A 101,870-nucleotide genomic window follows, 5' to 3' on the forward strand; every position below is an offset into this window, starting at 1 on the left:
ATCAGAAAACAAAATTGGCCTAACATGTTAAAAAATTTGATTTTAAAATTTTTTTTTTGGGAATGTCCTATATCAGAATGTAAAAAATATTGTTTTTTTTTTCAAAATTGTTGCTTTTTTTTCGTTTATAGCGCAAAAAAAAAAAAAAAAATCGCAGAGGTGATCAAATACCACCAAAAGAAAACTCTATTTAGACAACGACCGCGCAATTGTCCGTTAAAATAATGCAGTGCCGAATCGCAAAATATGGCCTGGTCATTAAGGGGGCGAATCCTTCCGGTCCAGAAGTGGTTAAGGGGAAGCCCCCCATGCCAAAAAAAAAAAAGTTGTGGGGTTCCCCCTAAATCCATACTAGACCCAATTTTAGGGGGAACCTCCATGCCAGAATTAGCGAGCACCTCCCCCCCCCCCTCCTCCTTCCTGAACCATACCAGGCCACATGCCCTCAACATTGGCCCTATGTTGGTGGAGGGGGGATTATGGTGTGGGGGTTGTTTCTCAGGGGTTGGGCTTGGCCCCTTAGTTCCAGTGAAGGGAACTCTTAAGATGTCAGCATACCAAGACATTTTGAACAATTTCATGCTCCCAGCTCTGTGGGAGGAGTTTGGGGATGGCCCCTTCCTTTTCCAACATGACTGCGCATCAGTGCACAAAGCAAGGTCCATAAAGACATGGATGAGCGAGTTTGGGGTGGAGGAACATGACTGTCCTGCACAGAGTCCTGACCTCAACCCGATAGAACACCTTTGGGATGAATTAGAGCGGAGACTGCAAGCAAGGCCTTCTCGTCCAATTTCAGTGCCTGACCTCACAAATGCACTTCTGGAAGAATGGTGAAACATTCCCATAGGCACACTCCTAAACCTTGTGGACGGCCTTCCCAGAAGAGTTGAAGCTGTTATAGCTGCAAAGGGTGGGCCAACTCAATATTTAACCCTACAGACTAAGACTGGGGTGGCATTAAAGTTCATGAGAGTGTAAAGGCAGGCGTCCCAATACTTTTGATAATATAGTGTGTGTGTGTGTGTATGTGTATATATGTATATATATATATATATATATATATATATATATAAAGACATGCTGGTAGGTTAATTGGCTCCTGTATAAAAAAAAAAAAAAAAAATTGGCCCTACTGTGTATGTATGTGAGTTAGGAACCTTAGATTGTAAGCTCCTTGAGGGCAGGGACTGATGTGAATGTACAATGTGTATGTAAAGCACTGCATAAATTGACAGCGCTATACAAGTACCTGAAATAAATAAAATAAATAAATAAATATAGAAAAAAAAAAAAATTATATATATATATATATATATATATATATATATATGGTGTTACATTAGGGTGTGCATCCCAAAGCTCAAAAACACGTGTGTGAATATGTAAAATATATATATATATATATATATTATATATATATATTATTTTTTTTTAATATACATTTTTTATATATATATATATATATATATATATATATATATATATATATAAAAAAAAAACCATATATATATATTAAAAAAATAATAATAATATATATATATATATATATAAATATATATACATATATTTTACATATTCACACATGCGTTTTTGAGCTTTGGGGTGCCCCCTACTGTAATAATCTGGGTACACTTACCCTTCTGCGGTCCATAAAGTGATCTCAGTCGCACATCACACAATACTTACAAAAGTAAATGAACATTTTATTGAATTTCAGCATTTTCATTTCCTGATAGTTTGTTGAGATCTCAGTGAATTGTGTTCATAACCGGCAACAAAACAAATTCAAGCAATTCAATTCATCACAGCTGAAAAAATGGTCACAGCAAAAAAAACTGCAAAACTATAGTCCATTGTGTGAAAAAATGTTTATAAATGAACCAATAATGGGAAAATAAAAATAAATGTGCATTTATTAAGTTTTTGTATTCAGGCTTATAGAACATCGCAACTGTAATGGTTGTATCACGGCTACAGTGCACAGGCTACTGCACTATTACCCCCCAATCCCCAGGTCAGTAGGGGGCTACAAGGCCTTCTGTTATGGGGGTGGAGGAGGGGATGAATGTAGTGAATGTGAATGGACCTCTCCACCGTCCTGCCAGTAAGCTCTGCTAAATCCCTCTGCCGCAGGGACAGACGGAACTTTCTAGTACTTTTAGTCACAGATCCGTGTGAATGGAACCGCGCTACATTCCAAAAACAACCCACGGCAAGGTTCAGGTAAAGGGGGGCGGTTTGGGTTTAGGGGGATGGTGTATGCAACCAGGTTTCATGTTACACCCTGAAAATGAGTGGAATATTACCTACCAGATAAGGGGGGGGGGGGGCATACTTCCCACCAATGTAAGGGGTCATTCTTCCCAATAATCACCAATGTAAGGGTGGAAAGGGTGGCATACATCCTACCGACTACCAATGTAAGGGGGGAATACTTCCCACCAACTACCAATGTAAGCGGGGAAAGGGGGAATACTTCCCACCGACTACCAATGTAAGGGTGGAAAGGGTGGCATACATCCTACCGACTACCAATGTAAGGGGGAAGGGGGGAATACTTCCCAACAACTACCAATGTAAGGGGGAAGGGGTGAATACTTCCCACCGACTACCAATGTAAGGGGGAAGGGGGGAATACGCCCCACCAACTACCAATGTAAGGGGGGAAGGGGGAAATACGCCCCACCAACTACCAATGTAAGGGGGAAGGGGGGAATACGCCCCACCAACTACCAATGTAAGGGGGAAGGGGGGAATACGCCCCACCAACTACCAATGTAAGGGGGAAGGGGGGAATACGCCCCACCGACTACCAATGTAAGGGGGAAGGGGGGAATACGCCCCACCAACTACCAATGTAAGGGGGAAGGGGGGAATACGCCCCACCAACTACCAATGTAAGGGGGAAGGGGGGAATACGCCCCACCAACTACCAATGGAAGGGGGGAATACGCCCCACCAACTACCAATGTATGGGGGAAGGGGGGAATACTTCCTACCGAATACCAATGTAAGGGGGGAAAGGGGGGAATACTTCCCACTGACTACCAATGTAAGGGGGGGCATACTTCCCACCAACGGAAGGGGTCATTCTTCCCAATGATCACCAATGTAAAGCGGTCATTCTTCCCACTGACTACCAATATATGGGCGGTAAGGGGGGCATACCTCCCACCAATGTAAGGGGGGCATTCTTCCCACTGATCACTAATGTAAGGGAGGGGGGTGTATTGCCCACTATCCACCAAATTTAAGGGGGGGCATACTTCCCACAGACCACCAATGTAAGGGGGGGGCATACTTCCCAATGCCAAACAATGTAAGGGAGGGGAATACTTCCCACAGACCACCAATGTAAGGGGGGGGGGGCATACTTCCCAATGACAACCAATGTAAGGGAGGGGCATACTTCCCACTGATCACCAATGCAAGGGGGAGGGGCATTCTTCCCACTGATCACCAATGTAAGGGATTCGTTTTGGCAGGAGCTCCCCAAGACTCGGTTGTTTTTCTGGGGTAAAAAGGTTGAGAAAGGCAGACCTAGTGAGTTACCAACCTGGAATAAGTAAGAAGGAAGGGAGTCTATTTTTCTTTTTGGACTTTGCTGATCTCATGCCTGTTCCTGGTCAGTACCTTACTAGGTAGAGAAGTCAGGATGAAGATGACAGCCTGGGGTCTGCGCCTTTAGAAGCAAGTCAGCATTTTTAGGCATCATTCAGTCCTCCCAGGTTCACTTTGATACCTCTCTGACGTGCCAGTAATCTAGATTTGGACATTCTGCATATAGAAGAAAGGAGTGAATACATAAGCGGCTGGGGTGCAGAAAGAAGTCCGGAATTCACAGACTGGAAAATGCCGATGAAGGAAATCTGCTCTTTGGGTTTTATATTGAAGTTCCAGGAAAGGTAAGTCTGTACATCGCAGGCTCTTCCATCACACTTGTCCATCAATGTGTCCTTTGGTTGTGTTCTATCAGGAGTCCGGTTCCATCGAGTGTTCCTACAGAGGGTGTCGGTCACAAGTCTGTCAGCTGGTATTTGCGGACAATTCCGTCTCTGCAGCAAGTGTAAACCAACTTCTCAGAGACCGCCACCTGGGAGGGAAGATGGGGACATTTATCAATGGTGTCACAGAGTAAGGCAATGCTGAATAGGAGAAGGGAGACATATTATACACAGATTTAAAGATGAACTCTGGTCGGAATTATTTATTTTCTATCAGTATTGTAAAAGTCCTTTTCTACCTGATGCTGCTGAGGACGTCTATGACGAAACGCGTACAGCGCCGTATCATCAGTTCCGTTTCCGGCTCCAGGAGGAACGCATTGTGTTCCAGCTGCTTATCCATTGCACTTTTAAACCTATGATACTGTGAGTACCTGCCTTATATTTTTCAATAAAATCTTATCCAACGGTATAACACGATTTCTGCCCTTTTCTCATCTCCCACGAATGTACCCCTTACCCCAACGCTCTGAGGAACTTAAGGAGGACTTGGAGTAGGATCTCTAGGAGGACCCAGGTACCTGGGATTAGGAGACCCCAGGGGACATCCCCATCCATTTCCCTAGGAACCTTAGAGAGGCCCCCCAGGATACCCACTCAAGAGTGTCAGGTCCATACATCAAGACCCCCAGAGGAATCCACATATATATATATATATATATACTGTATATATATACACACCCGCTCTATACCCCTGTGTGGGGTGGGTATTTACGGTGAGTGTGCTACTTACTCCAGGGATGAGCACCCCACCACTATACCAACCACAGGGTTACCACTGCCATCACTACCTGAGGATCCATGGTCTGTGTTGCATGCTATATATGGACTGTTGCTGATATCTAGTCACCATATATTTGTTGCACACTGTCATTTATCATAGTTATGCACACTGCCACTTTATTTATTTATTCATATATTTATTAATATTTTGAATAGAGTATTGGGGTCACCATATATTTATTCACCCTTTTGTATATATACGTTTATGGTCACATTATTTATCGTTTTTTAACATATTTTTAAGGATTCACCACTATTGATTATCGTTTAGTGTTTCTAACACTCCACAGCACCAGTCACTTTTCTTTCAGTCTACTTGAATGTGTTACTGATTTGCATTGGATTTGTATTATTATCAGTGTTTGACCTTGGATTATTCATGTACCCTTGTTATTCTTTATAGAACACTGATTTACTGGTCACCTAGGCAGCGCCATACCCCTTCTCTTTAGCACCATTTCTACCTTTACCAGATATTATATTCTCTTTGCAGGCAAAGCATCAGATGCTGCTCAATCTTTGGAGAAATGCAACATTTACAGCACTTTACGTGTAATCAACATCCTATATACAAGACTGGTGGCTGCTGTACCCAATCCTGCCTCTGAAACCTCCCCAAAGTAGTTGGAGGACTGGTGAATCTCAGACTGCTGAGCTGTGTCACCTATTCTCCCCACCCAACTAGGCTGAGCCCAATTCACACTAATGTGATGCAGGAAACGCACAAGATTCGCTGCGTTTTCCCGGATTTCACCCATCGCTTGGCAATCGCACGCCGTCCATGCGATCTGCTGCAGGTGTCAATGATAGATTGTTCGATTAACGACACCCCGAAGCAGATTGCAAAACACAGTGCAAATGTCAAAATCTCATCGCATGGGTGTGAAAGATGGGATTCAGGGGCAAGAAAAAAAAAAAAAGGGTCCTGCACCATCTTGGTGCAGATGGGATGCGATTTGAGCCATACAAGATGTATGGCTCAAATTGCACCGTACAGACATTGCATGTGATGTGCACAAGAATGCGGTGTGATGGGACAAGCATGGGAGCGGCACATTACCACACATGTGAAAGTGATAAACGGGGAACATGTGAACCCCTGAAATGCATATTAGTCATGAGGGTGGTTACCGCACATGTGAAAGTGATAAACGGGGAACATGTGAATCCCTAACATGCATATTAGTCATGAGGGTGGTTACCGCACATGTGAAAGTGATAAACGGGGAACATGTGAATCCCTAACATGCATATTAGTCATGAGGGTGGTTACCGCACATGTGAAAGTGATAAACGGGGAACATGTGAACCCCTGAAATGCATATTAGTCATGAGGGTGGTTACCGCACATGTGAAAGTGATAAACGGGGAACATGTGAACCCCTGAAATGCATATTAGTCATGAGGGTGGTTACCGCACATGTGAAAGTGATAAACGGGGAACATGTGAATCCCTGAAATGCATATTAGTCATGAGAGTGGTTACCGCACATGTGAAAGTGATAAACGGGGAACATGTGAACCCCTGAAATAGATAGGACCACCCATCCTAATAATTATCTAATAAAAGTCCACTTTGAACTCTAACAGCATTGGTATGGTGCCTTTTACTGCTTTCAACATACCTGAATTTCTCTATCGTTCATTGACGGACGCAGTCCTCTGATGCATATCAGTAGGGTAATACCGCCCCCTACATGAGTAGGACACTAGGCAGAAAGAATTTCTGGCTACGCCTATGGGCAGTCCCGGAGGGTACACCCTCTCTCTTCCTGCATAGGATGTCAGTTTTAATCTGCCTAGTCAGGAGTAAGGACCTAAGTTTCTTGCTGGGATCTTTGGTCCTGGCATAGAAGTCATTTTTTAGTAGTAAGGGCGATCAGGGTGTATTTGGCGTCTACCGAGTCTTTTCGCAAGTCTGACTCTCTCTTTGTGCTCAGGGATGGCCCAACGAAAGGGCTGCCTGCGTCTGCTGCGACTGTTTCCAGATGGATCAGACAGACGGTGGTGCAGGGTTATTCCATTAAGGGTCAGGTTCCACCTTTCCCTGTCAAGGCGCACTCTACTCGGGGGCGCTGAGTGCTTCCTGGGCTTTTCACCATCAGGCATCTGTGCTTCAGGTGTGCAAGGCGGTGACCTGGTTGTCTGTTCACACCTTTACCAAATTTAATAAGGTGGAAGTGATGGCATCTGCGAATGCCTTCTTTGGCCACAAGGTTTTGCATGCCGCGGTTTAGGGGGTCCCTTGGCCTTCCTTTAGGGTGTTTTTCTGTTTGTTTTCAGGTGGACCTCATCTGGTTGTTCTGATGATTTCAGTGTTGCCTGGTTGGCCATGGGGACTGTTTTTTCTTTGTTCTGCTGTTCCCACCCCTCATTTGGGTACTGCTTTGGGACGTCCCTACTGATATGTACAGGCTGGTGAGACAGGGGAATCTCTATTAACAATATGATTACTCCTACTCCTGTAACAACAATATGTATGGACCCCAGTGTTTATGCAGACTATTGCTCTTCCCTGCAGACTATTGCTGTGGTGATGTACAGGCTAATGAGACAGGGGTCTCTACTAATAATATGATTACTCCTACTCCTGTTGGTACTGCTTGGCAGTAGTATATGCACTGTGCTGATCTGGACCTAAGTGTTTTCTGATTTGGCTTGTCACATCTTGCGGTGTGGTGCCTCCATCTCGGATTTTGTTTCTGCTGCCTTTGGCTAATTTATGTTCTGACAGTAATACTACCACTACTTCATGTTTATATCATCTTATTGAGTAACATATCATCACTTCCTTCTTGGGGGTGATATTCCATCACAATGGATGTATATTTTGTGGGCGGGAACCTCATGCACACGCCCTGGAGAGGGAGGGTCCCTATCCAATTGTATCTGGTTCTTGGAGTCATTGTCTAGTATATAAAAGCATAGGCTTAGACATGCTTTCCAGGCTCTGAAGAAGAGGCGATACCTCGAAACACGTAAGCCTATACAGCTTCGGGGGACAATCCAATCTTGATCTCGAACCTGATGACTCTATATTTTGTCTGATATGCCTTTATCAAGAACTCGTTTGTGAGTATTTTTTATTCCATTATTTTGATAAACTTTTTAAGGATAATGCACTAGGCTGGTGCACCCTTGTGTTTGTCATTTTTGGTGGTCCCTACTGATATGCATAAAACGACTGCGTCCGTCGACGAACGATAGAGAAAACTGGATTTTTGACTTACCGTAAAATCCTTTTTTCTTAGGTTCATTGACGGACGCAGCACCCGCCCCTCTAATTCTTGAGTGGGTTAGTGTACTTTTCTCTGACACTGCTTTGATACAAAACGGACATCCTATGCAGGAAGTGAGAGAGTATACCCCCTGGGACTGCCCATATAGGCGTAGCCAGAAATTCTTTCTGCCTAGTGTCCTACTCCTATAGAGGGCGGTATTACCCTACTGATATGCATACGAGGACTGCGTCTGTCAATGAACCTAAGAGAAAAGGATTTTACGGTAAGTCAAAAATCCATTTTTTTCTGGAGAACCCCCCCCCCCCCCACACACACACATTTCTTGGGGTCACTTTGATATATGGGGGCAGCCTCGCTGAAGGATTCAGCCTAATTAAGCACTTCAGCTCTGAAAGGTTTTACCCCCTTAATGACCAGGCCATTTTTTGCGATTCGGCACTGCGTTACTTTGACTAAATATTGCGCAGTCTTGCGACGCTGTACCCAAATACAATTGATGTCCTTTTCCCCCCACAAACAGAGCTTTCTTTTGGTGGTATTTGATCACCTGTGCAGTTTTTAGATTTTGCGCTATAAACAAATAAAAGAGCGACCGTTTTGAAAAAAATATATATATTATTTTATTACTTTCTGCTATAAAATATTCCCAATAAAAAAATGTAAAAAATCTAATTTGTTTTATCAGTTTTGGCCAATTTGTATTCTGCTACATATTTTTGGTAAAAAAAAAAATCCCAAAAAGCGTATTTTAATTGGTTTGCGCAAAAGTTATCGCGTTTACAAACTATAGGATAGATTTTTTAAATTATTTATTTATTTTTTAGTTTTTATTAGTAATGGTGGCGATCAGCGAATTTTAGCAGGACTGCAACATTGAGGCGGACAGATCGGACCCCTAACTGACATTCTTGACACTTTTGGGGGGCCCAGTGACATTACTACAGTAATCAGTGCTAAAAATATGCACTGTTACTGTATAAATGAAACTGGCAGGGAAGGGGTTAATACTGGGGGTGATCAAAGGGGTTAATGTATGCCTATATGTGCTTACTAACTGTGGGTGGGGGGCTCTGTGACAGGCAAACAGAGATCGGTGTTTCAGCTTAGCTGAAACTCATTATCTCTCTGTGCTTGGCTGACAGTAGACTCGCCTGCTTTGTTTACATAGGCAGGCGGCTCTCCTGTCAGTTTCTCTGAAGATCACTGGAGTCTGGCGGCATTCGAGCCCGCTCCTTCCGCAGTCTGGCTCCTACTGTGTCTAATCACAGCAGGAGCGCGGCTCCGGTGGCACGCGTGCGCCTCCGATACCGCGTGCACATAATGACATGTAGCATTGCCCCCTAGAGGACTACTGATAAATGAGACCTTTGGATTCCCCTGGGTTACCCGTAGCAACACTTAACACTTTATGTTCTTGGCTCAGGCAATGATCAGTCTAGGAGTTGTTGTTTTTGTGGTTTTATTGTATATTGGGATGGGAGAAGGGATGAGTGGAATACTCCAACTGTTGAACTATTCACAATTCAGAGGACTTCTAGCTTAAGAATGCGGCAAGGCTGCTATTTCATCCTGCCACTTGAATGAAGCTGAGGTAAATGTTCCTATTTGTATTTCTTTTCAGGGTACTCCCCCAGTACCCCCTTTCTATGTACTTGCTGACACCCATCCACTGACTATACTCCCGGAGTGGTCCCCTTCCTGGGCAGACCCCTGGGCAAGATCCTCTGTACTCACGATACTGTTTTTCCAGATTCTCGCAGTGCCCCCAACTCCTCCAGTCAGCTCTCCTGGACCTCTGGGTTCAGTCTCACTCCACTGGCTCACCAGGCCGACCGCCTGTGACCATCACCAACTGCAGCAGAAGAGCAGGCAGCCGCCACCCTCCTTCTGGGACTTTGCTTCCCGCCAAAAGACCCCCTGCCTCATGTGCCTGTGGCTTTTTATACCCTGCCCCATAATGCACCGAGACCCCTGTCTGTGCCAATCCCTGGGACAGTACCAAAAGCCTGTGTGTCATTGGCCAGGTTTCCTCCAGCATCCTATGTGCCTCCCCATTGGATCAGCCGGGGACACTCCCTTAGACCAGATGAATCACACACTGTGCACACTGAGCAGACCTAACTACAGATCCTGCTCCCTGATAAGCAGACAGCAATATAGATTTTACCTGCTGCTCCTCTGATAGGCAGACAGAGCCAAAACTATACTCACTACCTAGCACCTACCTAGGAGGGTGCTACACACGTATTTGTACGTGATTATGCGCAGCCGAGCCGTCCTGCCACAGTAAATCTGTGTGGGGCGGTTAGCAAGTGGTTAATAAGACAGTCGGTGACGTTTAATTACTTGCCGCCTGCCCTATAGCAGATTGATGGTGGCAAAGTGTTTGCATTATCCTGACTGGCTGTCATATGATGTCCAGCAGGATAGATCTCTCGGCGCGCAGAGCGGCGATCGGTGCTGCGGTGTGTCACTGACTCACCGCATCTCCGATCCCGGTAAAGAGCCTACTGACGTAGGCTCCTTACCATGTGACCAGCTGTGTCCAATCACAGCTGGTCACATAGTAAATAGGAAGTGCCGTTGATTGGCTTTCCTCAGTTTGTGCCCGATAGCCACGAGTACAGGAGGGCCGATCTGTGGCTCTCCTGACGGGGGGGGGGTCGGTCTGTGCTGGTAATCAGAGCCAGGGCCTGGTCGCAAGTGTCACCTTTTCGATCCTGGAAGTTCACCCACTGGTGTCAGTAGTTTTTTTTTTTTTTTTTGATATTTTAATTGTATTATTTTTTATCATTTTATTTTATTTTTTTACAATGTCACTGACTAGGACTCTGTCCATTCAGAAAAGGAAGGAGCTGGTAAATAACACATCTATCAACCCCTTCCTGGTTCTCTATTGTGACACATCCCCTGCAGCAGCCGACAGGAGAGGGAAGGGAGAAAAGTGTGGGGGGACCAAGGGGGCACACAGGGGCCCAGAGACAGCAGAACACAAGTGAAGTGGATAGGAGGAGTGGCGGGGGCAGCATACAGAGGAACCAATCTTCTCCATTTTCCTCCTGCAGCTACAGGAGGAAAAAGGAGGACAGTGATTTCTCTACATGCTGCCCCCACCGTCCCTCCTATCCAGGTGTACAGGGGAGCCGCACAGGCCCCCTGGAGCATGGGGCCCGGTTGCAATTGCAACCCCTGTAGTAACGCCCCTGGTACCAGCATATACCCGTGTACAACCATTGCTCTCTATAGGCGGTTGCATGAAGTAACTGTGGCTCCCGGGCAAATGTGACATCATATGGCCCAAGGCTCTCGTGCATAAGGTCTAATATATCAGCTATATAAAACCAGTATAGTAATAAAAATAATAATAATCAGTATAAATATTTGGAAACTGCACAATCGGTGTTGAATAAAGTGCTTACCTTGTACACAGGTTCACAGTCTGGTTCTGTGAGCTCTAAAAGATGGTCAGAATCCTGCTGGAGGATGAAGCAGGTCCCATCACCTGCCAATAAGAGAACACCAAACACAAGGAGTAAAATCAGGAGAAAGTCTATTATCTGCATGTAAATAAGATTTGTAGGCCATTGCGGTTATGCTGTCTAACTTTCCCTTCCTCTCTGGAAGGGTCTTACTGCAGAACTGAAGAACAAATATGTCTTGTAATACAGCAGGGGTCTCCAAACTTTCTAAACAAAGGGCCGGTTTACTGTCCTTCAGGGTTTAGGGGGGCCGGACTGTGGCCATGGGGAGTAGAAAATGTACCAGCATCAGCTGGAGTAAACAATGCCCCATTATTGGTGTCATTGGTAGGAATTGTGCTCTATCATTGGTGTCATTGGGAGGAATTGTGCCCCATCATTGGTGTCATTGGGAGGAATTGTGCCCCATCATTGCTGTCATTGTGCCCCATCATTGGTGTCATTGGGAGGAATTGTGCCTCATCATTGGTGTCATTGGGAGGAATTGTGCCTCATCATTGGTGTCAGTGGGAGGAATAGTGCCCCATCATTGGTGTCAATGGGAGGAATTGTGCCCTATCTTTGGTGTCATTGGGAGGAATTGTGCCTCATCATTGGTATCATTGGGAGGAATAGTGCCCCATCATTGGTGTCAGTGGGAGGAATAGTGCCCCATCACTGGTGTCAGTGGAAGGAATAGTGTTCTATCATTGGTGTCATTGGGAGGAATTGTGCCCCATCATTGGTATCAGTGGGAGGAATAGTGTCCCATCATTGGCGTCAGTGGAAGGAATAGTGCCCCATCATTGGTGTCATTGGGAGGAATAGTGCCCCATCATTGGTGTCAGTGGGAGGAATAGTGTCCCATCATTGGCGTCAGTGGAAGGAATAGTGCCCCATCACTGGTGTCAGTGGGAGGAATAGTGCCCCATCATTGGTGTCATTGGGAGGAATTGTGCCCCATCATTGGTGTCATTGGGAGGAATTGTGCCCCATTGTTGGTGTCAGTGGGAGGAATAGTGTCCCATCATTGGTGTCATTGGGAGGAATGGTGTGTGTGAATTGATATAAATCTGTAACCAGAGCTCATATCTTACGCTTTTGTACTTAAGATTTTTTATCACAAAAATGGTCTTCAATAAAGAATAATATTTTTATACATCTATAGTCACGTTGATATTTGCTGCTAAAAAACCCCAGGGGGCTCCTTCCTTTTCTCTTGTGCCCCATCACTGATGTCATTGGGAGGAATAATGCCCCATCATTGGTATCAGTGGGAGGAATAGTGCCCCATCACTGATGTCATTGGGAGGAATTGTGCCCCATTGTTGGTGTCAGTGGAAGAATAGTGCCCCATCATTGGTGTCAGTGGGAGGAATAGTGCCCCATTGTTGGTGTCAGTGGGAGGAATAGTGCCCCATCATTGGTGTCAGTGGGAGGAATAGTGCCCCATCATTGGTGTCAGTGGGAGGAATAGTGCCCTATTGTTAGTGTCAGTGGGAGGAATTGTGCCCCAACATTTGCTTAACCGCTTGCCGACTGCTCACAGTATATTTACTGCGGCAGTCGGCCCCTCACAGGCAGAGTGACGTAGGTCTACGTCGCTCGCCTGTGAGGCTCTGGGGAGCGAGCGCGCGCCGCGGAGGCGCGCTCCCGCGCGGTCACGGACCCCCCCCGCGCGTGTGACCAGCGGACCCGATGTCCGCCGGTCACTCGGCGATCGGCGGGGGAGAGGGAGAATGTCAGGCAGCTTGTGTAAACAAGCCACCTGTCATTCTCCTCGCTGTAAAGACACTGATCTCTCGGATCTAGTATGTAGATCCGTTGATCAGTGTCCTTACAGCTCAAGCCACAGCCAATCACAGTAGAAAGCACGCCCCTAGGGACACACACAGCCCCTCCCTCCCAAATAAAGTTAACCCCTTCACTACCAGTGTATTTTTACAGTAACAGTGCATATATATAGCACTGATTACTGTAGAAATGTCACTGGTAACCCCAAAAGTGTCACAAATGTCAGTCAAGGGTCCGATCTGTCCGCCCCAATGTCGCAGTACCGCAAAAAAAATCGCAGATCGCCGCCATTACACGTTAAAAAAAAAAAAACACCAAAAATGACAGAAATCTTTCCCTTTGTTAGTAAACGCGATAACTTTTGCGCAAACCAATCAAAATACGCTTTTTGCGATTTTTTTTACCAAACATAGGTAGCATAAAACAAATTGGCTGAAAATTTTAAAAAATTTTGATTTTTACATTTTTTTTTTTTTGGGGAATTTCATATAAAAAAAAGGGAAAAATATTGTTATTTTTGCAAAATGTACGCTCTTTTTTTGTTTATAGCGCAAAAAGTAAAAATCGCACGGGTGATCAAATACCACCAAAAGAAAGCTCTGTTTGTGGGAAAAAAAGGACGCCAAATTTGTTTAGATACCGCGTCGCACGACCGCGCAATTGTCTGTTAAAGTCACGCAGTGCCGAATCGCAAAATACCCCCTGGTCGTTTAGCAGGAAAATCCTCCGGGGCTTAAGTGGTTAATTGGGAGGAATAACATCCAATCGTTTGTGTCATTGGGGGGAACCGTGTCCCATTGTTGGTGTCAATGAATGAAATAGTGCCCCAAGGGCCAGGTAAAAGCAGGCAAAGGGCCACATCCGGCCCCTAGGCCTCAGTTTGAAGATCACTATAATACAGCTTAGCAGTCCTTAGATGGGGGTGACTTCATTTGTTTTCTTTTTTTACATCAAAAATGTCTTTATTTTCAAAAGAAAGACAATTACAGAAGTCAGAGAATACAGAAAAAACATAAAGACGTGTATAACTCAATACATACATGTAGACTTATGAGGAATTGTTCTAACAAAGGGTTTCCTACATACTGCACATCTGTAAAGTAACTTGTTTTATAGTAATTAAGAAATCTAAATTTAGTGTGACAAATCCTGAGATCCAGGTTTAATCTCTTACAACTTCTCGTTAGCATACACGTTGAGCTAAATCAAATGTTTATTTGAATTGTTAGCTATCCTCCCCCTTTTTGCCCCCTCCCCACCCCCCCTGCATTGTGTATGGTAGCCTAAATGGTTTAGATCAGGGGTGTCAAAATCAATTTCATCGCGGGCCGCATCAGCATTATGGTTGCCCTCAAAGGGCCGGTTGTATCTGTAAGATTAGATCTCCAGAGCACCCCACACCCCCTTACACCTTTATTTGGGATGTCAAGAACCCCCCCCACCAGAAGTCAAGAGTCACCCACCCTTCCTTAAATCACACTGCACCCCCTTACCTTGTGCTGCTGCCAGGAAGTAGATGCGGGTGGATCTGGGAGAAAGTGCAGGGTCTGGACAAGAACCAGAGTAGGGCTGAAGTCTGCTGAATGCTGAGACCAGGGGAGGCAGAGGCAAGGTGGTGTTTCGGCTGCACAGAGAGGTGCAGGATCTGCAGAAGGAGTTCTGCTCTCCTCTCTGCACTGGACTGCTCAGAAGGGGGGGGGGGGGGTGTGGACAAAGATGAGCCTTACTGCAGCTACACAGAGGAGGGCAGAATCTGGCAAAGGAGTTCTGTCCTCTCTGCTGCCGACTACAGAGACAAAGTGGGGGCAAAGACAAGGGGGGATGCTGCAGCTGCAAGAGAGGTGCGGGGGCCACATGAAATGGCCTGGGGGGCCGCATTCAGCCCACGGGCCTTGTGTTTGACACCTGTGGTTTAGAGCGTAGACCAGTATCTTATTGGACTGTTTCTGGAAGATGACTTTTCCTGCTGGTTGAGTTACACAGCCTATTAGCAACCTTGTGACTGTTCTTTTTAGGCTTTTATGTCCTTTATTATCATCTGATAATCCTGCCAGTAACACACTTCCTGTCCTAGGGTGACAACGTTCACTCGCAGGAACATCTAGTCAATCGTTTTCAGATAGCTCAGCAACCATAGTGACAACAAGCAGATTTAACACTTTTGCTGCTGTAGAAATGAAGAGATGCTCCAGATGGCTGCACACCTTGTGGACTTTATCGATCAAATTCAGCTACAAAAAAATATAAAAAACACAGTGGGGGGATGAGAAGATTTGACGCATTTCATGCTATACTAGCACTTAAAGAGAAGTATGGGATTCTCTTTTTTTTTCCGGTGATGTTGGATCACTCGGTTCTGACAGCTCCCTGAGCTCTGCCCCCTCCTCGCTCATTGGAGCGCTGGGGTGGGGAGCGGCCGGCTCTCAGCGTCTTGTTGAGTGGCTGAGCCGGGTGTCGGCCCAGTTACTTGGCGGATCCTGACTCCATGGTAGTGATGACGCGGTGCCTGGACCGGCATCTGTGATGTTAGCAGAGAGTGGACCTCAGACTGCTCTCTGCTGAAAACGGGTCACAAGAGTGCAGAACGAACTGCACTCATGTGATCCATAGGAGAAGTACAGCTAAACCAGCTTTGGCTGTACATCTCCTTTAACCACTTGCCGACTAGTCACATTGACTGGATGGAATCGAACCACTTTGCCGCAGTACAGTGACGTAGACCTACGTCGCTGGACTCCTCCCCTTGTGGGCGGCGCGCGCACCGCCGGAGGCTCGCTCCCGCTGTATTCAGTCACAGCAGGAGTCGGCCCAGGGGAGGAGCGGCGGTGATGACCGCCGCTCTTCCCTGATCGTTGGGGAATCGAGTGTGGAGATCCGCCCGCTTGTGTAAACAGTGACAGGCAGGGTCAGTTTGCAGGGTTCAGCATAGCTGAACATCCAATCTGTCCTTGTGTCACTCAGTCACCTCCCCCCACACACGTTCGTAAGCACCAGGCATACATTAACCCCTCCCTCTACAATAAAAGTTAACCCCTTCCCTGCCAGTGTCATTTTTACAGCAACAGTGCATATAAATAGCAATGATTACTGCAGTAATGTCACTGGTAACCCCAAAAGTGTCAAAAATGTCAGTCAAGGGTCCGATCTGTCCGCCACAATGTCGCAGTCCCGCAAAAAAAAAAAAAAAAAACGCAGATCGCCGCCATTACTCGTTAAAAAAAAAAAAACACCAAAAATGACAGAAATCTTTCCCTTAGTTAGTAAACGCAATAACTTTTGCGCAAACCAATCAAAATAAGCTTATTGCGATTTTTTTTACCAAAAATATGTAGCAGAAAACAAATTGGCCTAAAATGTTAAAAAATTTTGATTTTTACATTTTTTGGGGGGAATTTCATATAAAAAAAAAATGTGAAAAATATTGTTATTTTTTCAAAATTGTCGCTCTTTTTTTGTTTATAGCGCAAAAAGTAAAAATCGCACAGGTGATCAAATACCACCAAAAGAAAGCTCTGTTTGTGGGGAAAAAAACACGTCAATTTCGTTTGGGTACGGCGTTGCACGACCGCGCAATTGTCAGTTAAAGTTGCACAGTGCCGAATCGCAAAAAGTGGTTAACCACTTGCCAACCGCCCGCCGAAGTTTTACTGCAGCAGGCTGGCTGGGCTGTGCGAAACGACATAGGGGTACGTTGGTTCGTGGGAGTGGAGCTTGGTGACGAGCGCCCGCCGGCGGCGGCACACTCCTGCTCCCACTAGGCAGCAGGGATGCCGATCCACGGGACCGGCGGCCACGATTGCCGCTGAGCAAACGCTCCCTGCTGAGAGAGAAGGACGGTTAAGGGCCATACACACTATAGGATTTTCTGAAGACTTTTTCCTTCAGATTTACCTTTTCTATGTAGTGCAAGGGCCTGCCGGATTGCATACAAATTGAAAGTGTTTGGGCTTGACCTCATATTATATGGTTTTGGTAAATCTAAAAGGTAAAAGTCTTCAGAAAATCTTATAGTGTGTATGGCCCATTAGCTGTTGTAAACACAGCTGACCATTGTTCTCTCTGAAATGATCACAGAGCGCCTGTGATCCTTCTATATAGGAACGCAGGTCTCCATGATCATTTCAAAAGTTCCTCCCCCATACAGTTAGAAAACACTCCCCTAGGCTCACACTTAACCCTTTGATCACCCCTAAGTTAACCCCTTCCCTGCCAGTGTCATTATTACAGTAACAGTACATATGTATAGCACTGATTATGTAGTAATGTCACTGGTCCCCCAAAAAGTGTCAAAAATGTCAGTTAGGGGTCCAATCTGTCCACCGCAATGTCGCAGTCCCGACATTGGGAAAAAAAAAAAAAAAAAGGCTGATCGCCGCCATTACTAGTAGAAAAAAAAATGTAAAAAATAAAAAATTACATAAATCTTTCCCGTAGTTTGTAGATGCGATAACTTTTGCTCAAACCAATATTGCTAATTTTTCTTTACCAAAAATATGTAGCAGAAAACAAATTAGCCTAAAATTATGAAAAAAAAAAAAATGTATTATTTTTTTGGAAATGTTATACAGCAGAATGTAAAAAAATATTGTTTTTTTTTTTTTCCAGAATTATTGCTATTTTATTGTTTATAGCGCAAAAAATAAAAAATCGCAGAGGTGATCAAATACCACCAAAAAAAGGCTCTATTTGTGGGGAAAAAAGGACATCAATTTTATTTTACTACAGCGTCGCACGACCGTGCAATTTTCAGTGCCGAAGTGCAAAAAAATGGCCTGGTCATTAAGGGGGCAAATCCTTCCGGTCCAGAACTGGTTAATCATAACACTTATTATAATTAAACATAGCATGAAACGCGTCGGTACACTCCCCCCCCCCCCCAATGTGATTTTATATTTTTGTAGCCGAATTTGATGAATGAAGTCCACAAGGTGTGCAGCCATCCACAGCATCTCTTCACTTCTATAGTTTGGCCGGTGATCCAGGCTAGCACCCTTACGGAGTGGCAGAGCAGTGAATGAAAACGGAGAAGCGGTGTAAATCTTCTTCTCTCCAAGTCTCTTTTGCTGCTGCTTTAATTCTGCTTTAGAGTGGAGGATAGTTTATAGTTTGTCCCAGATTTCACATGGAAGTGATTACCAGCCACCCCAGTCACTGCTACTGTATGATGAGATAAGACAATAAATGACATTCATACCTTGGCTGGCAATGAAGCCCTCTCTGAATGGCACCAGGCATAATACTGGGGCTCCTGACTTGCAGATGGTCTGTACGGGAACTCTGAAACAAGAAATGTTATGATAAATAGAAAAGCTCTCGCGCTAAAAAATCCTTCAGGCCCCGTTCACACTGGGGCAACGCTACTTTGCCGGGCAACCTCATAGGTTGCGGCGCGCTGCTCGCCCCGCGACCTCGGAGCGGCCGGCACGGACTTCATAACATTGAAGTCTATGCAGGTCGCTCCGGGTCGCCCCAAAGAATCTCCGGACCCTTTTTTTAAGTCGGAGTGACTTGTGTCGCTCCTATTAGAACGGGTCCGCAGCTTCTCTATGGAAGACGACCTGTCAGGCGACCAGGTCGCCTGACAGGTCGCTCCAGTGTGAACGGGGGCTCACACAATGGTGTAAATGTGACAATCAAAACAACAAATCTGTGTGCAGCAGCTTCAAAATAGAAATAAATGTCCAAAAGTGAAAAGGCATACTCCCACAAGCTGCGCAAAAATACCCTTAAACAGAGTAAGTGCTCAAATATGTGCATAAGTTGATCACTGTGTAAAATATCAGAAAATCAATGAAGATACCAAAAAATGCATATTAACCACTTTACCAACGGAGGATTTTGCTGTCTTAAGTCTGGGCCACTTTTTGCGATTTGGCACTGTGCGACTTTAACTGACAATTGCGCGGTCGTGCGACGCCGTACCCAAACAAAATTTACGTCCTTTTTTTTCCCCACAAACAGAGCTTTCTTTTGGTGGTATTTGATCACCTGTGCGATTTTTACTTTTTGCGCTATAAAAAAAAAAAAAAAGCGTAAATTTTGAAAAAATAACAATATTTTTCACATTTTTTTATATGAAATTCCCCCGAAAAAATGTAAAAATCTAATTTTTTTTTAAATTTTTGGCCAATTTGTTTTCTGCTACCTATGTTTGGTAAAAAAAAATTCAAGTTAGACTTACCGGTAACTTGTTTTCCAATAGTCTTTCAGGACAGCACCTTAGAGAGATGGCTCCTCCCTCTCCTCATCAGGAAACACCCCATCCACCAGATTTTAAAAGGAGGCTTCTCCCACCATTCATCAGTTTGTAGAAGAGTACCTCCGGCCCATGCTGGAACACATAAACAGATATGGTTAATCACAGCAATACATTTTATACAATAGGGCGGGATCCTCCTGCTGTCCTGAAAGACTATTGGAAAACAAGTTACCGGTAAGTCTAACTTGAATTTTCCCTAAAACGTCTTTCAGGACAGCACCTTAGAGAGGATTATCGAGACTTACTCAATTTAGGGAGGGACCACAGCTTGCAGGACCTTTCTGCCAAAAGCCTGATCTTCAGCTGCCAAAAGGTCCAACCTATAGTGTCTTGCAAATGTAAAGTAGCTTGACCACGTAGCCGCTTTGCAGATCTGATCTGGAGTGGCACCAGCTTTCTCTGCCCATGTAGTGGCTAACGCTCTAGTAGAGTGAGCTCTGATCCCCTGTGGGGGAGACAATTTCATTTGGGAGTAAGCCTCTGAAATAGCGGATCTGAGCCATCTGGCTATTGATCCTTTTGATGCCTGGCGACCTTTTTTGTTGCCAGAGAAAAGAACAAAAAGAGAGTTTGATGATCTAAACTCTTTAGTAACCTCCAAGTAGTGTATAAGAACCCTTCTTACATCTAGGTAGTGAAAGCTTTCTTCCTTATCTCCTGATGGATTAGGGCAGAAGGTAGGTAACACAATTTCTTGTGAGCGGTTTCTCGTTGAAGCTACTTTTGGGAGAAACCCTGGATCCGTCTTGAGAATTATCCTGTCTGGATATATGGACAAGAAAGGTTCGATAGCTGATAAAGCATGTAATTCACTGATTCTTCTTGCTGATGTTATTGCCACCAAGAAGACCGTCTTGAGGGTAAGGTTTTTTAGTGTAACCGTTTCTAGTGGTTCAAAAGGTTCCTTTGTGAGGGCCTGAAGAACCACCGACAAGTCCCATTTGGGGAAGCTTCTGACAGGCACTGGTCTGGAGCGGGTAAGGGCCCTGAAGAATCTGATGATTAAAGATTCTGAAGAAATGGGCCTTTCCAAGAATACCCCCAGGGCTGTAACTTGTACCTTGAGGGTACTTACTGCCAAACCTTTTCCTGCGCCCTCCTGTAGGAACTCCAAAATTGAAGTAATACTGTTCAATTTTTGATCTTTCGATTCACACCAGGTATTATATGTCTTCCAAACTTTTGCATATATATTCCTTGTGACTTTTTTCCTACTGGAAAGTAGAGTAGCAATTAATGCGTCTGAAAATCCTTTCCTTTTCAGCAGTTGCTCCTCAGATACCAGGCGGTGAGCTTTAGCTTTTCCACTTCTGGATGATAGACTGGACCTTGAAGCAGTAGGTCTTGACGAAGAGGGAGCTGAAAAGCAGGTTTGACTGATAGTTGAAGGACAGTCGAAAACCAAACCCTTTTGGGCCAATAAGGTGTGATCAGGATCACTGAGGCTCTTTCCATTTGGATTTTTCTCAATACCAACGGAATGAGCTGGAAGGGGGGGAAGGCATACCCCAACCTGAACCTCCAGGGATGTGCCAGGGAATCTACTCCCAGAGAGTTGTCGTTTCTGTGGAGTGAGAAGTAAAGTGGAAGTTTTGCGTTTTCTTTCGTTGCAAACAGATCCACCTCTGGCTTTCCCCAAGTCTTGGTTATCAACATGAAGACTTCTGGGTTCAAGCTCCATTCTGCTTCTCGGATCTTCTGCCTGCTTAAATAATCCGCCACACTGTTTAGTGTACCTTTTAGGTGGATTGCTGACAAGGAAAGTAACTGCCTTTCCGCCCATTGCAGAATTTCCGTTGCCAAAAGCTGTAGGGTTTTGCTTCTTGTGCCCCCTTGCTTGTTTAGATATGCCACTGTAGTGGCGTTGTCTGAAAGGACTTGAACATGAGTCCCCTGAAGATTTTGAGAGAAGGCAGTTAGGGCTAGGCCGACTGCCTTTAATTCCTTCCAATTTGAGGATTTTCTTGTCTCGGTCTGAGACCAAACCCCCTGTGCCAGGTTTTGGTTCCAGTGGGCTCCCCACCCCCACCTGCTGGCATCCGTTGTTAACCTCTGGTCTGCCGGGAAGGACCAGGCCAAACCCTGAGACAAGGTTATCCGATTTCTCCACCACCAAAGGGACCTCTTGACCTTGGTGGGGATTTTTACCTTTAAGTCCAAAGTCTCTGGATTGTGATCCCAGATTCTGAGGAGGAAATATTGGAGTGGTCGAAAATGCAGCCTTGCCCATTGGACAGCTGGAATTGATGCAGTCAGGTTTCCAAGGACTGACATGATCTCTCTGATCGACCACCACTGATTTGTTTGTAGCCTTGCTACCAAATTCTGTATTTTGACCTGTTTGTCTTCTGGTAGGAAGATTCTTTGTTCCACAGAGCATAACTGAAACCCTAGGAACTGAACCCGCTGAGCCGGTGTGAGATTAGATTTCTTGATGTTCACTATCCATCCCAGAGCTTCTAGATGACCTCTTGCCTTGTGCAGGTCCTCTTGAAGTTTTTCCTTTGACGGGGCAAAGAAAAGCAGGTCGTCCAGGTAAGGCACCACAGAGATTCCCTGAAGGCGGAGGGGAGCTAGACACTCTGCCATTACCTTCGTAAAAATACGAGGGGAGGATGATAGCCCGAAAGGGAGTGCTTTGAATTCATTGTGTTTTGTTGGTTGACACAGGAGGATGGAAGAGAACACCTCCTTTCCCTTTGGGTTTTTGTGTCGACCAGTTTCTTCTCTTCTCCTGGGGTCTGCTATTTTGCTGAGCTTTTTGAGGTCGAAAAAGCTTCTTTGCTGCCTGTTTCTTCTTCACAGGAAAAGACTTCTTTTTGTCTGCTGTTCTATCTAGAACAGAGTCTAGCCCAGGCCCGAATAGTAGATCCCCTTGAAAAGGAAGTCCACACAGCTTATGTTTAGAAGCTGTATCTCCAGGCCATGTCTTTAACCAAAGAGCCCTTCTGGCTGAGTTGGATAAAGCTGCAGATCTTGCTGTCATCTTCACTGACTCTGCTGAAGCGTCAGCAATGAAGGCTATGGCCGTGGAGAGCGTGGAAAAGGAATCCAAAATTTCCTGTTTAGGTGAGTCTGCTGTGATGTGTGCTTTTAGCTGGCTAAGCCAGTATTCCAAATTCCTGGACACACAGGTTACTGCCATGGCAGGTTTCAGACTCCCCATGATGGATTACCAGGATCTCTTAAGTTGCTGGTCCATCTTCTTATCCATGGGATCCCTCAGTATTCCCATGTCTTCAAATGCTAAGTCTGTTGACCTAGAAACCTGGGAGAAGGCTGCATCAATCTTTGGCATCTTATTCCAGGGAGCTCCTGGGTCCTCATCAAAAGGAAATCGCCTTTTAAAGGCTTTAGGGAAGAAGGTTTTCTTTTCCGGATCAGCCCACTCATGTTTTATTGCATCTGAGATGGTCTGATGCACTGGGAAGATATGGCCCTTAGGCTCTTCCAAGCCTGCATACATTTTGTCATGTAGGGACAGTTCCTTCTTTTCCTCCTCTAGACCCAGGGTGATGTAAACTGCCCTCAGGAGACCATCCACTTGCTCTAAGGATAGTTTGTATTTAGTGGGCCTGCTTTGTGCCCCTCCCTCCTCTTCTTCCTCTGAATCCTCCTTGGAATGTGAGGGGGAATTATCTCCTTGGGTGGAAGGAACCCCTTCTGTCCCCACCGAAGGAAGCAATTGTGAACCCTGAGAGGACAGTGAGGCTGATGGCTGACTCAGGGCAGGGTCCTGTAGGGATGACCGAAAAGATTGGATGGTAGCATCCAATTCCTTCCTTACAGATGCGACTAAATCGCCACAAACTGTAGATGCTTCTTCCTTTACTAGTGCATCAATACATCCCTGGCAAAGTGTCTTTTTCCAACTTTCCGACAACTTTGCTTTGCATGAAGGACACTTTCTCTTGAAAACAGTTTCAGAGCTTTTAGCCTGGAAGACATGAATGGGAAAACATACACATGCTTCTTAAAAGTCAGCCTGATTCTCAGGGCCACCAAAGGTGCACAGAAAGACATTTAAAGGGAAGTCCCATGTGCCCTGACAGGCCCCCAGCCACCGGGGGGAAAGATAAAAGGGATGGAGAGAGACCCCACAGTAAGATAGGCCATATAAAGATACCCCTTACCTGGGCCTTACTGGTGCCTGTGCCTGTCCCACTCGCTGAAGAAGCTTCCATCGCTTGGCAGCGGTATCACCCGTGGCTTCGGTACCGGTTCCGGAGACCAAAGCGCACCTGCACTGGACCGGATCCGGAATAAGGCACCAGCTTGCTCCTCCCTTCTTCCTCTGCGTCCGGCGGAAATGACGCCATACGCCCCCTGCAGAATGCTGCCCTTTCCGGAACCTCACTTCCGGTCCGGACGAGCGTCACTCGATCCGGAGAAATGGCGGCAAATTTGAAAAAAAGGCGGCGGACCTAAGAAAAATCGCTCCGCTCCTCCAAGATGCCTTCCCAGGGCTGTGCTCTGCGGGGTCTTGACTCAGCCTAGAGCACTGAAGAGGAAGAAGGAGCCCATGCACTGCAGTCGGTCGCGTGAATGGGAGAAGCAATCGTCTCCAAAAAAGGGTAGGTGGACGTAGGAAGCCCGGTCTCTCAGGATAGCACCTTAAGAGCCCAGCTCCCCACAGAGGTGTTCCTCGGCCGGAGGAAACACAAAAACTGATGAATGGTGGGAGAAGCCTCCTTTTAAAATCTGGTGGATGGGGTGTTTCCTGATGAGGAGAGGGAGGAGCCATCTCTCTAAGGTGCTGTCCTGAAAGACGTTTTAGGGAAAATCACAATAAGCGTATTTTGATTGGTTTGAGCAAAAGTTATTGCGTTTACTAAGGGAAAGATTTCTGTCATTTTTGGTGTTTTTTTTAACGAGTAATGGCGGCGATCTGCGTTTTTTTTTTGCGGGACTGTGACATTGCGGCGGACAGATCGGACCCTTGACTGACATTTTTGACACTTTTGGGGGTACCAGTGACATTACTGCAGTAATCAGTGCTATAAATATGCACTGTTACTGTAAAAATGACACTGGCAGGGAAGGGGTTAATTTTATTGGAGAGGGAGGGGTTAATGTATGCCTGGTGCTTACTGACGTGTGTGGGGGGGAGGGGACTATGTGACACAGGGACAGATCGGATGTTCAGCTATGCTGAACCCTGCAATCTGACCCTGTCTGTCACTTAGGAGATCCGCCCGCTTTGTTTACACAAGCGGGCGGATCTCCACACTCGATTCCCCGACAATCGGGGAAGAGCAGCGGCAATCGCTGCTGCTCCTCCCCTGGCCCGACTCCCGCTGTGACTGAATACAGCGGGAGCGAGCCTCCGGCGCCGGGGAATGTCTGCCGACGTAGTACTACGTCGTCAGACGTTATCGAGCCACTTTGCCGCAGTAGTGCTCTAGTGAGCAGACGGCAAGTGGTTAAAGCGGAGTTCCGGCCACAAAATCTATTTTGGGCCATCCGCTTGCTAAGGGGAACCTAAAAGAGAAATGGATAGTGCCGATTTTTTTTTTTGATCACTTACCTTATTATAGAAGAAAATATACTCACCTTCCTTCCACTTCCTCCCTCTGCGGCCGCCGCGCCGTCACTTCCTCTTTGCATTGATTCCTGGGAGCTGAACGTCATCGCTCCCAGGAATCAATGCACCTGCACCGGCCCTGCTTGTCACTGCCGGTGCAGGCGCGGCATTCACTGCTAAACAGCTTCTAGGCATGCCCAGAAGCTGTGCAGGGATGCCGCGCCTGCACCAGAAGTGGCGATCGGGCCGGTGCAGTGCATTGTGGGACTCCGACGTCACAGAAGAGGACACAAAGAGGGACGCTGTGGCTTCAGCTGCCCACACCTGAGATGGCAGCGCTGGAGAAGAACTTTTCAAGGTAAGTATTTCTTCTTACAGGTAAGTGCGACCCGGGACAGTTCAGAGGCTATCCATTGTGGAATGTACTAGCCCTGACTGTCCCGGGGGTATTTTTAGCTCATATTGACCCCCCCAAGGCCGGAACTCCGCTTTAATGGTATAATAATAAAAATGTGCATAAAAAAAAAACAAAAAAAAACATGTCCACGTTAATTCAACGTGCTCAATTAGTGATTGGTAAAATGAAAGTTCCGGGCTGAATAGTGGGCCACCACTTAAGTCCACCGTCTCCGTGATTTCACTCCCATCAGCAGGCAACTCACCCCAACTAGTTGCCCCCGATTTTCATGGTCAGGGCTACAAGCGCAGTGTAAAACACAGTTATATCCAGAGATCCTCCTTAGATTGCCAACTCAGACCGAGCTTCTCCTCTCCCATGTAATACAAGAGGAAATAAAGGGAAACCCACTAGTGCAATACAGTTTTAGTGCCGGTTCACACTGGGGCGACCTGTGAGGCGACCTGGTCGCCTCACAGGTCGCCGCAGGTCGCCTCCCATAGGGAAGCTGCGGACCCGTTCTAATAGGAGCGACACAAGTCGCTCTGACCTAGAAAAAGGGTCCGGAGCTTCTTTGGGGCGACCAGGAGGCGACCGCCATAGACTTCAATGTTATGAAGTCCGTGGCGGCCGCTCCGAGGTCGCGGCGCGCGATCTCGGAGGTCGCCCCTGCAAGTAGCGTCGCGGTAATGTGAACCGGCGCTTAAACTCAAATGTTTATTGATATTAAATCCAACATAATTGCACTCACATAACATAAAACATTTAGCGCATGTAAAATAGGGGTCTGGGGTGTTCTCCACGTCCTCACCACCTCCATGCTTGACAATGTCGGATATGATGAAACACGTCGGTCGTGGCTACACGGCAGATCAGGGAGGTGATCGGGTGATCGGCGGCGGTTCCTCTATGTCTGGTGAACCAGCATGGAGGTGGTGAGGACGTGGGAAACACCCCAGACTCCTATTTTACATGCGCTGACTGCCGGTTCACAGTGATCCGACTTGTCAGGCGACTTGGACAAGTAGCTTCCAATGCTGTGCAATGGAACCGTTCTAATCAGAGCGACTCAAGTCGCTCCGACTTAGAAAAAGGTTCCTGCACTATTTTTTGGCAAAGCCGGAGCAACTTGCATTGACTTCCATTATGGGAAGTCGTTGCAAGCTGCGCCGAAGTCGCGCTGCACGGGCGACTTCATTAGTCGCCCGAACTCGGGATGACTTTGAGTCGGATCAGTGTGAACCGACTCTAAGTGTTTTATGTTATGTGAGTGAAATTATGTTAGCTTTAATATCAATAAACGTTTGAGTTTAAAACTGTATTGCACTAGTGGGTTTCCCTTTGTTTCCTCTTGTATTACATGGGGGAGGAGAAGCTCGGTCTGAGTTGGCAATCTAAGGAGGATCTCTGGATATAACTGTGTTTACACTGCGCTTGTAGCGCTGACCATGAAAATGGGGGGCAACTAGTTGGCAGCTGATGGGAGTGGAATCAAGGAGGCAGTGGACTTAAAGCGGAGTTCCGGGCACAAAATCGATCTTTTTTTTTTGTGCCCGTCCGCTTGTTCTCCTTCACCTGAAAAGGAATTGGATAGTTAGGTTTTTTTTTTTTTTAACTCACCTTGTAATTGGAGATCGAATATACTCACCTATTCTTCACTTCATCCCTCTGTGCCGCGGCTCCGCCGTCACTTCCTGGCTTGCAATGATTCCTGGGAGCTGAACGTCATCGCTCCCAGGAATCAATGCGACTGCACCGGCCCCGCTCGTCACTTCTGGGCATGCCCAGAAGCTGTGGAGGAATGCGGCGCCGCACCGGAAGTGACGAGAGGGGCCGGTGCAGGCGCATTCTGGGAGAAGAAGACGCGGAAGAAGACGCAGAAGAGGACCGCGCCGGCTTCAGCTGCCCACAAGAGAGATGGCAACGCTGTGGAAGAAATTTTATAAGTGAGTATTTCTTCTTGCAGGTAAGTGCAAACCGGGACAGATCAGAGGCTAGCCATTGTGGAATGTACTAGCCCTGACTGTCCCGGGGGTATGTTCACTGAAAATTTTCTTCTGTGCCTGGAACTCCGCTTTAAGTGGTGGCCCACTATTCAGCCCGGAACCTTCATTTCACCAATCACTAATTGAGCACGTTGAATTAATGTGGACTTTTTTTTTTTTGCACTTTTGAGTTATGTACATTTTTATTATTATACCATTAATATGCATTTTTTTGGTATCTTCATTGATTTGCTGCTATTTTATACAGTGATCAACAGCCCCCGACATCAGTACTCCTCTCAATAGACCTTAGTCCTGATGCAAGTAGTGGGCTGGGCTCTTGAGAGGAGGTTTAAAAATACCGAAATGGTATATAGATGTAGATGGATAGAGAATCTGGTGTTCCTAAGCAGAATGTATTTTCATGTAGGCCACCCTAAGTACTGCCCACACGTTATACTGAGCCCCATGATTGAATGAAGTGAAATGCAATGAATGAAAGGGGTGGGCCAGGAACAATAAGGCTGGAGAAGAAACAGCTACATAATACCAGGACGTCCTCCAGCCAGGAAAGGAGGCGGGCTCTATCTGACTTGTTGCATCCTCTTAACCACTTTACCACCGGAGGATTTTGCTGTCTTCCGTCCAGGCCACTTTTTGCGATTCGGCGCTGTGACTTCAACTGACAATTGCGTGGTCGTGCGACGCCGTACCCAAACGAAATTTACGTCCTTTTTTTCCCACAAACAGAGCTTTCTTTTGGTGGTATTTGATCACCTGTGCGATTTTTACTTTTTGCGCTATAAACAAAAAAAGAGCGTTTATTTTGAAAAAATAACAATATTTTTAACATTTTTTTATATGAAATTCCCCCCAAAAAAGATGTAAAAACCAATTTTTTTAAACATTTTTGGCCAATTTGTTTTATGCTACATATGTTTGGTAAAAAAAAATCGCAATAAGCGTATTTTGATTGGTTTGCGCAAAAGTTATTGCGTTTACTAACAAAGGGAAAGATTTCTGTCATTTTTGGTGGGTTTTTTTTTAACGCGTAATGGCGGCGATCTGCGATTTTTTTTGCGGGACTGCGACATTGCGGCGGACAGATCGGACCCTTGACTGACATTTTTGACACTTTTGGGGGTACCAGTGACATTACTGCAGTAATCAGTGCTATAAATATGCACTGTTACTGTAAAAATGACACTGGCAGGGAAGGGGTTAATTTTATTGGAGAGGGAGGGGTTAATGTATGCCTGGTGCTTACTGACGTGTAGGGGGGGAGGTGACTGTGTGAGTCATGGACAGATCGGATGTCCAGCTATGCCGAACAGTCCGATCTGTCACTCCCTGTCACTATGGAGATCCGCCCGCTGTGTTTACACACAGCGGGCGGATCTCCAGACTCGATCCCCGACGATCGGGTAAGAGCAGCGGCGAACGCCGCTGCTCCTCCCCTGGCCCGACTCCCGCTGTGAATGAAAACAGCGGGAGCGAGCCTCCAGAAGGGGGAGTGTCCAACGACGTTAATAGTACGTCGCTGGACGATAACGAACCACTCTGCCGCAGTAGTATTACTGTGAGCGGTTGTAGAGTGGTTAATGAACATTGTGAGAAGCTCACAGTATGCAGTGAAATCAGAGTAAGCCATTTCAGTCCAGGAGAGGAGTCTGTACAACTGTACAAGACTGAAGGGAAGGCTTTCAGCACTTGCCGACCGCCCCACGCAGATTTACTCGGTTTGGCTGTGCATAATCACCTAGATCTACGTGATTATGTGCACGCGGTCTCGGAGGCGTGCTCCCGCTGTGATTAGACACAGTGGGAGCCAAACCACCGGAGGAGTGGGCGCGATCGCCGTTGGCCCCCTTCGATCTTTAGAGAAACTGACAGGAGAGCCGCCTGCCTATGTAAACAAAGCAGGCGGCTCTCCTGTTAGACAGGCACAGTGAGATTGTGTGTCTCAGCTAAGCTGAAACACAGATCTCTGTGTGTCTCTCACAGAGAGCCCCCCTCCACCCCCCACAGTTAGTAAGCACAATTTAGGAGCACACTTAACCCCTTGATCACCCCCAGTATTAACCCCTTCCATGCCAGTGTCATTTATACAGTAACAGTACATACTTAGCACTAATAACTGTATTGGTGTCACTGGTCCCCAAAAAGTGTCAGATTTGTCCGCCGCAATGTCGCAGTCCCGCTACAAATTGCTGATCGCCGCCATTACTAATAAAAACAACAAAAAAAATAAAAAGTCCAAAAACCTATCCCAAAGTTTGTAAACGCTATAACTTTTGCGCAAGCCAATTAAACTGCACTTTTTGGGATTTTTTTTTTTACCAAAAATATGTAGCAGAATACAAATTGGCCTAAACTGATAAAAAAAATTAGATTTTTTTTTTTTTTTTTTTTTATTGGAAATGTTTTATAGCAGAAAGTAAAAAAAAATATATTTTTTTCAAAATTGTCAATTTTTTTGTTTATAGCGCAAAATCTAAAAAACTCACACAGGTGATCAAATACCATCAAAAGAAAGCTCTATTTGTGGGAATAAAAGGACATCAATTGTATTTGGGTACAGCGTCACACGACCGCGCAATTGTTAGTTAAAACAACCCAGTGCCGAATCGCAATAAATGGCCTGGTCGTTAAGGGGGTAAAACCTTCCGGGGCTGAAGTGGTTAAACAAACATCTGCCAATGCAGACCAAAGCAAAATGTTAACCCAATTCCTACCCCCATCTCGATCCAGCGATGCGCACGGAAGCATCAGCTCTTGGAGGACTCTCACTCCTTATTAGCTGAGGCAGCAGCAGGAGCCATTGGCTCCCACTGCTGTCATTTACAGTCAGTGAGCAAATCAGGAGTGGGAGAGGGTGTGAGGCTGCATGACAGCTCTGTGTGTGAATGGACACAAGAGAAGCGGCTTGGGTGCCCACAGAGCAAGCTGCTTGCTGTAGGGGCATTTGGCAGGATGGAAGCGCCAGGAATGCAGACGAAGGACCTGAGAAGAGGAAGATTGGGGCTGCTCTATGCAAAATCATTACACAAAGCAGGCAAGTATGACATGTCTGTTATTTAACCACTTACCGCATACTAACGTAGGTCTACGTCGGTAAATTTTGCGGTAGTGTACCGGGATGATGCCTCTAGCTAAAGGCACCATCCCGGTACCGTGGTTTAGAGCCGATGGTTGGCTTTCCGTCGGTACCGACCGATGCGGCTCGGGAGCCGCTCGATCGGTACCCGGGGGGGCGGGAGGGGACGTCCCCCCCCCCTCCCGCGGCTTTGCCCGGGGCTCCCGTTCCACCGGGAGCCCCGAGCACCCAGCCGGCACGTCCGCCGGCTGGATGGAGTCCCGATGAATGCCGGAAACGGCATCGATCGGGTCTCCGATGACGTAACCCGGAGGCGGCGTCCATGACGTCACTTCCGGGTTACTGTGCTGCAAAAGGCGGCAAATTTGAAAAACGGCTGTATGCAAAAATGCAGTTTTCGGCGTTTTGCATACAGGGAAGTGTAGTGGAGGGGTCTAGGGTCTTTTAGACCCTCGATCCCTCCATAAAGTGTACCTGTCACTACATATTGGTGTCACAAGGGATGTTTACATTGCTTGTGACAGCAATAAAATTGATCAGATTTTTTTTTTTTTTTTTTAAACTTTAATAAAGTTAAAAAAATAAATAAAATAAATGGGAAAAAAAAAAAAAAAAAATTTAGCCGCCCCCGTCACCGTTAGCTCGCGCACAAAAAAAACGTATACGGAAGTCGAGCCGCAAATGAAATCGCTGTTCAAACCACACATGTGAGGTATCGCCGCGATCGCCAGAGCGTGAGCAATATAAAAAAAAAAGAGCTACACTCTAACTCAAAACTGGTAACCGTTAAATAAATTTAAAGCGTCGCAGATTGAGATCTCTATTGACCGTAGTTTGTCGCGATCCCACGGGGGGGCGCAATTTTAAACTGTAACATGTTGGGTATCTATTTACTCGGCGTGACATGTTTTTTCACAATATACAAAAAAAATGGGCTAACTTTACTGTTTAGTATTTTTTAAAATTAGTGAAATGTGATTTTTCAAACATTTTCCAAAAAAATGGCGCTTTAAAGACCGCTGCGCAAATACCGCGTGATAAAAAATATTACAATGACCGACATTTTATTCTCCAGAGTCTTTGCTAAAAAATATATATATATATAATGTTTGGGGGTTCTAAGTAGTTTTCTAGGAAAAAATACTGATTTAAACTTGTAAACAAAAAGTGTCCGAAATAGGGCTGGGGCTTAAGTGGTTAAAAAGAAAAAAAAAAACAAAACAAAAACTTTATTATCGCTTTAACCCTCCCACTACGCTGCCTGCATACATAACCATCCTTGCCCTCAACACTCTGGCACCCGCTTAACACCAACCTGCACACCGGCTCAGTCTGACCCTCATCTCCCAGTAGGACCATGCCTCCAAAGTCCCCACCACCACACATGCCACCCCCTTCCTTCCCCCTTGGTGTTACTAAGCCATCACCCTCTGCTCTCCCCTTCATCCCCAATCTTGCCTGTTCTAAAATCAATGGGCACACAATAGTTGATCCCAACACACCCTAAATGTTATAAGGGATGTAAGGACAAAGGCGCTCACAGATATTTGACAGAGCATAAAAAAACAAAGCTTGATTTCCCCATCATTATGGTGGGTCATAGCCCTCTTTTCACACCTTGGATTATATATGCTCTTTCAAATGTCTTGATCTTCATGTTAATTTGATATATATATATATATATATATATATATATATATATATATATATATATATATATATATATATATATATATATATATATCTCAAATAAACATCAAGATCAAGACACTCAGACAATTGAAATATTATATATACATACACACACACACACACATACAGTACATACATACACACAGTACCCCATAAAAGTGAGTACACCCCTCACATTTCTGTAAATATTTTATATCTTTTCATGTGACAACACTGAAGAAATGACACTTTGCTACAATGTAAAGTAGTGAGTGTACAGCTTGTATAACAGTGTAAATTTTCTGTCCCCTCAAAATAACTCAACACACAGCCATTAATGTCTAAACCGCTGGCAACAAAAGTGAGTACACCCCTAAATTAAAAAGTCCAAATCAGGCCAAATTAGCCATTTTCCCTCCCCAGTGTCATGTGACTCGTTCCTGTTACAAGGTCTCAGGTGTGAATGGGTAGCAGGTGTGTCTAATTTGGTGTTATCGCTCTCACTCTCTCATACTGGTCACTGGAAGTTCAACATAGCACCTCATGGCAAAGAACTCTCTGGGGCTCTGAAAAAAATAATTGTTGCTCTACATAAAGATGACCTAGGCCAGTGATGGCGAACCTTGGCCTCCCAGATGTTTCGGGAACTACATTTCCCATGATGCTCAATTACACTGCAGAGCACATGAGCATCATGGGAAATGTAGTTCCAAAACATCTGGGGTGCCAAGGTTCTCCATCACTGACCTAGGCTATAAGAAGATTGCCAAGACCCTAAAACTGAGCTGCAGCACGGTGGACAAGACCAAACCACCATTTAACAGGACAGGTTCCATCAGAACAGGCCTCACCATGGTCAACCATGAAGGGGTGGGGGGGTCAGCCTGTCAGTGCACAGACCATACACCACACACTGCATCAAATTGGTCCGCATGGCTGTCGTCCCAGAAGGAAACCTCTTCTAAAGATTATGCACAAGAAAGCCCGCAAACGGCTTGTTGAAGACAAGCAGACTAAGGACATGGATTACTGGAACCATGTCCTGTGGTCTGATGAGACCAAGATAAACTTATTTGGTTGCACGTGCTCAGCGTCATATCCAGAGTCTTTGGGAAATAGACGTATGAGTTCTACCAGCATTGCTGCAGAGGTTGAAGGGGTGGGGGGGGGGGGGTCAGCCTGTCAGTGCTCAGACCATACGCCACACACTGCATCAAATTGGTCCGCATGGCTGTCGTCCCAGAAGGAAGCCTCTGCACAAGAAAGCCTGCAAACAGTTTTCTGAAGACAAGCAGACTAAGGACATGGATACTGGAACCATGTCCTGTGGTCTGATGAGACCAAGATAAACTTATTTGGTTCAGATGGTGTCAGGCCTATGTGGCAGCAACCAGGTGAGGAGCACAAAGACAAGTGTGTCCTGCCTAGAGTCAAGCATGGTGGTGGGAGTGTCATGGTCTGGGGCTGCATGAGTGCTGCCAGCACTGGGGAACTACAGTTCATTGAGGGAACCATGAATGCCAACATGTACTGTGACATACTGAAGCAGAGCATGATCCCCTCCCTTCGGAGACTGGGCCGCAGGGCAGTATTCCAACATGATAATGACCCCAAACACACCTCCAAGATGACCACTGCCTTGCTATAGAAGCTGAGGGTAAAGGTGATGGACTGGCCAAGCATGTCTCCAGACCTAAACCCTATTGAGCATCTGTGGGGCATCCTCAAACGGAAGGTGGAGGAGCGCATATATATATATATATATATATATATATATATATATATATACACACACACACACACACATACATACACACACACAGTATATGCCATTGGCAGGTTTACTAGGCTGAAGAAGGAAACGTCTGTTTATCCTCCCATAATCATAGTCCTGTGCATAAACAAATCTTCCCAGGACAACAGGGTGACGATGTGTGTGAGATATCTCACTTTGTGTTTCGGATGTCCAGCTGGTAGATGTTTCCATCTTGACTCCCGGCCAGGATGACGAGGCTGGAGAGGAACGTGCAGCAGTTGAAGGCATCTGACCCATCAAAAGTGAAAACCTGACAAAGAGAGAAAACTCCTCAGGATCGCTACAAAGAGGAAACATACAAAAACTCCATGGTCCTTCTTGGCTACAAAGAGAACCATTAGCAACACGGCAACCTGGTATATGGGGGGAAAATAAAAGACACCACAAAAAGCGGTTCTACACCCCTGTCTTTTCATAAGATGATCCCTCTCTGAGCTCACAAACTCCCTTCCCATATTGCAGTGCAGCTGTCTATTGACTTTCTGAATGCATTACATGTAATGGGATGTGCAGGGGTGGGGCAATGTCTGACTTCATGAAAAGTTGTTATCTGCATAAAAGTGAAATCCCCAGGTTTGGGAGGAAGATTTTATTGTGTGCCTGCATCCTGGGGTAGATTTCATCACCCCTTCCCATGCCAATTTGTAGACTTGGCTCTACAGATAAGTTCTCTTTAGGGACGTGGCTGGCAGAGGGTGAAATGGCATCTTTTAGTGTTTTACGTAGTTTCTAAGCTGGGTGGGGGATAAGCTTACTGTATGTGGCACCTAAATAGCCATTTAGGCCACTGGCCCACCAAACAGAGTGTATGGTTATGAGTAAGCGACTCCTTGTGTCGTGAAACGCGTCAACCTTTTCCCTGTCCCATGTCTTACCAGTCTTTTATAGATGCCTGTGATGAAGAATAAACTACTCCTTTTTTTATTTCAATTTTCGGAGTGCGGTCACCTTTTTTTAATGTTTGATTATTTCCATGACTATCTTGCAGAAGGGTATATACATTTTCTCTCACTTTTCCATTTGTTCTAAATAATTGATGAGATTTCCAAAAATTGCTATTAAGCGGGTTATATACAAATATCTGTATATATCCCAGACACACTATATTACCAAAAGTATTGGGACTATAACAGCTTTAACTCTTCTGGGAAGGCTGTCCACAAGGTTTAGGAGTGTGTCTATGGGAATGTTTGACCATTCTTCCAAAAGCGCATTTGTAAGGTACAGATTTTGGATGTGAAGGCCTAGCTCACAGTATCCACTCTAATTCATCCCAAAGGTGTTCTATCAGGTTGAGGTCAGGACTCTGTGCAGGCCAGTCAAGTTCCTCCACCTCAAACTCGCTCATCCATGTCTTTATGGACTTTGCTTTGTGCACGGTGCGCAGTCATGTTGGAACAGGAAGGGGCCATCCCAAAACTGTTCCCACAAAGTTGGGAGCATGAAATTGTCTAAAATGTCTTGGTATGCTGACACTTTAGGAGTTTCCTTCACTGTAACTAAGGGGCCAAGCCCAACCCCTGAGAAACAATCCCCACACCATAATCCCCCCTCCACCAAATGATATGGACCAGTGCACAAAGCAAGGTCCATAAAGACATGGATGAGTGAGTTTGGGGTGGAGGAACTTGACTGGCCTGCACAGAGTCCTGACCTCAACCTGACAGAACACCTTTGGGATGAATTAGAGTGGAGAATGCGAGCCAGGCCTTCTCGCCCACATCAGTGCCTGACCTCACAAATGCGCTTCTGGAAGAATGGTCAAACATTCCCATAGACACTCCTAAACCTTGTGGACAGCCTTCCCAGAAGAGTTGAAGCTGTTATAGCTGCAAAGGGAGGGCCAACCCAATATTGAACCCTACGGACTAAGACTGGGATGCCATTAAAGTTCATGTGCGTGTAAAAGCAGGCGTCCCAATACTTTTGGTAATATAGTGTATATATTCCTTCTAGATTGTAAGCTCTAACAAGCAGGGCCCTCTAATTCCTCCTGTATTGAATTGTATTGTAACTGTATTGTCTTCCCTCACATTGTAAAGCGCTGCGCAAACTGTTGGCGTCCTATAAATCCTGTATAATAATAATAATAATAAAATAATGGGATTTTTGACTTACCATAAAATCCATTTCTCTGATGTTCATTGACGGACACAGCTTCTTGTATTCTTAACTATTGGGTTATACTGCCCCCTACAGGAGTAGGACACTAGGCAGAAAATAATTCTGGCTACACCAATGGGCAGTCCCAGGGGGTATACTCCCTATCTCTGCTATAGTCACTCAGTTTGTTACAAGCAGTGTCAGGAGAATTATAACTCCACAGAGGGGTGGGTGCTGTGTCCACCAATGAACATCAGAGAAATGGATTTTACGGTAAGACAAAAATCCCATTTCCTTTCCTTCATTGACGGACACAGCTCCTGGTATTCTTAACCACTGGGACATCCCAAAGCAGTGTAAAACATGAGGGGTGGGAAACCGCAAAAAATTCTTAAGGCTAAACGATAGCCAACCAGGCAACAGGGGCTCAACCAAAAAACTGGAGCTCACCTGAAAAAAAAACAATACGCCCTCAAAGAGGATCAGGTCCTCTCAAACAGCAGCCTGCAAACCCTTGCGACCAAAGGAAGAATCCGCAGATGCCAACACATCCACTTTATAAAACTTTGTAAAAGTGCACCGACGACAGGAGGCCGCTTTGCAAACCTGCGTCACTGACGTCTGATGACTGAAGGCCTAGGAGGCACTAAGCGCCCTAGTAGAGTGCACCTTGACAGGAAAAGGAGGAACCTGACCCCTGATAGAATAGGCCTGAACCACCGTCTCTCTGATCCATCTAGAAAATGGTCGCAGAGGAAGTGGACAACCCTTTACGAGGTCCATCCGTGAGCACAAATAGAGATTCTGACTTCCTGAAGGATTACATAGCTATCAGGTACACCCTAATTGCCGGACCACATCCAAGGCATGCAAGACAACTTCCTTCAGATGTTTAAGCCTGGGACACAGGAAAGGCAACACAATGTCTTCATTCAAATGAAAATCAGAGACCACCTTAGGAAGGAATGACGGACAGGGAGGAAGCACCACCATTTCCCTGTGAATCACCAGATAAGGTGAATGACAGGATAACGCCGCCAGGTCTGACACCCAGCGCGCAAAGGTGGTAGCCACCAAAAAGGTTACCTTCTGGGACAGCGTAAGCAGGGGAAACTCCCAAAGGTTCTCAAAGGGAGACTGCTAGAGAACCTAAAAGTACCAAGAGAGGTACGCACCAGAGCTGTAGCTAAGAGTCGTTGGAAGAAGTCCGCCAAGGCCGACACCTGGCCCTTGATATTACTAAAGGCCAACTTCTGTTCATCCCCCCGTTGAAGGAAGGTCAAGATCCGAGTCAACGAAAAAGAGCGAGGAGGAACCCCAAGGGATTCCCACCACGTAATGTACATCTCCCACGTACGATGGTAGATCTTCCAAGAAGTAGATTTCCTAGCTTTTAACAGCGTAGGAAACCCCGATTCAGACAAACCTCCATCCTTCATTACCTGACTTTCAACAGCCAAGCCGACAAAACCAGCAACTGTAAAGCAGGCTGGAAGATTGGTACTTGGGACAGCAGATCCTCCCTGATGGGAAGCCTCCAAGGAAACGTCAGCAACCAGTCGCACCAGGTCGGCATACCAGGCCCGACGGATGCAGATTCTTGTCCCATATGATGAGAATCTAACGTTGCAAGGACCTCGTATGGAACTGCGCAAACTGGACCGCCTCAAAAAGGTTGACACCATCAGGCCCAGCACCCGCATACAAGTCCTGAAGGATGACCATCTGCTGGTCAGCAGGAGACGAACTGCAACCTGCAGTGTCAGAAGTTTGTCCGGAGGAAGAAATACTCTGGCTAAGGCTGAGTCCAGAGTCAGCCCCAGATAGTCTAGGTTCGTAGAAGGGACCAAGGCTGACTTCCGAAGATTCAGAATCCAGCCGAACTCCTGTAGAGTTAGTATGGGGATTTCCAGATTTTCCGCCAGTGCAGCTGAAGACTCTGCTCACAGAGGAGATTGTATAAATAGCCCAGGACGACGATCCCCTGCTGGCTTACTTATAGGTACTGTATACATCTCCTAAACATGCACTGTTTAGGAGATATTTACATTTCATGCAGTCAATGGCGCATGCGATCTGAAGAAACGGCAGCCCGTTCTATTTCTTCAGAGCCCTGTGCCGTGACCGGTGGCTCCTGTGCGCATGCGTGGGAGGGATGTCACGCGGCTCCCGGCCAGTAGCACAGCCAGAGTCAAGAGACCAGGAAGGAAGATGGCAGAAGATGGATGCAGCTGCCAGCGGGGATGATGAAGGCTTCGTTTGGATGTAAATGTCACATAATGTGCTAGTATGCGATGCAAAAAAATGAAGAGTTTACTTCATCTTTAATAAACATATAAACCAACAGAAGATGTGCTTACAGACTGGCGGCTGTGCAGACTGACGCCCTCCAACTTTTTATCTTCCCGTGCCAACAGCAGCAGCTTCCCTTCTGTACCGATCTCTCTGTCACCTGCAACACATTAAAAACAATTTATCTATTTCTATTTACCTTTAAATGAAGTACTGTGTGGAGAAAGGGGCTCTCTGCAGTCCTGTCCATTCTCCCCAGATCTCCGAGCCCCCCCATCCCTGCCCCATGAACCTTTTCTGTAGCACAGACCCAAGCTTTGCTTTCCCTTTATACAGCTGACGGGACTCCCACACATTTCAGCAGTATGCATGACTGGCATGCAGTTAGGAGGTAAAAGCAGAAACCCTACAAACCTTTTCCCTGCTTGGCCCTCCAGGGTTACACTGGTCGCACAGCAATGGCCTATGCAAACCTCTTCCTCCCTACTCCAGCCTGTGCCCTCTAGGTCTTTTAAAGTCTATGGAAGGAAGTGTGTCTTTCCACTGACTGCCAGGCAGCAACCTTTGCTGAGGCCAGGCTCTGTCTTGGAATTCAAAGAAACAGCTACACAGAGGACAAAGTATGTGTTACCCTGGTCTTCTCTAACACTCCATGTGAGAACTTACTAGAAGCTGCAGTTTTATCACTGTAAAGTATCACTACAAGGGTATTTTGTTAATGCCTGGAATCCAGCTTTAATACTCCATAATAATAATGATCAAATTTCTTCAGCAGTTTAAGCCAATATGTATTCTGCTACATGTTTTAGGTAAAAAAAGAAATCCCAATAAGCGCATATTGATTGGTTTGCACAAATGTTCTAGCATCTACAAACTATGATATATTTTTATGGAATTATTTTTTTTACTAGGAATGGTGGCAATCAGCGATTTTTAGCAGGTCTGCGACACTGCGGCGAACAAATCTGACACTAAGTGACATCTTTTGGGGACCAGTGACACCGATACAGTGATCAGTGCTAAAAAAATGCACTGTCACTGTACTTATGACACTGGCTGGGAAGGGGTTCATCAGGGGCGATCGAAGAGTTAACTGTGCTCCTAGGGAGTGCTTTCTAACTGTGTGGGGGTGCTTTGGCTGTGAGGAACAATTGGCGGGTCTGGCGGACCTGCTGATTGGATCCTGCTGTGTCCAGTGGGAGCTGGTCTTTGGCGGCGTGCGTGTGTACCACAGACCCAGAAGAGTGAAATCCGAGATCCGCCGCCACGCAGTATATATACCTGGGGCAGTCAGCAAGTGGTAAAAGTGATTGTAAAGGCTCACTTTTTTTTTTTTAACAAACATGTTATACTTACCTGATTTGTGCAATAGCTTTGCACAGGGCAGACCAACCCACCTCTTCTGGGGTCCCCCATGAGCACCCTTGGCTCCTCCTGCCTTTGAGTATACTCAAGAAAGCCACTTGCTAGGAGGGGTACACATGGGGTCTCAATCCCTAGCCGCACTGTGTACATGCAGTACAGCTCAGCTCTGGTTTCTGGATTTGATTGACAGCAGCAGGAGCCAATGAGGAGTCCAGTAAGGAGAGGGAGAGAGAGAGAGAGGTTGAGATTAGGAGAGAGAGAGAGAGGTTGAGATTAGGAGAGAGAGAGGAAGAGAGAGGGGGAGAGAGAGAGGGAGAGAGAGAGGAAGAGAGAGAGGAAGAGAAAGAGAGAAAGAGAAAAAAGAAAGAGAGAGAGAGAAAGAGAGAAAAAGAGAAAGAGAAAAAGAGAAAGAGAGAGAGAGAAAGAGAGAAAGAGAAAAAGAGAAAAAGAGAAAGAGAGAGAGAAAGAGAGAAAGAGAGAGAGAAAGAGAGAAAGAGAAAAAGAGAGAAAGAGAAAAAAAGAGAAAAAAAGAGAAAGAGAAAAAAAGAGAAAGAGAAAAAGAGAAAAAGAGAGAAAGAGAGAAAGAGAGAAAGAGAAAGAGAGAAAGAGAAAGAGAGAAAGAGAAAGAGAGAAAGAGAGAAAGAGAAAGAGAGAAAGAGAGAAAGAGAGAAAGAGAAAGAGAGAAAGAGAAAAAGAGAAAGAGAGAAAGAGAGAGAAAGAGAGAGAGAAAGAGAGAGAGAAAGAGAAAAAGAGAAAGAAAGAGAAAGAGAGAAAGAGAAAGAAAGAAAGAAAGAAAGAGAGAAAGAGAAAGAAAGAAAGAGAGAGAAAGAGAAAAAGAGAAAGAGAAAGAGGGAGAGGGAGAGAGAGAGAGAGACACGCCGCTGCTTTCGGGGAAATAACTGAGATCGGGCTCAGGTAAGTGTTTGGGGTAAAAAAAAAAAAAAAAAAAAAACTTTAGGCTTTACAACCACTTTAAACTGATGTGTTTTATCTGCTTTTATTGTAGTTCTATACATTTTGTCTTACAAATAAACATTTTGTATATGACAAAAGGCTTCTTAGAGCACTATGGGTTTCCAAAGTCACAACACAGCAGGAGTTTCCTGCCATGAGGATGGCTTTGATGGAAATCTCAGACAGACCTGTCCGATTGTGAATAAGTCACCGCCATAAAGGGGAGGAGTTAGTGCTCCTAGAGGGAAGGGGTTAGCGTTCCAAAGGGAAGGAGTCACTACTCATAGGGAGAGAAGTCACTTCTACTAGGGGGTGAGGTTTTCTGATCCAATTCCCTTGTATAAATTTCAGCTTATGCTATCAAGCTCTATAAACAATGGGCTTTTTCAACAAGTAAGAAAGAGATAGGAAAAGTAAAAAAAGGAAAAGTAAAAAAAAGAACAAAATACAAAAAAATAATTTCATTTTTTTAGTCCTAACCATAAATGAGGAACCAAAATAATTTCCCTTACACAGATCTAAGAAAAAACAAAATCAATATCACTTACTGGGAGTTGTCTCTGGTATACCAAGATTAACTGTATTGTCTGCGACGCCGAGAGATATTCCATTAATGGGAACTCCGCAATCTGCCACAACAGCAATGCATGAGGATTTCCCACAATCCCAGAGCCTGGCTGTTCCATCCCGTGAGCAGGACACGACATTCCTCCCACGGTCCACTATCGCCAGATCAAAGACTCCTGCAAAACAGAGGAATTCTCTTACACCGTGCGGGGCATTTTTGTACTTGGCTTCTGAAACCTGCTGCGGGGGTTTGTGGTGTTCCTGTGCCAGAAGGCTCATTATATTTGTGTCAACAATATCATGTAATGCTTTTATGTCGCACACTGATCATACTCAAAAAATTAAAGGAGTTGCAAAGGCAAAAAGTTCTTTATTTTAATGTATTCTATGCATCAAGATAAAAAGCCTTCTGTGTGTAAAAGCCTCACCAGCACCCCCTAATACTTACCTAAGCCCCCTCTCTATCCAGCGATGTCCACGAGTCCCTAGGCTGTCCGGAACTCTCCTTCCTGATTGGCTGGGACACATTGGCTCCTGCTGCTGTCAATCGAAGTCAGTTAACAAATCAGGAGAGAGAGGGAATGGGGCTTAACGGCAGCTCCATGTCTGAATGGACACACGGAGCTGCAGCTCGGCTTGGGTGCCCCCATAGCAAGCTGCTTACTGTGGGGGCACTCGACTGGAGGGAGGACCCAGGAGCAGCGAAGAGGAACCCGAGAAGAGGAGGATCCGGGCTGCTCTGTGCAAAACCCTCTCTGTGCACAGAGGAGGGAAGTATAATATGATTGTTATTTAACTACTTCCATATCAGTCCATGTCTGGCACTCTCCGCTCCTACATATAAAAATCATCATTTTTTTTTTTGCTAGAAAAATTACTCAGAACCCCCAAACATTATATATATTTTTTTTAGAAGAGACCCGAGGGAATAAAATGTTGGTCATTGCATTTTTTTATGTCACATGGTATTTGCACAGAAATTTTTCAAACGTGATTTAAACACAAAAAAGTTAGCCCAATTTTTTTATATAATGTGAAAGATAATGTTACACCGAGTAAATAGATACCTAAAATGTCACACTTTAAAAGTGCGCACACTCGTGCAATGACGCCAAACTTCAGTACTTAAAAATCTCCCTAGGCAACGCTTTAAACATTTTTTACAAGTTACCAGTTTAGAGTTACAGAGGAGGTCTTGGACTAGAATTGTTGCTCTCACTTTAACGTTCACGGTGATACCTCACATGTATGGATTGAATGCCGTTAACATATGTGGCCGCGACGTACGCATGCGTTCGCTTCTGCATGCTAACACCCGGGGACGGGGGCACTTTAAAATTGTTTATTTTTTATTATTTTTTTTTTACACTTTCCCTTGAATTTTTTTTTTTTTTTGATCACTTTTATATGTAAACATCCCTTGTAATAGGAATAGTGAATGACAGGTCCTCTTTATGGAGAGATCTGGGGTCAATAAGACTTATGTTGGCCATACAACTGCCGAAAGATCATTCGAAAATCTGTCATTTTGTCAGATTGTTCGTCTTTCCTCCAGTTAATGGGCACAAATAGAAAATCGTTTTTAACTTTTCTGAGCCGAAAAACCGAAAGAACAGTTTTGAAAATCCGCCGGCCGAATGATAAACAAACGATAAATTGAAAGGTTAATTAATGTGTTTCTCGGCCGACCTGTTTGCACTCGGCATATGTGACAAACTGAACGAAAAACTGATTCATTTATGTCCATTGAACGATTTATTGTTCAGAATTCGGTCATTACATGATGGCACGATCGTCGGCTCTCATGCCCGATTTTTCGTTTTTCGAGAATGAGTTCGCCCGATATTTTGGCCAGTGTATGGCCAGCCTCAGATCTTTTCTACAGGCTAAAAAGCCTGAAATAAAAAAAAAAAAGGATCTCAGCTATAGAGCCGAGATCACGGCAGTATTGACAACTGTCAGGCCAGGCGTGACGTCATCACGTCGCGCCAGGGCCTCCGAGAGTCATAGGGACTGCCGGGGGCCATCTGGTCCTCAGCAGACTCTATAGTGTACTTCCGGCGCTGGCTGATTCCTTCTCTGGCTTGCCAATCGCATGGGCGAGCTGGTAGAAGCAAGGGAGGGTGGCGGGACGGGACATCCCTCCCGACGCTTGTAAGAATGATCAAGCGGCTGAACAGCCACTCTGATTGTTCTTATGGTGAAGTGAATCGCCGGCGGAAAAAAATTATACACCCAGCTGCAGCTGCACCCATCGTTCAGATATCCTCCACTTAAACCCCAGGACGTCATATGACACCATATACGTAAGGAAGTGGTTAAAAAAAACAAAAACACGAGACTTTACAATCACTTCAATTTATGACCCTTACAAAATCATTAATATAAGAATGGGCAAAATTACCCTCAGATAAATGTTAGAATGATAACCCAAATTGTGTAATCGGTTCTGTAGGTGGGTTTTATCCAACCTGCTTTGTGTCCTTTGAATGTGACGGGGCAGCTGGCATTTTCCACCGACCAGATCTTCACCTGAGCGTCCATCCCGCCGCTCAGCACGACCATACCGGATGGGAAGAACGTGCAGCAGTTGACATCAAAGACGTGACCTTCCAGGACTCTCTGGAGGAAGAGCAGACCTGTTACATCAAATCTATACACAAGTTCCTTGGGATTTGAAGAAAACAAAAGAGGACAATGGAATGGTGGAAAGGGATGGCGTCAGATTGATATGCAGACTAAGTTAGGGGTAGCGGTTTCAATAAAGCTGCATTTTAAGCTGCTTATAATTTGCATTTCCTGGTTCCTCCCTCCCTTATCAAAATGCTAATACATTTTTTAAATACCGTATATACTCGAGTATAAGTTGACCTGAATATAAGCTGAGGCCCCTAATTTTAACAAAAAAAAGTGGGAAAACTTATTGACTCGAGTATAACCCTAGGGTGGGAAATGCAGCAGCTACCGGACCCAACTGGACCACCACGAGACACAAAACAGGGGCTGCGGGCATGGTGCAGGAGATGGCGCAGGTCATGTTAAGGGCATGGCACAGGTCATGGCACAGGTCATGACACAGGTCATGGCACAGGTCATGGCACAGGTCATGGTACAGGCATGGCACAGGTCATGGTACAGGCATGACACAGGTCATGGTACAGGCATGGCACAGGCCATGGTACAGGCATGGCACAGGTCATGGTACAGGCATGGCAGGTCATGGTACAGGCATGGCACAGGTCATGGTACAGGTCATGGTACAGGCATGGCACAGGTCATGGTACAGGCACGGCACAGGTCATGGTACAGGCACGGCACAGGTCATGGTATAGGCATGGCACAGGTCATGGTATAGGCATGGCACAGTAGGTATAGGTATGGCACAGTATGTACAGGCATGGCACAGGAGATGCAGTGCTGTGGGCATGGTACAGGTGAATGTTCTGTACCATGCCCGCAGCACTGCATGAGGAAAAGCAGGGGCTGTGGAGGAGTCGCACTTACCTTTCGGTGAGGCGCCTTCGATTTAAAAAACGCGATGCCCAACGCCAATACGTCACCACAAATGTGCCGCCGATGCTCGGGAAAGCCCGTACACGTTCGGCTATTCCTGGGCATGCGCGGTGACACGTCGGCGCCATTTTTAAAAAGACAGTGACTCGAGTATAAGCCGAGGGGGGCATTTTCAGCATGAAAAAACATGCTGAAAATCTCGGCTTATACTCGAGTATATACGGTACACATTTTTTTTTTTTTACATACTTTGGTGTCCTTTTATGAAAAGGAGATGAGCAGTGATCCTGCTGATCACGGCTCATTTCCGATCATTCTCAGTTTATGAAACAGAAATGATCGGGGGAGAACATGTTCTTCACTGATCATCTCTTCACATGGGAATCTGTCATTGACTGACACAGAAACAGCCAGGCTATGAAGCTGTGATCCCCGCACTTCACTGGCGATCTGTGCCAGAATTCACACTCCCGGGTTCACCAGCCTGGAGCTTGTGAAGCGGGGAGTGAAGACAGAATCGGGGGAGAACTGAGGGGGAAAAACTGAATTTTTGTAAAATCTTACCTGTAAAATTCCTTTCTCTGAGTCCTCCGACAGTCGCCGCCATCTTCATATTCGTCACAATGGGGTATTAGACTTTGCTCCGTAGGAGTAGCTAGGCAACAGAATATGTTAATATTAAAATTTTTAACATATCCCACCCCCAGGGGGTGGTCCCCTCAGTCAATACCCTCCTACTTCCTGTATCCATACCTCAGTTTCAGTGGAATAGCAGTAGAGTATACAACCAACCCCAAAAGAGGGGCGGGGGCGGAGACTGTCGGAGGACTCAGAGAAAGGAATTTTACAGGTAAGATTTTACAAAAATTCCGTTTTCTCTTACGTCCTCCGACAGTCGCCGCCATCTTCATATTCGTCACAATGGGGACGTCCCAAAGCAGTGCAAACATGAGGGGTGGGAAACGCAGCCGCGCCTAAAGGCAACGCAGTCTCCACATCAGAGAAAGGAACCTTACCAAAGGAAGGAAACCAGCTGGGCAACATGAAAAAACTTGCTCAACAGGAGCAACAACCCAGGAAAAAACAAATAACCTAGGGATAAGAAACATATCCCAAACAGACAAAGGTCCAAAAACAAGGGACCCTAAGGAACTGCCGCACTAAGAACTTTGCGGCCAAAGGAAGCATCTGCCAATGCCTGAACATCCACTCTGTAGAATTTTGTGAAAGTGTGTAAAGTCGACCAAGTCGCCGCCTTACACACCTGGGCTACAGAAGCCCCATGACGACAGGCCCAAGACGTACTCAGAGATCTGGTAGAGTGCGCCTTCACAGGCATAGGAGGAACTTTTCCCTTCAAAACATATGCCTGTTCAAGTGTCTGTCTGATCCATTTGGCGATGGTAGAAGCCGACGCCGCCATGCCCTTCCGAGGACCTTCCGGAAGAACAAAGAATCCATCTTGCGAAAAGACTCAGTCGATTTAAGGTAAACCCTAATCGCCCGAACAACATCCAAAGAGTGTAACTTCACCTCCTTCGGATGTTTAGGCTTCGCGCAGAGCGAAGGCAAGACAATGTCCTCATTGAGGTGAAATTCCGAAACACGCTTCGGAAGAAAAGAAGGGTTAGGTCGCAAGACCACCTTATCCAAGTGAATGACCAGATACGGAGACCTGCAGGACAAAGCTGCCAGCTCCGACACTCCAAAAAGGCAACCTTCTTGGACAACATAGACAACGAGACCTCCCTGATCTGTTCAAAGGGAGCATGTTGTAACACGGACAGAACAAGGTTCAAGTCCCAAGGAGGCAGAGGATCCCTCCTAGGAGGGACCAGATGTCGCACCCCTTGAACAAAAGTGCTAACCAAGGAGTTAGATGCCACATGACGTTGAAAAAGATTGGCCAGCGCAGACACCTGACCCTTGATCGTAGCCAAACGCTGGTCAACACCCGTTTGAAGGAAGGACAACACCCTAGACACCGAGTAGGTGCGAGGGGAATACCCCCTGGACTCACACAAGGCAAAATAGGCCTTCCAAGTACGGTAATAGACCTTCCCCGAGGAAGATTTACTCGCATTGATCAAAGTGTGAATGACCTCAGGAGAGAGACCCCTATCCTTCAGGACCTCCGTTTCAACAGCCAGGCCGTCAAAGCCAGCGACTGTAAAGCACGATGGAATATCGGCCCTTGAGACAGAAGATCTTCTTGAAGAGGCAGACGCCCCGAGCCGTCGACAGCCAGATTCACGAGGTCTGCGTACCAGGACCGGCGAGGCCAGTCTGGTGCCACAAGAATCACTGTGTTTTGTTCCGAGTGCAACCTGCGAAGGAACCTGGACAGCAATTGAATCGGTGGAAATGCATACATCAGTCGGTACTGATGCCACGGAACTACCAACGCGTCTGACGCGTCTGCCCGAGGATCGCGCGTCCTTGCCACGAACCTTTCCACCTTGTTGTTCAGACGAGACGCGAACAGGTCGACCTCCGGAAGACCCCACTTCGCGCACAACATCTGGAAGACATCCGGGTGAAGGGACCATTCCCCCTGGTCCAGGGTCTGGCGGCTCAGATAGTCCGCCTGCCAGTTCTCCACCCCCCGAGATGTGAACCGCCGATATCGCCGGGACGTTTGTCTCGGCCCAAGACAGAATGTCGGCCACTTCCCGAGCCGCTCGGGCACTCCTGGTGCCCCCTTGGTGATTGATGTAAGCCACCGCCGTGGCATTGTCCGTCTGCACCCGAACCGGACAGCCCTGCAGCCTGTCCGTCCAACGTCGAAGGCAGAGATTTATCGCTCGTAATTCCAGAATGTTGATCGGAAAGGGAGGATTCCCCCACCGACCAAGTCCCCTGGGCGGACAGAACACCACCCCAGCCCGACAGGCTGGCATCCGTGGTGATCACTGTCCACGAAGGAGGACGAAAAGACTTGCCCCCCGACACCGTCGGGGACTGGAGCCACCACAGAAGATCCCTTCTGGTGCGATGGCTCAACGAAATCTGGAGATCCAGAAATTGCGGTTGCCCGTCCCACCTGGACAGGATCTCCGCTTGGAGACCCCGCGTGTGAAATTGGGCGAAGGGAATCGCCTCGAAAGCCGAGACCATCAATCCCAGACATCTCATGCACGTCCGGAGTGACGAGCACGGAACGTCCCTGAGGGACCTGACAGCTTCCTGAAGAGTCCTGAGTTTGTCGTCCGGTAGGAAGACCTTCGCCTGGACCGAGTCCAGGATCATTCCCAGGTAGGGAAGACGAACCGACGGGCACAGCGTCGATTTTGGAAAATTTATCGTCCAACCAAACTCCTGCAGAGTCTGCAGCGTGATAGACAGATCCCTTTCCAGACCCTGGCTGGTCGCAGACCAGACCAGAATATCGTCCAGATACCCCAGGACAGAGATGCCCTGGGCTCTCAACAAAGCCAGAACCAGTGCAAGCACCTTGGTGAACACCCGCGGAGCCGAGGCGAGACCAAAGGGTAACGCCACAAATTGGTAATGATCCTCCGCAATGGCGAATTGAAGGTACCTCTGGTGACCCTCGAAAATCGGGATGTGAAGGTACGCATCCTTCAAGTCGATGGAGGCCATGAATTCTCCCGGAACCAGGGCAGCCACCACCGACCGCAGGGATTCCATGCGGAACTTGCGAACCCGCACTAAGCGGTTCAGAGCTTTTAAGTCCAGAATTGGACGTACCTTGCCCTCCTTCCTGGGCACGGTGAACAGATTGGAATAGAACCCCCGAAATCTGTCCTGATGAGGCACCGGAACCACCACTCCCTGAGCCCGCAGGTCCCGCACCGCCAGGTGCAGATCCCGCAAACTCTCCGGAGACAGCTGAAGATTTGAGGGAAAAAATCTGCTCTCCGTCCGAGAGAGAGAAACTCGATCTTGTAACCAGACCGAACGATTTCCTGAACCCACCTGTCCCGAACACGGGCCAGCCAGGGTTGAAGAAAACCGAGCAAGTGTCCCCCCACCCCAGAACTGGGTGAGGGCGCCCCTTCAGGCCGCATTGTTATGGGCAGCGGATCCGGACTGGCCGAACTTCTGCTTACCTGGCCACGGCTTCTTTTGGGAGCCTTGGCCTTTGAATGGCTTGCCCTTGTAGTGCGACCGAAAGGTACGAAAGGACCCCTGAGGGGGGCGAAAAGAAGCATTCTTCTTACCATGAGCAGCCTTAGCCTTGTGGGATTGGGGAAGGAGCGTACTCTTACCACCCGTGACCCCCTTTATCAGGGCATCCAAGGATTCGCCAAAAAGGCGAGATCCATCATAGGGCAGATTGGCTAAGGTCTTGCGCGAAGATTGGTCCACAGACCAACATTTCAACCAAACCAGGCGGCGAGGCAACACCGCCACACTGTGTACACGTGCAGCCAATGGAACTATATCCAAGTCCGCGTCACACAAATACATGACACCCTGATGGATTTGATCCACCATATCCAATGTCGCCGGTGAGGCTGAATCAGCCACCAGGACGCGTCTAAACACCTGCGTCCAATTCGGGACAGCCTGGGCCGTCATAAGCGAAGCAAAAAGAGCCTTCAGCATAGAACCCGTAATAGAGTAAGTATGACGGGCAAGAGACTCCAGCCTCCTGTCCGTAGCATCCCGGAACACCGGGGTGTCCTCTGCAGGAATCGCAGTGGACTTATTCAAAACTGCCACCGCGTGATCCACCGGAGGTGGCACACACCAACGTTCATCAGTGGCGGGCGTGAAAGGCTAACGCAGCTTGAACCTACTTGGTACAGCAAAAGGCTTGCGTATATTGCGCCATTGTTCCTTAACCGCGCGCTGAAAATCATTAGTGCAAGGAAAGACCTGCGATGTCTTGTGTCTTTTCTGCGTCCCATAAGCTGCCAGGGCAGCCGGAGGACATGGTTCATCCTGTAAACGCAGAGTTTGCTTGATAGAAGCAATCAATTCATCCATGAGTGCAAGCTCTTCAGGCGAGCCAGGGGGAGAATTATCCACCCCTTCTACCTCGGACCCCACAAGATCCAGGGAGGAACGGGACCCTGATAAGGAGACCCCAGCCATAACAGCCCCATCACCATCACCCTCTGAATCAGAGGAAATTGAAACTCTGGGCCGTTTTGTGGATTGAGCAGCCACCAGCATTTGCACCTGAGCAGCAAGATTAGCCACAACCGCAGCCAAATCCCCCCCTGGGGGGGGGGGAAACAGCAGTCCCTTGGTCACCCACCAAAGTGGTAGGAAATTTGCTTTCCTGAGAATCCATTGCCCCACTAATATGCTGGAAAATAAAGGGTTAACTGCCCCTCAAACAAGCGCGGCGAGCGCTGCCCACCGAACACACACACCAGCACAAATTTTACCCCAACAGGGAGAAAAAGGCTCATCTCAGGCAAGAATATAGGGATAGGGAGGTAAAAACCTGTAGAGACCACCGCTGCTGCCTCGATCGTTGCACCCAGGGAAAGGAAGTGAAGCCACACAGGGCGCTCTATTAAAGCCTATGGAAGGCTACAAGAAAATGGTCGCCCGCAGTGATACCATGCGGCCGGAGCGAGCGCTGTCAAAATGGCGCCGTATGGCGCTGAAACCGCCGCTCCTCCACTTCAGTGAAGTGGACAAAAACATAGTACAGCATGTAAAAACATGGCGGACCGCCGCAGCGGTCGCTGAAAGTGCCCCAAACACGATAAAAATCATGCCCCACAGCACACAGCCGTTCACACATACACAGACTGACACAGACAGTGCAGCCCAGCCCCCCCTCCTTGCAGCCCACAGCATGCAGCCAGAGAGATAGGGATTTCAATAGTGTGAACACAGGCAGGGTAACACAGTCCCAGACTGACACCCCCCAGACAAACAGGTCCCCACACAGATACACTTACCTCCTAATGGCGTGGGGAACCCGCACAGGCGAACAAGCCGCTGCGCATGTGGCAGGGAGAGTCGCATCCAGGACGCAAAATCGGGGTTAAGAAACCGCACAGCGTCCAGTGAGGTAGCCACCTCACCAATCATCCCTGCACCGAACAGGGATGGGTCGTTCATTGTGCCAGGAGCGTTACCTGGCTGAACGCTCGATGGCAGGCTGGGAAGCCACCGACCCACAACCAGCTAACAGGGGGATCAGCCCGAGACCCAGCCCGCACGAATCCTCTTCATCAGAAGAACTAACTAACGCTGATAAAAAGAACAGCTAAGTAAAGAGAGAGAAAAAAACTTAAACAAAAATCAAAAAAGAAGATAAAGGCTGAGACAAAATGCCCCAGCATAGAGAGATCCAGCTACTCCTGACAAGCTAGACATTGAAACTGAGGTATGGATACAGGAAGTAGGAGGGTATTGACTGAGGGGACCACCCCCTGGGGGTGGGATATGTTAAAAGCTTTAATATTAACATATCCTGTTGCCTAGCTACTCCTACGGAGCAAAGTCTAATACCTCATTGTGACGAATATGAAGATGGCGGCGACTGTCGGAGGACGTAAGAGAAAAGGAAGATTATGGACTTCCTTCTTCCTCGTTCAGACCCCCCAACACAGTAATCATGTCCCCCTGCCATATGTATGTATATATATATATATATATATATATATATATATATATATATATATATATATATATATATATATATATATATATATATATATATATATATATATATATATATATATATATATATATATACACACATATATATATATATATACACATATACACACACACATACATGTAGATATATATTTAATGTGTATATATATATATATATATATATATATATATATATATATATACATATACACACACACAATGTATGTGTGTGTGTATATATATATATATATTTTTTTTTTTATGTAAGGGGACTATTATTTATTAACCTCGTGTACTCAGCAGTGATAATTTATCACTGCTTGTTAAAGCGCGCCAGGGATTTTCATACTACTGTAATCTCGTTTTGTCTCACGAGATTACAGACGCCCCATTGACTTCTACACAGATCTCCAAGAAAACCGTTCTCCTCTGATCACCCTGGGCGAACTGAAGTTTTCCGATTCATAAAAAGGGTGCCAGATGTGATCATTTTCCCCGGAGAACTGTAGAGAAGCCAACAGAGAAAAAAATTCACCCGTTCATAAAAGTACATCTTTATGTTAGACCCAGTGACATCACCACTGGATCTCTGTGCTTCTCTATGCAATGCAGGCAGATCATGGCTGATGAGAGGGTAGGTGGATGGGTGAGAGTAGCGTGCTGTACATAGCTTCCTGAAAACATCACAGCACCCAGCTTTAGTACTTCTTTCATGTGCCCTTGGTCCCAGTGTTAAGGAGCGGGGTGGCTCTTGGGAGGACTTACGCAAATGTCTACCCATGCAAATATCCAAATGCTTTGATGGGTGGGTGTCAGTTTGGAGGAGTGGGCGTTCCCAGGCATAGTGCATTTGCATCGTCACGTGTGACACCGAGCCGCCATGATTGACAGAATTTAAAAAGGAGAAGTACAGCCAAAGCTCGTTTGGCTGTACTTCTCCTGTGGATCACAAGAGTGCAGTTTGTTCTGTACCCATGTGATCCGTTTCAGCAGACAGCGGGCCGAAATCTGCTGTCTGCCTGAATCGGCACCCGGCTCAGCCTCTCAGCGAGCCCCTGCCCCCTCCACAGCCCAGCACTCCAGAAGAGAACTGAGAACTGAGCAATCTGCGGTGTTAGATCGCTCCGGTTTTCAGTCTTAAAGGGCACCAGGGGACAGATGCAGCATTGAACCGATGCTGCATCCACCTAGGTAAGTATGATTATCAATAAAAAACATCCCCATTCCACACTTTTAAGTCCAATGAATGGAAGGGCAGCCAGGGACAGTCAGGCTGCGAATGATGCTAGGTGTGGACCAGCCATGAAATTAGCTCTATCCGACTTTATGCACAATGTTAGAAGCTCTCAGTGTGCAGTGAAATCAGAGTGTAACAGAACCGCGACCCACACTGTTTGTGGGCTTCCGTCAGCTTCCTCCAATCTTGAACATAAGTATCATATAATCTAGCCGCCCCCCCCCCCCCATTTTTTTTTTCTTATTAATCCACAGTGGTGCAAAAAACCCGTAAGTGAACAAAAAACATGCATGTGAACACACACTAAAAAATGCACTTAAGGGTGTGCTTTTAGTCCACCCCCCGAAGGCGTAGGACTTCTACCCTGATCCCCCGGGGCACAAGGCTCCTGACAGGGACAAAGGATTTACCTGGTCCTGCCTAGCCAGAAGACCCCGTTCTTCTGGGCAGCCGAAGCCGCCATTGAGTACTTGGTCGAGGGGCTCTCCCGAAGAGAGACCCCCCCCCCAGAGGCAGGGGAGGAAGGAACCAGAAGGCCACACATTCTCCCACTAGAGGTCAGGGCAAGCACAAAGACTCACACCCTTCATCTGTGAGAAAAACACACACAAAAGTGTGGTCATTCCAGAGAGAAGAACGGTCAGATGTGTTTACAACAGCTGACCGTTCTTCTCTCTCAGAGGGGAGCGATCGTGGGTGTCAGGCGGCAATCGGAGCCGCCTTCCCCGTGCATCCGGGTCCCCACTGCTGAGTGGGGGCGGGAGGGCACCGCCGGCACGCGCTCGCCCCCTAGCTGCAGGCGCGCGACCGATGTATACCTACGGCGGTTCGCGCAGGAGGGCCAGCCCGCCGCAGTATTCCCGCAGCGGGCAGTCCAAAAACGGTTAAATGCGCTTTTCTGGATATTTTTGTTGTGGTTCTGGTATCTCACTGGTAAAATAACCCTTCCATTAAAATTGGAGACTGATCATTTCTTTGTGAATGGGCAAACATACAAAATCATCAGGGGATCAAATACTTTTTTCCCTCACTGTATTGTGTCACAAAAGAAAAAAAAAAAAAACATGCAGGAAGGGTGAGGGGGGATGGGAGTGACGTAAAAATGTGCCTGGAGAGGGGCTTTACATTTTTTGGGGTGCTGTGTACCTACTTTATTGGGTTAACTGTTCGTTTTCTCTAGGGTTGAACATAGTACCTATACTCAACCGATTATTCAGAAAACGGCTCTCCCCCACGTCTAGCGGTGGACTGTTCCTGACGTCTTCACAGCTAGAGCCAGTCTATGGGCGTAATGACGTCAGGAACAGTCCACGGCACAAGACCGCTGGACAGTGGAGGGGGGCAGGAGCTGAAGGGACCGGTACTGGGCTGGGAGGCTCGGAGGATTAGGCGAGTATATCTCGGCTCTCTGAACCCTAGCACAGGTGTCAAACTGGCTGTCCTCCAGCTGTTGCCGAGCTACAAATCCCATGAGGTTTTGCAGTTACAAGTATGACTCCCATAGGCAGAGGCATGATAGGACTTGTAGTTCTGCAACAGCTGTAGGGCCACCAGTTTCACACCCCTGTGCGAGCAGTTAACCCATACAGTGCGGGCATTGTCCCACTGCATTATTAAGAAAAAAAAAATGAAATTTGCCCTGAGCTTAGTTTTAGGCTTTGGCCCACCACCAAGCTAGCAGTCCATGATAATAATTATTGGTTACAGAGGCCTAAGGCAACTTAGAGCTCTCCAGCTGCAATACATCTACAAATATAGGGGAATGCTAAGCTCTACATTGCTTCAATTTAGCCCAATTCCAACAGATTACGACGATTCCTTACCCTGGTCTCTCCATTATTGGTCTGCCAGATTTTCATTGATCCATCGGTGCTGGTAGATACACCGAGCCCCCCTCCGCTGGAGATATCCAGACATGTGATCTGCGAGGGAGACAATTTGACAGACTATTGCTCCGCACTTTGTGATTGACTGATGCACAGCCGTGAAATATGATCAACTAGTCATAAATGTAAACGGTAATATAACCACTTAAGCCCCGGAAGATTTTACCCCCTTCCTGACCAGGGCCTATTTTGCGATTCGGCACCGCGTGACTTCAACGGACAATTGCGCGGTCCTGCGACGCTGTACCTAAACTAATTTGACGTCCTCTTTTTCCCCACAAACAGAGCTTTCTTTTGGTGGTATTTGATCACCTGAGCGACTTTTTGATCATGCGCTATAAACAAAAAAAGAGCGACAATTTTGCAAAAATAACAATATTTTTCACATTTTTTATATGAAATTCCCAAAAAAAAAAAAAATGTAAAAATCTAAATTTAACATTTTAGGCTAATTTGTTTTATGCTACATATGTTTGGTAAAAAAAAAAAAAGAAAACCGCAAAAAGCGTATTTTGATTGGTTTGCGCAAACGTTATTGCGTTTACTAACAAAGGGAAAGATTTGTCATTTTTGTTGTTTTTTTTTTTTAACGCGTAATGATGGCGATCTGCAATTTTTCTTGCGGTACTGCGACATTGCGGCGGACAGATCGGACCATTCTTGACTGAAATTTTTGACACTTTTGGGGGTACCAGTGACATTACTGCAGTAATCAGTGCTATACATATTGTGAGGGATTAGCTCGGTAGCGGGTGTGGATAACCCCTTTTGGGGGGGGTTCGTCACACAGGGAGATAGCCGAGGAGTGGTTGAAAACAACAGTTTATGGTTTATTCTTCCAATTTCTTCAAAACAGTGCATGCAGCAAAAACATCAAAATAAAATAAAAACACAAAATAAATCCTGGCCACTGTGGGCGTCTACCTTCTCACACACCGGAACCTATCTAAGGAGTCTTCCCAACCTACTCTTTGGGCAGACCCTGCTGGTTCTACAGCAGACACTCAAATGTCCATTTGTGTTTTCTTTACACAGAAAAAATTCAACACCTCACCTTTAGAAGTCTCTCATCTGACTGCTCTCCCCAGCTTACACAGCCTCAGGAGACAGCAATCAATAGACTCCCTTTGGACAAGTTATAGAGATCTTAATTGCCTCATTCTGAACAGCTGAAAGTGTTCTCAACTTCCGTACACCTTCCTGCCTACCTCTGCAGCCGACACCTGATAGCAATTAGTGAATTGTCTAAACCAAGCAGAAATATATCTCCCGTCAGTGACAACACCCATAGATTTTCCTGACTTCCTGTCACATACCCCCCCCTCTTGTTTCAACCCTAGGGTTGGGACACAGGTTGCCAGGCACGCATGTGCACGGGACAAACCATCTGCATTCCCCATTTGAACACCGGGGCGATGCGTTACCACAAAACTAAATTCCTGAAGGGCCAGAAACCACCTATTTATTCTCCTATTGGTCTCCTTGTTCTGTGCCATCCACTTCAATGGGGCGTGATCCGTCACCAGTTCAAACTGTCTACCCAGGAGGTAGTATCGGAGAGAATCCAAGGCCCATTTCACCGCCAAACACTCTTTCTCAATGGTGGCATAATTCTCTTCATGGGCCTTCAACTTTCGGCTGAGGTACATAACAGGGTGTTCTTCCCCATTGATAATCTGGGACAGTACAGCTCCTAAACCCACATTTGATGCATCTGTCTGGACCACAAAGTCTCGTGAAAAATCAGGCGACTTTAAAACTGGCTGGCTACATAAGGCCTGTTTTAAAGCCTGAAAAGCTGTTTCTGCCTCGGGAGTCCATTTGATCATGACAGACTCCTTCCCTTTGGTCAGATTGGTCAGGGAAGCAGCCTGTGAGGCAAAATGGGGAATAAAACGGCGATAATAACCTGCAATCCCCAAAAATGCACGAACCTGTTTCTTGCTGGTGGGACGTGGCCAATCCTTAATAGCTTCAACTTTGTTTATTTGGGGCTTGATTAGACCTCTACCAATGGTATACCCCAGATACTTCGCCTCTTCTAGCCCAATGGTACATTTTTTTGGATTGGCTGTAAACCCAGCTTTCCAGATGGAATCCAACACAGCCTGAACTTTTGGTAAGTGTGAGTCCCAATCCTCACTGTGAATGACCACGTCATCGAGGTATGCAGCAGCATAGGCTAGATGAGGCCGAAGGGTCTTATCCATGGTGCGTTGGAATGTGGCAGGAGCATTCTGTAACCCAAAAGGCATCCTCCGATATTGGAAAGATCCGTCTGGAGTTACAAATGCTGTTTTTTCCCTGGCCGACCCCGAGAGAGGAATTTGCCAATAACCCTTGGTAAGGTCTAACGTGGTCATGTACCGGGCAGTGCCTAGGCGATCAATTAGTTCATCTATGCGGGGCATAGGATAGGTGTCAAACTTAGTGATTTTATTCAGGCGGCGAAAATCATTACAAAACCGCCAACTTCCATCTGGTTTGGGCACTAAGACAATGGGACTGGACCAATCACTATTTGACTCTTCTATCACCCCCAACTCAAGCATTTTTTTTACTTCCTGGCGAATGGCATCTCGCCGGGCTTCTGGAATTCTATAAGGCTTTAACTTGACCTTATCCCCTGGGGTGGTGATAATGTCATGTTTAACTCCCGAGACCCAACCTGGCAGGTCTGAAAACTTCTCCCTATTACGGAGCACAAATTCTTTAACCTCCTGTTTCTGAAGTTTGGACAGAGTCTCTGCTATCCCAACTTCAGGGACAGCCAGGTGAACTGGAGCAGAAACTCGGGTAGTCTCAGCGACCAAGGACTCTCTATCCTTCCATGGTTTTAACAAGTTCACGTGATAGAGCTGCTCAGGTTTTCGTCTTCCTGGTTGGCTAATTTTATAATTCACCATCCCTATTTTCTCCAATACTTCATAGGGCCCCTGCCATTTGGCTAGGAATTTACTTTCGACCGTGGGGACCAACACCAACACCCTATCACCAGGTGCAAAAGAACGGACCTGGGCCCCACGATTGTAAATCCTTTGTTGAGCCAACTGGGCTTGGGCTAAATGTGCCTTCACAATCGGCATCACTTGGGCAATTCTATCTTGCATTTGGGCAACATGCTCAATCACACTTCGATGAGGGGAACTCTCACTCTCCCATGTTTCCCTGGCAATGTCAAGTAGGCCCCGGGGGTGCCTCCCATACAGCAACTCAAACGGAGAGAACCCTGTGGATGATTGGGGAACCTCTCTTATGGCAAACATCAGATAAGGGAGCAGATAATCCCAATTCTTTCCGTCTTTATCCACCACCTTCCTCAACATTTGTTTTAACGTTTTATTAAACCTCTCCACTAACCCATCTGTTTGAGGGTGATATACTGAGGTACGTAACTGGGTCACTTTCAGGAGTTTACAAAGTTCTCTTGTCACCCTGGACATAAACGGGGTGCCCTGGTCAGTTAGGATTTCCTTAGGTAGACCCACCCGGGTGACAACTTGAAATAACTCCTTGGCTATGGTTTTAGCAGAGGTATTTCGGAGAGGAATCGCTTCTGGGTAACGGGTGGCATAATCCATTATCACCAAGATGTGCTGGTGCCCTCTTGTGGACTTCAGTAAGGGCCCAACCAAATCCATGGCGATCCTCTCAAAAGGAACCTCGATAATGGGCAGGGGTACCAAAGGACTACGGAAATGGGGCATGGGTGCATTAATCTGACACACTGGACAGGAAGAGCAGTACAATTCCACTTCCTTAGTGATCCCAGGCCAATAAAACCTCTGGGTGATTCTCTCCCGGGTTTTTTCTGCTCCCAAATGTCCCCCAAGAATGTGCCCATGGGCCAGTTCCAAAACCATCTTGCGGTACGGTTTAGGCACTACCAGTTGCTCAACAGTGTCCTCTATCCTCTGTGACACTCGATATAAGAGGTCCCTCTCAATAATGAAGTAAGGGAGGGCAATCCTCTCGTCAGGGTTAACTAGCTCCCCATCTATCTTCACTACATTCTCCCGGGCTCTTAGCAATGTGGGGTCCCTCAATTGCTCAGTGATAAAATTTTCTCGGTGCACTTTAAGGTCATCCAACCCTAACGGCCGCTGTTCCTCTTCTGAGGTAGCAGGCTCCTCCCTAGGGACTGGTGTTTCCCCGGCTAAGACTGAGCACGGAAACTCAGGATAATCCTCACAGTTAGAGGATTCTGGAGTAGATGGTTCAGGCTCAGAAGAACCACCTACTGGGGAATCTGGGCAATCCCAGAGTTCCCAGAATTTTGGGAAATCCCTTCCCACAATGGCGTCATGTGGCAGTTTGGGAACTAAACCCACTTGGTGACACAAGTTACCGAGGGAGGTTTCAAAGGAAACTGTAGTCACCGGATATTCTCGAGTGTCCCCATGTACACAAACTACCGCCATTTTCCTAGGATGTACGTTTTTTTTCACCACTAGATCACTTCTCACTAAGGTAACCAGGCTACCTGAATCCAACAATACCACAACATCTTTACCATCTAAACACATTCTATATAAAGGTTTCTCATTCCCCTTTACTGCAGTGTATGTGGTTGCAAAAAAAGACTGTCGTCTCTCTGTCAGAAAGTCACAATGCATGGGTTCATCATCCACTGGGCAAACCGCTGGGCAAACTGCTGCTACATGTCCCTCTTCCCGGCAACGGTAACAAATCAACCTTCCAGTCCTCTCCTGTGGGATGGGTCTTCCAGGTCGCTCTCGCCAAACATTAGTAGTAGTCCTACTAACACCTCGAGTTGCTCTTTGGATCCTCTCTCCACCCCCATCCCCTGACGCAGTCTTACTTATAGGTGGGGAGGGTCTGGTCTTGGGGTGAAAAGTCTGTGCATCTCTGGAAAAAGAGGTCAAATTCTCAGTTGTTAGGTACCTTTCGACCAGGTCTACTAATTTGTCTGCGGTTTCCGGACCACCATGGCTTACCCATTTCTGCAGGGTGTTAGGAAGAGACCTAAGAAATTTGTCCATGACTACTCGCTCCAAAATTTCTGGTCCGGACAGAATTTCTGGCTGCAGCCATTTTTTAGCCAAATGGATGAGGTCATACATCTGCGACCGGGGTGGTTTCTTCAGCTGATAACTCCAATTGTGGACCCGCTGAGCACGGACATCCAAGGTTACCCCAAAACGTGCCAATATTTCCACTTTTAATCGATCATAGTTTTTTGCATCTGCAAGTTCCAAGTCAAAATATGCCTTTTGGGCTTCTCCAGCTAATAGGGGGGCCACTAGTCCAGCCCACTGTTCTTTAGGCCAACTCTCTTTCTCCGCTGTTCTTTCAAACGTGGTCAGAAACATCTCAGGGTCCTCATCTGTAGTCATCTTTGGCAATAAGTGGTTTACCCGAAAAGTCGGTATGTTACTGGCCTGACTCCCAACCTCGGTCTGCTGTCTCTGAAGCTGTTTCACAATGGCCTCCATTTGCTGCTGGTGTCTCTGTTCCACGCCTTCAATGGCCTCTCGGTGAGCTTGTTGTTGAGCTGCAAAGCTCCGCTGAAAATCCGCATTTGCCTGCTGTTGAGCTGCATTTGCCTGCTGTTGGGCTGCATTCGATATAATCAGTTGTTTCAGTATTTCCTCCATTTTTTTGGGTTTACTTTAACTGCCCGCATCCTCCACCATATGTGAGGGATTAGCTCGGTAGCGGGTGTGGATAACCCCTTTTGGGGGGGGTTCGTCACACAGGGAGATAGCCGAGGAGTGGTTGAAAACAACAGTTTATGGTTTATTCTTCCAATTTCTTCAAAACAGTGCATGCAGCAAAAACATCAAAATAAAATAAAAACACAAAATAAATCCTGGCCACTGTGGGCGTCTACCTTCTCACACACCGGAACCTATCTAAGGAGTCTTCCCAACCTACTCTTTGGGCAGACCCTGCTGGTTCTACAGCAGACACTCAAATGTCCATTTGTGTTTTCTTTACACAGAAAAAATTCAACACCTCACCTTTAGAAGTCTCTCATCTGACTGCTCTCCCCAGCTTACACAGCCTCAGGAGACAGCAATCAATAGACTCCCTTTGGACAAGTTATAGAGATCTTAATTGCCTCATTCTGAACAGCTGAAAGTGTTCTCAACTTCCGTACACCTTCCTGCCTACCTCTGCAGCCGACACCTGATAGCAATTAGTGAATTGTCTAAACCAAGCAGAAATATATCTCCCGTCAGTGACAACACCCATAGATTTTCCTGACTTCCTGTCACAATATGCACTGTTACTGTAAAATTACACTGGCAGTGAAGGGGTTAACTTTTTTTTGAGAGGGAGGTGTTAAGTGTGTCCCTAGGGGCGGGATTCTAACTGTGATTGGCTGTGGCTTGAGATGTAGGAACAGTGATCAACGGTCCTACATAGTAGAACCGTATGATCACCATTCCTACACAGGGGAGAATGACAGGCGGCTTGTTTACACTAGCCGCCTGCCTTTCTTCTGGTGTAACGGACAATCGCGAGTGCCCGGCGGACATCGGGTCCGCCGGGCACACGAGCGGGGGGGGGGGGGGGGCTTTTGTGACTGCGCGGGAGCGCGCCTCCAGCGGCGCGCGCTCGCTCGCTCCCTAGACCCTCACAGGCTAGCGAGGTAGCCCTACGTTGCTTTGCCTGTGAGGGGCTGACTGCGGCGGTCGGTAAGCGGTTAAAATCAAACATTTAATAGATCTGTATTCTAATTAAATCTGCGTGTGTGTGACAGAGATCTAAGAACAATTAAAAGAAATGGGCAAAATTCCAATCAAGAGCTTGCTGAATTAACCACTTCTGGACCCAGCCTATTTCTGACACTTGTTGTTTACAAGTTAAAATCATTTTTTTTTTTTGCTAGAAAATTACTCAGAACCTCCAAAACATTATATATATTTTTTTAGCAGAGACCCTAGAGAATAAAATGGAGATCATTACAATATTTTTTAGCACACCGTATTTGCGCAGCGGTCTTCCAAACGCAATTTTTTTGGGAAAAAATTCACTTTTTTTAATTAAAAAATAAGAAAACAGTAAAGTTAGCCCAATTTTTTTTCCATGATGTGAAAGATAACGTTACAACGAGTAAATAGATACCCAACATGTCATGCTTCAAAATTGCGCACGCTTGTGGAATGGCGACAAACATTGGTACTTATAAAATCCCCATAGGCGACACTTTAAAAATGTCTACAGGTTACCAGTTTGAAGTTTACAGAGGAGGTCTAGGGCCTATATTATTGCTCTCATTCTAACGATCGTGGCAATAGCTCACATGTGTGGTTTAAACACTGTTTACATATGTGGGCGGGACTTGCGTATGCATTTGCTTCTGTGCGCGAGCTAACGGGGACGGGTCGCTTTAATATTTTTTTTCCTATTTATTTTATCTTTTATTTTTACACAGTTTTTTTTTTAATTTTTGATCACTTTTATTCCTATTACAAAGAATGTAAACATCCCTTGTAATAGAAATAAGCATGACAGGACCTCTTTATTGTGAGATCTGGGGTCAAAAAGACCTCACATCTCACATCTACACTAAAAAAAAAAAAAGTTATTTTTTTCATGATGAAAAAAAATGGGCTCTTTAAGTGCCAGTTCACACATGTGCGATGCGGGAAGGCTGCGAATTCCCGCATCGCAAACGCACATCTGGCAGTTCACACTGCCATATGCGATACACAGGGGGTGTCAATTAAATATTAACGACAACCCCAGTTTGATCGTATATCGCAGCGCGATCTGACAGTTCGCACAGGATCGGATCGCACAAGTGTGAACCGCTGTGCGATCCGATCCTGATGAGGCTTGAAAAAAAAGGGTCCTGTGCGTCTTTTGTGCGGGTGCAGTGCGAATTTCAGCCATACAAAGTGTATGGCTGAATTTGCATCCGCACATCCGATCGCATGTAATGAAGGAGCAGTGCGCTCCGAATTACATGCGATCGCCGCACTCGCAAGAGTGTGAACCGGCCCTAAATGCGTTGCTAGAAGATGACGTTTGACGTTGCTCCGGTCCTCCAAGGTCATAGAGTCGAGTGAGGGCCATCTTGCCATCGCTCAACTTCCTGCCTGTGAGGAGCGCAGACCGGATCGTTTTCCCCACTACCGGTGGGTCCAGTAAGCAGGGAAAAAGACCAGGAAGCGGCAGGGGCGCCTCTCCCACTGCACCGTAAGGGAGATCCTGCGGTGAATCCACTGCTGGGACCATCCTTATGTGAAAGAGGACCACCGGCAGTTTAAAAAAATACCGGGGTTATTGCAGCTATCTGCTGCCATAACTCCGGTATTTAACGTCATTAAGGGGGTAAGAACTTCCGGGGCTGAAGGGGTTAAACGATTAAACAATTAGCTCCTGGGGTTTCCTTTCCTGTTACAGACTGCTCCATGGGAACCCAATGTAGAAGGCAATGTAAACAAAATGCTTCTGCGTTATGTTTACACAGAAAGAGAGGGGACATCATGGCACTTCCTGTCAATTAGTCATTCATAACTGAAAAACGAAATAAATGTAATTAAAATTCCCCTAAAACCATTATATCTCACTTTTTAACCCATAAAAAAAACAACTAAATATCTTACACTTTTCTGATGGATCCTTGCGAAGCTGGTGTATGGGGCGAGGAACTTACTGGAAGCGTTCTCAGCAGGACACGAGATCCACAAGCTTTTCTGCAAAATAAAAAATGAACAAATGTTGTCTTCATTATTGTATGAGGCTCCCCTGAGAAATTATTTCAAGCTGCTACATAGGAAGATGGGCATCACAAGCAACCATTGCTCCGGCCGTAACAGCTGCATGAGGATAGTTTTTTTTTTTCTGTTGGTGTTGGTTTTACTAGAAGTTGAAGAGAAGCAAAAAAGTGTTCATGTAAAAACAAAAAAGGAGATTTTTTTTTTTTATTTTACTTTTTCAAATTTTTTTTTTGTTTACATTTTATTTGTGCTTTGCTAATGTGACTCTAATATTAAACACATTTAAAAAAAAAATTGCTTTTACTTTTTCCCAAATTTATTTATTTTTTTGTTTACATTTTCTCTATTCATCTTATTTGTGCATTGCTAACGTGACTCTAATAACTCACATTTAAAAAAATTGCTTTTTGGATGTTTTTTGAAATTGATGTACTTCAGAATACCAGAGAAATTGCTCGTGTATACTTACAGCAGAACTCTTATCAATAAAAATGAATAACTCATTCAAAGATATAATAAAAAAAATAATAAACATTTTTTTAAAAAATGTGCGTTTGCTGGATTCTTATGTCCAGAGCAGTTTCCTGCTATACTTCTTTTCCGCCACAAGATGTCCTCAGTCTTTTTGCATGAATGACAGCCAACCTTATTTAAACACTCTAAAAAACAAAAAAAAAAAAGGGCACAGCAGCGTAATGGATAGCTAACACGTTTCGAGGGGAGTCCCCTCTTCATCAGAGCCCATCTGATGAAGAGGGGGCTCCCCTTGAAACACGTTAGTCAAACTAGACCCAAGAAGTTTCTTCCCATTAAAGAAAATATGTACATTGGATCTCGCGTCTCTGCATTTCTTGATGAGTTGGCATACACTTGTCTTCGTGACAATAACAACTGTGTACATTTTATTAATAAAAAGTTTACTAAGATAATGCACTTAGACTGGGGCGCCCTCTTTTTTTTTTTTAGTACATTTGTTACCGGGTCTTTCCCAGGTCTAAGAGGGCAGAAAAACATGGTGACTTAACATATCTCTGGAGTGGAAAACTGAAAGTCCATCAGTCTCTGAACACCACACTAGAGCGCAGGTTGTGCTGGTTCATGTGGTCACTCAACCCACAGCCTCTGAGTTCAGGCGGTCATGGACCAGCCTTCAATACCAAATGAAGCTGCAGCTCATATTCCTGCTGTTCGCTCATCGTTGTAGCAGCGAATGCTGGCCAATGGAGCTCTTCAGCGCCCCCTACATGGAAAAAAACGAAACAAAGCCACTCTCCAATGATATCAGCTTTCACCAAACGTTATTGTTCCAGTACAAAATCAAAGAAAGTCTGCTCAGACCATTCCTCACTCATGTTTTGCCCAGAAAAAGCTTAATCGTGGACCCACGCCAAGCTTGTGATTGGACAGAGATAGGAGAAGTAGCACAGTGACGAGGACAGGGATAGGAGAAGTAGCACAGTGACGAGGACAGGGATAGGAGAAGTAGCACAGTGACGAGGACAGGGATAGGAGAAGTAGCACAGTGACGAGGACAGGGATAGGAGAAGTAGCACAGTGACGAGGACAGGGATAGGAGAAGTAGCACAGTGACGAGGACAGGGATAGGAGAAGTAGCACAGTGACGAGGACAGGGATAGGAGAAGTAGCACAGTGACGAGGACAGGGATAGGAGAAGAAGCACAGTGACGAGGACAGGGATAGGAGAAGAAGCACAGTGACGAGGACAGGGATAGGAGAAGAAGCACAGTGACATGGACAGGGATAGGAGAAGAAGCACAGTGACGTGGACAGGGATAGGAGAAGAAGCACAGTGACGAGGGCAGGGATAGGAGTAGTTGCACAGTGACGAGGACAGGCATAGGAGAAGTTGCACAGTGACGAGGACAGGCATAGGAGAAGTTGCACATTGATGAGGACAGGGATAGGAGAAGTTGCACAGTGATGAGGACAGGGATAGGAGAAGAAGCACAGTGATTGGACAGGGATAGGAGAAGAAGCACAGTGATTGGACAGGGATAGGAGAAGTAGCACAGTGATGAGGACAGGGATAGGAGAAGTAGCACAGTGATGAGGACAGGGAAAGGAGAAGTAGCACAGTGATGAGGACAGGGAAAGGAGAAGTAGCAAAGTGATGAGGACAGGGATAGGAGAAGAAGCACAGTGATGAGGACAGGGATAGGAGAAGTAGCACAGTGATGAGGACAGGGATAGGAGAAGAAGCACAGTGATGAGGACAGGGATAGGAGAAGAAGCACAGTGATGAGGACAGGGATAGGAGAAGTAGCACAGTGATGAGGACAGGGATAGGAGAAGTAGCACAGTGATGAGGACAGGGATAGGAGAAGTAGCACAGTGATGAGGACAGGGATAGGAGAAGAAGCACAGTGATTGGACAGGGATAGGAGAAGTAGCACAGTGATGAGGACAGGGAAAGGAGAAGTAGCACAGTGACGAGGACAGGGATAGGAGAAGTAGCACAGTGATGAGGACAGTGAGTACAGTGACGAGTACAGGGATCCCATCTTTTTAGCATGCAACTTGTAATTACATGATTTGATTGGCTGCTGGGGCTAAAGTGGAACACCAGGATTTTTTTTTTGCTGTCTCCTTGTCCGCTCCTTACCCAAATATTACTCACCTTTTCCACACTGCAGCGCTGTCCCCAACCTCCTCCTCAGTCCAGCACTAGAGGTCCTCTTCATGGCACGGCATTCTTTCATTCTTCCCTTTTTCTATGAGCCCAGCCTAGGGGTGCTTCTTCCTGCAGGCTGGGCTTTCCACTGCTCAGCATCACTCCGGTTGAATGCCCCCCCCCCCCCCCCCGCCTCCAGAAGAAGATAAAAAAAAAGTCCTGGTGACATCATCATCTGGTAAATAGAGTGTAGGGAAAAAGGGGAGGTATAGGGGTTTACATTTTTTTTATAAAGATTCAGGGGAGTAGGGGCTTAGGAAGGGGAGGGGGGGGGGGGTAACTTGATAGGAGTCCCATTTTGACACAGCCCAATTATTTCAGCTGAGGGTTGAAATGGATAAATCTCAGCATATCAAATACTGTCTGGCCAACACTAGATCCAGGGCCGCTGCAAGGATTTTTGGCGCCCTAGGCAAAATAAGAATTGCTGCCCTCCCCCCCCCCCCCACACCAGATACATTAATCCTGCGTTTTATTAATTTACAATACTATGTGATATAGTCATTGGTGAGGCTCTCCAAGTCTCTATATCATATAGAGACCTAGAGAGCCTCACCAATGAAGAGCCTCACCATCACCAATGGAGAGCCTGTGTTCCAACCTCCCATCCCCCATCCCCCAAGTTGAAGGGGTTAAAACCCCTTCAGACAGTGAGTGAGTGACTACTGACCCTGGCGGCTGGAGGAGTCGGCGCCGATTCAAACTTTACCGATGTCCTGACTCGCGCATGCGCATTAGGTCTACCCTGCCATCATCAGCAGGGGAACATAATGCGCATGCACGGCACCACCGCTTTGTATGAATATTTCCGACGCTGGAGCCCGGCGTTCAGGCCTGAGACTCCCTCAGCTGAAAAGTGCCCAGCACAGGTACAGCACACCACGAGGGGCGCCGCCCGCACCCGCCGGGACTGATTCCGGGACTGGGTGCCACAGGCAGGATGCTGGCACCCCTTGCTGAGTTGCGCCCTAGGCGACTCCCTGGGTCGCCTTACAGGTAGCGCCGGCCCTGACTAGATCTGTAAGTAGGTGACACTTACCTTTGTAATCTCATGAACAACAAACTCTTCAGAGGAAGTGATGTTGGGGACTCCATCCGTGCCCACCCCATCACACTTCAGACTCCCATAGATGGTGGGTTTACCTAGAAGGCAGAAAGATCCATATAACCAAAGATGGGAAAATGCCCCACAACAGAAGTTCTAAAGAGAGGACAGACTGCAGTCTCACCTTCAAAAAAAAACTTTATTGAATACAAAAAATAGTTAATCAAGTACAAAAAAACCCAAAATGTCCTCCAGCATTCATTATAAAATTGACAACGTTGTCACATAAAAAAATGTTCCCGGGAACGCGGTCCTGCCAATACTCACACACAGTACCGGCTATGTGGTAATAGGCATAATTAGAGGTGAACCGAGCTATAAGATGGAGTATACCAATAACAGATCAAGCGTAGGGAATAACCGCGATAAGGAGAAACACTAAGGCTGGGTTCACACTACCGCATGGAGCGGCTGCGTCCCTGCTCACCACTTCAGGTCCAATTTCAGTTCCGAATTTTTTGACTGAATTCGGCTAATGGACAAGAAGGCGCACAAGACTGCTGTGCAATTCGCACCCGAGCCGCTCCTGGGATATGTCCCATAGATAGCCAGTCACAATCTCCTGACATGCGAATTGGATGCGGGTTCAACTTTGAAGACCCGTGTGGTTTCTTAGCAGAGAAGAAGTATCAGTGACTTCAAGTACATCTCCTCTAGATCAGCCAATCACAGCCAGGGTTAGCATTAAAGGTTAAGTTTTTTTAATTTTAACTAACAACCCTGTTCTACTTCCCTCCTCTGTGCAGTTGGTTTTGCACAGAGCAGCCCGGATCCTCCTCTTCTCGGGTCCCCCATTGACACTCCTGGACCCTCCCTCCTGCCGGGTGCCCCCTATAGCAAGCTGCTCCATTTAGACACAGAGCGTGGCTCAGCCCCACCCCTGCGCTCTCCCCATTGGCTCACTGGCTCCTACTGCAGTCTCAGCCAATGAGGAGACCGACTCTAGTAAATCGCTGCTCTCGTGCACATCACTTGGTTGCGATGGGGCTCAGGTAAGTAATGGGGGTGGGAGTTGCACACAGAAGGTTTTTAAGTTTCATGCATAGCTAGGCATGAGGGAAAAAAACCTTGAGCCTTTACAACCACTTTAGCTCTGGACGGTTTTACCCCCTTAATGATCAGGCCATTTTTTTAAATTTCGCACTGCGTTACTTTAACAATTGCGCGGTCGTTCCACGCTGTAACCAAATACAATTGATGTCCTTTCCCCCCCCCCCCCCCCACAAATAGAGCTTTCTTTTAGTGGTATTTGATCACCTCTGCGATTTTTAGATTTTGCGCTACAAACAAAAAAAAAAAAAAGCGACCATTTTGAAAAAACTAAATATTTTTTCCTTTACGCTATAAAACATTCCCAATAAAAAAATGTAAAAAAAAAAATCTATTTTTTTTTTTTTATCTGTTAAGGCCAATTTGTATTCTGCTACATATTTTTGGTTAAAAAAAAAAATTCCTAAAAAGTGTATTTTAATTGGTTTGCGCCAAAAGTTATTGCGTTTACAAACTATGGGATAGATTTTTGGACTTTTAATTAATTTATTTATTTTTTTATTAGTAATAGCGGCGATTTTTAGCGGGACAGCGACATTGCGGCGGACAGATCTGACACTAATGCTGGCCATACACTAGCCGAAATATCGGGCCCTGAGAGCAGACGATCGTGCCATCATGTAATGACCGTATTTCGAAGGATAAATCAATCAATACACATAAATGAATTCAGTTTGTCACATATACCTAGTGCAAACAGGTCGGCCGAGAAACACATTAACCTTTCAATTTATCGTTCGTTTATCGGTCGGCCGGCAGATTTTCAAAACTGTTGCTTCGATTTTTTGGCTCTAAAAAGTTGAAAACGATTTTCTATTTGTGCCCATTAACTGGAGGAAAAAACGGACGATTGGACCAAATGACAGATTTTCAAACGATTTTTCGGCAGGTGTATGGCCAGGATAAGTGACACTTTTTGGGGATCAGTGACCAGTGCTAAATAATATGTACTGTTACTGTATAAATGATACTGGCAGGGAAGGGGTTAATACTGAGGTGTGATCAAAGGGTTAAGTGTGCTCCTAAATGTGCTTACTAACTGTGAGGGGGAGGGCCCTGTGACAGGCACACAGAGATCGGGATTGTAGCTTAGCTGACACACACAATCTCATTGTGCCTGTCTGACAGGAGAGCCGTCTGCTTTGTTTACATAGGCAGACAGCTCTCCTATCAGTTTCCCTGGAGATTGCACCGCCGAGACCGCGCGCACATGATACGTAGATCTACGCGAATATGCGCAGCTGAGCCCCCCTGCTGCAGTAAATCTGTGTGGGGCGGTCAGTGGTTAACGGTTAGGGGTTCCTTGAGCTGTGGATGAGTGACCTCCCATCTGATGATGTCATAGTTCCATGACCAATGCCATTTGGCAGAGCCAACAGCATGACACCACTCATTTTTTTTTTTTTTTAGCGGTCTGTAAGGATTTATTTGCATGGACTGCGGTAAAAGCAGTTGGTTGAGCCACAGTTTTACCACCTAAGTTCAAAGAGGAAATTCACACAAAAAAAACAAAAAAAAAAGTCAGAAGCTACAAATCCCCGATGAATTACCTGCAATCTTACAGGACAGCCAGGCCTCTCCTTCCACCTTCCTAAAAGAGAAGAAAACCTTCTGATTAAGGCCCATACTTTGACGTAAGACCCAACAGTAATACACAGACATCAGTAACTGTACAATCTGTATGAAAATACTCTTGACATGTCACAATATACAGGGAGTGCAGAATTATTAGGCAAATGAGTATTTTGACCACATCATCCTCTTTATGCACGTTGTCTTAAGCCCCGTACACGCGTGCAGATCGTCGGCCGAACGATCGGCCGTCTTTTGTCCCCGGGCTGTCGTGTCTGTTGAAAACTGCAAAAGACTGCACAAGAATTTTGTCCGCCGACTACAGCCGACTGCAGAAGTGATGTCATGTGATGGTTAACTTTCCCTGTGTTTTTTCTTTCCTGAGCATGCCCAGTCCTGCAAATCTGCTGTCTGTCGGCTGAATTCTGTATTGACTGGCGAACAATCGGCCGTTCTGGTGTCGGCATACAAAAATTTTAATGCTTGCACGACAGATTCTTTTCGGCCGAAAGTGCGCTGTCGGCTGTCGGAAGCATCATACTAACAAGCCGAAAATCGGCGGCCGAACATTTTCGGCCGACAATCTGCACGTGTGTACGAGGCATTACTCCAAGCTGTATAGGCTCGAAAGCCTACTACCAATTAACCACTTTACCACCGGAGGATTTTGCTGTCTTCCGTCCAGGCCACTTTTTGCGATTCGGCGCTGTGCGACTTCAACTGACAATTGCGCGGTCGTGCGACGCCGTACCCAAACGAAATTTACGTCCTTTTTTTCCCACAAACGGAGCTTTCTTTTGGTGGTATTTGATCACCTGTGCGATTTTTACTTTTTGCGCTATAAACAAAAAAAGAGCGTTTATTTTGAAAAAATAACAATATTTTTAACATTTTTTTATATGAAATTCCCCCCAAAAAAGATGTAAAAACCAATTTTTTTAAAAATTTTTGGCCAATTTGTTTTCTGCTACCTATGTTTGGTAAAAAAAAAAAATCGCAATAAGCGTATTTTGATTGGTTTGCGCAAAAGTTATTGCGTTTACTAACAAAGGGAAAGATTTCTGTCATTTTTGGTGTTTTTTTTTTTAACGCGTAATGGCGGCGATCTGCGATTTTTTTGTGGGACTGCGACATTGCGGCAGACAGATCGGACCCTTGACTGACATTTTTGACACTTTTGGGGGTACCAGTGACATTACTGCAGTAATCAGTGCTATATATATGCACTGTTACTGTAAAAATGACACTGGCAGGGAAGGGGTTAATTTTATTGGAGAGGGAGGGGTTAATGTATGCCTGGTGCTTACTGACGTGTAGGGGGGGAGGTGACTGAGTGAGTCATGGACAGATCGCATGTCCAGCTATGCTGAACAGTCCGATCTGTCACTCCCTGTCACTATGGAGATCCGTCCGCTTGTGTTTACACAGGCGGGCGGATCTCCAGACTCGATCCCCGGCGATCGGGGCAGAGCAGCGGCGATCGCCGCTGCTCCTCCCCTGGCCCGACTCCCGCTGTGAATGAAAACAGCGGGAGCGAGCCTCCGGCGGCGCGCAAGCGCCGCCCAGTAGGGGGAGTGTCTGACGACGTTAATACTACGTCGTCAGACGATAACGAGCCACTCTGCCGCAGTAGTATTACTGTGAGCGGACGTAAAGTGGTTAAGCATATTAGGTGATGTGCATCTCTGTAATGAGAAGGGGTGTGGTCTAATGACATCAACACCCTATATCAGGTGTGCATAATTATTAGGCAACTTCCTTTCCTTGGGCAAAATGGGTCAAAAGAAGGACTTGACAGGCTCAGAAAAGTCAAAAATAGTGAGATATATTGCAGAGGGATGCAGCACTCTTAAAACTGCAAAGCTTCTGAAGCGTGATCATCGAACAATCAAGCATTTCATTCAAAATAGTCAACAGGGTCGCAAGAAGCGTGTGGAAAAACCAAGGCGCAAAATAACAGCCCATGAACTGAGAAAAGTCAAGCGTGCAGCTGCCAAGATGCCACTTGCCACCAGTTTGGCCATATTTCAGAGCTGCAACATCACTGGAGTGCCCAAAAGCACAAGGTGTGCAATACTCAGAGACATGGCCAAGGTAAGAGAGGCTGAAAGACGACCACCACTGAACAAGACACACAAGCTGAAACGTCAAAACTGGGCCAAGAAATATCTCAAGGTTTTATGGACTGATGAAATGAGAGTGAGTCTTGATGGGCCCGTGGCTGGATTGGTAAAGGGCAGAGAGCTCCAGTCTGACTCAGACGCCAGCAAGGTGGAGGTGGAGTACTGGTTTGGGCTGGTATCATCAAAGATGAGCTTGTGGGGCCTTTTCGGGTTGAGGATGGAGTCAAGCTCAACTCCCAGTCCTACTGCCAGTTTCTGGAAGACACCTTCTTCAAGCAGTGGTACAGGAAGAAGTCTGCATCCTTCAAGAAAAACATGATTTTCATGCAGGACAATGCTCCATCACACGCGTCCAAGTACTCCACAGCGTGGCTGGCAAGAAAGGGTATAAAAGAAGAAAAGCTAATGACATGGCCTCCTTGTTCACCTGATCTGAACCCCATTGAGAACCTGTGGTCCATCATCAAATGTGAGATTTACAAGGAGGGAAAACAGTACACCTCTCTGAACAGTGTCTGGGAGGCTGTGGTTGCTGCTGCACGCAATGTTGATGGTGAACAGATCAAAACACTGACAGAATCCATGGATGGCAGGCTTTTGAGTGTCCTTGCAAAGAAAGCTGGCTATATTGGTCACTGATTTGTTTTTGTTTTTGAATGTCAGAAATGTATATTTGTGAATGTTGAGGTGTTCTATTGGTTTCACTGGTAAAAATAAATAATTGAAATGGGCAGGGCTTGACAAATTTTCCTGAAATCTAGGAGCTAGCTAAAAAAGTTAGGAGCCAGTTTTTTTTTTTTTAAACTTAACAACCAAGCTTTATTTACACATAAATACGACTAGAACCCCACTCTCCTCTATAGCACAATTGGATGAAAACAGACTGTCTCTTTCCATCCGATGCCATCTGATCCGATCCACGGGATGGATAGAAAATAGAACCACCATCCGTCTGTTTTTGGTGGACAGGATCAGATGGCGGCAGATTACTGCTCCATAGAGGAGAATGAAGGGTCCGATCAGGTCTGCCTGAAAAACTGACAGGCGGACCTGATCAGACAGCCCGTGTGAAAGGGGCCTTTGGCTGTGGCATGGCGATGAGGAAAAAAAAAAAAGTATATATATATATTTTATATATTTTTTTTTTTTTTTTTTTTAATAATTGGAAAAAAAAGAATTTTTTTTTTTTTTTTTTAATAATTTAAAAAAAAAAAAGAAAAAAATATTTTTTTTTTTACATTTAAAAAATTTAATAAATAATAATAACCACACTCCCTGTCAAAGGTAACTAACTGGACAGGGAGATGGTAATGAATTGAGAACAAAAAGGCAGTGGAAACAGTCATTACAACAGTCATTACTCCCGGCCTCCACAAGAGGGCGCCAGTTCCCCATTGGAAGCCTGTCATCTCAAGTAGGCCGAAAAGCCGGGGGCCTCAATTTTCGGACGGCCCGGAAGTCCGTGCACTCCGTGCGCGGAAGTCCGGGCAAAAATGACAGGACACCTTCTGCAGGGCACCCCCAGGCGCCAGGTCGCTAATTCTAGTCGCAAATGCGACCTGGCGCCCGGGGATTGTCGAGCCCTGGAAATGGGTATACTGTATATTTGATTTTTGTTAAGTTGCCTAATAATTATGCACAGTAATAGTCACCTGCACACACAGATATCCCCCTAAAATAGCTAAAACTAAAAACAAAACTAAAAACTACTTCCAAAAATAGTCAGCTTTGATATTAATGAGTTTTTTGGGTTCATTGAGAACATGGTTGTTGTTCAATAATAAAATGAATCCTCAAAAATACTCATTTGCCTAATAATTCTGCACTCCCTGTACACGGAATCATATTTTAGAAAGGGGGAGGAGACTGAGTAATTGCTTCCTGACTGATGACATCATAAGCAATATATCACTTCACAGCTTGAAGAGTGCTTGTCTTTGCAGGAAGTAAAAAGAAGTAAAAAGAAAGTAAAAAGAAAAGATGGCTGGAGTTGAGCTTTGGTGGTCAGATCCCATTCTTCTGTCTGTACCCATATTTAGGGTACAAAGCCCCCCCACCCTCAAATAGCTACCCCACCTACAGAATTGGGGGGGGGGGGGGGGGTTCTTCTCCCTGCTGGTTCCTGTCATATTTGAGTTTGGTGCGGCTCTGTGGATGAAAAATACTACAAGTCCCATCATCCACCAAGGCAGAGGGATTGTATTCTTTAACCACTTAAGCCCCAGCCCTATTTCGGACACTTTTTGTTCACGTGTTAAAATCAGTATTTTTTCCTAGAAAACTACTTAGAACCCCCAAACATTATATATATTTTTTTTAGCAAAGACTCTGGAGAATAAAATGTCGGTCATTGTAATATTTTTTATCACGCGGTATTTGCGCAGCGGTCTTTAAAGCGCCATTTTTTTGGAAAATTTTTGAAAAATCACATTTCACTAATTTTAAAAAATACTAAACAGTAAAGTTAGCCCATTTTTTTTGTACATTGTGAAAGAACATGTCACGCCGAGTAAATAGATACCCAACATGTTACGGTTTAAAATTGCGCCCCCCCGTGGGATCGCGACAAACTACGGTCAATAGAGATCTCAATCTGCGACGCTTTAAATTTATTTAACGGTTACCAGTTTAGAGTTAGTGTAGCTCTTTTTTTTAAATTATTGCTCACGCTCTGGCGATCGCGGCGATACCTCACATGTGTGGTTTGAACAGCGATTTCATTTGCGGCTCGACTTCCATATACGTTTTTTTTTGTGCGCGAGCTAACGGGGACGGGGGCGGCTAAATTTTTTTTTTTTTCCCATTTATTTTATTTTTTTAACTTTATTAAAGTTTAAAAAAAAAAAAAATCTGATCACTTTTATTGCTGTCACAAGCAATGTAAACATCCCTTGTGACACCAATATGTAGTGACAGGTACACTTTATGGAGGGATCGAGGGTCTAAAAGACCCCAAACCCCTCCACTACACTTCCCTGTATGCAAAACCCCGAAAACTGCATTTTTGCATACAGCCGTTTTTCAAATTTGCCGCCTTTTGCAGCACAGTAACCCGGACGTGACGTCATGGACGCCGCCTCCGGGTTACGTCATCGGAGACCCGATCGATGCCGTTTCCGGCATTCATCGGGACTCCATCCAGCCGGCGGACGTGCCGGCTGGGTGCTCGGGGCTCCCGGTGGGACGGGAGCCCCGAGCAAAGCCACGGAAGGCGGCGGGAGGGGGGGGGGGACGTCCCCTCCCGCCCCCCCGGGTACTGATCGAGCGGCTCCCGAGCCGCATCGGTCGGTACCGACGGAAAGCCAACCGTCGGCTCTAAACCACGGTACCGGGATGATGCCTCTAGCTAGAGGCATCACCCCCGGTACACTACCGCAAAGTTTACCGACATAGCCCTACGTTAGTATGCGGTAAGTGGTTAACCACTTTAGTCCTGGAGGATTTGGCTGCTCAATGACCAGGCCGCTATTTTGCGATTCGGCACTGCGTGACTTTAACGGTCGTGCGAAGCTGTACCCAAATGAAACTGACGTCCTTTTTTTCCCCCACAAATAGAACTTTCTTTTGGTGGTATTTGATTACCTCTGCGATTTTTATTTTTTTGCGCTATAAAAAATAAATATTTTTTACACTCTTATATGAAATACTCAAAAAAAAAAAAAAGTAAAAATCAAAATTTTTTTAACATTTTCTGCTACATATTTTTGGTAAAAAAAAAATAAAATAAAAATCGCAATAAGCGTATTTTGATTGGTTTGCGCAAAACTTATTGCGTTTACTAACTATGGGAAAGATTTTTGTCATTTTTGTTGTTTTTTTTTAACGCGTAATGGCGGCGATCTGCGATTTTTTTTTGCGGTACTGCGACATTGGGGCGGACAGATCGGACCCCTAACTGACATTTTTGGCACTTTTGGGGGGACCAGCGACATTACTGCAGTAATCAGTGCTAACAATATGCTCTGTTACTGTAACAATGACACTGGCAGGGAAGGGGTTAACAATGTGGGTGATCAAGGGGTTAAATGTATGCCTAGGGAAGTGATTCTAACTGTGCGGGGGCGTGGCTTGTGAGATCATCACAGAGACATTTGATCCTATATAGAAGGATCACATGACATCTGTGATCACTTCAGGGAGAAGGACAGACGGCTGTGTTTACATCAGCCATCCGTCCTTCTCTGTCACCAGCGGGAGATCGAGAGTGGCCAGCAGCCATCAGAGCCGCCGATCACGTGCACTAGCTCCCCAGCTGACAGAGAAGGACTGAAGGCTGATGTGGCTGATGTGACGGGGGGTGCGCAACATACAGAGTGCAGGGTTGGGGAGTGCGCTATATACAGAGTGCAGGGTTGGGGAGCGCGCTACATACAGAGTGCAGGGTTGGGGAGCGCTCTACATACAGAGTTCAGGGTTGGGGAGTGCGCAACATACAGAGTGCAGGGTTGGGGAGTGCGCTACATACAGAGTGCAGGGTTGGGGAGTGCGCTACATACAGAGTGCAGGGTTGGGGAGTGCGCTACATACAGAGTGCAGGGTTGGGGAGTGCGCTACATACAGAGTGCAGGGTTGGGGAGTGCGCTACATACAGAGTGCAGGGTTGGGGAGTGCGCTACATACAGAGTGCAGGGTTGGGGAGTGCGCTACATACAGAGTGCAGGGTTGGGGAGTGCGCTACATACAGAGTGCAGGGTTGGGGAGTGCGCTATATACAGAGTGCAGGGTTGGGGAGTGCGCTATATACAGAGTGCAGGGTTGGGGAGCGCGATACATACAGAGTGCAGGGTTGGGGAGCGCGATACATACAGAGTGCAGGGTTGGGGAGTGCGCTATATACAGAGTGCAGGGTTTGGGAGTGCGCTATATACAGAGTGCAGGGTTGGGGAGCGCACTACATACAGAGTGCAGGGTTGGGGAGCGCACTACATACAGAGTGCAGAGTTGGGGAGTGCGCTATATACAGAGTGCAGGGCTGGGGAGCGCGCTACATACAGAGTGCAGGGTTGGGGAGCGCACTACATACAGAGTGCAGGGTTGGGGAGCGCACTACATACATAGTGCAGGGTTGGGGAGCGCACTACATACAGAGTGCAGGGTTGGGGAGCGCACTACATACAGAGTGCAGGGTTGGGGAGCGCACTACATATAGAGTGCAGGGTTGGGGAGCGCACTATATATAGAGTGCAGGGTTGGGGAGCGCACTACATACAGAGTGCAGGTTTGGGGAGCGCACTACATACAGAGTGCAGGGTTGGGGAGCGCACTACATACAGAGTGCAGGGTTGGGGAGCGCACTACATACAGAGTGCAGGGTTGGGGAGTGCGCTACATACAGAGTGCAGGGTTGGGGAGTGCGCTACATACAGAGTGCAGGGTTGGGGATTGCGTTACATACATAGTGCAGGGTTGGGGACTGCGTTACATACATAGTGCAGGGTTGGGGAGTGCACTCCTGGAGCTGAAGTGGTTAAAATATATTATTTAAATCAAATCCACCCTGGTGACCAGGAGGCGGCGGTGGTGAGCTGCACAGTATGCAAGTTTTTGGCCTTGTTTACAAGAGCGGCTGTCACTGCCCCTCCTCTGAAAAGTGATCTGCGACAAATCACATTTCAGAGGTGTTAGGTCACCTCCTCACCACCTGGTTTAACCCCGGAAAGCCTGCAGCTGTGTGCCCCAACTGCGTTGACTACAGGACATTGCAACCCCATTCGCTGCAAAGGGTTGCATTTGGCATTGGTGCTGCCCCGTTGAACACAACCTGTGGTTTATTGTTGCTAAATGTATAGCGCCCCCCTCTGGCTGCCAGGTTAAATGTAAACAAGGCCCATGGGCACCAATACCAGCCAAACATTTCCCGAGTTACGTCTCACGGCTTCCCTAGAACGCGTTTCGTCACTAATCACTGAGCCCTCAGTACTACTTCCATGTATTTCACATCTCACAGAGAGTTTTTATGTGGCGGCAGGAGGCAGCCGGCGACCTGGGAACCGCAGACGTCACCCATAACCCGAAAACTCACTTTGGGGGTGGAGCGACCCGTCCAATACACAATGGGAAGACAGAAAGAGCCATGGACACTCCCATGAGCAAAAAATGCAAACCTCCAGCGGAGGAAACGGCTGTTATCCGCCACATCTTGGTATAAAAAGGAAGCAAACACCTACAAGGTGTTCATAAAACACACATTACCTCAACTGAACCCCCTCCCCCACACACAGCATACTCCCCATCATGTGACATCCCATAATAATAACAACACCCTGATAATAATTACACACACTTTCCATCATCATAATAATAAAAACATCCTGATTTCTCCCCACAATCACCTGAGACTCTGAGCCCAGTCACTCTGGATGTAAATCTTGGCAGCCATTTTGCTGGAGACCAAACACACCCGGAAGTTCTTGTGGAAACCCCTCCAGAAGTAGAATATTACGAGGTAAAAAAAAAAAAAACCACACCCCATGTCTCCATTGCCAGTGTTCTGCGATAGTGACGTGTTTGGTGATTGTGGCAAAATATAGTTTTCGGTGTTCGTATCAGAATATCGTTACCTGACAGAATCTGAAACCGGAAGTGATGAGTAAGCCTACTGCGCATGCTCTATGCGTTCCAACATGGCCGCTATGCGTTCCAAAAGTTGTCTTAATGTGACAGAACACGAAGCAGCGGCGGGCATCTTCCTACAACCACGCAAGTCTTGAATTTTACATTGATTGCAGAATCTGATAGGTATCGGTATCCTGATAGAACACCTGAGCCATTTTTTTTGTAGACCCAGCTACAATATAGCCGCCTGTAAACTCTGTCTCAGGTTTGCTGCCATTTTTTTGTAGGATCGTCGGTATCTGTTTGAATAGCATAGTCTTCAGAAAAATGGCCGACGCAGTGTAATTTTTAGCCCACAAATTGAGGACAGTTTTGGAAAAACAGGAAACCACTGTAAGGAAAAGAGTTTGGTGACATTGGAAAGTGTTGTAAAGAGAGAAGTAAGAGGTAGGAGAGGATACGAGGGGAAACAAGAGATCTTGTCCAGGTGAGACATTATCTATATTATATAATATGTGCTGATTACCAGGGAAGTCCTCTGCTTAGCACCTGAGAGCCTCTATAATAAGGAATTTATCAAAGGGCTGCTATAGAAATAACTGTAAACCTGCCAGATAAGTGGGGGGGGGGGGGGCTGACATCCTATAGAAAACACTGGTTGTCATGGTGATCCTCTGCTTTCAGTACTGTGTGCCCCTGGCTGGGAGCAGGTAAACAAAACCAGGAAAGTCAGAAGTCCTTGTCTGCATGGCTTGCTCCTGGCCAGGGACTGCAGACAGAGGCAGCCAGGCAGCTAGCAACTTCAGGAGAGTGGCTGTATGCTTTGTCATGTGCGGGAGCGCCAGGAAAAATAACACAGAGACAGTGCAACGCCATTCATGATTGGCACCGCTGTTCAAAGAAAACCAAAGGATGGGAGGAGTCAAGGGCGCGCCGTATACCGCCGCCATATCACACAGCCATTCAATCTAAAGGCTCCAAAGAACTACAGCGCTGCCCTATATACTAGGGATTGACCGAAATATCTATGGCCGATATGCACTTTCCCCGATATATCGGAATCGGCCCCTGACGTTACCGATATTTCGGGAAAGTGCTGTACCGGGGTGATGCCTGCAGCTAGAGGAATCACCCCGGTATCGGCGTCCATAGCCGACGGTTAGCTGTCTTGTAATGACAACCGATGCGGCTGAGAAGCCGCTCGGCTGTCATTACAAGGAGCGGGAGGGGATGTCCCTCCCCCCCCCCCTCCCGCCGCCTTCCGTGGCTCGCCCGGGTCTCCTGTCCCACTGGGAGACCCGGGCATCATACCTCCACTGCCCCCCTCATTCCCCTCCCGCCGCCCTCTGCGGCTCGCCCGGGTCTCCCGTCCCACCGGGAGACCCAGGTAACCTACCTTCACGGCCGCCGAAGAGAAGACCCGATCAAAGCTGCATTGGGCTCTGATCGGGTCTCCATGTAAAAACCCGAAAGTGATGTCATGACATCACTTCCGGGGTACTGGCGCCAGATTAAAAAAAAATGACAGCATTCAAAACAGCCAAACTTGGCGTTTTGAATGCTTTTAAGTGCATAGGAGGGGTTTGGGGTCTTTTAGACCCCCAGATCCCTCCACAGGAGTACCTGTAAAAAAAAAAAAAAAAAAACATTTTTTTTTTTAATGTACAAAAATATCGGCCGATACCGACATGCGATGACCAAAATATCGGTATCGGCAATAAAAAAAAAAAAAACGATATCGGTCGATCACTACTATATACCTGTCCTAATATACCACGTCAACTAATATATTATTACCATACAATCATAGTTATTGCAATTCTTTCGTTTTTATATAAATATTTTTATTAAATATTTAATAAATTATTAAAATTTATAAAATAATAATACTTTCTCTGTGTTAATTTAAGGGGTGTAAATCAGGTTAGAAAACGTTAGTTATCTACTCCGTTTCACCCTGTGTAATTGTGAAAAAAGAAAAAAACACCTTATATATTGTGAGTTATAGACTAAAAAAAATGTAGTATTGCAACTCTTTCATGTCATATAATTCCAAAATGTTATAGGTCAGTGATGGTGAACATTGGCACTCCAGATGTTTTGGAACTATATTTCCCATCACGCTCATGCACTCTGCAGTGTGGTTGAGCATCATGGGAAATGTAGTTCCAAAACACCTGGGGTGCCAAGGTTCGCCATCACTGTTATAGGTGAAAAAAAAATACTAAGTGCTAATATATATATATATCAAAAAAGGTGCTTTAATAAAGTGCTCTGTGCCTTATCCAAAATATAATGTCCATATGAGGCGCGCTTCACACCTACAGTCAGGTCCATAAATATTGGGACATGAACACAATTCTAGTCTTTGTGGCTCTATACACCACCACAATGGATTTGAAATGAAACAAACAAGATGTGCTTTAACTGCAGACTTTCAGATTTAATTTGAGGGTATTTACACCCAAATCAGGTGAACGGTGTAGGAATTACAACAGTTTGTATATGTGCCTCCCACTTTTTAAGGGACCAAAAGTAATGGGACAGATTAACAATCATAAATCAAACTTTCACTTTTTAATACTTGGTTGCAAATCCTTTGCAGTCAATTACAGTCTGAAGTCTGGAACGCATAGACATCACCAGACGCTGGGTTTCATCCCTGGTGATGCTCTGCCAGGCCTCTACTGCAACTGTCTTCAGTTCCTGCTTGTTCTTTGGGCATTGTCCCTTCAGTTTTGTCTTCAGAAAGTGAAATGCACGCTCAATCGGATTCAGGTCAGGTGATTGACTTGGCCATTGCATAACATTCCACTTCTTTCCCTTAAACTCTTTGGTTGCTTTCGCAGTATGCTTCGGGTCATTGTCCATCTGCACTGTGAAGCGCCATCCAATGAGTTCTGAAGCATTTGGCTGATATTGAGCAGATAATATTGCCTGAAACACCTCAGAATCCATCCTGCTGCTTTTGTCAGCAGTCACATCATCAATAAATACAAGAGAACCAGTTCCATTGGCAGCCATACATGCCCACGCCATGACACTACCACCACCATGCTTCACTGATGAGGTGGTTTGCTTTGGATCATGAGCAGTTCCTTTCCTTCTCCATACTCTTCTCTTCCCATCACTCTGGTACAAGTTGATCTTGGTCTCATCTGTCCATAGGATGTTGTTCCAGAATTGTGAAGGCTTTTTAGATGTTATAGTAAAGAGAATATGACCAGCGCTACGGATTGTAATATATGTTGGGAGGACGGAAACAAAAAAGGTGTAAGCTGCCCCAATCAAACCTTAAGTGTAAAGGTAAAAAGTGCTAAAACGAAATGTGACGATTGGTGATGGCGCTACCTATGAAACAAATAAATAGAACCATATATAGTGCCCCTAGTGGCGTGAAAGGGGATATATGGGTTGGGTGACCCACGGATAGTGCAGTGTCGTCAGATAAAAAAGTGAAGAAATTAAAATATATAGATGTGGGAACAGGTGTTTATTCACATAAATCAATAAACCAGGAAATAAAGTAAACTGATACCGTGAAAAAATTAACCCACAACCACAAGTGTGTGAACAAGTTGCAAATTAACTGATATATGTGCCACATACACTGTGTTGAAAATGGTGAAGAAATGTGGATAAGTAAAGTCCACGAGTGGCCACTGGGTGGCGTTTATGATAGTACAACCTGTATGATGGTATATGGGGGGATTCCTCTTCGTAGTGGGCGAGCAGTCACGAGTCGGCGGCAGATGCCCTAAGTGCTCACATGAGAAGAAGAAGGCCCCATGATGAATAAATGAGTCATACAGTCATAAACAAAAGGCGTAGTAAACTCACTCGTTCAGAAGATCAGAATCAGAAAAAACAGTGCGCGCCGGGATGCTTCCGCGTTCCACGGCCGACAACCGGAAGTGACGTTTGACGTCGGAGACTCCGCCCTATGCGTTTCGTCACAATGACGTCAACTGGAGCGGCGTCAACAAAGCGTACTCCCGGAAGTCTTATAGCCGCCCGTATCCAAGCAACGGAGGGGACGGAACAACACCGCCATCTTGCTACTCCCTCTCCGGAAGCCATGTTGCTCTACTTTATTGGTATATCCCCTTTCACGCCACTAGGGGCACTATATATGGTTGTATTTATTTGTTTCATAGGTAGCGCCATCACCAATCGTCGCATTTCATTTTAGCACTTTTTAGATGTTGTTTGGCAAACTCTAATCTGGCCTTTCTGTTTTTGAGGCTCACCAATGGTTACATCTTGTGGTGAACCCTCTGTATTCACTCTGGTGAAGTCTTCTCTTGATTGTTGACTTTGACACACATACACCTACCTCCTGGAGAGTGATCTTGATCTGGCCAACTGTTGTGAAGGGTGTTTTCTTCACCAGGGAAAGAATTCTTCGGTCATTCTTCTTTTGGTGTTGCTGAGCTCACCGGTGCGTTCTTTCTTTTTAAGGATGTTCCAAACAGTTGATTTGGCCACACCTAATGTTTTTGCTATCTCTCTGATGGGTTTGTTTTTTCAGCCTAATGATGGCTTGCTTCACTGATAGTGACAGCTCTTTGGATCTCATATTGACAGTTGACAGCAACAGATTCCAAATGCAAATAGCACACTTGAAATGAACTCGGGACCTTTTATCTGCTCCTTGTAAATGGGATAATGAGGAAATAACACACACCTGGCCATGGAACAGCTGAGCAGCCAATTGTCCCATTACTTTTGGTCCCTTAAAAAGTGGGAGGCACATATACAAACTGTTGTAATTCCTACACCGTTCACCTGATATGGATGTAAATACCCTCAAATTAAAGCTGAAAGTCTGCAGTTAAAGCACATCTTGTTTGTTTTATTTCAAAGCCATTGTGGTGGGGTATAGAGCCAAAAAGATTAGAATTGTGTCGATGTCCCAATATTTATGGACCTGACTGTATGCATGTTGCTTTTGAATGTTTCTGTAGTGCTTTTTTGTTGTGCTTTCCACATTTTATTTTTTTAACCGCGATTTGCATTTTTTATGCTTTTTTGTTTTTTTTTGGAAAATTTGTTGGGCAGATTTAAAAACGCCAATCTTGGCAAAAACGCTCCAGCTTGGGTGCGAAAAACGTTAGCTGCCAGTGTCATCATCTCCACTGTGGTATGATCGTCCTTCATGTATGTTTGTTTTCTTCAATAAAGGACTCTTTTTTTTTTTTTTTTTGTGTGTGCCGCTATCCAGTCCATTTCTTCTGTGGCAAAAACGCACTACATGCTTTTCTGCAGCTTCTCCGTTGAAGTCTATCGAACCAAAAAAAGCACCTTTTTGCATTTAAAAAAAAAAGTCCCTGACCCTTTCCAAAAACGCAGAGGCACAAAAATGCATTGATGTGAACTTGTTCCATAGGAACCCATGTTAAAAAAATAAAAAAAAGTCCCGCATTTCTGCAAAAAGCATGAAAAAATACGCATTGGTGTGAATGGAACCTCGAATGGTGAATCTTGTTCCAGTGAGGTTCTACAATGGCGTGCTCCCCTCCTATGTTCCCTACTTACCAACAATAAATGAAAACAGGCTCTGGTAGTATATCTCTCCACTCCTTTATTACAATCTCCAGGTAATGGTAGATGGCTTGTTACATCAAACAGGTATTATATGTGGGTATGTGATCTCTCATTTACTCCTCCAGTCTGACCTCCAGGTTCAAAGCAGCAAATATCTCATATAAACAGGATGGGAGGAGTCTCCATAGTGTAGTATTGTTTTACTTTATCGAAACATGAAAACGCAATTGAACTTTGACAAAGATGATTAAAAGCATATAAAAACACTCCAAACGGCCGCCTCGGCGTGCTGGTCGGCTGTATAAGCTCGTCACTGGCTGTCCTCGTTTGACGCGTTTCGCCTCTCACTGGGCATTTTCAGAAGCTCTACTGGGAGGGGCGAAACGCATCAAGCCGCATCGGTTGTCATTACAAGACAGCCGAATGTCGGCTATGGACGCCGGTACCGGGGTGATGCCTCTAGCTGCAGCCATCACTCCAGTACAGCACTTTCCCAACTTTATACATGAAAACATATTTAATAAAGAAATATAAAAAAAAAAACACCAAGTTTGGCTGTTTTGAATGCTGTAATTTTTTTTTAATTTGGTGCCGAGTACCGGAAGTGATGTCGTGTTCAATAAAAACATGGCAACATTTCATTCTTTGTGTGTTATTAGTTTAACCACTTGCCGACCAGTCACTGGGATTGTACTGCGGCAAAGTGGCCTGATTCCGTCCAGCTACCTATGTCGCTGGACTCCTCCCCTTGTGAGCGGCGCTCGCGCGCCGCCGGAGGCTCGCTCCCGCTGTGTTCAGTCACAGCGGGAGTCGGGCCAGGGGAGGAGCGGCGGTGATTACCGCCGCTCTTCCCAGATCGTCGGGGAATCGAGTGCGGAGATCCGCCCGCTTGTGTAAACAGAGCGGGCGGATCTCCTAAGTGACAAAGTGACAGATTGCAGGGTTCAGCATAGCTGGACATGCAATCTGTCCCTGTGTCACTCAGTCACCTCCCCCCACATGTTAGTAAGCACCAGGCATACATTAACCCCTCCCTCTCCAATAAAATTAACCCCTTCCCTGCCAGTGTCATTTTTACAGTAACAGTGCATATGTATAGCACTGATTACTGTAGAAATGTCACTGGTACCCCCAAAAGTGTCAAAAATGTCAGTCAAGGGTCCGATCTGTCCGCCGCAATGTCGCAGTCCCGCAAAAAAAATCGCAGATCACCGCCATTACTCGTTAAAAAAAAAAACACCAAAAATGACAAAAATCTTTCCCTTAGTTAGTAAACGCAATAACTTTTGCGCAAACCAATCAAAATACGCTTATTGTGATTTTTTTTTTACCAAACATAGGTAGCATAAAACAAATTGGCCAAAAATTTTAAAAAATTTTGATTTTTACATTTTTTTGGGGGGAATTTCATATAAAGAAATGTGAAAAATATTGTTATTTTTTCAAAATTTACGCTCTTTTTTTTTGTTTATAGCGCAAAAAGTAAAAATCGCACAGGTGCTCAAATACCACCAAAAGAAAGCTCTGTTTGTGGGAAAAAAAGGACGTAAATTTTGTTTGGGTACAGCGTCGCACGACCGCGCAATTGTCAGTTAAATTCGCACAGTGCCGAATCGCAAAAAGTGGCCTGGACGTAAGACAGCAAAATCTTCCGGTGGTAAAGTGGTTAAGCAGACTGTGATTGTCTATTGTTGTGACTTTGATGATGATCAGATCACATTTTATGACCAATTTGTGCAGAAATCCATATCATTCCAAAGGGTTCACATACTTTTTCTTGCAGCTGTAAATATATTCCTGGTATGTCTTCCTAATTCTACTTCCTGTCTTTTCTCCCATACAGGATGTCCGCCCCAACACCACAGGCCCACGACCGCAGTCGGAAAGAAGCAGAGGAGGAGGATGACCCGGTGGATCAGATGATCGCTCGGACTGGCTGCACGGCCTTTCATTATGCTGTACAGGAGTGCATGGCGGAGCACCAGGACTGGAGGAAGTGTCAGGTGCAGGTGCAGGACTTTAAAGATTGCATGCAGGACTATCAGAAGAAGAGGGCTGAGGAGCTGATGAAGAAAAGGGCTCAGCTGCGAGGACAGGCGTCCTAATCCGGGACAATCCTGCCAAAGAAGGACCTACCCGAGACACGCACTGACACCAGATTATTGAGCAACTCCAGCCAAACAGTGGAATACCCCAAACTGTGGAGGCGGGGTTAAAGAGACCCTATCACCAGACCATTTATTTTAAATACAATTTCCCCTTAAGATAATTTGTGCATTTATTGTATTTTATTCATGTTATTTACCTGTAAAAGCCTCTCTTGTATGGACATCCAAAAGCCCTGAGACTGCTGCTGGGTACCTCCAAACTGCATGTGATGTCAGCGACCCCAACACTCAGGCTGCATTCACATGTCAGCGTTTGGATCGCGGGCAGAACCGCCGCGGTTCCGCCCGTGATCCGGAGATTATTGCAAATCGCGGGACGCCTAGCGTTGCCCGTTGATTTGCAATAGCCCCCCAAACGCCGAGCGATGTTGCCGCGATTTACGCCCGCCGAATCGCGGCAACATCGCGCAAACAAAATCGCGGGACGCAATACGCTCCAAAAAAGTACAAGAGCTTCTTTGAAATGTATTGCGTCCCGCAATTTTGTTTGCGCGATGTTGCCGCGATTCGGCAGGCGGAAATCGCGGCAACATCGCTCGGCGTTTGGGGGGCTATTGCAAATCAACGGGCAACGCTAGGCGTCCCGCGATTTGCAATAATCTCCGGATCGCGGGCGGAACCGCGGCGGTTCTGCCCGCGATCCAAACGCTGACATGTGAATGCAGCCTCAGAGCTGTCACTCAAGTGACCCTCTATACTATTGATGATGACCCTTGGCACCCCAGTTGTTTTGGAACTACATTTCCCATGATGCTCTTGCACTCTGCAGTGTAGTCAAGCATCATGGGAAATGTAGTTCAAAAACATCTGGGGTGCCAAGGTTCCCCATCACTGCTCTATATCAAGGGTATGCAAAGTGTGGCCCTCCAGATGTTGCTGAACTACAAGTCCCATGAGGCATAGCAAGACTGACAGCCACAAGCATGACACGCAGATGCATGATGGGACTTGTAGTTTTGCAACAGCTGGATGGCCACACTTTGCAGATCCCTGCTCTATATAGAATTCCCTATCACTCCTTCCCTGGCTGCTACATGAAGGGTTAGAGGAGGGGGTGGAGGAGCTGGGCCTGCACAGGCAGTAATCAGACACTCCCAGAATCATAGAGGACTATGGCATGCAAGGAGGAGGGGGCTGTGGCAGAGAATTGACTCTTCTGGAGCAGTGATTTATTTATTTTTTTTGCTAGCAAGTTCAAAGGCAAATCAGAAGTCAAAAGGAAATAATGTATGTTAAGGAAAAAGAATGTAAAGTAATTGATTTGTCTGTGCTTTTACCTGCAGTTTGTTTTAATTGGTAACACAGTCACTTTAACCACTTAAGGACCGCCCGCCGCAGTTATATATAGTCGCACAGGTATATAGTTATACATATATATATATATAGTATAGTGTGTGTGTATATATATAGTATAGTGTGTGTGTGTGTGTGTATATATATATATATAGCTGCGGTAGGTACACGTCAGTCGCGCACTTGCAGCTAGGGGGCAAGCGCACGCCGCCATCGGCGCACTCTCACCCCCACTGGGCAGCGGGGACTCCGATGCATTGGGTCAGGCGGCTCCGATTGCCGTTGGCCACCCGCGATCGTTCCCCGCTGAGAGAGAAGGACGGTCGGCTGTTGTAAACACAGCTGACCGTTCTTCTCCCTGGAATGATCACAGAGCTCCTGTGATCCTTCTATATAGGATCACAGGTCTCTATGGTCATTTCACAAGCCATGCCCCCCCACAGTTAGAATCACTCCCCTAGGCTCACATTTAACCCCTTGATCACCCACAGTGTTAACCCCTTCCCTGCCAGTGTCATTATTACAGTAACAGTGCATATTTTTAGCACTGATTACTGTAGTAATGTCACTGGTCCCCCAAAAAGTGTCAAAAATATCAGTTAGGTGTCCGATCTGTCCGCCGCAATGTCGCAGTCCCGCTAAAAATCGCAGATCGCCGCCATTACTAGTAAAAAAAAAAAAATAAATAAAAATGACCTAAATCTTTCCCCTAGTTTGTAGATGCGATAACTTTTTGCACAAACCAATCAAACTCCGCTTTTTACGATTTTTTTTTTTTTTACCAAAAATATGTAGCAGAAAACAAAAATGTTAAAAAATTTTGATTTTTTTTTTTTACATTTTTTTTGGGAATGTTATATAGCAGAAAGTGAAAAATAGTTTTTTTTTTTCAGAATTGTCGCTCTTTTTTTTGTTTATAGCGCAAAAAAATAAAAATCGCACAGGTGATCAAATACCACCAAAAGAAAACTCTGTTTGTGGGGAAAAAAGGACATAAATTTTATTTGGGTACAGCGTCGCACGACTGCGCAATTGTCCGTTAAAGTAATGCAGTGCCGAAACGCAAAAACTGGCCTGGTCATTAAGGGGGCAAATCCTTCCGGTCCAGAAGTGGTTAAAGAGAATCGGTCTTTTTGTCCATTCAATGCAAAGTGATCGGTTCCCTTGATAGGTCACCTACCGCAACCCCTCCACCCCCCCCCCCCCCCCAGTCGGTCTCTCGGTACAATTGCCCTAGGTCAGTCTGATTGATCTGGAGGGGGTTAAGGATTACTGTATACTGGGGGAAAGACTGACCTGGGGGGATAGAACTGGGGACAGACTGACCTTGTTTGATTTAAGCATGCCCCTTAGGCCCCTCCCACCATAAACACAATCTGGCCACACCCACTGTTCTGTACTTGGCCGGCTATATAGTGTGAGAATGCCATAGACCTGGCGGTGGTACCTGTGGGCACAGGATAGTATATATTCCTGGCATCCCTGCTGGCAGCATATTTCCTCTATGTGGATAGAATGGGTAGCTATACACATAATATATGATGAGACAATGCTGACCTCTGTGTGTACTGTCTGTATATGATGAGACAATGCTGACCTCTGTGTGTACTGTCTGTATATGATGAGACAATGCTGACCTCTGTGTGTACTGTCTGTATATGGTGAGACAATGCTGACCTCTGTGTGTACTGTCTGTATATGGTGAGACAATGCTGACCTCTGTGTGTACTGTCTGTATATGGTGAGACAATGCTGACCTCTGTGTGTACTGTCTGTATATGATGAGACAATGCTGACCTCTGTGTGTACTGTCTGTATATGATGAGACAATGCTGACCTCTGTGTGTACTGTCTGTATATGATGAGACAATGCTGACCTCTGTGTGTACTGTCTGTATATGGTGAGACAATGCTGACCTCTGTGTGTGCTGTCTGTATATGGTGAGACAATGCTGACCTCTGTGTGTGCTGTCTGTATATGGTGAGACAATGCTGACCTCTGTGTGTGCTGTCTGTATATGATGAGACAATGCTGACCTCTGTGTGTGCTGTCTGTATATGATGAGACAATGCTGACCTCTGTGTGTGCTGTCTGTATATGATGAGACAATGCTGACCTCTGTGTGTACTGTCTGTATATGATGAGACAATGCTGACCTCTGCGTGTACTGTCTGTATATGGTGAGACAATGCTGACCTCTGCGTGTACTGTCTGTATATGGTGAGACAATGCTGACCTCTGCGTGTACTGTCTGTATATGGTGAGACAATGCTGACCTCTGCGTGTACTGTCTGTATATGGTGAGACAATGCTGACCTCTGCGTGTGCTGTCTGTATATGGTGAGACAATGCTGACCTCTGCGTGTGCTGTCTGTATATGGTGAGACAATGCTGACCTCTGCGTGTGCTGTCTGTATATGGTGAGACAATGCTGACCTCTGCGTGTGCTGTCTGTATATGGTGAGACAATGCTGACCTCTGCGTGTGCTGTCTGTATATGGTGAGACAATGCTGACCTCTGCGTGTGCTGTCTGTATATGGTGAGACAATGCTGACCTCTGCGTGTGCTGTCTGTATATGATGAGACAATGCTGACCTCTGCGTGTGCTGTCTGTATATGATGAGACAATGCTGACCTCTGCGTGTGCTGTCTGTATATGATGAGACAATGCTGACCTCTGCGTGTGCTGTCTGTATATGATGAGACAATGCTGACCTCTGCGTGTGCTGTCTGTATATGATGAGACAATGCTGACCTCTGCGTGTGCTGTCTGTATATGATGAGACAATGCTGACCTCTGCGTGTGCTGTCTGTATATGATGAGACAATGCTGACCTCTGCGTGTGCTGTCTGTATATGATGAGACAATGCTGACCTCTGCGTGTGCTGTCTGTATATGATGAGACAATGCTGACCTCTGCGTGTGCTGTCTGTATATGATGAGACAATGCTGACCTCTGCGTGTGCTGTCTGTATATGATGAGACAATGCTGACCTCTGCGTGTGCTGTCTGTATATGATGAGACAATGCTGACCTCTGCGTGTGCTGTCTGTATATGATGAGACAATGCTGACCTCTGCGTGTACTGTCTGTATATGATGAGACAATGCTGACCTCTGCGTGTACTGTATGTATATGATGAGACAATGCTGACCTCTGTGTGTGCTGTCTGTATATGATGAGACAATGCTGACCTCTGTGTGTGCTGTCTGTATATGATGAGACAATGCTGACCTCTGTGTGTACTGTCTGTATATGATGAGACAATGCTGACCTCTGTGTGTACTGTCTGTATATGATGCACAGTTTGATGTAAAATGTAGGTATAATCCATATTGGATGTGTATGGTTGGCATAATCTATCATCTGCATATTCTGTATGTGTTCAATATAGGCACACTGATGGGCACAGTATATTCTCTATATAGGGTGAGCTTGGCATAGCCTTGAAGGTGGCACATGCGTGGGCCCTGGATAACTGTTTGCTTTTTCATTTTATTTTTTTCCATAAAAAGGCCAACCAAAATCCTCAGTACTAGACCAATGATGCTCCTAATCTGGCCCTGCTGCAGCCATTGCAGTGAATTGCTTTTCAGAGCACTGTAGAGCAGAGAGTGGCAATCTTTCAGGAGGCAATACTGCTGTCTTACTAATGTGTATTTTTGTGTTTTCAGGTTTTATTCACAGTGAGATTGGGATTTTGTATGTAAATACTTTGGTACAGCTACAAGCCAATCGTTGACTCGTGCTTGTAGTGCAGCCCTATTAACTCAAATGGGTTGTGTTTGGCGGTGTTACTGCCCACTCAATGCGTCAGGGGTGGGGTGGCTATAAATTTGGGCTGTGGCATATGTACAGCCCTGAGCATCTGCATGCTATTTTTCAGGTGCCTGGTTGGGGGCGGTAATGCTGTAGCTCAACTGCCTGTTTTTACAGCCCCCCTGCCACTTGTGTTAACGAGGCCTTAATTACTTTGTGCCAAATATTTTTTCATGACACAAAATAGTGGGGTGCGGATGTCACAACAGAAGATTTGGGAGTCAATGCAATATACAGTATAGGCCAATGTAAAGAGGAACTTCACTCCCCCCATACATTCCCCCCCCCCCTCCTACCTTGTCTGGTGGGTTGTCCTAAAAAACATACTCGCCCATTGAATCCAGCATTGTCTGGTGTAACCCACCACTCTGCTTCTGTACACTGCATCCCTCACAGCCGTCTTCTCTTCATATGTCATCAGGGGGCCTGGCTGTCTCTTACTGATACTTGCAACTGGCCCTCTGATGACGCATGTGCAGCGTGGTGCTAATTACCCTGTGTATGTGCACTGTGGTGTAGATTGCTCATGCATGGGGTGTAGATTGCCTGTGCAATGTGGTGTAGATTGCTCGTGCATGGGGTATAGATTGCCTATGTATATGTGGTGTGGGGTGCGCTAAACAACAAATAAATAATGAATATATAACATATATCTATGTGTGAACCAAATCAACAAAAGTAAATATATATAACATATATCAATCTGTGAAGCCAATTAATAATGCAAATCAATTGGTGCATAAACATAAAAATTCATAAGTGTCCATAAATATTTTGCAGGTGAGTAGAATTGTATTCTATCCGAATAATACGTGTATCCACCACCGAGTGAAATTCATCCTTACCAAACGGAAATAAATAAGGTGCAACTATATTTTCTTGTGCTGAAAAAATATCCAATCTCCTTGTGAACAAACACCACGTGTAAATCACCAAGAATTAGCCTCTTACCAGATGGTAATAGGTATGCACTTGTTCAGTGAAACCACCGCCTTGCTTCCTCTTTAAAATCCTGAAGTGGGATGTAGAACCGCTCTACCTTTCTTTCTCCACTAGATGGCAACGAGTACCAGCAAGAAACACAGCCTCATCCTTCTTTACAAGCTCACAAAACCACCGTGTATTAAAGGAAAAAAAAGGGCTAATAGTGTATTACCCTTGAGATTTATTCAAAAAACAGTTGATAATGCACTTACAATTAGATGTCTTGTATTCAGCATAAACATAGGCATACGAATTCCTGCAAAGGCTTGCGGCCGGCTGCAGCACGGACCGCAAGTTGTGTGTGACGTGTGCGCCTCCTAATCTGACCGGTTTCTTCCCATAGGACTTCTACTGAGACAGGAGGCTCCTGTCTCAGTAGAAGTCCTATGGGAAGAAACCGGTCAGATTAGGAGGCGCACACGTCACACACAACTTGCGGTCCGTGCTGCAGCCGGCCGCAAGCCTTTGCAGGAATTCGTATGCCTATGTTTATGCTGAATACAAGACATCTAATTGTAAGTGCATTATCAACTGTTTTTTGAATAAATCTCAAGGGTAATACACTATTAGCCCTTTTTTTTCCTTTAATACACGGTGGTTTTGTGAGCTTGTAAAGAAGGATGAGGCTGTGTTTCTTGCTGGTACTCGTTGCCATCTAGTGGAGAAAGAAAGGTAGAGCGGTTCTACATCCCACTTCAGGATTTTAAAGAGGAAGCAAGGCGGTGGTTTCACTGAACAAGTGCATACCTATTACCATCTGGTAAGAGGCTAATTCTTGGTGATTTACACGTGGTGTTTGTTCACAAGGAGATTGGATATTTTTTCAGCACAAGAAAATATAGTTGCACCTTATTTATTTCCGTTTGGTAAGGATGAATTTCACTCGGTGGTGGATACACGTATTATTCGGATAGAATACAATTCTACTCACCTGCAAAATATTTATGGACACTTATGAATTTTTATGTTTATGCACCAATTGATTTGCATTATTAATTGGCTTCACAGATTGATATATGTTATATATATTTACTTTTGTTGATTTGGTTCACACATAGATATGTTATATATTCATTATTTATTTGTTGTTTAGCGCACCCCACACCACATATACATTTATCTATATTCAAAAGCACTGAATACCGGGAGCAGCTTCAACACACTATCAGCGCACCCATCCCCCCTTACAATATAGATTGCCTATGCACTGTGGTGTAGATTGCCTGTGCATGTGCACTGTAGTGTAGATTGCCTGTGCCTGTGCATGTGCACTGTGTTGTGCATGAAGTCTCCTGGGATGCATGATGTGAGTATCCCAGCAGATTTTAGGCTGGAGGGGGATATCATTATCTGCGTCTATCATATCTGTGATTACCTGACAGGAGAGGAAAGAGCAATATTCTTTAACCCCTTTGCGCCAGCGCCTCCCGGTCCTTTAAGGAGTTTCAGATGCCAGGAGGCGGGGCATAATTTTATGATCATGTGAGCGCAATGATTGGCTGTCCTGGCGATCACATGGCCAGAGTGCTCCTGATTGGGAACTTTCAGTTAGCCGCCGGTAACTGTTCAGCACAGCTGTGTTTGCTAATTGGTACGCAAACATGCGGCCGCTCAGCACTAAGGCCCACCCGCTGAGTGGCCACATATTTGCTTACTGTCGTCGCCTAGGTGTGAAAAGGGGGGGGGGGGGGGAAGGGGAGTCAAAACCTCTGTCATGTTTTTTCTTCAGTCTGTGGCTCCTTTGGAGAGATTTCCTTTTGCTTCCAGTTCAGGTGACAACATTTCATTTCCTGGCTTGGTGGCTGTGTTGTCACCAGAACAGGAAGTGAGTTGAAATAACCCCAATGGGCCATAGAACAGTAAAACCTACCAGGGATTTTATTTTTTAACCCTTTACCACTCTGCTTTTTTTGTTTCCGTATTTCATCATTTTCGTTTTAATCCTTATAAAATTGGCTTCAGCTCCCAGTACGGATAGTTGAGATAAAATTTCTATTAAAAATAAGATTGGAGGGGCGTGGCCTGGCGCAGCATGTGAGAGGACGTGTGTGAGAGGAGCTCCGCCGGACCGATATCCTTCACCGCTAATCCTGCAGCCCTTCGGGCACGATAATCCTTCCTTCACCTCCCGCACACCCGCGGCACCGACCTCCGCATGTCTCCGCCGAAGAAAGGCTCTGAAGCTGCGGCAAAACTGGCTGCATTCCGGAGGCTGGAGAAGGAGGCCCCGATCCAAGATGGCGCCGGCCCGTCGCTCGTGGTGGAGGAGCCTGAGAGCCCTGCTACATCCAAGGTTTTGGAAGCGATTGCTACTTGCCAGACCATGCTGACTACTAAAATCGAGGAGGTGAAGGTAGATATATCTTTGATGCGTCAGGATATGCAGAAGCTGAGGGACAGAGTTGGTGAGGCTGAACACAGAATTAGTGAGGTGGAAGACTCCCTCCCCCCATTGCAAAGCTCCTCAGACAGGCTGCAGCAACAAGTACACCTTATCCTCCAAAAGCAAGATGACATGGAGAATAGGCTGCGCCGCTGTAACCTGCGGTTCATTGGCCTCCCGGAGGGCTCTGAAGGTGCTGACCCCTCATCATATTTGGAACAATTGCTCACTCAGACTTATGGCAGAGAATCCTTTTCACCCACTTTTGTTGTGGAACGTGCACATCGCCTCTCAGGGCGCCCCCCCCCTCAGGGTGCACCCCCCCGCACGTTCATCGCTAAATTCCTGAACTATCGGGACCGAGATGCCATATTGCGCCTGGCCAGGGTTAAGGGGAACATTCCATTTGGAAATCACAAAATAGCGATTTTCCCCGACTTCTCTGCTGAGGTCCAGAGGCGCCGCAAGAGCTTTTTGGAGGTCAAACGCAGACTGCGTATCAAGAATATCAAATACTCCATGTTGTATCCGGCCCGTCTTAGAGTGGAGGGCGAGGACCGAGCCCACTTCTTTGAGGATCCGGAAGCCGCCATCTCCTGGCTAGAAGGACTGGAAGCTAGAGCCTGACCACCTTGCCCTGGCGACTTCATGATACTTTCTCCCTGATGGCCTATACCTTAAGCTGCTGCAAGGGTGGAGGAGGGGTTTTGTAGATCCTGTGGAACTCAAGACTTTGCATCCCCCTTCCCCCCCCCCCTCCCCCCTCATTTTCCTGCACTATTGCTCCTGTGTTTGACCGGCGGAGCGCCCTAGCTCCACAGATGGAACTGATTTCTCTGTTCTCTTCCTATGGACTTCCACCTGCCCATAGGCTTTGCTACCCAGCGATACACCTGTTGGTTTTCGCCCCCTACACCCGCTAAGGCGTGTGTTTGTGCCCAACTCCCCTGTTGCCCCCTGCGACTTCTGCTGGACCTGGGCCCCCGGGCCCCCTTGTTTATTCTATTTGTATTTTGCTGTATTTTTGCTGCATACCTTGGGGGTCCCTGGCCTCCTGATCTTGCTCTTTCCCAGTCGCATGTGGGCCTGTTCTGGTTGAGGCACTTGTTTGGGAACATGCCCGCACAAGTTGGGGTTGGTGCAGGGCAGGGAGGGGGGATTGGGGTGTTACCATTGTTTATGGTTTATATTTGGTACAATCTCTATACTGTTTCTGTTTTATGCACATTGACCTCAAGTAATAATTATTTGCTCCTTTGCTGCCGTTTATCGCCGCTGGTGTGTGACCGTGGACTTGTTGGTTCCGCGGCCTTACTGCCTGAGATCCTGGGAGCCTCCGCTCCGCGCTCTGTACTACCCCTGCCATGGCCGCATTGAAATTGTTGACGTGGAATGTCAGGGGTATGCGTGATAAGATTAAACGAACGGCTGTCTTTAATGTCCTACGCCGTGTACGGGCTGATATTATAGTTCTGGTGGAGACACATTTGGAGGGCCGTGTACAACAGTCCCTCAAACGTCCCTGGGTTGGTTGGGTGCAGCACTCTGCTTATAGCTCACACTCCAGGGGTGTGGCGCTACTGGTGGCCAAATCGGTACATTTCCAGCTCCTAGGATCTCAGGTCGACCCAATGGGTAGATATGTTTTTCTCAAAACGTCAGTCTATGGGGAATTGATGCTACTGATGGCTTTCTATGTGCCCCCCCCTTACTCTGCTGTGATTATTATGGAGGGACTGGCGTTTATGGCACAGAGCCCAGGGGCCCCGGTGATCTGGCTGGGTGACTTTAACAATGTGATGGACTCGGGTCTGGATAGGTCCGGTGGCGCCTCCCAGGTGCCGCCGGGGTCGTCCCCGACCAGGTTCTCCCGATTGTTGGAGAGCTTTGGTTTGGCCGACTCTTGGCGCAGCAAATACCCCGCGCAGCGCGCGTACTCCTGTTTTTCGGCTGCACACCACTCTATGTCACGCATTGACCTGATATTGCTGTCTCGAACCCTGCTCCCCAGGTTACTGACGGCAGGCTTCGCCCCACGGACTCTGTCTGATCACTGCCCTTATTGGATACTGTTGTCCTTGCCCTGCAATAGACCTCCCCCGGCCTGGCGCCTGAATCCCGCCTGGCTCCCCTTGGTGTCGGATGGGAACGACATTGAGGGGACCTGGACACAATTCTTTTCTGACAATGAGGGCACTGCCTCCCCGGCTGCGGTGTGGGAGGCGTTTAAACTGTTCGCCAGATCCACTATGATTTCCAAAATCAAGGCTGTTAGAGCGCGGGCTGCCGAGGAGATCTCCAGGGCAACGACAAATCTAATTGAAGCTGAACAGGCCTTTATGGGGGACCCGACTCCGGCACATGAATCTCAGTATAAATTGACCTCTAAAGTCCTTTCCCAACTTGACTACGAGAGGGCGAAATCTAAGATGTTTTTTCAGAAGCAGAATCTGTTTGCACATGGTGAGCGGGCGGGGAAACTCCTCGCATACTTAGTTCATTGTGAGGATAGGCCCCCGGTAGTTATTACTTTGAAGGATGACCTGGGTAATGAGATCGCTGATCCTGCTGCGGTGACACAGTGTTTCCGCTCATTTTTTAGTACTCTTTACACCTCTAGGGCTCCCGCTGACTGCACTGACATGCACGACTTTTTGGACTCTGTTGACTTTCCCACTTTGACACCCGACCAGTTGGCGACCCTCGAGGCACCCATCTCTGTGGAAGAGATTGCAGCAGCCGTGTCCAAGTTCCCTAGGTCTAAGGCCCCCGGCCTGGACGGCCTCCCGATTGAATTTTTCTCCCAATATTCGGAACTCCTTTCTCCTAAATTATTGGCTTTGTTTCAATCTCTATTCAAAGATGCAACCCTACCCCCTTCTATGCGGGAGGCGCTAATTGTGCTCATTCCCAAGCCGGGCAAGGATGTACACGCCCCAGAGTCTTACCGTCCCATCTCTTTGCTCCCAGTAGACACTAAAATCCTTGCGAAAATTTTATCCCTCCGCCTTAACAAGGTGATCCTTTCACTCATACACTCGGACCAGGCCGGGTTTATGCCTGGGAGGAACACCTCATTTAACCTTCGCCGGTTATTTATGAATCTCCAGGCACGGCACGACGGAATGGGTGGCAGGGTGGTGGTCTCATTGGACACGGCTAAAGCATTTGACTCGGTAGAGTGGCCGTTTCTGTGGACCTGTCTGGACCGGTACGGCTTTGGACCTAATTTTATTAAGTGGGTCAAACTTCTATATAGCGCCCCGGTAGCTAGGGTCCTGGCAAATGGCTGGCAGTCGACCGCCTTCCCCTTATCCCGTGGCACTCGACAGGGGTGCCCCCTCTCCCCCCTGCTGTATGCCCTGGCCGCGGAACCTCTGGCGATGGCCATTAGAGCACATCCCGGGATTCGAGGTCTACGTAAGGGACCGTTGGAGGAGAAGATCAGCATGTATGCAGATGACACTTTGTTATATTTGGAAGACTCTCGGGAATCCCTACTCACGGCCCTTTCTTTAATTGAACGGTATGGACGATTCTCCGGTTTTCAGATAAACTGGGATAAGTCACAAATTCTCCCGCTTGACGAGAGCCCACAGGCAATCACCCCCGCAAGCCCAGCCCTACAATGTGTATCCCGCATTAAATACTTAGGGATTCAAGTGACAGCTAACTCAGCAGATTATGTCCCGGATAACGTTCAACCCCTGTTCCCTCTGCTTAAGGCTAAAATTCAAGTATGGTCCAAATTACCTCTGGGAGTGATGGGTAGAGTCAATTTAATTAAAATGATTCTCCTTCCCAAAATACTTTATGTTGTATGGCACTCTCCTATTTACCTGCCACTCAAGCTGTTTAAGCAGATGGAATCACTCCTCAAGACCTTTGTTTGGGGTGCTAACCGGCACAAGATCTCCTGGCGCAAACTCAAGAATCCTACAAACCTAGGGGGATTGGCCCTGCCGGATTTTAATCTGTACTATCTGGCAGCTCAGTTGTCCCAGTTCTTTCACATAGATAAAACGGATAGAGAACGTTTTTTGACCCTGCTCTGCCCTGGGTGGGCTCATCCCCTCGGGGACCCCCTCCTAGTTATCCTTAGGGGTGTCAGGGGCTCGCCGGAGCCCTTGTGCCCCAGATCTCTTCTATACCACTATTGTCGGATCTGGGAGGTGGTAGCGTCCAGGCTTCGGTGCCCTCCATTTCACACATTCACCCCTCTGTGGCATAACAGCGCATTACGCGAGTTCCTTTCCATCCCTGACCTGTCGATATGGAGCGGGAGGGGTATTCTTCTCCTTAGCCATATCTCCACGACCACTGGTCTGCGGTCTTACGAGGCCTTGCAGGACCAGTTTGCGATCCAGGGCCCCATGCACTACAGATACTTACAGCTCTCCCATGCCTATAGATCTCAATTCCCTGATGGCCCTCCTGAGCTAGAATCGGTTACCACCCTTGAGATTGTTAAAAGTACAGCACCCAGTCACCTTATTTCCATGTTCTACTCTGAACTTCACACACCTTCCTCGACCACCTTGGCTTTTGCACTTAAGACCCGCTGGGAGCGCAGTGTGGGGGCCATGGAGGATGAGGAATGGGAGGATGCCCTGGAGACGTGCCGCAGAGTGTCGCCAAAACTGTCGGATCGCCTAACTCAGACCTTTATAATACACCAGGCTTATCTCACCCCACTTAGACTGTCCAAATATCACCCTGACTTGGTCCCTTCTTGTCCTATGTGTGGAGACCCTGACGCCTCCTTCTTTCATCTCCTGTGGAGCTGTCCCCAATTACAGACTTTATGGCAACAAGTAGTCACATTCCTCCATGACAAGATGGGGTCTCCTCTGCAACTCTCCCCTAAGGAGTGTCTCCTGGGGGTTTACCCAGATGGAGAAATGCCCAAATCCACTGTCATATTTCTTCAGGAAACTTTGTTTATAGTACGTAAACTGATAGCCAGGAGGTGGATGAGACCTACTCCTCCTACTCTAGGTTTGTGGATTAAGGAGGTTAATAGTGTCATCCCATTTCATAAACTTTTATATAAACATAGGGGGTGCCCTCAGAAGTTCAACAAGATTTGGGACAAATGGGTGCAGTGCCCTGATACGGCTCGGTAATGCAGTGGGTAACTATTCTATGTTGACCGCCCCTGGTAAATCAATATTTTCTGTTCGAGGGTTGGATCGACGGAGAGCCACTGACTACTGTTTTGTTTTTTACTATGTCTGTTCTGTCTCTCGGTGCTGATCATTTTGTATATTTGTATTTTTGTACCCCAATGTGTTATGAACCTGATTGCAGTTTCAATGCACGGTTTATTTTTGTATTGTACCAAAATTTCAATAAACCTCACTGTTTTGAAAAAAAAAAAAATAAGATTGGAAGAACAAATAAAAGAATCTACTCACTGTATAAATGGCATTGTTTTATTTATATCACTTGCAAGTATATAGAACTCATTGTCTTCGCGGTTTCTGTAAGGCTGATGCTTTGAGGAGTGGATTTATGGTTTGGGGGCCCGGAGGTGTACAAACTCCATGCATATAAAGGTCCCGATCTGAACACAAACGGAGGACCCCCCCCAGTGCTGCCAAGCAGAAGTGCTAACAACAGAGCCAGCCTGCATTACTTTAAAGCGGAGTTCCACCCATTTTTGTGTTTATTAAAAGTCAGCAGCTACAAAAATGTATCTTCTGACTTTAAGGCTACGTTCACATGTGGGCGTAGCGGATCACGGGCAGAATCACCGCAGTTCTGGCCGCGATCCGGAATCATTGCAAATCGCGGGACGCCTGTGTGATGCCCGTGATTTGCAGTGGCACCCCAAACGCTGTGCAATGTTGCCGCGATTTCCGCCTGCTGAATCGCGGTAACATCGCGCAAACAGAATCGCAAGACGAATGACGCCCAAAAAGGTACAAGAGTTTCTTTTGAGCGCCATGCGTCCGGTGATTCTATTTGCACGATGTTACCGCGATTCGGCAGGTGGAAAACGTGGCAACATCGCACAGCGTTTGGGGTGCCATTGCAAATCACGGGCAATGCACAAGCGTCCCGCGATTTGCAATGATTCCGGATCGCGGTGATTCTGCCCGTGATCCGCTATGCCCACATGTGAACGTAGCCTTAATAAACACACTCACCTGTCCCACGATCCAGTGATGTGGCCGGCGGGAACCTCGGATCTCTCCCTCTTCTTCCCGCGGCACCGGCATTTCTAGTGTGGGCACCCGGCTGTGACAGCTTGCGGCTTCACAGCTGAGTGCGCACTGCGAATGCGCGAATCGCGTTGCGCATCCTGTGACATATACCAGAAGATTGCGGGGAGGGAGGGGGAAGAGGAGAACTTCTGCAGGCTGATCGGAAGTGGGAGCGGGTACCTGTCAAATCTAGGTACCCCCCCCCCCCAAATATGGCATGTCAGGGGGTCAGGAGGCCTTAAAGCGGAAGTTCCACTTTTGGAGGGAACTCCGTTTTAATGATAGATTTATATTTTTGTTTTGATCCATCAGTATAATGTTGGTATGACTTATGCCTCATACACACAATCAGATGATCGGACGACTTATCGTTCGCATTTTGTTGCATGATACTAGAATCAAATTCAACAATGTGTACTAAAGTATGATTTTTTTTTTTTTTTTTCCGGTGCATGAGGCAGGTGGCTCCGATTGCCGCCTGCCACCCGCGATTGTTCCCCAATGAGAGAGAAGAATGGTCAGCTGTTGTAGTTTAAGAAATGACCCCTGCGCTATCACTTAGTAACAGAGAAATCTCTTGCAGGAATCCAGTGTGAAGGACAGGATCTGCTGCAGCTCTCAACTCAGCCTTTCAATTAAAACCGAATCAAAGTAGGTATATAATAATAAAGCTGCGCTTATCCTAACATAATTAATATCAATAAATGTAAGTGCACTTTGAATATATTAATCATTTATTATTTGATCAAGCACATTATTCTTTATTCACTTACATTTATTGGTCAGCTGTTGTAAACACAGCTGACCGTTCTCCCTGGAATGATCAGAGTGCCTGCGATCCTTCTATATAGGATCACAGGTCTCTATGGTCATTTCACAAGCCATGCCCCCCCCCCCCCCCCCCCGCAGTTAGAATCACTCCCCTAGGCTCACATTTAACCCCTTGATCACCCACAGTATTAACCCCTTCCCTGCCAGTATCATTAGTACAGTAACAGTGCATATTTTTAGCGCTGATTACTGTAGTAATGTCACTGGTACCCCCAAAAGTGTCAAAAATGTCAGTTAGGGTTCCGATCTGTCCACTGCAATGTCACAGGCCTGCAAAAAAAAAAAGTCGCAGATCG

General features: G+C 46.3%; 2 protein-coding genes across 2 annotated transcripts; one reads left to right on the top strand and one right to left on the bottom strand.

The window, feature by feature from the left end:
* Positions 1–3,622: 3,622 nt before the first annotated feature.
* PAAF1 (proteasomal ATPase associated factor 1) lies at positions 3,623–78,204 on the bottom strand. Its single transcript, XM_082244294.1, has 12 exons — positions 78,115–78,204; positions 69,638–69,678; positions 66,972–67,075; positions 63,127–63,216; positions 54,482–54,580; positions 43,786–43,936; positions 41,296–41,490; positions 38,497–38,588; positions 34,168–34,283; positions 18,479–18,561; positions 11,452–11,534; positions 3,623–4,096 (listed from the first exon to the last, which is right to left on the bottom strand). The coding sequence occupies exons 1-12, from the start codon at positions 78,159–78,161 to the stop codon at positions 4,019–4,021; spliced, it is 1,179 nt and encodes a 392-aa protein (XP_082100420.1). The 5' UTR covers positions 78,162–78,204; the 3' UTR covers positions 3,623–4,018.
* Positions 78,205–78,716: 512 nt separating this feature from the next.
* On the top strand, positions 78,717–86,126 carry COA4 (cytochrome c oxidase assembly factor 4 homolog). Its single transcript, XM_082247233.1, has 2 exons — positions 78,717–78,824; positions 85,728–86,126. Exon 2 carries the CDS (start codon positions 85,729–85,731, stop codon positions 85,987–85,989), a length of 261 nt encoding a protein of 86 aa, XP_082103359.1. The 5' UTR covers positions 78,717–78,824; position 85,728; the 3' UTR covers positions 85,990–86,126.
* The last annotated feature ends 15,744 nt before the right edge of the window (positions 86,127–101,870 follow it).

Source organism: Pelophylax lessonae (genome assembly GCF_965119305.1).
Source record: "Pelophylax lessonae genome assembly, chromosome: 2".
Taxonomy (NCBI): domain Eukaryota; kingdom Metazoa; phylum Chordata; class Amphibia; order Anura; family Ranidae; genus Pelophylax; species Pelophylax lessonae.

Excerpts from the sequence above, each read along its gene's own strand:
- COA4 (XM_082247233.1), top strand. The coding sequence starts at position 85,729 with ATGTCCGCCCCAACACCACAGGCCCACGACCGCAGTCGGAAAGAAGCA.
- PAAF1 (XM_082244294.1), bottom strand. The coding sequence starts at position 78,161 with ATGGCTGCCAAGATTTACATCCAGAGTGACTGGGCTCAGAGTCTCAG. Across the intron at positions 69,679-78,114 it reads GACTGGGCTCAGAGTCTCAG|GAAGGTGGAAGGAGAGGCCT; the intron begins GTGATTGTGGGG and ends CTTCTCTTTTAG. Across the intron at positions 34,284-38,496 it reads GTCTGCACAGCCGCCAGTCT|GTTTTCACTTTTGATGGGTC; the intron begins GTAAGCACATCT and ends TCTCTTTGTCAG.